At 35.3% G+C, this 144,179-nt stretch overlaps 2 protein-coding genes and 1 long non-coding RNA gene across 7 annotated transcripts in view; all 3 read left to right on the forward strand.

The window, feature by feature from the left end:
* LOC119643718 overlaps positions 1–4,549 on the forward strand; it is a 10,822-nt gene extending 6,273 nt beyond the window's left edge. The window contains exons 3-4 of the long non-coding RNA XR_005248392.1: positions 2,607–2,734; positions 3,422–4,549. This is a non-coding gene — a long non-coding RNA (uncharacterized LOC119643718). The remainder of the gene's footprint in view (positions 1–2,606; positions 2,735–3,421) is intronic.
* A 31,542-nt stretch (positions 4,550–36,091) lies between these two features.
* Positions 36,092–97,326, forward strand: LOC119643717 (plexin-B). Of its 3 annotated transcripts, XM_038043150.1 has the most exons (11): positions 36,092–36,253; positions 40,751–40,985; positions 41,045–42,517; positions 42,592–42,894; positions 46,393–47,560; positions 47,660–49,272; positions 49,324–49,457; positions 78,591–79,291; positions 95,764–96,341; positions 96,404–96,586; positions 97,032–97,324. In XM_038043150.1, the coding sequence occupies exons 3-11, from the start codon at positions 41,090–41,092 to the stop codon at positions 97,137–97,139; spliced, it is 6,216 nt and encodes a 2,071-aa protein (XP_037899078.1). In that variant the 5' UTR covers positions 36,092–36,253; positions 40,751–40,985; positions 41,045–41,089; the 3' UTR covers positions 97,140–97,324. The 3 variants fall into 3 exon arrangements, with proteins under 3 accessions (XP_037899078.1, XP_037899077.1, XP_037899076.1); XM_038043149.1 differs by having other exon boundaries at positions 46,393–49,272; positions 95,821–96,341; positions 97,032–97,326; XM_038043148.1 differs by having other exon boundaries at positions 46,393–49,272; positions 97,032–97,323.
* A 20,541-nt stretch (positions 97,327–117,867) lies between these two features.
* LOC119643713 lies at positions 117,868–122,724 on the forward strand. 3 transcript variants are annotated; one of them, XR_005248390.1, is made up of 4 exons: positions 117,868–118,045; positions 120,970–121,077; positions 121,220–121,771; positions 121,843–122,724. XR_005248390.1 is itself a non-coding variant. In XM_038043140.1 (2 exons), the coding sequence occupies exon 1, from the start codon at positions 121,057–121,059 to the stop codon at positions 121,405–121,407; it is 351 nt and encodes a 116-aa protein (XP_037899068.1). In that variant the 5' UTR covers positions 120,232–121,056; the 3' UTR covers positions 121,408–121,771; positions 121,843–122,724. The 3 variants fall into 3 exon arrangements, 1 of the variants encoding a protein (XP_037899068.1); XR_005248389.1 differs by lacking the exon at positions 117,868–118,045 and having other exon boundaries at positions 120,232–121,077; XM_038043140.1 differs by lacking the exon at positions 117,868–118,045 and having other exon boundaries at positions 120,232–121,771.
* The last annotated feature ends 21,455 nt before the right edge of the window (positions 122,725–144,179 follow it).

Consider the following 144,179-nt stretch of genomic DNA (forward strand, 5'->3'; position numbering starts at 1 on the left):
ATGAAGGTAATGATTAACCGCAATTAAGTCTCCCTCACAAATCTGTCGCAACTAAAGATTTCAAACTCCGAATGTGGCATCACCAACAGCATCCGCTACCAAGAGAACGGACCAGAGTTGGGCAGCCCACAGCGCACACACAGCTAACGCACTCTAGTCCTGAAACGGTTTTTGCTTGGCACGGGTTAAAAACACAATACCTACTGCCCAAGAATGAAGTCAATCACAATCAATAAAATATACTATTCCAAACAGCTCCTTTCAAACACCTTCCGTGTTGAAAAGCTCGTAGCCTACTTTAAACAGCTGACAACACTTATATCGAGCCCTAGTGCTTCAAATATTAACAAGAAATTCGTATGCTAAGTCGAAGCCATTATCGTCCAACACCGTGATGCGTAAAACACCGCTAAACAGTAAAAGAAATATGTTTAATTTGTATTGCAACGAATAAACAATTATTTTTTATATACAAGCGCCTACAGTAAAATATCAACTGATCGAAAATAGATTTGCCAGAGTGTGTATGTGAATTTTCTGAAAGTAACGCCATATGATTGAAGAATCATTATTTTCAATGAGCTGTACTGGCAAATTTATGCCAATTGATTTTGATCTTGCCTTTCTGTTACATGAATCATGCTTTGATGCCCTTTATAATGTCTAATAAAAACATGTAAGTGAGGCTATCTCCATTTGCATTAATTGTATTTATATTAAATGGTTTAGGTGAAACAATTCTTGTTTATTACGTATGAATATTTATATTGAGATGCATATTTATATATATATATATATATATATAGCTACATCTATACAAACATCCATATTTACAATTAAATAAATTAAACGATAACTCTTCTACATTTTAATGTAATACATTCTGTATATATAATGTAAAAGAAAAACAAGGTGAAATAAACAGTATTTTAATATGTACGAAACGAAAGTATGTTAAAGAAGTCTTCGGACCCAACTTCGGAGAATCCCATAGACATCACGAGCAGAAGAAGATATTAGGCAGAGCGGGAAACGAACAGGAGCACAAGGGTTTCGTATGATAGGTTATGTCCGTCTGCATGTTTATTAAAGGGTAAGAACGTGCTGTTCTTTTAGTTGTCAGAGTTTGAGTACTGTGAGTGAGCCAAAAATATTGAACCCCTCCTCCATCTCATGAACTACCTAGCTCAGCAAAGGCATGTACATCGGTCATATACGCCTCCAATTTTCTTAAAGTAGCACTTTCGAGTCGCCGTTAATAGCGTTCTTTAGCATTAAAATTTTTAAGTACAGCCTTTCCTTTGTAAGTAACCATATAAGTTTAACACTTTGGAGAACAGTATTGGTGAGATTCAAATTTGTTCATATCAAATTCAATATTGGCATATAAATGATTTGACGTAAGCTGACCATCAAAAGTTTGGGAAAAATGGTGGAGACATTAGAATAAGCTAAAACTTATATAATTGTTCAAATTTGGAATCTTGGTATATTTTTACCGTGAGTTTCATGGATACCATCGTTCATTTTCACGAATTGTTCCCCCTCAAGAAGCTATTGCGGAATTGAGATTATAAAATTCAGATGGGAATTGAATGGGTGTGATTGTTGATGTCACTAGGCACTCCCACCCTCAACTTGAACTAGCCTTGAAGGGCTGTGTCTTTACAAGGGATTATCGAATGGCTTACGTGAAAGGAAATACGCTTGCTCACATAATGAATGAACTTTGTGACGTGTTTCTGAAATCAAATTAATACTGCAAATAGTGGTATTTGAACTTCCGCAGTTGATGTTCATACAAATTCCGTGCTAGTTCCACTTTTTCCGGTAGTAGGAGATTGATTATATGGGTAAGTGCAGACTTGGGTAATGCGACCGTGCCGTCAAAATTATATACTAAGTCGGCAAAAATACCTATGGTACTTGAAAACGTAAAGGTGTATACAACCAAGTTCTTTGTCATGCTTAACAGTTTAGATTGAGAAAATTTCCGCTGACATGCAGACAGCAAGCATATTTTCGCAAGTGCGTTAATTTGTCAATTTGCAATGGATTCGAAAACGCAGGTAGAAATGTTTCGAATGAATCACTATTTGGTTTTCTGACTGCACTCCCATTTCTAATTTTTTTTTTTTAATTTTTACGGTTTTTACAATAATGCTATCCTATCATTCGGATGTGTGGGTAGCATATTGGACAATGGAAGTTTTAAATGCGTGAAAGTTCTCTATCTACCTAGTCCAATGCTGCGATCTGTCAAAGTTATACTTAAACTAAATTTAATGTATCGATAGCCTCGTAAGTTGGTCCAGACATGTTCAGTACTATCGGTTGCCAAATGGTTTAGCACTGGTGTTTTATTTTGAATTTTATTCTTAAGTATCTGCGTAATTCGACTGTCTTGTTATAGCCAACAAATGTTTATGTTATATTTATTAAATAATTACATATTCCTGAAGTATTTTAAGAAGTTAATTTTGAGTTGTGTCTTACAAATTTTATACGCATTTTAATATCATCATTGGTTAAAATTTTTGTAACTTAAATTTGGATTCAAATAAATAAATGTGTAGACCTCAACCACGGTAATCATTCTCTTCCAGACAAAATTGACAATAATACCCTTTGAATCAGAAACTGGTTTTACCGCCAATAGAACGTCAACAGCGAAAGTAATCAACTAAAATAATTACACATACGGTAAACTCAATGGATATGTAATGCAAGTAAAGTAAGTAACAATATCCACAAATTCATATAAACAATTAATAAACAATTAACAAACAAGTATATATTAAATAAAACATTAACAATTTTGTTAATACGTTGAGAACTATGACAAAAAACAAAGACAAAATGACTTTAAATCAAGTAAAATTTTTGCAACACTCAATAACTCAATAACTGGTAGATTGGTATATAACGACTACAAAAAAATGGAATTAATTGATGAACACAATACAACAGAAATGAAAATAAAACATATTGTAATGATAAAGAAGTGATTAACATAATATCGAACAATATGATAATAGAATTTGCGACCTGCACTGTTATTATAGTTTATATTTTATTACTAATAGTAATCATAATCGTTGCAACAGTATATCTACTTTTGGTAATAAAAGAAAGACTAAAAGTAGTAAGCACCTAATTTTTAAATATATCAATGATTGTAATTAGAAACTATATATATATTGCAAAAGTAAGGGTAAGTTGCCTGGTGTAATAGTCGTTGAGGTGTAATAGTTAAAAATGCGTGTATGGTAAGGACGCCTACTGTAGCTCCATTCTTTCCTTATTTCAAGTCATGAAAAAGAGCATTGTGACAGTTTGAAGGTTGTCATTAGTTGACACTGTCGGATTGTGTCATTAATTCTTGCTTTCTTTTCATTATTTATTTATGCTTTCTTTTAAGTGCGTGGTTGGGATACGACGAAATCTTAGTAGGAGCAAAGTCAGCAACTGTGGTAAATCCTCGTTGTTGCTTCGTCGACCTTTTTCATGAATGTGTTGCCGTTTTTGCAATAAGTGGTTTAAAAAACCGCAACTGTGCCAAATGTGGTAAAAGGTATCGTACGATGATTCTTTCGGATATCGTCGATGGTGAGATACGTTTTCGAATCCATATCGAAGAACATCTAATGCCATTTTACCTGAGGATAAACTCGTTACGCACGAAGAAGAAGAATGATGGTAAAATTACCAAATTTAACATTTTCAACAAAGATTTGCTAACAACTAACGATAGGGCTATGGCTTCGTATGACTTTTACACGTATCCAAACAGGTTCAATGAAATCTAATATTTCTCCAATATCTTGTTAATCCCTCTTATTATTATGGCAGCGTTTCTTGTTAAGTTTACTGTAATTGATTTTCGCGCATATTGAATTGTAATATTGTTAGAATAACATTTAAGTAATTTTGGAACACATACGGAATTATAACATAATAAAGTTAAATAAATTAATCTCATCTGGTGGCTTTTTTCTAATACTCTTCTCATTAGTCGACTTATAATGTTATACTAAATTTTTGTAATAACCATCTTGCTGTGTGTTAACTCATATTTTAATGCCTCTAGGCTCGCCTCTTGGGGCAATTGCCAGCAACAAATTCTTTCGGACCTCTCTGAAGTGTGATGATTATGTCTTTCTAACAGGTCTACGAAACATGATGAGCTTGTGATGGTAATATACTTGATAGTTCTGCCGCTGTAGGCCTGCCAGAGTCTTGTTGACTGCCGAAGCATAATTAAAGAATAATCAATATTCACACTGCCCTTTTGTACAATTTCACTGCGGCGCTGCTTTGGTGTATGTAGAATAGTGTTGGTGTGCTGGTACTTACAACTAATATACATAGATTCGAATTAGTGCTCGCGTACGTGAATGATGTCATTACAATCGCGTTTGTTCACGAGTAAGCAAAACCCTTTAAAATCTCTTAACACCACAATAAGGACATGGTCCTTTTCCATGATGTCTATGTTTACTTTGACTATTAATTTACCAAAAGTATTTGTGTGTATATTTCGCGACAAGCTATTTGACATATGGTTATAAGGCATTACTTTTCAAGTTCTTCTTGTACACACTTTTTTATAATGAAAACATCAAAACCAGTGTCTCTATAAGACCAGGTTTGTACATCGTTTATTAGAACTTATTTCGTTCTATTTTCTTCTTCGATAAGGTTTATAACTTCTTTGTCTTGATTTCATTTGTCGCAGTTTCTAGAAACATGTCCACTTTAATTACATTCAATATCTGATTTGCATTCTGTATCTTTTTGGTTTCTTCTTCACTTCATTTAATTTCTCACAAAGTTCTTTAAATGTTTTAGGTGCTTATATAGGATACACGCTTTTAATTCATTATCCATTTACTAGGGGTTCGATGATGGATAGTTTATCAATCGTACACGTAGCAGTAATTTTGATCATATAAAATGTGTATTCATGAAACGATTGCTCTTCAAATTTATGTTTTTTTGATAATTTTCTGGGTATTTGGACTTTTATCTACTTTTTACTAGATGAGCTCATCTAGTAACAAAACTCTCAACATTTCGTAATCGCTCACTTGTTCAGCTTCTGGAAAAAGTTTTGCAGCACATGTTATTTTATTATGTGCTTGCATATATTTTTGTTCTTCGGATAAATCATACGTGTTTTCATAAATATAAGTCAGAGAGTGATCTCTTACAGCCAGACCTACACGTTTACTTGACAGAATGGATAGAGTCAGTTAGGAAATAGCCTGTAACTGCACAGGTACTAGACGGTAATGAAGACCTATGCGAATGCCAGTTTGGATTCATAAAGATGCAACATAGATCGTTTCAAACTAGTAATTACTGCATCCACCACAGTTATAGAAGGGGGATGCTGGAAGGGCGGTTGTATAAATACTACATAGTAATTAAACTGGATGCCAAAAATCTTCTTGAACTTGGTCCATTGGCAACATATAAGCGTTGCAATAGCAAAACGCAGATTACCACTGTTTAGATTGAATTCAATATACGTTTAATTCATTACACATAGTTTTTTTATTTAGTGCATATTACTCATTTAATGCGTTACACGTCCTTTTTTGTCTGTTCATTCAAGCAGTTCTTTTAATTACTAACCATAGTCAATAGGTGCACGTCGCGATTTAAACCATTCAAGGTGTATCATCTTTTATTTTATTTTTCTTTTACTTCTATTTACGTTACATGTTTTGTGACAATTTTCAATTGTCGTACAGGAGCAATTGCCGGACATTACAAAATATAATTCAAAATTTGTTTGTATAATACTTGCATGATAATTCTTCTTTAATTTAAGTTAATTTTAGTTTTTAATTTTTAATAAAGTTATATTCTTTGACAGATGCAATCATCATATTTGTTTTGTACTGTCTGAACGTCGTTTGTTAACTCGCTTCTCAGTTAAAGGTGCTCATAGACAGCCTGATCAATAAAGTTGAGATCGTTTGGAATGTATTTTTTGTTGTTTTTTTTCTCTTGAGCTCTTCATGAGATCAATATGCAACCACACATTACCAGGTAAATATTGTGGCACTTTAAAGCCACGCATCAGACGGTTTATTACTGCTGGAGTATCGCAAGTAACAGTGCTTCCGTAAGGGCCCTGGGAATGTTCTACGATGTTCTACGGAAAAGATACGGAGGATACGAACGTGGCTCGTGAGTTTGCCGAAGAAAAAAACACAGGTGCTCCTAATAACATCCAAGAACACCCCAAAACGATGGAGAAGACTTGCGACACTGTGAAGTTAAGACGTAGTCAAAGCACCGACCGATTGACGACTGGCAGGAGCAGTGATGTAGAAAGATGGATACTCACAGGTACACGAAGTAAGGCAGGATTCTACACGGTTTAGCTACTCAGCCGTTGCGAGGACTTCGATTACATAGTTTTAAAGTTGGAGATTGCTCCTCTTGTTATGTTACAGAAGACACTGAACATGCGCTCCCTATTTGTAGGAAGTACCAAAACGAACGACAGAGACTACAGATGGAAATTGGACAAATTACTCTCAGAGACAATCTCAAGGCAATTATGATGCACGACTTGAAGAAGCGGAAAGCGGTAGGAAGCATACTGAAGAGACGTAGAAACGAGAAGCGCAACGTAGGCTCTTAGGTAGTGCCTAAAAGGCTCCCCTTTCTGCAACGGTATATCTAAACGGTCGGGTAGGGTAAAGCGTTACAGATGGTCTTTAGCGGATTAAAATTTTGCACTACGACACAAAAAAACGCACATGATGCAGTGGGTTATTTTCGCGTTTATCTGATTTTATTTATAACATTCACATGTAATCTTAAATTTCTTAAAATTCAAACGCAATTACTCGAAAGCTAAAGGCAACTTATTTTTTGTGTAAAAATTTTGAAAATTTCGTAAAAATTTTTAATTATTTCGCTAAGGCCTTTTTTCTTGTAATACCCAAATTAACATAAAATTGATTTGTAATTGAGACGGCTAATTATAGTTCTGAAACGCTTTTTTTGTTGTTACCAGCAAATCAATCTACGTAATTTAAAATTAAATTGCTATTGTGAAGCGTTAGTGCTGCAAGATCTGTTGGCTTACAACAATTATTCGTATAATCACAGCATCAGCTACTTGGCAACGAGATTTTTTGTGACGAAAGGTAGAAAGCTACTTGCAGTGTCGGAGTCGGTGAATAAGACATAAGATCGAAGCAGAAACAACAACAAACACAATAATCAAAAAAGTCGCTACTTTAGCAGCAACTATACTTCAGCTTAAGCCCGGTATCAGTAATAATAGCAGTAACTATATCACAAATTCCCATAAGAGAACGTCTATTTAACTACATCACACAAAATCAAAAATCACATTTTTAGTCAACGTTAAGAATTGTAGTATACAATAAATAATTAAACCTGTTCCGGAAAGTTTATTTGCATTAGCAACTGGAGGTTTGCCAGTTGCTTAAATCTGGTGACGATGGACCAATTACACTATCCTCAAAGTAAGGTCAACAACAATAACACCAAGAGTAATAACTGCAGACCGCTGTTTGCATACGGATCCAAGATTTTGCTTTACTTGGTTGTTTCGTAATACTTGATTAGTTCTCATTGACTTATTGGAAGACGGATTATTGTTATAGGGAATGTAAATATGACAGTGTAATCAGTAAGTTTGAAGAGAAAGAATGGATCTAAGAGCGTGGTCAAATTGGGGTTATGTAACGCTGGAGCACATCTTATGCCGTTAGTTTATATGCGGTATGCAGATATCTAGATGTACTTACATACTCTAATAATCGCCTAAATTAGCATTGCCCAGCTTGCAAAAGTGTTGGGAAAGAATAGGATTCGCAGCTGGATCTAACTTCGTCTCTATTAAAGGACTTCACCGAGGACCTCAAATAAATCAAAGGGTAGTAAGCCGTTGTCGAAGCGTTGACGTTGGGGATTACTCCATGGTCAGCGCCTAACTTGACCTATCGTCTAAACTGCCGATTTAGGTAATATAAACTCGAACAACTTATACCTAGAATGCCAATTTTCACGTCCAGGATTTTTAGTGATATGCAAAAGGGATTCAGAATTTTTCCCCCTCGTGACGTTTGTTTCTTTAATATTAGTATCTCCAAAAATTTTTGAAAATCATTTCAGATACAGAGAGGCGGGCGGTTTTAGTAAAAGGGTTCTTGACTAGGAATCGTTTCAGTACGAATACTGTTGTAGTCGAAAACTGTTCCTATCAATTCAAGAAACTCAAGAAACTAGAAACGCAACCCTTTCATTCTATACCAAAATGTAAAAGCGTAAATACTTCCTCCTTGTCCATTAATAACACATGTTTGCTTGCATTTTGAGGAACGATGTCTATTGGTACAAATCATAAACTAACGCAATGTATCAATTTACACAACAGCTAATTTCGATCCGGTTATTTTCGATTTTGGCCTTTCTCCACACAAAGAAAAAACAGTTTTCTTTTTAGTATTGTTAAGTAATACAGGCGTTAATTATGGCACGCTCAAAATTGCATTTTTCACATGCATTAATTCTGTTGCCGAAACCCACAAAACATTTTTAAAATTTTATGGTGATGTCGCTCCAATACACTCATAGTGTTTTGGTTTCAATGATTTAAAAATGGTGACAATGTATTGGATGAAAACTCAACTCAAGCTCTTCAAGAACTTTCGAAAAGCTTAGCAATTGATAAATCAGCTATTTCTAAACGCTTATAAGCGATGAGCAAATCTAAAAGAACGGAAAATGACCATCACACGAATTGACTAAAAATGCCATTTCGAACCGTTTCAACACCTCGGTGTCGTTGCATTTCGAGTAGGAAGTTTTGCCGCACCCAGCTTACTCACCAGACGCTTTCTTGCTACCATTTATTTAGATTGATGTATCATGGTTTGGTTGGCAAGCACCTTCGAAAAAAGTATCGCGGAAATGGATCGCTGAATGGATGGATGAATGCAGCACACCTACTTCGTATTTACTCCTACGATAAGCGAGATGCATTCTTAGACAGTATTTTTAGTTTATATCTTACGCAATATAACTTCGTTGCTAATGCTTGATGTATATTAGTTTTTCCTAATATCACGCATCTAGGTATCATTCTACCCTTAGTAAGGCATTTGTTAAAATATATCAAGAGCCTTTAGTCTACAAATTACATTTAATGGTAGCCACTTTGGTGATATCCTTCTCTTGCTATACTTAAATGGATTTCCATTAATTATTAAACATTCTTGCGCTCTCGTGTATGCTATTTTATTGATGATGTTGAGGGATTCTGTCGACTTTAATTTGACTTATCGGTCCTAATGAAGTGGTGCAAGATTAATGGCGTGTCATTGAACATTAGAAACTGCAAGACGTTGTCCTTTAATATAGTTTTATTGATTATTATCGGTCTAAATTTATAGTCTGTAGCATTCTTTTGTGATCTGGAAGTCATCCTACACAGTGAGAAGATATTAAATCTTTAAGGACGCTTGGCGGTTAACAAGTCTAGATCAGCTCTTAACTTCATGAGACGGTAGGCTAAGAAGTTTGGCCATCCTTATGTCACAAAATGCTTACACGTATCGTTAACTAGATACATTTCCAGGTTTGCATCTGCTGTGTGGTCTGCTTCCTGTAGATGCTATGTACAGTCAATAGACTCTGTTCAAAAGCAATTTCTGCTCTTTGCCCTTAGGAATTTGCATAAAACTCAGCCAACGTTGATACAATTACGAACATTTCAACCGATTTACAAAACGATGATATGGCTAATTTAATTTCAAAATTGGATTGTTTAAATTTTATCAAATGAAATATTCTTAATATACACGATTTACCCACGTCACATTTAAATGAATTTATAATTTTAACATTTTATGATCTTAAAATTGTATGATCAGAAAATCAATTGAGTTTGTTTGTTAATATCGGTTGCCAAGCTTTTTTATGGTTTATGGTTTGGGGGTTTATTCGCAACTCGGAAGTGTGCTGGGTGCAGATGTGCGTGTGCGTTAGATGTGTACATACTTTTTTCTTCTTTTCTCTCTTGTTTTTTTTTATATGCGCGTTTTATTTTTATTTTTTTCATAATCTACTTTTTCTTTCCTTTTCTTTATATAATTCGTTATAGTTGTTATTAATAACTTTCTTAACGCTGTTAACTTATTTTATCTGTAAATAAAATGAAGTAATTACATAGATAATAAGAACGCCCCACTTTAGAGTATCGAATGTAGATTTCTGCGGTTATAATCTTGTGATGGTGTGTAGGGCTTAGGTTTTATTTGTACAGTCTGGCTAACCCAGTTACACTCTCTAAAAAATAAGAGGAAATTTATATATATAAACATGATAAATAACTAACGGCGTGAGCATATACGTCTGCTAAGCCTTAGACAACATATACCATACGATGCGTATGAAGCAGGCGAAATCCAATTGGCAAGAATAATACCCAATACTAAAGGCCCAAAGCTAAAACAAGGAGGGCGATATTCACTATAGTGAGATTCGTTCTGCTTTACGCGACCACACGACAAGTACGCCTTTCCTAGGCGTATCTCCGGCGAGCGGTGCTCCCTGACTTTTCAGGGCCATTGAAGGCACGGGAGTCCCAACTAGTTTTTTCAAAGGCTGCTGTCTGTGGGGGTGATTTCCAGACCTTTACGGAGGAGTGCCGCAGAAGGCTGTTTTTGATTTATTTATTCTACTTATACATGACACTCAACTAAAACGAATTGACAGTCAAGTCCAACTGACTCTTAAAATAAATCTTAGTAGAAGTATTAAAAAACAAATAAGAAAAAAACAAAAGAAAAAAAAAGGAAAAAAGAAAACAAGCATGTCTACATCTAGCACACCCACAATCGGTACAGGATCAAATTGCAAGTGAACCACTAAGCCATCGCAAACATGCATAAGCTTGGCAACCAATAATAGTTAACAGCAATTAATTTTCGAATCATAATGATTTTTTAAAGTTAAAAGCTAGTTTAAGTAAGACATATGTCAATCACACGTATTAAGCAATGTTGCTTTAAAGAGTCCGATAATGAGAATAAATGATAGACGTCATTTAGGTTCTTGCAGAACTACTCTGAGCGAATTATTTGATTATTTATTTATTTATTTATCTGAGCGGATTAACCAGCTCATAATTATATTTACACTGACTAAGCTTAACTAAAATAAAGTGCCTAGAGAAGCGGTTAGGGACATTAAAGCTTATTTCACCAAGTAATGAAGGCGAGTCAATAGCACCATTTATTACTTTGATTACAAAGGTGACGCCGAGAACAAACCTACGTTTCTCAAGAGACGGTAAGGACAGCGGAAGCAATCTATTTTCATAGGGAGGGAGAGAGGCACCCAAATTTCTAAGAGCAAACAGCAAGAATTGTTTTTGAACAGATTCAATTGAATCTACATAGCATCTATATGAAGGAAACCACACAACAGAGGCATACTCGAGTATGGGTCTAACCAAGCACATGAACAGCCTTTCTGCAATGTAAGTCAAGCTCTTTGGACCAGCTTTTTATAAAATCAAGCGCGGCCCTAGTTTTGCTTATAGAGAGCTCAATATGCAAGTTAAAACGTAACCTATGGTCAGATAGAACGCCTACATCTGTAATCGAATCGACGTCCTCCAACTTATGCGAATCTATGAAATACTGAGTAATGAATGACTTTCTTGTTGAGAAAGAAAGCTTCTTACATTTACTCTGATTTAGTTTCAGAAGACCCGCAGAGCACCATGCAACAAAATTATCCAAGTCACCTTCAAGATGATTTGATTGCGATTCAACACAGAAGGAAGAGAACAGTTTCACATCATCAGCATGCATTAAGATCTGGCTGGAATTAATCACCGATGGAAGATCATTAATGTATAAACTAAATAAAGTGGGACCTAATTGACTTCCTTGAGGTACGCCAGACAGAACGGGGAATTCATCCGAGGTGATGAAGTCGAACAAAATCCTGAAGGATCTATTATGCAGATAAGAGCTTATCCATTTCACTATATAGAAAGGGAAGCCAGAGGCTTTGAGTTTAAAGATAAGTAAGTTATGGTTAACCATATCAAACACTTTGCTTAAATCAGTGTACATAACATCTGTGCGAGAGCCACCAGAAAAAGCCTTGGAAACGTGACAAGTAAACTCTAACAAGTTGGTGACTGCAGATCGCCCTTTCCGAAAGCCGTGCTGGTGCGGAGAAATATACGAATTAATGGCAAAGGCCAAATGCTGAGTCACAATTCGCTCGAACAACTTGGGCAAGACACTCAACTAGGCTATGCCACTTTAGTTCTCAACAAGTTGTCTACTTCCACTTTTGTGGATAGGAATAAGGAAGCTACTCTTCCAACACGAAGGGAAAACACCTAAATTCAAGGACAGGTTAAAAATCTTTGAGATCACACCACATAACTCGACAGCGCATGATTTAAGTACACATGATGGAATTCGATCAGGTCCAGGCGCGCAATTGTATTTTAGAGAACTCAACCCATTAAAAATCTCATCTTGCGAAATAACCAAGTTAGGAATTGAAACCGAGTTAGTTATAGGATGTGGGTAGTTTGCTGATAAATCGAAATTAGCAATCGAAAAGTTTCGTCGGAAATACTCAGCAAATAGATTTGAGATTTCAAAATCTTCCGAGGAATCTGACCCATTAAAAGAAACATGAGAGGGATATGTGGAAATTTTTCTTTTAGAGTTAACAAATTTAAAAAAGTATTTAGGGTTAGCAAACAGAGAGGATTTAATGAACTGAAGGTATCTGCAGTAATAATGGTGGTTGAGGGAGTTAAATCTATGGCTCGCCACCGAGTAAGCGACATAGTCGAGCGCAGAGCCACTTTTCGAATATTTTTTGAATAGCGATTTTTTTCTATTCTTGTGATATTTAATTGTCTTATTAAACCATGGGGGACACTTGCTTCGAGATCGACAATGCTTGATCGGAACAGATGCAGCAATAGACAGATTTAATGTATTGTAGAACGATGACATTAAGCTTTCAACACTTCCGGTTGAGAAATCAAGCCTCATATGTGAAAGACGATGCATTAGCAATATAATATTGATATTATGAAAATCATAATATTTATTCAAAAGAGTTTGATTTGACACATTAAGGCAGTCCAACGAACCATCATTCATATGATGAAAGGAAATGCACATTGATGGATGATAAGGATCCTCAGGTAAACTAAAAGGTGGACAACAATTTACGTTAATCTCGGGAAAATTGGCAAAGCAGAGGCCAAGCAGTCTACCATTGCAATTAGGGGTACAATTATATTGAACCAAATTATGATCAAACCGTTCATTAAAGAACACAACAGCCCTACCAGACGTTGAAGTAGGAATTAAACAGCTAGAATTATCACTGTTACTTATCTTTAAACTCCAAGCCTCTGGCTTCCCTTTCTATTTAGTGAAATGGATAAGCTCTTATCTTCACAATAGACCCTTCAGGGTTTTGTTCAATTTTATCACCTCGGATGAATTCCCCGTTATATCTGGCGTACCTCAAGGAAGTCACTTAGGTCCCAGTTTATTTAGTTTATACATTAACGATCTTCCATCGGTGGTTAATTCCACCCAGATCTTAATGTAAGCGGATGATATGAAACTGTTTTCCTCCTTCTGTGTTGAATCGCAATCAAATCAGCTTGAAGGTGACTTGGATAATTTTGTTGCATGGTGCTCTGCGGATCTTCTGAAACTAAATCTGAGTAAATGTAAGAAGCTTTCTTTCTCAAGAAGAAAGTCATTCATTACTCAGTATTTTATAGATTCGCATAAGTTGAAGGACGTCGATTCGATCACAGATTTAGGCGTTCTATTTGACCATGGGTTACGTTTCAACTTGCATATTGAGCTCTCGATAAGCAAAGCTAGATCCGCGCTTCATTTTATAAAAAGGTGGTCCAAAGAGCTTGATGATCACTACATTATGAAAAGGCTGTTCATGTGCTTGGTTAGACCCATACTCGAGTATCCCTCCGTTGTGTGGTCTCTTTTATATAGGTGCTATGTAGATTCAATTGAAACTGTTCAAAAGCAATTCTTGCTGTTTGCCCTTAGGAATTTGGGTTGGGATCCGATTCCCTCTCTTCCTCCTTATGAAAATAGGTTGCTTCTGCTCTCCTTACCCTCTCTTGAGAAACGTAGGTTTGTTCTAAACGTTTCCTTTGTAATCAAAGTAATAAATGGTGCTATTGACTCGCCTGCATTACTTGGTGAAATAAGCTTTTATGTCCCTAACCGCTTCTCCAGGGATTTTATCTTGGTTAAACTTAGTCAGTGTAAATATAATTATTAGCTCTTTAATCCGCTCAGACTTGTTTGCAAGAACCTAAATGACGTCTATCACTTATTCTCGTTATCGGAGTCTTTAAAGTCCGTTAAAGCAACATTGCTTAATACGCGCGATTTACCTATGTCTTACTTAAACTAGCTTTTATCCTTAAAAGTCGTTACGATTCGAAAATGAATTGTTGTTAAGTATTATCGGTTGCCAGGCAAATGCATGTTTGTGATGGCTTAGGGGTTCATGTGCGATTTGGTCCTGTACCGGTTGTAAGTGTGGCTCTATGCTGGTTGTGTACATGCTCTTTTTCTTCTTTCTTAAACCTTTTTTTTTTTTTCTTATTTCTTTTTTTGTACTTATACTAAGTTTTATTATTAATTTAATATAAGTTTTGCTTTAAGTGCCAATTGAACTCGACTGTTATTTGTTTAGCTGAGTTTCATGTATAAGTAGAATTAAAATAAATAAATATCGTTGCAATTGATTAGAAATGTTATACGCACAACCAAAAGTTTTCATTTTCTACAACTTTTTCCATCTTTCTACCAATATGGCTTATCAGCGATCATTCATCGACCCACTTTCGCACATCTTCAGCATTTCGAAACGGCGTGCCAGCGTGCTGCACCGTCGTAATCAGGCGGCACGACGTCTGGTGCGTAGGCTGGATGCAGTAGGTCTTCCCGTTCAATCTACAACGATCTATTCTGTAGAACTCTGGCAACAAGCGGCCAAAGAGTGGCATTTTCGGTTAATTCGTGTTACCATTTTTGGACCGTCGGAACCAAAACCGACAACTGGGATATGATGGAACAACATCACTATATGTCTCTGAACGTGTTCGATGGTCTTCTGCAGGAGATTTCTTCAAATAAACAAGAACAAAAATAATGAATTTGGAAGAAGAAAAATTTTGAGCACTCCATGATTAGCACCCGCGCACGCCGAATAAAATAATAATATTACAAGGATAACTGTTATTTTTGGAAGAAGGTAAAATAAATAGAATACAGTTGTTAGGTACACTGGTATTTCCAATTTTTTGTAATTTTTAACTGTAGAAATCCCCTATCAAAATCAACGCATTCACCTAACATTTTCCTGAAGCCCGTTGCTTTCCTAAATACGCATTGAATGCATTTGAGAACTTGGCTAGTTTTGTTAAAATGGCTTGCTTTCTGCCGTTAGTGAGAATATTATCTCAAAATAATTTTTCTTGTTAGCACACCTTGATTTATTTTACAAACATCAAATGTTTTGTAAAAATGAATCGCTGTACAGTAAGGATAACAATGCTATCGCAACGCAGTTTTTTTTTTTATATTTCCTTTCTTTTTTAAATTTCCGTTCACCAATCCGCGTTGTATTGGTTTTCCGCGTGCTGTTTTTATTTGTGCTGTAAATTAATTTACCATGCTATTTGCAATGTGCAGGATTCCTGGTATCTACATCTTGGACAATCTTCTTAAATAGCTCTTTGTGTAGCACTTGTAATTTGCAACTCAATGAAGAGCTGCATGTTGGTTGTACTAGGGCTCATACGTTTGAAGTATAAATGTTGCTAACACCCTGAATGGCGACCATCTTCGTTGAATATATTTTTCATTCTCTTATATATGCAATAGAATCAGCATCAAAAAACAAAATGATATATGTATACATATAGACAATATTTATATGTAAAGCAAATTAGTTTATCATTATGGGTTTAGTGACATAATCCATACAAACCGTTGCTAGCAATGCTGACGATGTTTGTTTGCAGAAAGAAAAGATTAAAATATTACATAGTATTCTATTACCGATCCTAATACGATCATTAATTGTGGGACCGGCAAGATAAATGTTATGATTAGCCTAATAGATAGTCCTAAAGGTCTCAGTTTTAAAAACACACACATATATTCAAACCCTTTTTAAAATATCGTTATCCACAGGTACTGGTTGATACGATAAAGGGTATAAACTTATTTACAATCTCAGAAAAAGTTGTAAATCTATCTAAGGCAAAACCTCATTCAATAATAATATTCGATGATCTAATATAAGACAAACAAAATACTATAACGAATTACTTTTGCATGAGTAGACATAAATATATCGATTGCTTTTATTTATGTCAAACATATACGAGAATTCCCGAACATTTAATACGTGATAATGCCTATATGATAGTAATATTTAAACAAGGTGAAATGAACGGGAGACATATATACAATGATCATGTTATCGGTGATATGTCATTCAAAAATTTTTTAACGATTTGTAGTAAATGTTGGAAAGATAAAAGCGGTTTTGTGCCTGTGAGCAAGGGTGATCCAATTGATTGATTGATCACACAGTTGTAAGTCAGATCAGATGTAAAGCAGGTCACTATTAGATTTAAAGCTGACACTCATCAGATTAGGAGTAGATTAAAAAAAGAAAACAAAGACAGAGCGTAACAAAGAAATGAGAAAAAAACTCTTAAAAAATGTTATAAAGACAAGAGAAGTGTTAAAAGCGAAGCTAAGAAATATTAAATTAAATCATGTAGAGAAGATACACTTCAGCTTATAACAAAACCTTGAAACGGATAATTAAAAAACTTGATAATAAAAGTTCTACATCGCTGACATCATCGTTTACGAACGATTCGATAGAAATTCATAATAATGATGATGATGATGAGCGTAATAACAATAATAATGCGAATAGTGATGTAATAAATTTTGATTATAATAATGTTGAGTTGCCTGCTAATGATGTTGCGATGGGTAATGATGATGTTGAGATGGCCACATATAATTTGCTCCAAGTAATAACTATAAACCGAATTCAAGATAAATATATATTAAAAAGAATTTAATGAAGTATAGATAGAGTAATGCTAAGAGTAATAGCCCTCTAACTACAGATGTGTCACCAAATGTAGTTCATAACGCTCCTTTAACTAAAGATTTGTCTTCGACTATAATTTATAATCAAGAGATCCCCCACATGTTGATTATATGAGTAACCAAGAAGAAAAAGAAGTTGATTCTCATAATAAAGAAGAAGCAGAAATGAATAATGATGAAATTTTTTGGAACCAGTAAGTACAACACAATTAAACAACAATAAGGAAAAGTTTAGGATTAAAAAGAGTTTAAAGCGAAACACCAATAAAAGAGGACTTAAATAGAAAAAACTTAAAAGCGTTTAACACATTTGGAAAGAGACGAAAAAAGAAATGTGGTCCAAAAAATGACCGCTACAACACCAAGAACACAAATTAGAATTGAACAACAATTTTTAAAACGGAAAAAATTATTATGACTATATACCTAACACTCACATGGTTTGCAAATGAATAGCATGAAAAAAGAAACAGATACACGGTAATTAAAAATTACGTTAATAGGGAAGCAAAACAAATTGAGATAACTCTTAAGAATCAACTAATTCATTCAAATAAAACCTACATGAATAAAATCGAAAAATATAGTTTCAAATGATCCGCTTGAGTGGCCGAGTAGGCAAAAGTCTCGACTAGCAACTCAATAGTCGTGGGTTCAAACCTCAAGTGCGATAGAGTTTTTAATAAAAGCCGAAAGCCTTAGATGCTAGTGCTTTAAGACTTTAGTCTTAGAATTTATTCTCTGGCTAAATTTATAATAATAATAATAATAATAGTTTCAAATGAAAGTGGAATGCAATAACTAGAAGAAAAATATAACTCACAATTAAATAATATTAGAAGTGATTTAACAAAAAACTACCTTGACAAGTGACTGTTAGACTGTTAGAGGATATTTGTATAACAAGAATAAGAACTTCATTAATGAGATTGAAGAACGATTACAAATAATTGAGAACTATCTCTTCAAATTGATTGGTTGTTGTAAATCACAACATCCACCACGCAATAAAAAACAACAAAAACCAAACGATAAGGATATAAAAAAATGGGAAGACTTAAATTAAACAATTTAATTAAATTGTTTAAAAAAGTTTTATTGAAAAACAACAAGACAAAAAATATATTAATTCGCATAAAGTTTGTATGATGGACCTAAACAGAGACAAAAGAGATATAGTTGAGCTACACAAACAAGCATGGAAACATTTCAAAAGAAGACGAATTGTTATGAAAGGAATTGATAATTCGCAACAACCAGATCTGGTGGAAATGATACGCTATGCAGTAAAAAATAACGGATGTCCTTACCTTTTAACAATAATAGATGCATCTTCCGAAGAGCTTAGGCTATGCCGGTGAAAAGCAAAACTGTTGAAAATATAACGAAGGCTGTGAAAAAAATTTTTGAAAAGTCATCGGAAACCGAAAAATGTGCACACTGATGATGGTAAAGAATTTTTCAATAATCCATTTCATCAATAGATGCAAAACAATAATATTAATCATTATTTAACATGTAGCGTTCTGAAGGCAACCATAGTCGAACGAGTTAATAGAACATTAAAAGGATTAATGTGGGAAGAACTTAGTTTTCAACACACATGTAAATGGATTCATATATATAAAAAGCCTGTTGATAAATACAATAATACATTTCACAGAACAATAAAAATAACACCAAATTATCCTTTAAATAAGAAATCTCTACTGTACAATAATATAAAAATATTTTAAAAACCAAAAATTACAATTAATGATATATACAAATTAGCAAATATAAACACCACTTTGAGAAGGGGTACACAAACAATAGCACTACAGAGATCAACAATACCACCCAACAATATATCTTAATAATAATAACAATAAAAGGTATCACAGACATTCTTAGATAATTCATATATCTTAATAATAATAACAATAAAAGGTATCACAGACATTCTTAGATAATTCATTCACTCATCAGACATTAAGGTGCCAATAACACTAACCTTAAACGGGGACGCGTCGTTACTTATTGCAAACAATTTCTCCGCATTTTAACTTCGCAAAAATTGTGTGCGAGGTCTAATAAGTTTCGATACATGCCATTCAATTCCAAATGACGATCTACAAAGTAAGTTATTTCATATTGGTAATCATGAAATTACGATTTCTACTGGTTCATGTGAATCCTCTGATTTAGCCGATTTGGAAGTAAATATCATGATGTGAACGAGAAAGGGACTTTCATTATTCAAGCAAATTATAATACGTTACAAACACATATAAAGAGCACAATAGATCCAATTTATTTCGATAAGAACCGTTCGATTCGATCGTTATTAAGTTCGGGTGAGAGAATATTATAAAAAGCTATAGAATATCATTCAGATAAAACAATAGATATAACAAAAATTAACGCTGATTGAATGTAATATTATAAGGGGATCTTATATAAACAATGTATCAGCACATACTCTTCATTAGTTCACACTTACTGCTAGTCCAGGTTAAAAAATTGTAGAGATATCGACTAATGTCATATATTTTCCAATAAATCCAAATCCTATTGTTTTTAAAGTTGTCGACCAATTCGTTAATTTAGTAAATTTTCGTGGAAAAAAAGTAATAATACCATCGAAACCATTGAAACCATCAAAAGAATGGTAGTATTCAACAAAAAAGACATACTTAATGATTTAACATTCACTTCAACGCCATAATCAATAGAATATATTGTAACGAGTCTTCTGGGCAGGGTAGAACTCCGCCACTCCAGGACTCCTTCCAAGACAATTTATAAGAAACAAAATGTTTTGGACCTTCGAAGATGACCTTATGTGGATTTTGTTTGTGTAAGAGATTGCAGCGTTGTGTAGAGGGTTGGAAAGGAAACCAACGAGGTGACCCAACTTTCTGTTGTAGTTTTACTAACGATTTCTCGCGCACGTGGTTAGAGACTTTCCATGTATTATGGCGGATTACACAATTGAAAGATTTCGCGTGATGAGACGCTCTTTCATAGTCGAAGTCTCGCTCGCTTGTTCCATTACAAACATGTTCTAGGCTTCACATGTGTACTGAGGTATTATACTTATACGTATGCTTAATTTAGGTTGGCTTCGACGTGTTCGTCCGACCTGCTGTCGCAACCTTAGTTACGACTTGCATGAAACTACTTATACATAACTTAGTGCTAATACTCTCTTACGTGCCAACTTATGTCTATCCTATTGTTATACTTGTTCATATGCCTAACCTTCAGCTTGTTCTATTGCCCTGCTCAACATGCATTTGTGTCGTATTGACCCATGCTCGCTATGCTTACAATATTTTCCTTCGACACGGTTTTTTTTTTCCTTTATATTTCTATCCTATGTGTACATTACGCGTTTCCCTACCTACGAATACTTTGCATGCGTTTCTGTAGTGTTACACATTGTATGTAGAGTTAGTATTAGTGTATTTTTTTATTTATGTGTGTTTATACATGTTTATACGTGTGTGTTTATATATTTAGCAGGTGTGATCTTACATCTCTATACTTTTTGCATGGCCTATGCCCTTTTATACATTTTAATACGTTTTTAGCTGGTCGAGTTTGTTTATGCAGTTTATAAATTGTTTTCCCTGACCGCATGTGTTTATCCATTTGTCTACATATGTGTTTATCCTTGTGTATATGTTTTGCATAGCCAAACGGCGTTTATACATTTTTATACATTTTTAGAAATGTTTATACAGTTCATGCGTTGTTCCTTGATCGTATATGCTCATATATTTTATACATATGGGTACTTGTTTTGCACGTCCTAACGGAATTTATACATTTATATACATTGTTGTATGTGTTTCTACAATATTTGTGTAATGCTTATGTTACATATGTCTGTACTCCATTTGTGTGAAGTTTATGCGGGTAACGGTTTCTTACCTTACGTTAGACCCAGAGGCGGATGATCCAGTGCCCTACCCTGGACTGAAAGTTACTAGGGTCTACGGGTAGACATTTAAGCGGACGGACCGGTTATTAGTAAGGAAACAAAACGCTCCCTTACAATACAAAGCACTATTTGTATCCTAAATAGAACTAATCAGGAATTTTTAAAAAGTTTGAGGTTTCAATTAAAATAAAAAAAATGAGTAATATAGTTAATATACTATATAAACCACAAGTTGATAATTTAATTATAAGAAGAGAATATCACAGGTATACATCATATTTACAGTCATTTAAAAATAATGATAAGTCGAAATCAAGATTAGTAAGTCTTACCAAGCGAAAGCTCTCTATATAATGAAGGAACTGCATCAAAAGAGGATGGCGCAATCTCTCTATGACTAGTCATATAACACTTTTAAATAATAGTAGTTGATGAAATTCGATATGAACTTAACGAAATAGAAATTGACCCAACATGTCATTTGGGTATTACAACAGAATTGAAAATCCTTTCATCATTGAATAAAGGTGAGAGTGAAAACCTTCTGAATGCAGGATGATCACCATTTAATATCGATGAACTAACTTACTGTTGTTAGTGCTTATTTCAATTTTTGCGTACCACTGAAGATGCTACTTGGATTTCCTGAAGATTTTAATAAAATAATATTTAATTCCAAGCACCAATTGATTTTGCTACGGTCTCAACGCTTCTGAACTTGGGATATGTATCCCAAACTTCCGCGGCTGCTTTATGGAATATTAAGTTAGACAGCGTTTTCTACTTACCGCGTTTCGAAACGCTTAAAACAAATTTGACCATTGTGGTTTAACGAATATAAAGATACATCTAAATTCGGATTCGTATCCGTATAACGATCTAAATCTTAGGTTTAGCCAAAATCAATTCGCTCTACTCTATGATACGTATATAAGATTTCAACAAAGTAATTATCTGCGCCATCTCCATCCACTATTGAAACGTAATGAGTTTATGACCCATATTTGTTTTGGATATACATCAAACTGAATGGATTAAAACTGAACCAATCCGATATTCGCATCGAAGTGAGCGCTTCAAGTGACATACCAGCTAATACCTCAGCATATTGTTTAATTATACATGATAAAACATTTGGCTACATACCCCTTACAAATGAAGTAAGAAAAATATTGCAAATAATAATATAATAGTAATTACGTAAAACGACCTCGCCATATGTATGTATTTATACACATGTATAAATACATACATATGGCGAGGTCGTTTTGACCCATTCCCTAAGGCGGGGCAGCTCAGCGGCCCAGAGAAGGAAGCTCAAGAAAATTTGTATTCACAGGAATTCTTTATTTGTTCACTTTTCTATAATTATTTCTTATTTTACTCTTTACACTTCGGTCGCGACCCGTCTTCATTAACTCTCTCCACTACTAACTGACTCACTCGAGAGTCTAACCTCGACTTCCTCCCTCGGGAGTCTAACTTCGACCTCCCTACTCGGGAGTCTATTCTCAACTCTCTTAACTTATTTTCATTATCTTACTCCTAACCTATTCTTAGCCCACGCTTAATCTATTCTATTCTATGTTTCCCCTAGTCTTAATCTACTTCTATTTCTATTCCTACTCTATCTTAATTTACTCCTATTTTATTCTTAATCTATTCTTACCCTATTCCTATCCTATTTTAACCTAGCATTTCCTTCTTCTTACCAGAGACGGAGAATCCGTGAGGTCAAAACGGGGGACGACTTTGGGTTCTCACAATATATATTATACGAATATTTATACAATATATATACAGTCATATATTTTAAAAACAAAATTTTAACAACAAAATTTTAATAACAAAAAATGTCGTTTTCTTTCCATTTATATTTCGATGTATCATTTATTTTCTCATCGTTATATCTTTGAACACAGCAGTATACGTTTGTATTACAATAAAAATAAATATATATTTTTTGCTTCTTATACTGAAAATAGTGATTGGCAATCCTATAACATTCACTATTATTACTCCTCATGCTCAAATTCAATGATGTTCTGAAAATTATTATAACATATTATTTGTTATGATGAAAGTAAGTGAACCATTTGAAACTAAAGATAATCTTATCTATTAAAAGATGAAGGTAATGCTGCAACCTCAACAGCTACAACAACTAGTACAACAATTTCACCACTAATTACAGCATCAAGAACAACACAACAAGAAATAACAGAAGACAAACAAGTAAAATTTTTTCAAAATTTTTTCGTAAATCGTTAATTCAGAAATTAATATATATCAATATGATTTAGGCATTTTAATCTCAAATATGGAAATGCTAATATACCTATTCCTACTAAACAACAACTAAACAACTAAAAATAAATTGCTTCGAATATCGCGAATTTGAACAAGAGAGAATATTTAGTAATGTTCAAATTGAAAAGTTTCGCATACCAGATTTATCGTGAAGGTGGGGAGACATTCAGATAGTTGATCTAAAAAAGGATATAATAGTTAGTTCTCCAGGAAAACTTCAAAAAAGGTGGCAATATAAACAATAAAATAATCGTTTCAATGTTATACGGCGTTTAAATTTGGATCAATATTTGTACATTTTTAAGTAATGCACATTCTCACTATGCTCTGTTCTATTCTTATTAACTTTATGTTAAAATTGCTAAATTCAATGGTGATACAAGTAAATATTTAAATTTTCGAATAAGGCTTTCAAATGATATAATGCGCACCATGCTAGTCGTTAAACCAATCATCGGAATATAAAATTTCAACATCAACAACAACAACCACGACCTTAAGAATATCTAATAGGCGATCAAGACATTATGACACTATATACAGATTACTCTGAGGGTTTAACGTCTGCACTTGGCATGATGCCTTAATCAAACGGGTTGCCTACAAACATAGGCACTCAATTAAGTTGAGTGATCACCCCCCAGGGGGAGAGACAATCCCCTAATAAGGGGGCCTCTCTTACCCTGAGTTTCGCAGATAGTTCAATGTGTATAGCCATATAAACCACGACCCTGGTAGATGGTGAGGCCCTCACCTCGAATTTATTTCAATCGTTACGGAATGGTGAGAACCACAGCCACCACGATGCTCCCCGAAGGGCCGTACCCAAGCAGTTAGGGCTCACAAGGATTGACTGATGTACTTTCCAGCGCACTTTCTTGGTACATATCAACCCCCGTGAGCGGGCTCCCGACCCCCGTGGTGCTTTAAACTCGTCTACAAAACCTTTAGTCTTACTTGCGCTTTATATTACTTATTGTAATACATCATTCTTGCTCTTGGACTCAACCATACAGTCCCGGTTAGCCAATTCCGGACTACCTTTCTTCAAGATATATAGTTATTGGGCGTATCATCTGGCATAACCAGATTTCCATGCTCTCACTAATTATTATATCGTAGTACTTATGCTAACCAGCTACCATTTAGTCTGGTAAGACCTTCCTTTATAGTAAAAGCTTATGAGAAGATATATAAAACTATATCCACTGAACGCCTAAAACCATCTATCAGAAAACTCGTCGCCGAGTTATAGTAGTCCAAAGCCTTAAACTCTTCTTCGCCGGTCGAACCGTTTCCGGGGATCACCACAAGGAGGTGAGAGTTTCGGCATATCCTTACAAAGCATAGTTTATTATTTATTCTACGGCGATACAAGTAAATATTTAAATTTTCAAAGAAGACTTTCAAACGATATAACGCGTACAATGATGCATTTCATACTTCAGTTGCTGACGCAATCATCGGTAGATAAAATTTCAACAACAAATACGATACCATCACCAACAACAACGAGAACCTTAAAAACATATAATAGACAAGCAAGAAATGGTGATTATAAACTATTTGCAATAAATAATGTAATTGAAGCTTTTTAAAAGGATTTAATAGAAAAAATATTGGAGGTATTATTTAAAGTGCAATAGTATTGCACCGCCATTTCAATTTAACATATGAAAATTATGAAATTAGATTTAAATGGAACTATTGTAGTAATTACGTTGTAACGAGTTTCCTTAGGCGGGGTATGACTCAGTCAATCCAGGATTCGTTGCAAGAAAATTTAGAAAAATAATCAGGACCTTCGGGGGGAATGGTGTATAATTTCCAGGCTTTATTGGTTCCACTTTACTGGACGGAAGTACAGCAATGTTTGTAGAAAATGGCTGGGGCAAGGAAAAGGAACCAGCGAGGTGACCCGACTTTGTTGCGCGCTTACTGTTTTATTTTCTTTTCTTACGACGTTAGACTTTCACTTTCTGTTCGCTTTTAATATCGCGGGGCGCTGGAAGAAAAGAGCCGGATACGTTGCCAGTGTCACAGCTGCCTTGGTTTATCCCTGGTTGGTATGCGAGTACGAAAAAAATAATAAAAAAAAGTCTCTCAGTTCTTCAGGGATGGCGATTAAAAAGCTGAACCAGCACATCCCCTATCAGTTAAGTCAGTTGTCCTAAAAGTCCTTCAGGGATGGCGATTAAAACGCTGAACCAGCACATCCCCAATCAGTTAAGTCAGTTGTCCTGAAAGTCCTTCAGGGATGGCGATTAAAAAACTGAACCAGCACATCCCCTATCCGTAAAGTCGAAAAAAACTCTTTATAACGGTCAACTTGTCGAAATGTCTATGGGTACTTACCTAGACGGCTGTGACACCAAACTGAACGAGTCTGTGCGATGCACCGCTCTTTTATAGCCGCAGTCTCGCTCGCTTGTCCTGTTGCCAACATGTTCTGTGTGTTTACATATGCTTATGAGTATACTTAGCTTAGGTTGGCTGCAGTCGCAACCTTAGTTACGACTTGCATGATCCTGCTTATAGATAACTTGATATCACTTACATCTAGCTTATTATTATGTTTGTTTAAATTTCGACGCAACGGGCACCCAGGTACCAAATCGCGTGATTCAATCACCGTTAGGTATGTGAATGCTTGTGCCTTCCTCTACCACTGTGTTTGCATGTGCTTGTTTGCTTTTTTTTGTGTGTTTCTACATGTGTGATCGTGTCTTTGTACATTTGGTTTTGTTTACCCTAACGGTGCTACACATTCTGCGCATTTTTACACATAGAAATTTTTGCTGAAGTTTGTTTTGCATGCATAGATTTTCTACCTAAGTTCCATTCTGCTTGTTAAACATTTTGGGATTTTACTTGTATTTATACTTTGAGTTTTTATTTAGCGTTTGAGTACTTAAACATTTTGAGATTCTACTTGGGTTCTTACCATATTGATTTCTTGCATCTAAATTTTTCTTTTATTTGGGTTCTTGACTCCGCTATTACATTTTGAAATTTGGATCTAAGCTTTTTTTCCTTTTAATTGAGTTCTTGACTCCGCTATTACATTTTGAAATTTGGATCTAAGCTTTTTGGTACACTGGGGTTCTTAATCTGTGCTGTGGTGTGCTTCTGTGGTTTTACGGAGGCATACTCACTATGTGCTTGTACTTTTCTCTTTACACCCATGTGGTGTGTGTTTCTATGAATTAACTCACGTGGGCCTGTACAATATGTGTTTAGACATTTTTCTCGTTGCCAGGTATAGGTATACTTAGTGTGTGTTTTATGATTTTATCTTTACAAGGTATCAGTATATTAGTGTGTGATATTATGATTTTATCTGTACAAGGTATAGGTATACTTAGTGTGTGTTTTATGATTTTATCTTTACAAGGTATCTGTATATTAGTGTGTGATATTATGATTTTATCTGTACAAGGTATAATTAGTGGGTGTTTTTATGATTTTGCATTTGAAGTTGGAGGGGGGCTGCTCGTGTATTGTTCACAGAACGACATGCGGACAGATCGGACTTGCTGGTTGCGGATTTTTAAGCGGACGGACTTGTATTTCGTAAGGAAGCAAAAACGCTTCCTTACAACGTATTTCGTAAACCTAATATTTATTGTTTTGAATGTAATGATTCACCTTCAAACTGTGGTGGTGATGGCGGTGATAATGGTGGAAACGAAAGAGAAAATTCAAACTTCAATGAAAGAGAAAATCAATATGAGGTGAGACCACTTGTCGATCTATCTAAAAATGTTATATATGTTAAAACCATCAATATCAGCGACCATTTACAAAAATTGTATATAAGTACACGCTAGGGCTCACAATAAGAAAAATATAAAGATCATCAGAGAAATTTACTAGTATCGTTTCCGAGGAAGATAAAAATAAACTCATTAGTATTCAACCACATCTGAAATATATAAACAATTTCAAGATAATTAAAAACGAACATGGTAAACGTTATGAGAACTGCGTTTATTGGTAGATGACAATATTACATTTGAATTAGATACGTGTAAATGTACATACAATAACAACACAACACCACACTACATAAAAACAATAGAAGGAGAAAAAGAAGCAAACACAATTATGCAATCTTTTCTAATGTAATATACAATATATTTGAAAGTAAACATTGTACTTTTAAAAATATTGAAATCATCATCGTCACCATCATCAAAAAAAGGGATACAGAAACACTGTGTTCAACTGTTTTATAATAAAAATATAATATATATATAAATGGTTGTTATTGATGTATCAGGTTTCTACAATACAAACGAATTTATTGCAAAAGAAGTTTGCATATCTGGCTATAAATCAAAAATTTTATAATTCAACCTCCGTTCAAATATTCAAAATTAATGGTGAAGAATAGGACAACAAACCACTAGTTGTATTACCATTTACATGGATTACGATGAGAGGATGGTAATTTAACGTTAAAAGATGTTGAAGAACATGTAAAGATATCAATCAAGAAGGTACAAAATCGAACTGTACATGTTAGAGGTGGAAATTGAAGTGCGTAGGGACATTGATTGAGTAAGAAATATGTGCAGTTTAGTGCAATTTAGACGAACTTAATTGTTCGATGTATATAAAATTGGTACAAAAACAATTTACTATATGTATGTAATAACTTTTAAATAACACAGAAAATTTTTCACCATTACCTTCTTAAAATCAATCGTTCATTATCCTGAAAATGGTTTCATCAACAGATTTGGAGAATATATCAAAAACATGCGATTCTTGTATTGGTAACGATCGTAGGACTTCTTTTCAGGAAATATTTAACAAGTTAAAAATATATAGAAATATGTACGATACATTCACATAGTCAACAGGTTATGAAATATATAGTCATGATCATTGGTTATACTGTTTAAAAGCGAATAAATAATAAATACAGTGGGTATAAAATGACTCAAACACTATTTAATTTGTACAACCGCATCTTTAACCACAAATCGTTGCCGTCATCATTATCGTCATCAACTATTCACAAAATAAATTATAACAACAAGGATGGCTAATTCAAGAAAAAACAATTTGACTATTTCGCACAAAAAATGTATAAGTGTGTAATATATTAAAAATAAAAACAATTTATTGTCGTCTATAAAAAACATTTTTTAATTTGTTTTTGTTATAAAACAAATAAATTTTTTTGTTAACTCAGTAGTTATTTGGTTGGAAACCAAAATTCCGCATCAATAGATCAGTCTCTTTCACTCGTGTATCTTCATTGTAATAGTCTTCGATAGTGGGCTCCCGTCCACCTTGCTAATTTTAAAGACTATTCGCATAACTTCAGTCTTAAATCTTTGATTCATCTCGGGGTCACTCTCAACCCTCCGCCTCTCCTCCAATTCTCGCTTCAATTCCAACACGGTTTATAGGGGTTTTTTGTCACGTACCTTGACCTCTTCATGACATGATTATTTTGTCATTTGAAATCAACAAATAAGTTCTTTCCTTTTATATTCTAGTTTCAGTGTGTAGATGTAAATTTAAATCAGTGCCACGTAATTAATTCATAATTAATTAATCACAAAAAAACAAGTAATGCAAAGCATTATAAAACCCCAAAGAAAGCTATTACGACCAACGTAAACACATTGAATGTGTGTACGTTGTATATGTAGGGTGTAGAGTCAATCTCGAACCAAACGATCACAACCGGGCAAAATATAAGACAAACACACAAAAAAACAACTACAATACCCTACAATAATAGCATTTTATAAATATAAAATAAAATGCATTTTCTTTTAAAAGAGAAATTTTTGAATTAAAAATATCTTAATTATTTTATATATTTCGTGGTTTTTTGTATGAATTCTCTGACAGAAAACATCTTCCTATGCTATGGGGTATACTTAGTATGTAAAATGGTTTACAACAACAATTAACTTTTTATGCTGAAGGGCATATTCAGTTTATAAAATAGTTTGCGACACCACCACAACACGCTGGAAAAACGAGGTAAAAATTTTTTTTCCCGGAATGGATAAGCCGAATCCGCATTAAAAACAACTTACCACAAAACGCTTTTTACAAAAATATATTTTTTTATTAATTCAATTTTTTTTTTGCTTGATTAGTAACACAAACTATCACACAATTCTCAGTTCTGTGAAAAAAAAAACCAATTCATACCGCTTCTTATTTTCAAAAAAAAGAAAATCTCACAATAGAGCAATAACAGACAAGAAATTAAACTAATTATTATTATAATATACATAATTATCCCACATCAACAAAAAAAACTGTATGTCAACTATTAATCACATTCAAAAACGTCAGTAACTCAATTAAAAAAACCACAAAAAAGTATTAACTAACGTTCATTTCGAACAGTCGAAACAAAAAACTTCATCCGAACACCGTTTAGGTCACATTCGGACACGTTCGGATGGGAAGAATCACATGTCTCTTTAAGGCGAACATCAGAAAGGGTGTGATTCAGACCCGAAAGCAAAAATTTTTAATATAGAGTATTCTAAAAGCTACTATTTACCGGTCTTGTGCAGCGAAATGTATGTTAAAAGTGACGTGAAAGCTCCCTATATTACCTATTTCAGTAGATTAGCGGAAGTTGAATATATCGCAAGCCTTTGGAAAATACTCTTAGATCAAAATTTGAAAGAGAAGACAGTGCCTGGTCGTCGATTATTTCAATTTGTGACAATGCCGTTTGGACTATAGAACGCATCCCAAACTACGCATCGATTAATGGAGAAAATGATCCCATCTCATCTACATCATCAATTTTTCGTTTATTAAATTGCGTCCTTATTACAGGTGTGCCAATTTAACTGTTAATATTGAAAAACGTAAGGTAAAACACCTGCAGGATATAGCACATCATGGCACCATCCAAACAGATCCTGATAAAGTTCAGGCCATTCACGAATATCCTTTGCCGAAGTCTGCTTGCTTGTTACGAAGATTTTTAAGTACTTGTGGTGGGTACCAGCGTTTTATGCGCAATATCGCATCTTTGTCTCCTTCCCTGACTCACATGTTAAACAAAAAGAAAAAATTGCAATGGTCAGAGGAAACAAAACTACCTTGCGGAAGCCTGAAAAAACAATTATGTTCTGCACCATTATTACATAATCCAAACTTCACTCGTCATTTTTTATACAATGTGATGTATCTTAGTTTGGAGCTGGTGCTCTGTCAACTCAAAAGAACGAAAATGGAGAAGAACGGGCTCTAACTGCTTATGTCTCACAAACTTAACAATGCTCAAAGGAATAATTCCGTATCAGAACTAAAATGTTTAGCAGTCTCTTGGCTATTAAGAAGTACCGAGCCTATGTGGAAGGACATGAATTTGAAGTAATTGCAGAGTATGCTTGTCTCAGATGGTTAATGTCTCAAAAATATCTTCAAGTCGATTGACTATATGGAAATTGGAAGACTTCGACTTTTGAATTAACCATCGAAACGGCAGTCGGCAAGTTGTGCCCGACTCACTGCCTAGTGTTAATTCCGAAGACTTTGAAGAAACTAACCGTTTACACATTAATAATTTTTTAGTAGAGTTGAGCGACTCCATCGAATACATCCGTATACGCGGACGTTGCAAACTTTTATTTTGAAAATAAAAATAATCAGCCGTTCCCACTCCACATGATGAAAATTTAGTTCTTTTATTTTTTACGTCTTTTTTAGGACGACGGTGACGGGTACAAAAGATTCGGTTACAAATGAATATAACTTTCTTACTTGTTTTAAATTGATCTATGCTTTTATTTTATTGTTAGTAGGAGGGGTTTCCACCAACATTGAGTAAAAAAATAGATTAGCTGTACTTTTTGAAGCAAATTATTTTTGTGATCGTCATCATTATTTTGTGATTACATTTTTAATTTTTGTATTCCACCATAATGTTGAGTTTTATAATTTTATATTTTTGTGAGAACTTAAAGGTAATTTGTTTTTCATTCATTTGTATCAAAAATTTTATAATATAAAATATGATTTCGGTACAACGTTGTGCACATTTATCTATGTTATTCCATATGACATTTTAGTTTTAAATAAAAAAATAAAAGGAGTTCGTATAAGAGGATTTCGATACAGCACGAAATGAATTAACCATGTTAGAGGATGGATGCCTATAGAGTTCTTTTTACTTATAATTGCAAATTTGAATAACCGATACGAAATCTAAAAAGCAATATTACCGCAAAATATGATCTATTTAGCTTTCGCCTGATTTGGCAGAAATGAGAGAGCGTACATCGCAGTTATTGTGCATACACTTAAGATTAAAAATTAACTAATAGCATTTCTCTGACTTCACTACTATGCTCGCTGAATAATATACTTGAGACTCTTACTTGCTACTATCACCGAAGGAATAACTGTCTTCATACTTCCCTTATTCTTCCAGATGAAAAACATCAAGAGCGCTGATCAGATGTCTAGAACCCAGCGACTTTACTAGCAGCGGGAAAAATGGCTTCCACTAAAACTGATTCTCGACCAATTTAATAGTCTACTTTACTAAAAAGTGGAATTTGGCTAATAATCTTTTCGATGAAATCATTGCGACACATATCTCCCAGCTATTCAAAAAAGCATGGCATGTTGCTCTTGTGTCCGAACTGATTTCATTTGATGCCAATAGCAGTTTCGTTTGATAGATAATTCAATTCTTAAATATCTGTATAATAAGAGCTCAAATGGATTTTGCTTGACTACAGGAGCACCTCAGGGTTCTATTCCTTCTCACTTTCTCCTTCGGTCTATGAACCACCACCGGTGCCTCGCGGAAAACACTATTTATTTATTTGCAATCCAAACAACAAAGAAAACCGGCGATGCAGATTAGGTACTGACTATTATTGATTTATTGGTGATGCAATGATATTACTCTCTTGATTAGCTATTATTCAAGTCCATTCAGTACTGTCCGTTCTAGAGTTTAGTTCAGAAGATTGATATCACACTATGTCTGACTGCGAATTATTGGTTAATGGAATTATAAGAATTTTTTAAAAATACTGGCAGACAAGACGAAAAGTTTAATTATAGTTAGAATGACTTAAAAGGAGAAGCCAGTAGTTTCAATAAAGGCTGCTTATTATTTCACTTGCGAGCGCAAAGGATTCCATATAAATTATTACAGATACCGAAAATTTCAAATGAATATCTAGTCTTGTTGAATTTACTGTACATAAACATAAGATGCTCAACTGACTCTTTTGCGTAACACTTACCACATATATGAGATGACACCTGCCCAACGATCTTTAAGAAAACTTTGTCATATATGTGATTGCACATGAGTCTGTTAAGCACCTTAATCACCCATGCTGTAAAATTGACATCAGAAAGAGGTTTACAGGTCATGAAAAGATGAATTTTACAAAAAACAGTCTTCACTTAAACTTGCTATATCTTGATACTTGTCTTTCCAGTCTTCCATAATGTTATTTCGGATTAGACGGGAAGGATTTTGGGGCTATATTTGTTTGAGACAATTTCTCCATCAAGGAGAGCTTCGGGAACATGAGGATCAGCTTTTTCATCTCAATAAAAGTCGCAATCACCTGGAATCCAGACCGGATGACTTGCTTCTAAATCAAAAAAAGTAAACATATTTTTGGCATGTCTTCTTTAAAAACTTCTTCAAAGAAGGTATATCAATGTTAGTTCCAGTAAAAAACTTGTTTTTAAGCAAATCTAAGTACAGCTTATTATTGGCTTCATTCCATAACGGAAAATTAAATGTTCTCTTAGTCTGACGATGATCATTTAAAAATTTCCAAAAGAATCTTGTGTGCTCAATTCTTCAATTAAAAGAGCTCTTTGCTCCCTTTTTGCTTTTCTTACAAACACTTTCCATTCTTTTTGTAATGCTTTGAAAAAATTAAAGTTAGTGGAATTCGCGTATACTGAAAATTTTTGTGTAGAAGCTTGCAACCTGCGCGTGCACAATATTCTCTTCATTAAATGGTATAAAATACTGCGTCGAAGTATTCTGCCTAACTTTTATATATTGATTAACACAAAACGGTTATTCATTTACACTTAATAACATATTATTTACTCTTCACAAATTCAATTTTTTTTTTTTTTTTGTTTGTATTAAATGAGCTAAGCCGACAAAGAATGTGACTTTTATGTCCACTCAAAAAGATTCTGCATAAATCTGAAATGAAAAAATTTTCCTTTTTGTAATGTTTGTTTCACTGATACCTCGATTTTTTTTAGTTTTTGTTTCCCTCAGCTGCTTGCAAGTGAGCAATTTTGTTTGGAATTTATATTGTTTTGAATTTACAGATGAGCACAAATTATATATCTTTTACTTAACTAGTTCTTACTTGAAAGAAGTATCTTGAGAACCATTTGACTGAGAGTTGCGTATGGTTGCCGATATTGGAAAAATAATGGGCAAGTAAGGGGCAAATTTAACGTGGGTGTTTTGTTCGCAGTGATACATTGCATAACAAAATAATATAAACGCAAATAAAAACAAATTTGTATAAAATTATTGGCAAAATAAAGTGAAGGAAATACTATGCGCTTTTAACAGAAGAACCCAAAAAATAAAAAATTAATTAGACAATTGAAGTAAAACGCGAAAAAAAAAAAATTAATTTACTTACCGTATTTTCTTATTTATTTGTTTAGGCGAGTGAATAAGCCTTGTTAATAATAATACCTTTTTTATTTAGCAACGTAATTAATTTTTATTATTATTATTATTATTATTATTATTATTATAAATTTAGCCAGAGAATAAATTCTAAAACTAAAGTTTTAAAGCACTAACATCTAAGGCTTTCGGCTTTATTAAAAACTCTACCGCACTTGAGATTTGAACCCACGACCATTCAGTTACTAGTCGGCTCAGCTCAAAACAACTAATACTTTCTCTGAAAAACTACAATAATTCAAAACGTGAGACATTGAGCTCACGCTTGATTTGACAGCTAAGAGTGAACGTTTCTCGCACTTTGTGCATACTCACAGCTAAAAAATCGAAACTCGAAAATGAAACATATTTAAGGCCATACTTAATTAGTGTCCATACATGTGTATATATACGACTTTGTCTAACGCCAATACGTATAGGCGCCCCGCGTAGAGTACCGCCAATTAGTACTAAGCTGTATCAAAAACTTTTGATACGTAACTTTTTTATTTATATAAAAAACAATTGTGATTCAGATTTGAATCGATTTTTTTGCAATATACTGGTGGGACTTCTATTGTCGACCGGGTCATTGGCAATAATCTAGTTAATAAAACGCACCTACTAACCCTAAGTGTTGATTGAGAAGAAATGATGATTTTATTTAAAAAGAGCCTGATATTTATATTAAATCCAATTTACTGATTTCTGTGTAGGAAGACAAAGTGGCTTTTCTACAATAAGTTAAATTTTGATAAAATTTTTTCTGGTTCGTTAATTTTTGTCCGGCAATATGTTTTTATATAAGATGGATGCATATGCGGGCAACCCGTAACGTGATATATTGATGAGCAGGTCAATGATATAGTAGATTGGGAGTGAGCTAGTTTTAGAGTACTTTCTGCAAACACCTTACGGCATTTTCTCTGTATCAGCACATTAGAATAGGCTTAAACCATGTGCCTGCCGTTTGGTTCTTCTTCGACACTTTCACTACGAACATCATTATCTTTGGTGGAGCACTAATTTCGGTGAAATGTAGGCCTTAACAAATGTGTTAGAGACGGAGTGTCTTTAGACTTCTTCACATTTTTAGCTATAGTATGCCCAGACGGACTGTGCGGGCCATAACCACGTACCTTCTACATAATCAGGATTTTTGTAGTAAGGGTTTAGAATTTTAACACATTCAGCGATTGTCAGAAGTCACGTAACTTTGTAGTTCTAAATAAAGCAAATCAAATCAAAGGTAGTGTGTCTTATTGAGCATAAGTCTTAAAGAATAGTTAAAAGTAAGTTTTTATATGAAAGAATATATGATTTATCGCCAAAAATTACAACTAATCTTTGATTTTTTTCCCAAAGTTGATTGAGAGACCTACTATTAACGATAAAATAAACATAACGTCAAAAAACAATTAAAAAATTCAGCGGAAGATTGATTCGGCTTTTTCAAATCGCGTTGTATTGAAACCGTGTCATAATATTCGCAAATTTTACTCCATGTTGTAACGAGGACCTGTATTTATATGGATTGTTCATATTTCTAAGAAAACGAGGGAAAAGAATATGAATCCGCAATAAGATATAGAGAAGAATGGCTTTGCTTCGTACCAGTTACTAATTTTGCCTGTTATAATGTTTTTCAAACATAGCGATATACCTATTCGCACATCTTATAACTCAATGGCCTTTGCTGCAGTAAAAAGTGTTTCCTTGATAGAGAGAAAGACGCTAATCATCATGAAATTGAATTCTCCTTGCTTTTAATATTCGCTTTGATAACTTTGGATGCCATCCTTATTTAAGACTGCAGGTTTGACTAATAATGGAATTGAAACAGAATGTTCAATCTTATCATATGCAGGGTTGTTCATCCTTTAAATTAATATACTTCATTCTTCCACTGTAATCGATAATTTTAGTATGTACGTCTTAAATTCAGCAGTGATTTTGTGAACTGAAGTTGGCGTTTTTGGAAATAGGATGTGCAAATCGTAAAGCATTTTAATTAAATTGTGTTAATAATTTCTGAACCTCTTACCAAAAATTCCTCAAAATATGAAATAAAACAAACAAACTCATACGTTATCTAAGGTAAAATATTCTACAGCTCTAAATGTCACAAAAAAAAAAAAACACATCCATGTGCGAAATAAGGTTTGCGCGACGAGTTTAAAGAAGTTACTACTTATAATTAAAGTGCATATAAAATGTCAAATAAAAACCGTAAATAAATATTTCGATTCCATATCTCTTGCTAACCGCGCAACTATTCCGCTGTATTTTAAAAAGGAAATAATTCAGGTCCCTCTATTAAGCCAATAATTAAAGGCAAGTTATTCAGTACGAAAAATGCAGAAGTTAGATTCTAAAAGTTAGTCGTCTTTTGTGCGTCTTATCACATAAATGTAAAAGTAGGAATAAAAAAAAATTCCTAGAACTTTACAGTTCAGAATAAAAAACCCAATTGCAAGACTTATGAAATGTAAACCGAAGTTTTCTGCAATTATTCGCTAGCTGCTGCAATAGTGACTTATAATTTTTCAGTTGTTTTCTTGATAAGGTCTTTTCGCCTGAAAGCTGTTAATTTTTAAGCAGAACAGAATGAGGAAGAATTTTTGCGATGCGAATGGCTTTAACAAATGTTTGCTTTTTTCATTATTATGAAACTATTCGCAGTGTTGTTTAAATACGTAATCCTTTTAAAACTTCCGGTTTCCGCAATTGCTATGTTTTGCGGATTATTACGCTTGGGTGTACTATTTAAGCTAGAGTTTTTCCACTTCATCTCAATGTATTTGCAAAATGAAAATTTTTTTTTCATAAATTGCAAGTTTTTCAACATACTCCTTTTTAAGAAATTTTTTGGTATATGTTAAGTGGACTTACTGTTGAAGTGTGAGTTATAGTGGCAACTGAAATGAGCTTATACACTTATTTGGACTGTACAAGTGCGCCTCGCTATATACACATATTTCTCTTTCTTATATGAGGGCATATATCGCACTAGCTTAAAATTAGATGCTTTTCAACGGGCGTCTGTTGTTGAATTTCTATAACTTATCTGTCAAAATATCTTTGTTCCACTGCTCGCCCCAAGTGGCATGGTCATTTTTTGTATAATTTTTCACAATCCATTCACCAGCATTTTCTGTCAAGCATTCGCGAAGTTTTGTATGCTTTTATGTAAAACGACCTTTTCAAGATTAAAAAAAAAAAAATTGGTTGATTGAAATTCAGTGAGGTAACTTATACTATAATGTAAGATGCAAAAAATCCCTACTTAGAATATCGTTTACTCTAATATTTAAGCCTAAGTTGATTTAGCAATTGGGCATTTTATATATAAGATTATCGAAATCAAATAGCTTAGCTTGTTATTTACGAAAGTACCGTCGGCGCTATTAAGCGAAAGTAGGGTATCAACGTTTGACCACAGTTGATACGTTATATTTTCATTGGCTTGTATGTATCTAATTACTTTTGTTGATGTACCTTCAAAAGTGTCTACTCTACTACTAGAACCGTCAGTTGCACAGAGTCTTCCTTTCATATATTCTGTCGTGGAAGCCCATGTCTGAAAGGTTTCGCAAATGCTAGGTGTGCAAAGAAATTCTCAGTATTTCTTACTAAAATTCAAATTTGTTGAAAATATACCTTTTGCAAAAGTTAATAATCGAAATGTTCAGCATCATTACCTCTGGTCTTCTGCCTCTTGTTGGGTAGCTTGTGAATGCCCCCGCGTTGGAAACTTCGTAGTTTCGAAGCAAAATAACCTATGCGAATGTCACCGTTTATAAAACGACAGTTTTGTGCACTAAAGTTCATATACCAACGTATAGCTTACATACTTTCACACCAAGCCAACTTTCATTGCCTCAACTTCAGCTGCATTTTTCCTAGGCTAACCCAGTCCAAAACAGAAACAACGCAGTATGGGTGTTGTAGATGTGTCATTGGAAAAGTTTGGGTCACTTCCGAATTCTTTCGCAAATCTGCAGGCGACGGCTTCATTTTCAATAGCGGGGAATGCTTACCACAGGCACTACATAATTGGGCAGATAGACATGTTTTCAAATTTGAAATTAGCCAAGAATTTATATGCTTTACCGAATTTAAAGCTTGTTACTGTACATCACAAAGGTATTGGGAAAAATAAAATTACATTTGGATACAGTGATATCCGTTAGACAGGCGATTCAGGTTTTCTACAGGCAATTTCTTTAAAATCATCGTTTAGTTGCTGGAGGATGTGTTTTCGAGTTAGCCCTATTTTTTTATTGACATATTCGATGGATAAAACTGTACTATGAAATTGAGTTCTTTCTGCATTGAAATCGGCTTTTTCATTTAAATAAGCCACAGTCACCTTGTATCCATACTAGGTGGCGGCCCTCAGTTTAAGATTTATAATTCATCTTATGTATTTCAAGTACATATTGATAAAAAATGTGGTAGAGTTTTTGAGAACAAAATATGTAGCTTGGACTATGTGGACTACACCGCTGACATATATAACTTTCTGGTGGAAGAAAAGATTCCTTACCTTAACCTTAGCTAAATTCTCAAAAAAAAGTAAAATAAAGAGCTCTTTCGAAGATCGGCCTTGCACCAGAAATCAAATGGATATGTTAAGGAGTTTAGGGTGCCGGTGTAGTACAACGTTTTAAAATTCTACTTTCGAATGTCTGTATACGAAAATTACAGGTAGTAGTATATGCAAATTCAGTCTTAGTTCGGATTAATGGTCTGCACATTGTCAGAACTTTTTTAGGAGATACCTCGCACTGATTCTTAGTCGTGAGTTTGCCGATGTTGCATCTAAGTTGATAATCTTTGACGGGTTTCTCCTAATGCCCACGAAGAGTTGGGCTATCATTTAATATTTTGCCTATAAATCGAAGAGAATTCACGCCTATTTCATTACTAGTTTCATTAATTAATCAGTTATTAGGAAGAAGCAGAGAATGATTGCAGCTTATAGTTCTTTTACACAACTTGAACGTTTATAGCAAATTCACCAATAGCACCGCAGAAACTAAGCCAAATGAAAATAGTTCGCTCTACGATCGTAGTGCAGGGATAACATTGGGCAGACGAAAACCGATTGGGCTTTCTTAGGTATACGCAGTTTGAAAGACGTAAAAGCGGGAAATTAGAAGGCAGATTATAACTGCAATGCTGTATTATCTTGATATTTAAAAATTCTAGTTAAAAAAGTGTAATGTCCACATAATTAATGTGTAATGGGTATAAAATAGAAGAACTTCTAGAGAGAGCCATATATTTATATTTGCAACGCATTCCTTTTTTAATTTCGCTTTTATATATACGTTTTAAAAATGTAAAAATTACATATTCATAATTTGTGTGTTGTACCGGAAAGAACACAATAAATTTGTTTTTCGTAGAAAATAATTATATGCGCAAGAATGCAACTTAATATTAATTTCTATTGTTACTCCGTAGTAATTAATATGGTATTGTGTCACCCTTATGAATAGGGATTTGTTGTAGTCCGCGTGACATACAACTCACCAAGTCTCTCAAAGTGGTCACGTCAATCTCAACACATTTCAACCACATTTTAAGTTTAAGTTCCTTAAGAGTAAAATACTGCTTAGACTTTGAGAATGAGAAAACATCTTCTGTACTCCATGCGGCATGGATGAGAGCGCTGTTTTGTTGGAATGTTAAATTATCAACATATAACGCTCCAGCAAACTCTACTAAATTATTGGGTAGAAAGCATATTTTTAACTTTTCTTGTGCTACAAATGCTGCACTTACCATGAGAAATCTACCGCCATGGTTACGCTTGTAACCCATTAGTCGAGTATGTCCTACGTCCCTTTAATATTTAAAGTGACTATCAGGTCCGCTCAAATTAAAGTTTTTCTCAACATTAAATATCATATTCCGCTTGGTTCTTTGATTTACAGCTGCAACCGTAATTGTCAGGGTCTTTGAAAGCGTATAGTGATTCCGATTTATCGCAACTCCTTTCTCGCCAATTTTCTTACCAGCGAGTCGCATTTCTTCTATTTTCCCATGCTCCTCCAAAAGATCTTTCACACATCACATTTTCAACTGGCGATAATAGTATGACCACAATTATTTCTTAAATTACGTTGAAAGAGACTTACTTATTTATCTACGAGGAGCTAATTATTACGAGGGGATAATTATAATTATTATTATGATTGTATTATAGGTTAGAGTATAACCACATTAGATTAGATTATAAGCCACAGTATAAAAATTACAATGCACTATTCAGCGGCAGGAACTCGAATGATGATAATTGCATATATAATTATTGTTTATTCAATTACAAACTTTCTCAAATAACCTCAGGTAAAAGAACCACAGGTAAAGACGAATGATGTACTTGATGAGGAGGGATTGTAGAAAAATATTGTAAACCCAAAAATAATTTACCATTAACTATTTGTCTTAATCTTTAATTATTTGTTTTAGTCTTTTTCAGAACGGTGATGGATATAAATATAATTCTCTTACTTATTTCAATTTGAACGGCCAAATATAATTCTCTTACTTATTTCAATTTGAACGTTTTACTTTTTGTAGAAGAGCATATGAGATTTAACTGAGTTTTAAATTTAACCAAGCGGTGAGAAAGGAACACGAAATCATCGTTTTTATCGGAGCTTCGAGGTCGCAACCGTGGCGTAAACACAGAGTCATGGGGTTTAATAGGTTTTGCCCTTCATACTAATTAAATGTAGCTTAAAGAATCTCTGACATATACTTCTCTGCGTTACAAACAAACTGGATATAACCCCCGTAGTTGATTCAAGTATCAGTAAGTAGTTATTTGGCAAATTTTCCCAGCACTCTTAATATATCTCTATCCTATTCTAGACTCGAACACAAACGGGTAAACTATCGTCTCATCAAAATCAAGAAATGTTATCGCTGCAGATTAAAATTTTAAATAATGATGACTCCTACTTAAACAAAATATTTCACTACGAAAGGAACTCTACGCATTGCTTAAAAAAAAGAAAAAGTTTTAAGCACAAGTTCAAAACTAAAGAAACTCGGTGGCCAATACTTTATTTTATTTATGCCAATATTCTTATCCATCTTTGTAAAGTTGATGTTGTGTTTTCAGTAATATACAACACTAAATTAGTATCTACAAATATTAATTCAACCCTACAAAAACAACAATTTTTATCAAACGACATTGTGGCGCAATTTAGTTTGCCACAAACCGTCGGAATTTCATCTACAAATAGTTCGACAACAACCGTCTCTTCAAATGTAGTTAACACAAGTTATGCTTCAAGTTCATCTGGAGCTTTACATCCGACAAACTATTTTACTCATCTGGCTTATGATGAGAAGCGTAAAGTCTTTTACGCTGGTGTTACCAACAAAATACTTCAGTTAAACGAAAACTTGCGTATTCTTTCCCAGGCTATTACGGGACCGAAACAAGATTCACCACAATGTCATGCTAGTGGTTGTTCAGATGACGTTGAAACAACATTGGTGAACAATCATAACAAAATACTGATTGTCAGCTATGCTCAAAATGATGGCATATTGATATCTTGTGGTAGTCTTCGGCAAGGGGCTTGTGATATTTATAATTTGTCACGTTTTCCAAACAACCCACAGTTCATTGATGTGCCGTTGGCGGCAAACGACGAATTTGCGTCTACATATGCGTTTGTGGGACCTGCTGAATATTCATGGAAAAAGGAAGACATTCTCTACGTCGGCACAACCTTTACTAATGTCGGTGATTATCGGCATGATGTTCCCGCTATTTCGTCAAGACGGCTAGATGATCTTAATTACGCGGAGTTTGAAATTAAGCAATCTATCATAAACATTGATGTAAAATATCGTGATGACTTTCTAGTAGATTATGTTTACGGATTTAATTCTTCTGAATATGCCTATTTTGCAATTGTGCAAAAAAAGTCACATTTGGCCGAAGAAGCAGGTTATATAACACGTTTAGCACGTATTTGCATTACGGACTCAAATTATGACAGTTATACGGAGATAACTATTCAATGTCTTGCCACCGCGCAAAGTGTAGATTATAATATATTACGAGCTGCTAAAATTACTGAAGCAGGACAAAAATTGGCGCAACAAATGGGCATAAAACGCGACGATTATATTTTGTTGACCATATTTTCACCATCATTAGAAATAACAAATCAGCCTGGAAACAAATCTGCCATGTGTCTTTACAGTTTAAAAGCAATTGAAGAAGTTTTTGATGAAAATATACATTTATGCTTCAATGGAACAATTAAGGACAGAAATTTGGGTTACATATCAGGGACCATAGATGATGGCCGTTGCCCAAGCGTAAGTATTCGGAGCTACAAAGCTCTTACAAAAATATGTAATAAATACATTTTTAATATATTTGCGTTTTTTAGACGACAAGTAACGTCTATAGTTTTTGTAATGTTGGACTAAAAATTAGCGGGGTTGCACCTATAACTTCGCATGCTTTATTCCAATTTAGTGATGTTTCCGTAACTTCTGTTACGGCCACTACTACGGGTCCACACACATTGGCTTTTCTTGGAACTGAGCATGGTTCTATAAAAAAAGTGTTGCTTTCTGGACAAAACCCTGGGGAGTACGAAGAAATAATAATTGATCCCGGAAATATGATCCTGCAGGACACGTTTACCTCACCTAGAAAAGACTTCTTATATGTACTATCCATGAATAAGGTAACACCTGGTATTTTTCTTCATACCATTTCTACATAATCACTATATTGTTCTACTGATTAATTGAAAGCCAATAAACATAAGAAATCGTATAGATGAGGTTCATTGCAGATCTAACATAAATTAAATATCCATATTTATTTAATTTTGGTGATTATATTCAGAACCTTTTCAACTTTCAGTTAACTTCTAATTTAATTGATTTATATCGACATTTGACATATCTCATCATATTTGATATATCGCCCCTTTTTCCTCATTGACACTAATTTATAATTTTCCAATACGAGCTTATCACCTATACTTTACTCATAACAGGTTAGATACCAAGTTATATTATATTATCTATATATTATCTGTCATAGCTATTAGCATTTTGTATTAAAGTTAGGGGCGGTATGTAACATCGGTGCGTAGGTAGTTCGCTGCGAACTGATAAGTTAGAAAGATAAGATTATGGAAGCACTCAAGTGGTCGTAAAACAGGACATTATCTAGATTGCATGCAGTGAACACGTTCAAAAGTCTATTAGTCGTTTAAGAGAAGCGTGGAAACGCAATATAGATTGCAAGCACACAGATCATTTCTGAGTTATTTTCAAATAACTGATAACAATTCAATTCTCTAGAGGTAATTGTAACGTGCTCTCATAGCGTTTCAAAAATTATTACTGTGTAGCTAAAGACAGGACCAGAGAGCAGCAAAGTCAACTGTTTGCAGCAATTTTGCAAAAGCAAAAGAAGGACAATGACGTCAAGATTATGTTAGATGTAACAAGAACGCTTATTTGTTTAATAAAAATTAGCCTTTTATAAATAACTTAAAGTACAAAAGAGTAACATAAAAATAAAACAAAATTTATAGGATAATTACAAATTATTACATATTTTGGTGCATAGCTTGATGCGGATGCGGATGGGTAAAAAAAGTTAATCAGCAAAATTATTTACTATTTTATTGTTACTTAAATAATCTCACTTGCAAAGCTATGGAGACGACCATATTTTAATATAAGGTGGATTTTGTATTTTCAATGAAAGATCACATGTATTTACAAACTAATTGTCTCAATATTGCAGCGACTTACGATATTGTTTTATTAATATATATTTAATTATATCATAATTGATTTTTTTAAAATCATTATGTCATTATTCCTCGTCGTATTATATTTTTCTATTTTAACCCTTTTATATTTTAACCCTTCGAATATCATGTATTATCATCATTCTATAACCTTCTCGAGAGAAATATCTAAGAATTGAGTTTTATCACAACGTGGAAACAGTAAGTTTATCATCACTTATTAAAGTATTCTTCCTTATTTTGAAATCGTATTCAAATTTGTTTTCCGTTGATTTCTTTAGGTCGTTTAGGGCGCACTCCCACATGCGGAGATGGTCAGTCTGCTTACGATTTATTACATTAGAATGTTGATTAGTTTGTTTAGACATATATGCATAATTACGAATGATTTTTTTATATTTTTTTTCGATTATATATATCGAAATCATAATGAATTCTAATTCTAGTCTAATTGATGTTAGTTGCGATGAAGGACTTCTATGCGTGGAAAGTCCGATTAGTGGTTTCTAATCTGTAATGGTTGCGATATTTTTTCTGTATAAGTAGGATTGAAAACATCTTATGCCATAGTATATAGCAAGTAATTGTTTTTCAGTAATTTGCCTGCATAGGATATAGGCAAATCATTGACTATTCTTCTTTGAGAAAGCTATAGCTCCTAAAAATATTTCATAAGAGTCTGTGGAATGGGAATGAATGGTTTATCAAGGTTGGCAGATTAAGGTCCCATTTGTTTTTGGCGGTGCTCGTCACAGGCTCTTTCACATTTTCGCGACCAAAAGAATTTTCATGTTCTTTTAGTTGTGCATTTAAAGGAGCACAACTTTCTATAAAATGTTTCCAATAATTGCAGGAAACTACGAAGCGTCTAAGTCCATCTGTCTCTTTGGAGATGGGATGATTTATGTTGACTTCGAATCTTGATGGGTCTGGTTTCATTCCTTCGGGTGTGCTTAAGTGTTGAATGTATATAACTTCTTTTTGTAGAAAACCGAATTTTTGGGAGCTTCAATTTGGTGTGTTTTTGGAATACTTCGAGTAGGTTGTTATTGTGATGCCGTTAGCTACTTTCTTATACTATTACTTAGTTTACATACAAGAAAGCTTGTATTTCTACTCCGATAAGTGCTGCACTGAGAATGCGTTGACGGCTGTTAGATGATATTTTGAGATTGAAAGATAGTTTTGTAAGTTGATAGTAACCGTTGGTGGTTATATTCGTCGCCTACTTTAATTTCATGGAAAGAACCAGTTAGGTCTGAAGTATAGTGCTTCGCTAATTTGTCTAGTATTTCTTCTACTCGTGTTAATGGAAATTTGTTTTTGTCATTTTTGTCGTTTAACCGATGACTAATTTACATTGTTTTTACTATTACTTGCCTATTTGGAGATTAGCGATAATGGCGATGAAGTTGGCAGATGCTTCTATAATTTTGGTTCGTAATGATTTGTTGATTTGGTTATTGATTTTTTTCATTTTGGGGATGTAAGATTCTATGTTTTTGGTATCTTATAAGGCAGTACTTGCCAAGTGTTGTTTCGATACAATACGGCACAAACGTTGCGAATATTATTACACGGTTTTTAAAAAAATGAATGTGTCCCGCTAGATTTTTTCAATTATTCTTTGCTTTTATTATATCTATCATCGAAGGATGAAGGATATATTCATATTGTCAAAACGTTTGCAGTATATATATATTCCTGATCGGCAGCAAGTTCTGAATAGATTTAAGCAGTCTGCCTGTCTATGTTTGTTGTGAACATTCTCTTGGCCGTTATCATGGAAAGGACTAAAAAGTTAAATGTCCATATTCTATAATATCGGGTAGATGAGGCTGGTTTTCTCTATTTTCAGAATAAAAGAGGATGTTTATATGCAGCACGTGTTCTACTCTATGAATATCAAGCAAAAAACACGGAAAGCAAGTGTTCATAGTTCGTATTGCGTAGATATTATATGTGGGCGCTTTCAAGTTCTTTTGCAAATTTTTACGCAACATCTTCCCTTTCGCTAACAAGAAAATGTTTGCCGCATACTACACAGTTGCGCAGATAGACAGATGGACATGTTTAGGTGCTCTCCAAATTTGAAACTGGCAAAGAATTTATATACCTTATGTAATTTTTGAAAATTGTTATCTCCTTGGATAGACTGTAAATCTATTGTAATAAAAAAAAAAAGTGATGCACTTTAGGAATGGCTATTTTTTAGATATCTATTCAATCTTGTCAAAATTATATTGTGGTTCGTTGTTTTATCCTTTTCGAGCTCGTTGAAGTTCTTCGCTTTTTTGACAGTACAGTAAGTGTTAAATACCCGTATTAAAAAAAAAAATGGAATATATTCTTTGCCATCTAATTCCAAGAATTTATAAACTACGATACAACTTTTTCCTATTTTGTTTACAGATAACAAAATTAAAAATAGAACATTGTTCGTTATACACAAATTGCTCCGCCTGCTTAGAATCTCGCGATCCTTTCTGCGGTTGGTGTTCCCTAGAAAAACGGTGCACCATTCGGTCAACTTGTCAAAAGGACACTGCCGCAGCCCGTTGGCTTTCCCTAGGTAGTGGTCAGCAGTGCATTGATTTCGAATCGATTTTGCCGGACAAGTTACCGATTACGGATGTATCAAAAGTTCAGTTGCTTATAAAAACTTTACCTGAACCAGTAAACGGTAAATATCGTTGTGTTTTTGGTAATTCTACGCCAATCGATGCTGAGGTTTTAGAAAACGGCTTGGCATGTAACACTCCTCCACTGGATCAACGCCCAATAATAGCTGCTAACATGGACCATGTCTTAGTGCCACTTTCTGTGAGAAGTTCAGAGACTAACAAGGACTTCGTTTCGCGTTCATTTTCTTTTTTTGATTGTTCTCGTCATAATATTTGTCGGACATGCGTTCGTAGTTTTTGGAGTTGTAATTGGTGCGTCTTTGACAACAAATGCGTCCATAAATCTGAGCAGTGCAGAAACTTGGAAAAAATGATGTCCAAGGACTTTGAATGCCCACATCTGAAACGTGTGCAAGGGCCTCTTCTGCTTCCCGTACGTGTACCAAAGGAAATACGTTTAGAGATTGAAAACTTACCTAGACCTAAAAACGCACATTCAGGATTTTTATGCACAGTACAAATTGAAGCAGCTCAAATGCTATTACCCGCTCGGATTGAGGCCAATCGTTTTGTGGTTTGCGAAAAAACACCATATTTTTACGAAACCAACACATATGAATACGAAGCAAAAGTCGACATTACGTGGAATCGACAGCATTACATTGATACAGCCTTAATCACTTTATACAAATGCGATGTCTTGGGATCACATCGTGAGCATGCAGATTGCAGTTTGTGTGTCACTCGCGATTCCAAATATCAATGTGCGTGGTGTGGAAACTCATGTGTCTACAATGACACTTGTTCATCAATGACGCTGACGACGGATCACGGATTAATGCATAAACCGTCTAATTATCCACTATCGAGAGCAAATGACTGTCCTCGTCCTCGCATAGACATGATTAAACCACTGTTTGGCCCTATCGAAGGAGGTACCTTGGTGACTATTGAAGGTAGTAATTTAGGTATTAAAGAAGAAGATGTGCGTGGGAAGATTTCCATAGGAAATGTACCCTGCGAATTAGTTAATTATGAAATCTCTGTTAAAATAGAATGTCGGACGGGCGGTGTTAATCATGAAATAACAGCACCAGTTAAAGTATTTAATGACGCTGGCTTTACGGAGTCGAGTGTACAATTTCAGTTTAAGGATATCCAACTAATTGGTCTGCATCCTAGAGTTGGACCAAAGTCAGGCGGAACACAAATCTCGTTAATGGGGAAATATTTGAATATCGGTTCTAATATAAGAGCTTTTTTGGATGAATATGAGTGTCACATCAATATGACAAAGGCATCTTCTTCGCGCTTGACATGTGTTACCTCAGAAGCGACTCAACCTGAACCTATACGCACACTACGTTTGTTTGTAGACGGTGCAAATCGTACTTATACTTGCGAAAACCATCTTGAAAGGCCAATAAACGCATATGACCACGAGTTAGTAACAACTCGCGGGAAGTATGCCTACCATTACCACTCCCATCTGCCGCGTTTTTGTTCTATATATAATTACACCCATGATCCTACTATCATGGAGATCAAGCCTCTGCGAAGCTTTGCTAGTGGGGGAAGACTGCTGACAGTTCATGGCATGTATTTGGATTCTATACAGAACCCTGAATTGGAAGTGTTTTTTGGCACCGAAAGGATAAACAAAACAACATGTATAGTCATAAATGCTAGCCAAATGGAATGTCCTTCACCGGTGGTGAATGCTAAATTTTGGGAATACAAAATGTCGCTGGAAAAAAAATTTCAGCAAGGACAGCTTACTAGAGTTGATATCGATTCGCCGTCATCTTTAAACATAGATGTTAAAAAACGTAGCGCTTTTAAAAGAAATGCTTCATTTAGATATACATCACTGAGCAATATTACCAATAATGGTTATTTTGGAGAAGATATTGCTGCTTTCGTGAAAGTTCGTGAGACTCAGCTTAATTTACAAGTGGGATTTGTTATGGATAACGTTCAATGGGTACGTGATCTCGGCAAATACTTCTCAACAATACGTAGTAGCATAGCTTACGTGTCGGATCCTAAATACCACGCCTTTCCCGAAGGTATAAAATTGTACAAAGGAGACACATTAGTTATTGAGGGAGAATTACTAAATATTGCTTCCGACGAATCTGACGTTAACGTTACAATTGGTATTGGTCAGTGCAATGTTACAAGTCTCACACTTACTCAACTTCTATGTACTCCTCCGGAGAAACAACCGATCCCCACCGATGAGAGTGGCCTGGAACAAACGTCTGATTTCCCATTAGTTGTTGTTAAAGTAGGACGCAATTTACGTTTTGTCGTTGGCCATTTAAAATATGATCTTATGAAGGCCTATTCATTTTCACATGCTATATGGGGAATCATTTTCACAATTTCCTTGATAGTCATCTTGTTGATAATAATATTGGTTATATACAGACGAAAAACCACTCAAGCGGAACGTGAATATAAGCGAATACAAATCCAAATGATTACCTTGGAAAGCAATGTGCGCTCTGAATGTAAACAAGCTTTCGCAGAATTGCAAACAGACATGACGGATTTAACAGCAGATTTGGAAACTTCCGGTATTCCAACGTTGAATCATGTCAATTATATCATGAAAGTATTTTTCCCTGGAGTCTCTGATCATCCTATCCTTAATTCGCCGAAAGTAAGTATACTGAAAAATGTACGAATATGTCATAAGAATGTATTTTTTTAGTTGCGCATGAATAGTCCTCATACTAATTACGATGCTGCGATGTTACATTTCGAACAATTGATAAGTAATAAGTACTTTGTATTAACGTTTATAGAAAGCTTGGAGGGTCAGAAATCATTCAACATACGTGACAAGTAAGTACAATTCGTAAAGAAAAGAGAGAGGTTTTAGTAGGCTTAAGCTGAATTTTATGCATCTACATATTGTATTGCGATTTAGAAAGAAATTAAGCATATGGAGTGAACAATGGCTACCACCTAGGTAAAATATCAAAGTGGCGTAGTTTAGTGGTAACAACAGTGGGCCACTCTATATCTCTTTTCAATAATATATTATATACCTCTAAAAAAATATTTGAGCGCTAGTCGTTTCACGACGTGAACATATTATTTGTGGATGGGTAATTTACGTTCGATTGTCAGGGCCCATCACAATTTGTAAAACAATCCTCCATATAAAAGATTATTTCTTTTCTGAGATTGGAAACTTTGGCTTCATGGATTGTTACTGTTTGGAAGTCGTAGGTTTCCGTGGTAGCTGAGTTCATAGCAGAGAAGCCTGCAAGCATACGACTCCTCACATTCTCTACGACTTCTCTATAGTGGGGTCTCATCGCCGGATGTAAAAAACAAGATTTAGTTTTAGGTGAAAAAAAAAACATAATTTTGGAGACAAACTCTGGGAACATCCATCGAAGTCGCTTACTTCAGTGTGCGTGGCACACGCTTTTGGAATTTGTTTAAAATAAAAGTGTAAAAGTGGATACATATTGATACCAATACTCCAAGAACAATTACAAATGAAGTTTATATCTTTAGATGACATCTTGAAAATTCGTTTGTTGAAATCATTACGCATATATTGAGTTATGGTCTCTTTTTATGAAATAAAGTATTTTCACTTTTGTCCTAGATGCAAAATTCTGACTAGATGGAAAACTGTGCAATGTTTTTTCGTTTCTTATGTTTCGCCTTGCATGTCTTCCATTCCAGGTACGTTATGCATTCCTTTACTCTACTGTACTAAACCTATTGGTTTTTTTAAGCACTTAACGTTCTTCATAGTAGTGTTCCTTTCTCAAAGGAACATTACTTGTCTATCGTTAGTCCGATGCCCAACTTTTTATATTACTAGTATTAATTAATTAATTTCCCCTAAGTAACATTTTGATAAATAAAACATTGGTTCATGCTGCTAACGTTTTTTGGAAGTTTTTAGTTTTCTTTTTATTTATTTCAAGTGATATAACATCGTTGTCCTGTTTTAAAATTTTCATTACTTATGGACTATAGCGAATTGTGGGACATTTTTCCACGAGAAACATATTTATTCACTCAATAACGCTTTTAATTTTAGACCTTTACGAATTTTCGATTGCTCCCCGGACCATTTTTTTGAAATCAATTTGAAATTATGAAGTTCGAGGAACAGGACGTGAGCTCAAGAATCAAATGCTGACTGGCTCCTTTCCTTCTCATTATTTTTACCGATCTTACATGTCCGACACTGTGTTCCTTGCGCAGCTGTCTTGCTTTTTTCTCTTTTTCCTTCGCAAAAGAGTGCAAGTGACTGGCCACTGCCATATTTGCTCTATCGGTCAGCACACTTTTATTTTTATTGAGCGACAAAAAGAAACAAAATCACAGACAAGCCCTAATAACGTGCTATGTATATATTTATATGTATATATACATATATATATATATTACTATTTTAGCGTGCGTGTTTCTCTTCCTCTTTTTGAATGGGGAAAGAGTTTAAAGTCTGGCGATAATTTCCCTGGAATTACCGTTAAATAGCGTATGTCGGCCTTAGTTCAAATGTTCTGTGTTAAAGATCGTTATCCGCAGCTTACTGCGATCGTTATTACATTCAAACCCTTGTATCTCGATTATGATGCATGCAGAGCACTCTTTAAAGTAATTGTCAATTAACCTGTTCAGATCACGATCAGGCTTTGTAAGGCGATTTGTTTTCCACTAAGGAGTCAATTCTGAGCCGAAAAGGGCCGCGACCGCCAAAAGTATCTGTAAATAAGTATGGTGTGCTCTTATGCTCTTTCCAATTCATTCTGCACACGGTAACTTCTTACTTATCCTGTTAAAAGGACAACCTGTCAGACGTCGCTTCCGTATTGTTAACCAAATGGCGCTTTTTGGTAGAAATTAAGCATCAACTTCTATCGGGATCACTTTTGCTATTTTCGTTATGTGGTCTGCTTCTCGGCACTTGAAGCGTCTCAAGGGAAGATTGTTCCTTTTCATCCTATGGATCGTCCAATCTACGCTAATTTTCCTTGATTTAATTAGTGGTTTAGCACTTATGATTGAGAGGTTGCCGTTTGTGTGTTCGTGTAGACTTTCCTCATATTTAATATCTTGCAGAAAGTTAAGCTAGTGAGTTGCGTGCTAATCGCCCCGACTGCATATTTGGCAACTGTTACTTCATCTCGACACTTTCTTTCTATCTATATTCAATCCCTTTCAAACCTTTTTACACACAAGTTATTTAAGGATACATTCTATTTTCGATTATACAGTTAAAGCTTTCCTTGTTTATAACAAACCCTCTTTTTACTTCTTGTTGTAATTACGAAGGAAGAAACATGAATTGTTTGAGCATTGAATATGACATTGAATTAACTTAAAACTTCTTGAAGATTACTCCAGAAATTGCGGAAGCGCGAACGAGCGTTAAAACCTGCGAGGATGGTGAAGACTCTTAAGAATTGTTGAAGACTAACTTATTCTAAGCTAACTTACGTAACTCACGTAACTTACGTAAAAATGCTTAAAGTTATGTTTATTGTTCAATTATATTACACTATTTATGTTACTTTGTGATTTTGTTTTTTGTTAGCGGTATGTGTCGATGTGGGAAAGAAATGTTAGGATTTGTTTACAGTACCTAAATGAGTGAGTGTGGAAATATTGTGTTGTGGTTTATTAAATTTCGCTGGTTTTGGATTTCGTTGTGAGGATATACCCGTAACGGGGCGAGTAAGGTGGAAAACTATTATCAGCTAAAATCACCTCAGTTTGTAACGGATTAGGAATGATCGCTATCATAACTATTAGTTTGTAATTTGTATGTTATCGCCATGTAAAGGTTTTATTTCGGACCAAGAGTCTACAAAGTAAGGATGTAAACGCATTTTGCATCCTAGTAGTATTTAGTAAGCATTTTAACTTACCTATAGCTTTGGCTGCTGCTGAGCAGCTAAATCAAGTTCGTCGTTTATTCGCTACTTTTGTAGCTGTTGCCTGCTAACTATTACAACACATACCTTTCACCTGTCGCCGCTATATGTGTGCGCGCTTATACAACCAGAGCATAACGTAGCTCAGTGGTGAGTTTAAATGTCTAGAAAGTAAGGTATGTATAAAACCTTTACAACATTGAGAGTAGCCTACAAGGGTAGTAAAGTACATAGCTTAGAGAATAATTACAAAAGTGAACTGTGGAGTAGAAGCGTTTGTTTATTGAAAGTAATTTAGTGCTATTGTAACTCAGAATAACCTAGCTACGCGTGTATATACTAAAGCTTCTCATCAGAATAATACCTTTGAACAAGAGTGGAAGTTAATGGGAATTTGTGTTTGTTTTGAAAATCGGTATTAGTCAATACTTGAGTCGACATGATGCGATGTATGTACTCTATATAACATTTTAAATACGTAAAAAATTGAGGCAGCCAGTAAGGAAATAGATGCTTCCTTACAAGCTCGGTGAATTGAGTCACATATAAGTGATCGGACGCGTTCATTGCGTTCATTGTCCTATATTCGCGATGAATTTATGCGTTCATCTGCCCCTTGTGTATTCAATCCACTCCACTACAATTGGCGCCTTATCATCGTAGTTTGTGCCGCTTTCTTAGCCCGGAGCTCAATTGGAATAATACTTCCAATGACCATGGCCGCGTCGTTGGGAGTAGTGCGAAACGCTGTGCATGCATAGAACTCTATTAAGATGTCTCTTTTATGTAAAGAAATAATCATTGCCCTATAGCAGAAAAAGAATCTACACAAAATTATGGATCTTACCATTATGGAGTTTAAATTTGTTCGACGTCGCTTGCGCATTAATAGCATTAGCCTTTGCCGCATTTGTCGATTTTTGGATGACATGTCTGAGATGCACTTTGAACGATAGTGGCTACTCGGTATCTAAATATCGAATTGCATCCTGAAATAATATTTAAGCGTAACTCTCTCTACATTCTCGATATTACTAAACACGCCGCCGTTTGCTATTCCGCCAGATTCAGTCATGTCGACAAGAGCCATGTGCGTGTTGCCTCGATACTGTTATTGATCAGAAGCCCAAATGCCTGTAGCGGCTTTACTACGATTATTAGGACAACATCATCTGCAGTTCCTACGACTTTGAGCTCCTGTCCAAGTAGAAGACGCAAGATATTATTATACACGAGCTTCTGCAGACCCGGACAACGTTTCACGCGTTCTTTATTTGTTGCGCAAAGGAGTTTTTTATCCCTGTAGCAGGTGGATATTGCGCCGGTTACGCGTTGCCAATTGTCGGAGTTGAAAGCATTTTTAACTTCTAATGTCGCTACAAGGCGGAGTGCTGAGCCAATTATATTTGCACAGGTCATCGTTGCCATCCACTATCTCGTCGATGCGATTGCAAATTATTCTTTGCTAATTGTAGTTAACTTTATTGCGTAGTTGGGAATGCCATCAGGGCCCGTCCCGTCATTTACGCTAATCAGCTTTTTGGTTGCAGTCACTTCATCATCGATTTTAATTTTGTATTCCTCGCTTCAATTACATTCTAGTGGAACGTAGTTTGTGGGAGCGTGTCAACGATATTTTTTAGTAACGTAAGGCAGGTTGACCGACTCATACACTTCAACTTTTTCATTGCTAGTTTAGAAGCCAGTCCCCAAAGGTTGCCATTTTGATGTTGGATCTCTGATATAAAGTGAAGCAAGTAAGAAAATTATATTCGGCTGTGACGGAAGGGTTTATACCCATCATTATATTCTAAAAACGATGAAATAAAGAAAGAAAAACTAGATTCCCATATTGTGCAACATTAGGTGAACGTGGCTGATTTTTTCATTTTTTGGAAAATAAAATTGGAAATTTATATCATGTGTTTATTATAGTTTATGAGTAATGAGCAAAAAACAGGGAAAGCAAAGGTGCTTGGTCAGATGAGCAGACGGACACGCTTAGGTGCATTCCGGATTCTGCACTGGTCAAGGATTTTTATATCTTAAAACGTTTTTAAAGCTGGTTTCTGGAAGTTCGACAAGAAGATAAAATTTTAATATACAGATATTGTATAAGCAATGCCGATTTTTTCAATTTTCAATTTCTGAGCAATTAGCAAAAAACCGATCATTCGTATTGAATAACACCAAGTTTAGTGTTTAGTACATAATCTTAAATCTTCAACAATATGCAATATGAATTTAGGCAATATATCAAACGCCACTAATTATTAGATTAGAGTGCTCAATTTTCCATTGTAAATTACATTTTATACCATTAGAAATAAAAATGAAACAACACTTCCAAACTCAGCTTGCAAATCGATAACGTCGGCCGAATTTGCAAACATGCTTCCTTTTCTGAACTGCCTTATTAAAGGCCGCGGAAACTATTAAGAAGTCATCAGCATATTGAAGGACTGCTGTTTGTGAATCTTGAATTGTGTAGAGTTTAGCACTGTAGAGATTAAATAGAATCGGAAATTTGACTTCAACTCTATCATAATCCATCACCAAAATGTCTCTTCATAAAAAATGTAAAATCCACAGGCGCATGGGTACTAACTAAGTGGCACTATAAAGCATTTCACCTAATTTAATAATATCCACGCAGTTTTACGTTTTGCTAATGTCTAACGTTAACATGACCACTTTTTTCCGAACTTTTTCTCAATGGAAACAAAAAGCGACAGTTCATTTAAACACACATTTGCACATTTATTATTTTGATAACCAAAAATGCGATTTGCAATTAAGCGATTGTTGTTGGCAAAGATGGATAATCTTTTTTTTTAGTTGATTATTTTGATGTAAACTGAGATAAGCGAAATGGGACGAAAATTTTCTATTATGTTGGGCTTTGTCCCTCTTATCGGAATGGAAACTATTTTGATTATTGTCCATTCGTCTAGTACTATGTTTCGAGACCAGCATCCGCTGATAGCGACTAGTAACTGATCGAGGCTTTGTGGGGAGACGACTTTAATCATGTTATATTTTATGCCATCAAAACCTGTTGCCGTGGGTTTTTTCTTGTTAATAATGTTTGCAATTTCATTAAAAAAAAGATTTTTTAGCAGGCAAATCGATTGAAAGGACATGAGTAGCAATAGCGGCATTGTTGGCCGTTATGGAATTTTTGAGCAAATTTAGGTAGGCAATATTGTTGTCAGAATTCCAGAGAATTCCTTTGTGCGGTACTCGATGATGTGCTTTAATAAATTTTGAAAAGGTCTTGGAGTTACCGGATTTACAAATATCATTAATGGTTTTTATTCGCTGTATAAATTTGGCTTCCTTGACAGTGTTGTAGAACTGTTTCTTGGCTTCAATAAAAGAATTGTAGCTTTCTGGATTTGTATAACGGTTGAAATTAATCTTGAAAGGTCGAAGCTTCCGGAAACGAGTTTTTCGTGGAGATTTCCGCAACGATTTTGGATTGTAGGAGTTTGCAACAAATGTGTTAACTTTGAATAAGTAAGTTTTTTGCAAGAGTATTTTGAATAGATTTAAAACCACAGTGAGTATATATTTTGGACGGTTTGTGATTCAAAATTGATCGAAGAGTAGTGCTTGTTTCTTACATAAACGTTTATAGTATCCTACGAAAAAGCTAAGTTATCACAGTATTAAGTCTCAAACACTAATTCTGACTATGCCTAGAACTGAAGAATCACATCATATACCATTTATCGCATCTTTGACACACACATTTTAGGAATGAGTATGTTAGCTAGGGTTTTCCATTTGCTTGGGAATCATCAAAGATGCAAATTCGACCGTTGAAATCACCACATAGAATGACGTTTTGATGATTGTCAACAAAGTCTCTTATTCTTTGAATAGGATCACGGAATATTCGGAATGTCTAAATTTGCGGAAAGTAAACTGAGATGATTATAAGATTAATATTAAGGTTAATAAGATAAGATAATCAGGATATCTGAATCTGTTTTGAACGGTATTTGTCTGAAAAAAAATCTGGATTTAACAAGACTACAAACGCCACCATGCGCGTCGTTCCCGATATCTGTTACAGAAGAAAAATTCAGAATATTTGCATTATCATAGTTATCATCCGATCCAAACACCTGACTAAGAATATAAAAATAAAAACTTGCTGTTTCAAAAAAAGTCCGAAAAGGGTCGATTCTTTGTGAAGCTTTGAATGTTGTGTTGAGTAAACTTCATAATAATTACGAAAAATGATCTGTGAAGGGGTTCGTAACTAGACGCAGAACAGTACAACATGACATAGCATTTAAGTTTTTTTTAAGCAGTAATTTTTTCGATAACACGGTTTTTAAGTGTTAAAGTTAAAAATGGGATTGATTCGAGTATGTAAAAATTTGTCTTATTCATTACTTTTAATATTGTTTATTCTGATTTGCGAACTTGGCAAAATAATTGACTTGTTAGGAGAAAAAGCTGTACCTGTTTGTTTAAGTGAAAATTTGCCTTCAATTTTACCATATTTGCCACAAGTGAGTATTTTATTTTCTTACTTTTTATTAATTTTGGAAGTTCTTTCCTGAAGTGTATTTTTCTTTGCACTCTTTGAATGATTTGTGTTCAATAATCATGATTCGCTTACCACTTCGCTCAATAATGTTTTTGGAGCAATTTCTGTCACGAGCATTATGCTCAGAGAGCACTTGGTACTCTGACATTTTTCTTTAAAAATCGTTATAGAACTAACGTTGATGCACCGAGTATCTTTATTTTTACAAAATTCTTAAACATGTCTCAGCTTACTACAATTGAAACATTGTTTAATGGACAATACCTTAGGGACAATATAATCAACTGGGCAATTACAATAATGAAATATTACGAATGAATTTCGGTATGTTTTGATGTTTAACCTTAAAATTAGGGAGTATTGGAAGTTGTTATATTAGTTTGTGACACCTGAATAGCTGAGTTAGCAGTTGGTTGATTGATGGTAGAATTGTGAATTACTCTTGAGGTTAGATTTGTCAGCACATCCTCATTCTTCCTCTTTCATTTTCATCCATAAAACATCAGCTGTAATACTTTCATCTCGTTCTCAAGTGTTTGTGCTTTTCCTATAATATTGTTATAAATTTCCGCTTTTATGTTATAAGATTCGTACCACTAGATCCTGGAAATTTCGTTCAAAAGAAATACACTTCAAAGTCCTTTTTATTTTGGCAATGCAAATATGCTCAACTTAAATATTCTTTTTCTACTAATTCTGCCTTTCACAAATATTCTATTTATATACATTTTTACAAGCGTATTATTATACCTAAATTCATGGCTTCATTTTTAATCCGTTAACCTATTTTTCCCTAATCGTTTTCATCGGCCGGCAGGTGCATTTTAGGGTATTTATTATTTAATTAGCTGGAATGAAATGGGTTTGGAATTTCCGTAACAATATATATAAACTTACAGATGAAATGTGACGCTTTTTTCCGCAAACTTTGCATTTTGTTATCATTTGTTATATCATAAGCTTAAGAAATTAATAATTGAGTGTTAGTTTTAGAAGTTTTCTTATTTGGATTTTCGAAACCCTTATTTTATTTTTTTTTTAATTTTCCTTGATGAAAACGACAATTTTTGTAGCGAATTCATATCTTTCTGCAATGAACAGGACAAAGCTGTCTGAATTTTCTGTAAGACACTAGTCCTAATAGCATCATATGCTGCGTGAACAATAATATGATTCGTAAAAGCTAACTTCCAACGCTACCATAGAAATTTTTCCTATTATTCCAATCGGTAACCCAATCTTTATATGATTAGTTAAGTTCCTTTTCAGTTCAGAGCTACTACAATAAGAAATAATCAGATAACTTTTAGCGAAGCTTTAGTATTCCAAACTCATTTTTCCGAATACATTTTTAGCAGGCGAAGATTTCTAGCGCGAGGCACTCATGAATTTGAAGTGTTGGTGGGTTTTCTGCCGCTTCTCTATATTTCAGTTGGAATTGATAGACCTGATATTGTCAGCAATGAAGCTTTGGGCACATTCTATCAAATATACAGAAGGGTCAGAATATATAAAAAAGCGTTGATGTACTTATAGCCATACATGTCAAAAGTGCTTTGGGTGTTGTTCGGCTTGACAACAACTCTGATTTAGAATCTTTGTAGGCGTCGGATCAGCCGAAAGTTATTGGTTTATAGCAAGCCTGTGCATTACTCTGAATACGAAGATTCGTACTTACAACGTCTTATACCTCAGCAAATTTCTAGTCTTAAATATATGTCATAGCAGTATTTCGTGATTTAAATTTTTAGTATTTCTTGAAATTGAGAAAAGATGTCGCTAGTCACTTTAAACATAAAGTTTTTTGTTAAAAAATAGCAAATTTGTCTACTATGACCAGATAGATAATTTATAACGTCTAATCAACTGACACGTTAGATTGGATTCGATTGGAACGTGCTCCAAAACTCAATGTCGTTGTTTGTACATTGCGTTACAGTGGAAAATATTAATCATTCTTATTTAACAAGGCACTAAAGCAGGTAGAGAATCGTAGAAACGGACTTGTCCTGAAGGTTAATATTAATGGTTCTCTGATGGATTTTTCATCTTATACCAGTGAAAAACCAAGCTCCTTGTTGTGAGTAAAACATGGTACTTCTTCTTCTTACAATGACTATTAACTTTTGGGGAAATTCGAAAATTTTTTCGTTCGTGGACGTTAGCAGAAAAACTAAGGAGTGTCTTTTACATGTACGTTTTAATGAAAATGAGTCGACCGACGCTATAATGTCATGTGACCTGTTTCCAAAATCTTTTGAAGAAGCTTATTTTAAAAATATCTTCGCACAATCAGAGTATAATTATCCTATTCGGATCTGTACTTTTTCCCCCAACATAATCTTAGCAAAATCAGAAATTACAGGCAGCTCAGTATGCTTAAACCTTTAAACAAGCTTAAATATAAAATATTATACATGGGCCACACATTTTGTAATTTCGAATTATAGGCATAAAAAAATATATTCAAAAGATAAGAAAAAATTGAATTGTTAGTGCAAGTTTGCATACTTCTATCGAGTGTGTGTTTGGGTGGGTGAATGTCCTTCTAAGTTGAAATGCGTCTCTTATTTTCCCGCATAGTTTCAGGGTACGTCAATCCCATTGTCAATAAACATTGAGATAGTTCATAACTTCTAAGGGTACCCTTAAATCTGATAATGCGCTTACCGTTCTGAAATGGTATGCACAGTTCCTCGACACACGTCTGCCCTAAACGTTGTACTACATATCTGATTTAAATGGCATGAATTGTAAAAGTACACTTTTCCGCGATAAGGGAAAAGCCTGCATAAAAAATATGACCGTACTTTCAACGCGTGTGCGATGCTAAATATTATATTATTGCCCACATAATTGGTCGCGTCTAGACAAATATGGGTCTCAGAAAAGTTGGTTTATAATACATATATTCCACAGCTTAACGTAATAATGTACCGTGCGGTAGTGAGTCATATCGTGGTATAATAACACACGTTTTGGGACAAGTGTCAATTTTGATATTTTGATTAGCTTCAAGCTTACAATTACTTATTCTCTTAATTTTAATTGTTAATTTTGAAAAAGCAAAATTTCGCAAATGTAAAGCAGCAAACGGAACCAGGGCGTCCTATCTTCATATGAAATCTTTTTTCATATACTCCATGATAGTTTTCAGAAAAGCAATAAACGCTTTCTTGACATGTAAGGAAATCTCTGTCTAGAAGGCGTTTAAAGTCTTCATCCATTCCACTTTTTTGGCTGGCTTGCTTTGATATGCTGCAATAGTATGGTATTCGGAACTTAATACAGCTGTTGGTTTTTTGTTGAACTCGTCTCTTATGCCAAAATTCGTGACATTAAGGTTGCAACTCAAAATGTATCTTATTGTATGGAAATCGGACGTATCCGACCTTTTTTGAAGTAGTATTATTCTTTATATATTAAATATTGTATACATACGATGTACTATATATTTTGCATTGTGTATGATTTAGATATATCGCCAACTATCGTGTCAAAATATTAGTTTGGGGAAAAAGAAATCCATTATTTTTATATGAACTTCAGGACTTTATTTAACATGCTTCGGATTGTCCGATTTGGGTCAAATATGCACCGTTTTGTTGTATGATTTGTTGCCATTTTAAAGGTAACTTCAAAATGCCTCTCTCATAGAAGTGCTGGTCTCTATTTGCAAAAAACTCTAGTAGTCGATTTTCACAATCCTCCCTAGATTCCAATTTTTTATCATTAAAAAAATTTTGCAATGCAAGAAAAAGATGATAATCGCTTGGTGCCAAGTCCGGACTGTATGGCGGATGCATTAAAACTTCCAAACCAAGCTCCCGAAGTTTCTGGCGAGTCACTGTAGATGTGTGTGGCCTAGCGTTGTCCTGGTGGGATACGACATCTCTCCTGTTGGCCAATTCTGGCCGTTTCTGGTCAATCGCTGTATTCAAACGGTCCAGTTGTTGACAGTAGAGATCAGAATTTAGCGTTTGGCCATATGGAAGCAACCCATAATAAATAAGCCCCTTCCAGTCTCACCAAATGCATAGCAAAACCTTCCTGGCCGTTTCAGGTGCTTCACCGCTCTTTGACCACGATCGTTTTCGCACAGGGTTATCGTATGTGATCCATTTCTCATCTCCAGTCACCAACCGTTTAAGAAATGGGTCTATCTCATTCCGTTTGGCCAAGGCTTCGCAGATAGAAATTCGATCCATCATGTTTTTTTCTGTTAATTGGTGTGGCACCCAAACATTGAGCTTTTTTTTGAATACAGCTTTGTGTAAATGATTTAAAACTGTTTTATGGTCGATTTTTAGCTCCTGGGCGATGCTACGACTGCTAACATGCTGGTCAACTTCGATCTTTTCTCCGATTTTATCGACATTTTCGACGACCGGCCTACCTGTGCAAGGTGCATCTTTAACATCAAAAATTTCTGAACGGAATCTACGAAACCAAAATTGCACATAATTGGCTGTTACAGTATCGGAACCATAAACACCATTCACAATTTTAGCCGCCTGGCTTGCATTTTCGCCTTTGTCAAAGAAAAACTGTAAAATGTACCGAATTTCCTCTTTGTTCACTTCCATTTTTAACACGCTGTAACTCACAACTGAATGCACCAAACAAAAAACAGCAAAAGAATTTTTTTCACTGCGAAATGTACAGTATCGGAAATTGTTTGATCGATACTTTACGAGAAATCTATCAGTGCAGCCATCTACCGAAAAAATAATGGATTTCTTTTTCCCCAAACTAATATAAGGTCTTGTTGCTAGGCGCGTTTCAGATGTGTATGTCGAATGTGAAATAGATAGAATAGAAACGAATCTAATTTTTGCATTTATTACTTTCTGCAAATACTGAAAAGTCGAAATAAAGTTTCTTTTCGCTGCATTTTCTCTTTTGTGGTGCCAGGGAATGTAGTTTCTTTTATCTATAGTGTGTGCTCTTGTTGTTTGCAGGTATATCGATATGCATGCAAAGGTCTTATCGGGTCTTATCTTGTTCCGAATCTTGCTGATAACGTATAAGTTAATATTAAGGGTAACTTTGCATGCTTGGCATGCAAGAGGTTGCTGCTCTGGCATATATTCATCGTTTTTTGCATTTGCATTCATATATAATGTCATCTTTGCCAACGTTCTCCGTAAAAACTATCTTTCGCATAAGTTGATATGATAGTCTTGTATGATTTCAAATCTTCTGTTTGGGTTTATTCATTATTGTTTATTTTTTGTTCTATTCAGTTCTTTTTTTTTTCTCTAGACATATATTTAAGCAGTTTGTCTTTCACCACCGTTTGGTATAACGAAAAGTGCTCGTGTCTCTTTATTGTTGTTTTATTAGCTTACGATAATTTATTTGCCAATTTGTGATGTACAGGGTACAATTATTCCATACCGGACAAGCATATTATATAATTGGCTCAAAAACAGCATAAGAGCATATTTCCGGTACGTAGTTTAGAATTTCTGTTTATTACTGGTCGCTGAAACACGCGAACTTACTAGGGCACCTTTTTATCTTTAAAAGGTGGATGAACCAACATAATTGACCGACGACAAAAGCGTAAGGAAAACGTAAACTCTTCAGAAGGCAACGGAAAACCACTAAAATAACTAACCTTAGAAACATCACATGCAAAGAAAAATAAATACACGGCCGGAGGGAGCTAAGAATCCTAACTAAACTACGTTAAATAATGCCATGTCCAACGTTCGAAGCTTATATGAAGCAGTAAAATTTCGAAATACAGCCCAGAACATGAAGCGCCTAAACATTGATGTCCTTGATGGTCAAATTCTGGACAAGCTGCAGGTTGTAATATGCACTATTCTGGTAATAATATAAATCAACATAGATGTGGAGTAGCTACTTGTTATTTCTAAGAAACTCGAAATATGCACTGAATAATCGGCTTTGTACCCCAATAAAGTCCTATTACTTAAAATTAATGCAAAACCCATTAAAGTCAATATTATTCAATCATACGCCCCTACTGTGGATACTGATGTAGCGGAAATTGAAACATTCTACTTCGAGCTTACAGAAATGCTAAAGCTAACGAAAAACAGGATCTGAACCTAATAATAATAGATTTCAATCCTTAAGTGGACATGTGCTTTAAATTGTTGGCAATTTCGGGTAGGGTTAAGCGCGGTGATCGCGTTGGAAAAAGTATTTTGTAACATCTCTCAAATTCCTCTTCGTCTGTTATATACATAGAAATCCCCGCAGGAAACCAGGCAAAACGTTGTCCGAAATCAAACATTACACTCTACTAAATAAAAGATTTGAAACATCTATTAAGACAACCAGTACCTTCCACAGAGCAAATATACCGTCAGATCATAATCTTGTAGTGGCAAGGGTTAAGTTAATACTAGAATCAGTAAAAATACCCATCTCTTCGAGATAAATCAATGTCGAAAGAGTAAAAAAATATGAAACAAAAAATAGTCTGGTTCTGGAATAAACGATAGGCCACCTTTAAGCAATTACAATGGAGATATGGATTGAAAAGTACAACTTAAATCCTGAGAACTGCACCTAAAATTAACTTGGTTTTAAATGATATAAACGGGAATCAATGGATAACTAATGAAATACTGGAATTTATGAACAAAAGAAGAAAATAGAACTATGCCAACGAAAATGTATACAATCGAATACAAAGAATAATCTGAATAAGAATATGAGAGGCAAGGCGTGTATGGATAGAAAGTTAGTGGTTGGAAACAAAAAGGCCTTAATCACTGCATGACAACTTTAATTTATACAAACCACTAAAGTAAACTAGTGATCTGCAATCGTAATGCGATAGTCACCGAGATAGAAGGGAAAAGAGAGGTATAAGAATATTATATTCGTCAATTATTTTCAGGTGATGCTAGTTTTATAAATTTTCCAAATGATGATCAACCGTTTCTTATAGAAACTATAAAAAAAGCCAAAAACAATAAGGCCGAGGGTAACGATGAAATGCTGATAGAGATTATAATGTTGATAAATAATGGTAATTTAAATACCCGATATAAAATATTTAATGAGATCTACGGCACAGACATTTACGCTGATGACTGGTTAACATTATCATCCATCGCAGTTCCAGTTCTATGATAAATGCGAATCATCACTTGACTATAATCAGTTTGAGTTGCGGAATGTAATGAGCACAAAAGAAGCTTTATTCTGCTTTAAGGTTTTGGTCCAGAGCTGTAGAGATGTGTACAATTTCTTTGTTTCATAGATTGCGGAAAAACGTTTGACAACGTGCAAAATGATGAAATTAATAGATGTCCTGAAAGATCTTACTATTGACAGAAGAGATATACGATGCATCAAAAATTTGTATTGGAGACAAACAGCAGAAGTTCGTGGTAATGAGGTCAAACCAAACTATATTTTTATAAACAGTAAGGTTTGCCAGGTGTGCATTTTGTATGCTGTTCTTTTCACCATCTTCTCGAAAGTAATCTTTCAGGAAACTATTTAAACAATCGAATCAGGCATTAAGGTCAGTGAGCAGTTCATCAATGATACCCGATATGTGAACGATGCAACTATCCTAACAGGCAACATGTAGGATCTGCAGACAATGGTTGTAGATGTAAATGGTCAAAGTAGCAACTTTGGGTTAAACCTACATATCAGCAAACCCAAGTTTATGATCGTAAGCCGGGTGAAAGTTCTATATGCAAATGCCGTTCTGTCAATTATTAACCAATATGTAGAAATGGTTTCCAAGTATGTTACATTGGATCTATATTACGCGAAAACTAGGACAGTAATATTGAATTAAAAAGAAGAATAGAAATGGCTGGATCATCGTACTCGAAATATCGAAAAACTTTAGCAGTCCTGGAAATTAGTGTTCGTCTTCCTTTCACTGATGAAAGCATCTGAATGCTTTATAAGATTAGTGCTCTTGTATGGTCTAGAATCATGGACATTAAAGCTCGGCACAATAAACAGACTAGAAGTCTTTGAGCTGTGGTGTTACCGTAGATTTCTAAAAAAATCGTGGACAGATCGTATTGAAATGGTGAAGTCCTGGGAAGAATAAGCTCTGGACAAGAAACTGCATATTGTGGACACAGTCTGTGAAGAAAAATATGAATTCCTACCCTTAATAGTGAAAGGTCGTATTTGCTTTGTGCACATTTGCCGTTATGCTTGTGATTGATAACAACTTTATTATATAATGTAATAGTTTCTCATTCTAATTAAATTCGGCATGTAGGTGCCAAGTCCAAGAGTATTATTCTAACAAAACTTTTTCTTGCACACAGCGTTTCCTTCCTGCGTTCTCGATGTAGAGTTTACATCAATTTCTTGAGCAATAAAAGTGTCATTAAGAAGCGTCGATAGTTTTTTCCGTTTAGCTTTATCGTAGCGCATTATAAAATTTTGTTTAAGGAATGCGTGTAAATTTTCAGAAACTTCGATTGTTATGTGATCACAATGAAACTCATTTAAGTGAGTTGCGGTCTTGGGCTTAAATAGCAGAATCAGTGTTTGACGTTTCCATTTTTCGAATGTGTTTGCTTTTCTAAGTATGCATGTATTTATAAATATCGTTGGATGTGCTAAAATGGCTTGCTTTATATTGCTATTAGAAATTCTATTGAAACCCGTAGCTTTTTTGTCTCGAATATGCTTCGCGATGAGGACGAATTTTATGCCAGCGTTAATACAATATTTTTACTCTTATTTGTCACTGACAAATATGCAAACGTGCGTTTTCGTGCGGACTAATTTGAACTTATTGCCAGATTTAAAGGTTTTGATATCCTCGCCAAACTTCATAGGACATCCTATATTTTTTTCAACAGTTTATAGAAACAATTTTTCTGCTGACTGTAATAGCTTCTCCATTACTTATAACCGAAGGGTGAGGAGTATATTCATTGTGTCAAAACGTTTGCAATTTTTGTGTATCTAAATTTAATTGTTTTTTCAACATAGAAACAAGCTTCGAAAACCCCACAAAGTACAAAAAATCTTGCCCACTTTCAAATTTGGACTGCGTCTAATACATCTGTCTGTTCGTTTCTCCATCTGTTTTTTTGTGCAACTTTGTACTGTTTGTGGTAAACATTCTTAGGTTAGTGAAAATGAAAATACTGCCTACAAGTTTGCAAAACAATTTGGAAGTGAGTGAAAGTCCACATGCTTATACGACTTTTATATTTAAATACTTTTATTCGAATATTATTCCTTTGAAAATAGAAGAGATTAGCGGCGCCCACTCCATAATGAAAATTTTGTTCTTTTACATCTTTTGTCTTTTTTAGGATAACGGTGATGCGTATAAAATATTCAGCCTCGATTGAACTTAATTGTTAAGTTGTTTAGGTTATGTTCGTTTCTCCTTGCACGTCGGTTGAGAGGTAAGATAGGCGTTAGCCCCCTTGATCTTTGGTATATGCTTCTTGCTCCGCTGCATTGAGCTCTTAGCTTGGCTTTGCCCTCGTATTAATACAGCGACATACCATTGACCTCTTGTCTACTCGTTTAATTTGCCTTGTAAGATCTTCTGCCAATTCTAGTGTGATCTTTCATGCTTCGGAGAGAGTTTTGGCACTTTTGATTGGGAGGGACATAGTTGTCGTTTGTATGTTAGCGTAGATTTCTCGCTGCGGTTTACCATCTAGGTTAGCCCCCTGAATTGCGATGTCACCGCCGCGTTTATGTCTTTGCGGATGTTGCTTCATGCAAACGCTTTAGTTCAATCTTGATCGCATTTGTCGTCAATCCTACGCTTGTTTTATTCAGAAAAATATTTTTCATTCTCCCTATGCATGTCAAATTATTTTGTTGTAGTTCCAGGAACATCTTTTCAACTAATTTTTTCAATTATGAATCGACTTTTATCTTCTTGACATTGTCGTTGTACGACATTTCACTTGCTTTAATTAAGTATATAGGATATTATTCTCTATGAATTTTCCTATTTGCTTTCTTGCGGCTGCCAATTGCCGTCCAATTTCCTTCCTTGCTTGGTTACAGGATTTGTTGATGCTAGCCTTTGGCTTTCCTTGGATTGCCGGTGTCGTTTTACTTGTCGCTAAAATATCCGGCATCTGTTCTCTCGCCTTTTAGGAGCCTCTTTCTTTTTCAACATACCCGTTTCATGATATTACGGGTTGATCCCGGTTTTAATTTGTTTAATTTTCCTCCTCCCCGGGTTTCCCATATTGTTGGTGAATATTGCGTTCACCACCCATCGTTCCCATCACCCCATGGATCTTTTCCCTCAGGGTCAGTGCAGACATTTGCTTCCGTCATTTTGTGTCACTCTATTGTTAGGTTGGCGAAAAATGAAGTCTAGGTTGACTTCGAACATATTATACGGGTGCTTTTCTTCGGATCTATATTTTCTGTTTTTCTTCCTGTTGTGCTGCATGTTACTAACAATTCTTATATTATTACTCATATTGCTGCAACTAATGTATCTGTTACACTACATTCTGTTATGATTTGTGTGTAAATGTGTTGTTTTGGTATTTTATTACTGCCGTAATTGTTGTTGCTGCTGCTACTGTTTTTTGTTTGTTTTTTTTTATTATGAGCTGGAGGTGGCATGCACGATTCGCCATCTATGGCGCCTATTCACTAAAATTACCCCCCTTACATACTCTTCTACCCCTCTCCCCGGGACCATCATTAGATATAATTTCGCGGTCACTAGTTGCCTTCTTTTGGTGGAATCTAAATGGAGTCCCTTATTGGCATCGTTGAGTGTTGCAATTATTCTCCGAAGTATTGAAGAGCAATTTAATTGTGGGAACCTGTGCCGTTTCGTTTTCTTCACGGTCAGTAGGTTGCTGCACTCTTCCTCTAGCCTGAAATGTTTTGGACGGCATGTAATGTGAAAAGTTCCTTTGGTATATATAGTACGTAATCTTCTATATTTTGTAAGGTCTACATGTTCTTACCCTGAAATGCGTCAAAGCACACTTCTTTCAGTTGCACTCACAAATAGGAACAACTGTCAGTAATTAATAAAAGAGCGTTTGCTCGTTCGGACCATTGGTATTATAATGGCAATCTTTATTGAAAATTTTGCGATTTATATATCAATTTTCTAACGTAATAAATGTTTATGTACAATGTTTTGCAAATAAAAACATACTTAGCATTCTTGACCTAACTCTAAATGTTCTCTATACTATCCTCTGTTAAGTGAGTAACACAAGCATGTGAACTTATGCTGTTAAAAATTTTTAATTTTTAAAACGACGTTCAGGCACTTAAACCAAAACTCCGCGATAAAAAAATTAAAAAAGTGATATTGGTTCAAAGTGATAATTCCATTCCTTTTTTTCCATCTCTTAAATCAAAAAGAGGTGCTTATATACTAAAGTCATTATCTTATAAAGTATATGTAATATACCGAGGCGTGAGAACCATGGTTATGATGAATTGTTTAATAATGTCAGACGACTGTATGATTTCACTTAGATACAATATGCTAACATGCAGAAACAATATCCTTTTCGTCCTGTCCACAGATTATTCTTTTAACAAGCAAACAGTTTGATCGCAAAAACACATGAATGGGCAAACGTAAGAACAACAATAGTCCTATCGAACATAAGCAAAATGTCTTGTATATATTTTGCGTTCAATTTGAAGTATGAATATATATAAATTGTAAAAATAAAAAGTAAGAGGAAAGAAAGAGGCATATGTATGCATGTATATCCTTCTTGCTTGGATGGTACATCAACAAGCAGTTACAAAATTGTTTTTAATTGTAATAATCTATTGATACAAATGGATACCACTCCCTGGAGTAAAATGTTGTATTTTAATTGAATTGGAATATGATAGGTAGTAGTTGTGTATACGTTGGTGGTATTGGTTGCATATTATGTTTTTTCTGTGCCTCAACAGCTTCTTCGTTTTTCAAAGGTGTAATGAGTGATGCAGTGACAGTTTCATTTTTTGCGTTTTCCACTATTGCAAGTTGCACGCTCATAGCCTAAATGTAAACAATTGCGAACACGACATTCCATTGCGTTAGGATTGGTGAAGCTCTTGAACCTTCAAGCGATATTTTGAAGAGCAAATAGGTCGCGTTGTCTATCTTCTGCGAAATAAATTATAAGTCAATCGCAGCCGTCGATTTGAACTTCTAAATTCTTTAAAGCCGTGAATGATTCATTTGTTATATCGTGCAAGTTTCTGATACCGTTCGCACATGTTGGATATATGCACATTTCGACTGGTTATGAGTTTATGCGCAACAGCACCGACTATACTCTTATTCTCGTATTATTTCATGCAGAATTTTCCATGGTAATTATGTTCTGCGGGACTAAGATGGCGTGTAAGTCGTTCTGCTTCTTCCATTAAGACGGCCTTTAAATGCCACATCTTTTTTGCAGATGAAATAGCTCGCTCATGTACGAGCGCACGGAAAAGTTCGAAAAATTGTTTCTATTTCAGCCCACCATCATCAAACTTTCCTAATGATACTTTTAGCAAGTTCTGAAGTATTGGCGCTGGAGGTGCTGCCGTTGTCTTCCCGACATGCTGCAAAATATATGGAAGTAAGAGGCTGATCACCTGTCTGAATAGCCTCTATCATCTTTAGTATCCCGTTAATTTTCACTACTTGTTTCCTTTTGATTCTGTCTACCACGTGCTTTTGTATTTAGAGCTAATGATCGGGGTCTTGGATCACTTCAAGAATTTTTGATGATAATGACTGTAAAGACCTTCTTTTCAAAATAAGTATGATCTTCTTTCGGTTGGGGGTGCCTTCGTATTTGGTTGTCCCGCTCATTTAAAATTGTCAAGTCTTTGAATTATTTCCTCTACTTCAAAAGGAATTCTAATGGTTTACGCTCTTTCACGCCCTTTTTGTAATTTAACAGACCCTTTCAGAGGCGCTTATATACTAGAATGATTATCTCATAAACAATATATGCGTCATATATCAAGTCGTAAAAAGGAATTCTTTACCTATGTCAGCACAATATGCACGTCATATATATACATCATTACCATTATAATTTTAGACTAATGAAATAAATTCTTAGACATTGAGTACTAGCAACACAGGCTATCGGTTCTAATTTATAAAAGTACATAAGATATTGGGGCCAGTAGTTTTGATAAAGTAATATACTGTATTGATATTCTGTTCTATAGCTGATTGTAGAATGCCCATAGGGTTAATCGTTCCAAATGCAATACTTCTAGCGAAAGTAAAGTTAAGGCAGACGCAGAGAATGTGCTTTATAATGAGAATTTGTCCACAACTGCAGATTGGGGAGAAAGGCTTCTTTAAGATTCATTGAAGTGTTGCAACTGTATGGCCAAGACGAATTCTCGAAAATGTTTGGATCTTGATTTTCTCAACATTTGTTGGATATAAAGGTGGAATTAATTGAGTGTTAGCAGAAGAGTAGTGCTGCTGATGGTATTGTAGATTTCCTTCTGTAATTTTCTCTTTAGCTTTTTTCCAATGTATCTTTGAAGATCCAACATTTCCATGACATCATCCATAATTAGAGATGCATAAGCAGCATACTTCGCCGCTCGATCAGCCGCCTCTTTTCCCGACATGATTTGGTGACCAATTCATTTCAATTTTTTCGTCGGGTGTTGTAATGATATTCTTTAATTTGTTGATAGTGCTCCATCTCGAAGTCCAAGGCTGTGTAGCTTTTAATACAGACAAACAGTCAGTAACAATGACGGTTTTGAGTTTGTCTTTATGGGAAAGGTTGGCAGCGTGAAGGATAGCTTTGGGTTCAGTTGTGAAAGTTGAAGTACTTTCGTAAAATATGTGATTGAGAAGAACCTGTCCTGAAGTATCTACTACGGCACAAGCAGGAGCCAGACCAGAAGATTTTGAGCCGCCTGTGTATAAAAGATTCATACCATTACTTACCAGTATTTGGGTTTTTTCAGCTTTAGATTCCTGAAGACGTAATATGAAGTATGTTCTTTATTATGCATAAACAGCAAAATGTCCAAAGAGTAGCCGGAAACTTTTAATGGAATGTTCAATTCCATTGCGACGTACAAACAATAGTCAATTATAGATGGTGACTTTCGAGTTTTCTTTGCAATAATAATCTTTCTCACGTCTTCACCGAGAACAGATTTGTTTGGACTAAGAAGCTTGGGGACTATTTTAGCTTTTAACTTATAAAGTCTATTTTGTAAAGCTGGTAGACCAGTTTCAATTATAATGTTATCGATGGGCGTCGTCCGGAAAGCATAATATAACAGCTTGCTCTGAGGGCTTGGTGATAGGCCGGTTTGAGGATATTGATATTAGATTTACAACTATTGCCATAAATTATCAAAGCATAGTCAATAGTGCTTAAAACAAGCGTTTTGGTAAGATAAGCAATAGTGTTAATGTGGGCACGGCTTTTCCAAGCAACCTACTGTATGAAATTCACCCTTGTTAAAATAGAATAGAAAATAGAATTTTTTGTACAGAAATTTTATCCCCTGACGAGTTCGCCCATGTGAAGATCTCTCGTATGAATACACTACATCCTTATTGTTTTTAAGAAAATTGTTAATTTTTAAATGAACAATTTTTTTGTGCGAAACTTGTTAAAACAAAGAAGTGAATAATTACAGCAATGTTTATGTATAGTCCTATAGTTAAGCATTTCATTTTAGTACAATTAGTACATTTAGTATAATTTACATCTGCTATTCTGTATGGGCTTATGTATGCCTTTTGAGGCTTAGTGTGCGTTTTCATTAATACAAAATTTCTTATTTTTATTTTTTCTCGTATTTGTACAGTTTTCTTTTGTCTTTAGCTAATTGAAAGTATTTCTTGGCCTTTTGGAACGAATAACTAAATTTTTGTTTTCATTCATTAATGTAGTGATCTGGATTGGTTTGAGAATTGGATTCTTTTACACTTTTGTGTCACGTATACGATGGCTTTTCGAATAATAATTCGAATGGTTTATAGTTTGTGTCTATGTGTGATGCGTTATATTCGAAGGTATAATAAGATACTCTTTTATCACAACCTTCGTTTTCTATAAAATCTAGCATATATTAATTTGGGACCTTGGGGTTCCGTCGTTTGGTTCCCAAAGTTTTATGGTAGTATGCTGTAAAGAATTTTTGTTGTTTAATTAGAGTTAGTCATGTTTTTTTCATTAAATTGTTTAAAAACTCCGTATCTCTATCTGCCGACATTTTAAAGTGTCTGTGTTTCGATGTCATGTCCTTTATCAAGATTTTGGCAATAGTTTTGGCGTTTTTGTTTTATATTGCTTTAGCTATTATATGCTTGGTTAATCCACATTGAGCTGTTAGTGTATAGCGGTAATTGTTCTATGGTGTCATTTGGCTCACCATGCCTATGCAGATTGTATCAATTGTATTGTTGGTGGTGTTTCGGTGATTGTTAGTAGTTCCTTTAACTCTTTAATTTGCTGATTTGACGTGTATTATAGTCTTTTATTCAATTTTTTATTATTTTGAACATGTTTTTTCGCATGTATTTCTGATTTAGCTTGCTGAATTTTTTCTGAACCCTATACGTCTTCCGTTGCAGTTGTTGCGATATTTTTCAATTAGCTTTTTTTTCTTCCTTCACAAACTCTATTATACCTGTTTGCTTACTGACACGGACTGTTTATTTACGTCATGCCGAAGTAAAACAAGCTCTGATACTGAGCGATTCATTACTTATTGGCTTTGCGAGCTTTGTTGTCATGGGAAGTGTGCAGATATTACTGGTCGTGCTGCAGACACAGCCCTAAATTCTTCGAAAGACCTATGTTGGTTATTTCAGGATTATAGAAAGCTGGGCATTGATTTTTATAAATTTTTCACGTAGACAAGGAATGGTTTTTCTGAATTAAGTAAAAGTCACGTGACGTTGTGGAAATTTAAAAAATTGAAAAAATGCTGGATGTGTGATGCTATCTACAGCCTCCAATGTGTAAAAGACAACTTATATTGCAGCGTGCGGTACTTCGTCGCCGCCTTCGTTGAAATCTCACACTTCGATCCATGTTGCACTCCACCATTCCTCTTTGTCCTCATCGTCAGCGATAACACTTGTGGATCTGCCTTTGTCGAATCTGGTTAAGTTTTCGAGTAGCGACAAACAACCTCAGCATTTTCTCTATGGGAAACATAGCTGGTAATACAAATATATCAAGTAAGCCGGGAAGCCATTGCGCTGCAATCCCGTTCTATTCAATTGAATTTCCTAATCCTCCTGACGTTGAACTTATTCGGGTGAAAATTGTCAATGAACTGTTATGCGTAACTTTCCACACTCGGATATTTGTTTTAATTGCCCTGAGTGTTCTAATGATACTGAAACCTCAAATATGTTTGCTAAATAATTCAGACGAAATTTTTCAACCGCTAATTCCGATTTAAATGTTAACTATCCGTGTCGGATAACTAGCTCCCTTTTGATTCGAAACATGTTGATTTCTGAAAGTGGAGTTTCACAGTACGAGTTCCCTTTAAGTAAAGACGGGTTAGCTTTGGATTTTATCAAGAGGCGGTCCGAAGTGGTTAAGGATCCGTACAGTACAAAAAGACTATACATGTGCGTAGTTAGACAAATTCTTGACTATGGCTTTTTTGTGTAGTCCCCTTCTTAGAGGTGTTATGTGGATTCAATTGAATTCGTTCAAAAGCAATTCTTGCTGTTGCGTCTCTAAGTTAATGAATGTTACCGTCGATTCGCCCATATTGCTTGGTGAGATAAACTTTAATGTCCCTAAGCGTTCCTCTAGGCACTTTGTATTCATTAAATGTAGTCAATGTAAATGTAATTATGATCTCAGAAGTTTTTCTGCCATGCGCTAGAGTTCGTCTCACGTGCATTTTGGGGGAGCGCAGTAGAGCATATTCTTTCATTCTCGACTTTACAAAGCCACTATGCTGTAAATGCCAAATTTGCTGTTTCTTCGACGCATCACTTGCCCATGAGCTCCGTCCCATATTGGTATATGTCCAGTAGTATCAGGTTCATATTCCCGATCATCGTGTGCAGAAGCATGTCATGTGCTGCTTGCCCGCAGTTGAGATTCATCCGCATTATTCCCATTTGCGTCCCCTTTTAATCAAAGTTCCTTGTCGCTTCGCCTTACATGTTTTGCATTTACATAGGATACATCTCTACCAAATCTACAAGAAGAATTTTTTTTGCAAATATCGCCACTTGTTCGGTTAGCCGTTAATGGCTCACATAACCCTCTACATTGCTTTGCAATATGTTTGAATTCCAGATATCAGAAGCATCTCTCTTTGCTCAGTTTTCCGTATCCGCAGAGAAGAGCTCTCCTTCAGTAGTTATCACAATAGCGCCTGACTTTGTTTTAAGAGCTGACTTCGGCTTTTTTTTTATCTTAGCACTGCCTTCACTCGTTTGGCTTCTTTTAATAGACGCTAGTTTGTAGTGTTCAAGAATGTAAAAGAAAATGCATAATTATAATTTTTGTTGTTTATCTTTAAAACTTACCCAATCGTGCAAAGCGTAAATTTAGTTTCGTGAAGTATCTGGTTGTATTTTAAGGATCAGCCACAAGATTAAAATTGTCTTCATTGTTGAATGAATGAATGAATCAAAATGTGTTTTCTTTATTTGCCTGGTTCTTATATAGTACAATAAATTTACAAATGCTTATGTTGACAAAAATAAAAAAACCTTAAATGAGATTAAATGCGTATGCTAGTCAAATTATTATAAAAATGCTTATCCTAGTGAAATAAAGACTGTTTATGCTAGTGTTACAATAAAACAAAAAACAATGCGAGAGAGTATTAGAGTGGAGCGATAATGGTACAAGTTATCAACTTTGATCTCTGTTAGTTGGCTGGTCGTATTCGATGTGGTAGCTCATAAATCACATTTATCCTTTCAATGGTGTCTTTCGTAAACTGGTTTAGGGAGCGCTTTTTGTCATCACCAAGCAGGTAGAGGAGTACCGTACTGCCTACTTCTTCGAAAAGCATGAGGCTTTGTACTGTCCAGATTGTTCTATTCGAAAGGGGTTGTATGGGTTGTGTTTGCGACGGCTTGTGTGAACTATTGCGAATGTTTATTACTAAGATACAATGTTTAGGCTCTTAAGCCAAAATACCGCTACTATAACCAGGAAGACGTAATTTCTTTGATTTAAAATTTGCATCCGCTTTATATAAAAAAAAATTGCTGCTTGAATTGAAAATTATTCTTTTAGAAACTAGGATTCATACGTGTGTGGCTGTGTGGTCGAGTATACAACGGCTTGAGAACGAAGAAACGCATGCCACATGCCTCAGTCGTTCCGGGCGTGCAGAATCCTTCTGTGATTTCTTTCGAGTTTATTATATTAAAGATGTCTTCTCAAAGTTTGTATTTTTGACTTTTGAATACACGCAAGCCAGATTTCTATATGATTTGCATACTAGCACCAGGTCCATTTTCCTCTATGTGTGTTTGGCTTGCGCGGCCTCGCTGTGACTAAATTATATTTGCATTATTCTCATTTAGGGATTGTAATACTTAATGGGCTTGCACAGTGGTTATCTACCACTTCTTGCTATATATTTCGTATTGCAATTTCTTGCAGAACATGCAGGAAGGGGCTTTGGTAAAAGTCTTTACGATACGTCTTTTACGTACGTTTTCAGCAAGTCTTCGATTTACTGTGCTCGCTTTTACAATGTGTCGTTATGTGCTTCAATTCCAAGTGTTTGCAACGTTCCACCACTATTCCGTGAACCTTTACCCTAAAGATCACCCAACCTACCGTTAGTTTCCCGCTGGTCGGGAGTTCCTCTACATCCCCTTGCTGTGGGTTGATTATTGCTGTCTTCGTTTCACCGTACGCCACATGTCCACTTCACTTCACACTAACTTTCTAAACGATCCCTTATGTCTTCTTTAGTCGCAATTTCATCGGTGTCTTCACAGTCGCCTGGAAGTCGTTGTTACGAACTTCTGATTTCCGTTGGGTCCTCTCTGCTTTGATAATAAATCAACAAGTAGTTACAAAATCGTCAGTCGAATTCTGCACTTGGTTTACAACTCGTATTGGTGGTACGAGTACCCCGACTCATCTCTTTTTGTGAAGTCTATGCGCCGAAAGGATAACTATAGCAATGAAAACCAAATTAATGCCACATATTACACACAAAGTTGTGATATCTTTCTTTAAATTTTGAAAGGGATCTGTGTCAGTTGCTCACTTAATCTATTTTGCTGTTGGTTTAGTTCCCTTAGATAGATTTATTGGTATTCTTCTATAAGCTAGAATGCTGTACAGCGAACGATCAGGATTAATTAATATGATGACTCGCGTATACTCGCAAAAGAAGCTAATGTCGTGTGTGTGTAGACTGCCTTGCAAGTGAGCCATTCATGCTTTGCTGTGAATAACTATTTAAAGCGAAGTGATGTAGGGTATCTAATAGTCCCGATTGTAATGTTCTTGTTCATAAGTGTTACCTTGAAAACAACTGGGATCAAACTCGCATTTCATTTTTTTCTGTGGTCTGGTAAATCACGGTTGTAACAGTGCTGCTATTTCGGTAATTTTGGTTATTATTTGTCGTGACGTTTTTTGTATTTTGATTTAGAATTTTGTACATTTTCTACTTCTCACGGAATTTTTTACCCATCGTGGTTACTTACAATGAGTATTTATATTTACGTTTAAATGTTAACGCAAATCTTTCGTTGACTTACTGACGTTTCGACAAGATTAATAGTTCATTATAACATTTCATTCTTTTTCATTCCTTTTCACTGTAGATAATATTATACATATTATATCATAATCTGGCCAAGATTTTTCTTCCTGGAATATTCCTTTGACATTTGCAAGACGATAGCATTTAGTGATGTAGACCAGACTTTTAGAATGTTTGGAGAGGCACAGAACTTCGAAAGGCAATTTTGTCGTTGTGTCCACCGACTTATGACAATGATATTCCATTCTGAGTAAGCGTGGTATTCATTTGGGAAACACTTGTAATACTTCTTGAAAGGATGTTTTCAAGCACCTTCTATCTCTTGTAATCACTTTTCGATTATCGAGCGTAATTTTTTTCCAACATTTTTCGTATATTTCTGGTGTAACAATCGCTTTTAGTCGTCTGCAACATCGCCAGAAAGACGTCGTTTGAAATCAAATTGCTGATAAACGTTTCTGACAGAGAAGAACTGCCATAACACCAATGCAACGTTTAATCAACGCAGCAAAATCATAACCTTGGTTTTAAAAAAACCAAGCGTAGCGCAAAACCAAAAGTAGCGCCACTAAAACCTCAGCAACTCGTTAGCAAGCATAAATTTTTCAAAAGCGTCCTTTTGGCGCTTGGAAAAATGGTGACATATATGTGTCAACTTCTAGAATTACAGATCTATTTGTTAGAAGTGAAGTTGGTCCTGTAAGGTATCGAATTGATTTTAGAAGCGGTGTTAAATGTATTTCGAGGTAAATATGACAATATGAACCATATATAATTGGTTTTTTCTGTGCTCGATGTTTATCTATTATTATCGTAGTTAGCAAGGAACAAAACTTCTTATGGGTTCACTCGCGGATTATCAGATCAAATGAAAGATCTTACAAGTTTACAAGTTATCGTCGTATTATTCATACATTATCAACTCCAGTGTTATATTTTTTTCTCCGTAATTCAATACTGTTATTGTGTTTTATATATTATATATACTGTTATAATAAACTTTCATCATTCTACTCTAGATTTGGTTTCACTACTTCATCTCATGCGTTTATTTCGACGCACACGTCTTAGTATGCTTTTTCTAACATTTAAGTTATAAATTTAGAGGTATAGGAGGAGATTGTAGCCAGCACGCATTTATTTTATTATTAAACTTTCCCGACATGCGCATAGACTAGGCTGGATATTTATTTCGATTTTCGCAATTAATGGGAAGAACTGAAAACTAAAACATGTTCGTGCGTATCCGTTATCGGCAGGGAAAGAAAAAACATCTGTGCATAAAGTCATTTGTTTTGAATGTCTGGTGTTACGGCACTTTTTTCCCCTTATCAGAAGTTAGAACACCGTCTTTGTTTGCATTGGCGTCCGTCTGTTGTCCTCTACTACTAACTACTGCAATATAGGTGTAATTTAAGTTGAACCTAGCATATCTTAGGGTGCATGCTATCATACGAAACATAACTTTAAAACAATTAACTTAGGTTTGATACAAATGAAAAAGTACATGGATGGGAGATTCCTGTTGCAATGTCGACGATCTATGTCTATGGTTTGAAACCCCCAATATGCATTCTCTCTGTTTGGTTGGTAAAGCTCCCAACAATTTATAGAATTCAATTTTTGCTCTTAAATATAGTTACGAAACAAATTAAGATTTCACAATTGTTTCTAATGATCATAGGATAACAGCCGAATAGTTCATTAATTGTTGAAGGAATATATAGTCGGAAAAAAACCTCTCTCTTTCTTATAATATAAACAATTTTAATTTGTTAATTTAACTATAATGTTCCATAGGGTAAATGTGGCATCTTTGTTAATGATCGTATTAATGAACAAGATGGAATATGCCACCGACATTTTAAAATGCTTGCTATTACGTTTGGTGGATAAATCTGTAATAAGTAAACACCCTCAACTTATGTTGCGCCGTACTGAAAGCGTTGTTGAAAAAATGCTTACAAATTATATGGCAATATGCATGTACGATTACTTGAAAGAATATGCTGGATCAAGCTTATTTTTATTGTTTAAAGCAATAAAACATCAAATTGAAAAAGGATTGGTAGATGCCATTACACATGATGCTAGATATTCGATATCAGAAGAACGTCTGCTTCATGAACAAATCTCGCATTCGGTCGTAATGTTGCATATTGTTCAAGATGATTTAGACGAGAAAGTTCAGTGCAAAGTTCTAGATTGGGATACGATTTCTCAAGTGAAGTCTAAGATTCTAGATGCTTTGTTTAAAAATACACCCTTTTCAATGAGGCCTACAATACATGAGGTGGATCTAGAATGGCGCCATGGGCGCGGAGGTCATTTAATTTTGCAAGATGAAGACTTGACAACAAAGACAACAAATGGTTGGAGGCGCTTAAATACTCTAGCCCATTATGGTGTGAAAGAATCTGCGGTAATGAGTTTGGTGGCTCGTCAGAATGACAGTTACAACTTACAGTACAGCAATAAACTGCAGCCACCTTACAATAATTGTACGTTGATTAATATTGATTATGTAAATATTTGAAATATTTTTATATTATGGGTTTCAATGAGCATCAATCGGGCACTTTTCAAGTTTAACTAAATGCAATATTTCCTCAATGGTTGCTATCGTTTTAATCAGTACTACCTTGCTTTGAAGTTAAGATTTTCTTTAATTTTCCGCGATGGACCGATTCAAGCGAAAATTTAAAGTCAGGTTAGTCCAACACTCATTTTTGTGAGACTAGGTGGGGACATTTAAGCGTTTTTTTAGCAAGTTTACAATTAATGGAGCTGGTTGGCTTCCATTCAGCAGGCAAAGTTACTGATTCAGCGTACACCCCCTAGTATGCAGCATCTTTCTATCCCTTTCTCTCTCATCACTTATATCCTCACACAGTCACCATTTTTCACGGATAACAGACATTCTCTGATTTTATTAAATAAATGTAAAACAAAATAAGTTATACAAAATATGTTTTTTAAGTAACCTTTTTTTTAAGGGAACTAAAAGATGGCAAATAAAATTTATTCCGCCCGCTCTTACGTGATTATACATAAAAGCTAGCGGCGTTAAAAGCTTTAGTGTGAAAGAAATTGTTTTTCTTAAATTGAAATGTGAATGAAACCTGTTTTTTAATTTAGCGTCCCAGGCATTTATGTATAGTCACATAAGAGTGGCTGAAATAAAATTTATTTTCCATATTTTAGTTAATGAACTAAAAGTTTATTTAAAAAATCTATTTTATATGGCGTATCGCAATTCGCTTTCTGACTTCCAGTCAACTTCGCTTAACACTCGCATCGGCCGCATTGCTAAGAAAAAATTGTTCTACCACATCGTGACGTCGGCAATATTTAATGCCCATATCGATTGGATTGCTTTTATAGTTCATAAATTTTAAAAGTCCCATTCTACTCTTAATATCATTTTATTTAATATCTACTTCGATTATGTTACTATGACAAAAAAAAGTAAAAAATTACTTATTTTATATCCAGATTGAGGATATTGCTAAGAAAAAGACGTTCCGTTCTTTGTAGCGGCTGCCATTCCAAATGTATAATTCGAATTATCTATTTTCTAAAAGTCCCATCGTTTATTTGCTCCTACTAGCAGCAATTACACCAAGTTGCCAATTAACGCGCCGCCTATGCGACCAAATGCCAAATTCAAATTCTTTGAGTCGTCAGGCGATCGTGCGTAGAATTCCATAGGGAGCCGCGGATATTTCACTAGTGAGCAAGAAATTGGAATGGGATTTCTTTGCATGGCAAACACGTGGTTGTAAGGAAATTACATGCTAACATTCGCAAACGTCTGGTTCCCTTCTTCTCCTTGTAATGGCAATATAAATATACTATGTAATATTGTGATGTTTACTAATCTTGCCGCAACACCTGTTAATGCACATACAAAAGATAAATTTCATTGATTTACATATTTAATGTGAATGTCCTTCCATTTGCAGAGTTCCCAGTAAGAGATTTAGACATGAGTATTACCAGTTATTTGTGCTTGAACACTACGAGTAATTATTTGATATATTCCTTGCCAGAGCTGTGAAGGCAGACAACTCTTTCACCTGCTCAGAATCTACCATCATTCATGGGTTTTTTTTAAATGGCATATTTTTAAATTTGAATTTTAATATACCGATCGATTCAAAGTCGCTTTCTGTGTCGAAACTTGCCTGTCCATCCGTCCATCTAATAACTCTCCATGTGTTTTTATATTCTAGCTGCAGGTCCCAGTTTTTGAGATATTTTGATTTTATTTCTTGGGCGCCACTTCATATAAGATATATCATAAATAGTAAGTCTTCCAGAAAAAGTTGTAATTTTTAATATATCGTGAAGGAAATTGGTCAATAGTAGCAAAAACGATAGTGAATTTTGATCATATAGGTCAAATTTTGCCTTATATGGAGAAAAAGTCTAATTTATAGTTCTTTATGACGGAACCTGAAAAGTAAGGGAACTTTTAGGAAGTAAATTTGTATAACGCCGTGTGATGTGTTATGCATCCTTCAATATGCGGGTTTTCGTGAAAAGTATGTCTTCGCATGAATATAATGCGGTTTTTTTGGTATATTATTATCGAAACGAGTGAATAACTGTACTAGGCGAAAAGGCGTTTGACGTTGATTGCATGGGGTTGATTAAGTACATTTTCAAGTTGCTTATCTATGTGTATACTTTGTGTATGCAACTGCAAGGATTGGTTCACTCATCTTAAATATCCTTCGCATGCTACAAACGCTTCTCCTTTAGTTTCATAACCTTTGACCAATCCAAATTCCAAGTGATATAGCATTATATACTATGAAAAAAAATGAGTCTTACAGTAACTTACGCTTTTCTGACAATCACTTGGCTTGTGTCAGTTAGCGTCAACTAAAGTTACCAGGCTTTTTCTTGTTCGGTGCTTTTCTTCGTCTGGGAGAGTTTTCGGTTATTTCGACAACGACTGCTTTACATAGCGCAGCTGAAAAAGCATAGAGAATTCCATGAGATGCACATTATTGAAATCGCAGCTTGAGTAGCTGTATAGACGTCCTAGCTTCTAGCTCCGTCTGCTACATTAAACTTATCACATCTCAAGGTGGCGGGCTTGAATTATCTGACATGTTAAGATGGCTTGGAATATATTATCATACCATGATAATTGACGTTAATTGGCCAAATGAGTTTTCAATATTTCCACTCAAATTTGCCCGATATTGCATCAAAAAAACGTTGTCTACTTGAAGTTCAGGTTTCATATATTTAACACCTGCGTAACACGCGCTTGACATGGTGGGTCGAGAAGTTGTGAGGGTGTGGAATTCTTGGGCCTATTTCCAATGTTCAGTGTCCTAATATGAGCTTGTAGTGGTTTAATGCCGTAACATAGGAATAAATTCCGCTCATTTTCCACGAAGTGAAGTGATCCCACTTAATGAAAGTAAATACCATCCTTTGGAGTGAAATTTTGTGTTCCAATTATATTGCATAATATGATAGACAGTAGTAATGACACAGCAAGGTTTATAGTATGTTCGTGTTTTAGCATATAGGAATCGTATGATGTTCTTTCATAATGGACGATCTTAAATAAATTGCACCTCCGTAATTTGTCAGATGTGTCTGCAGTTACAAGATGGTTTGAAAATCGTTCAAATCGCTGAGATTAGTTCTGAGATAAGTCGAACGGTTGGCCATTGATTATGGTAGTTCGTGGTTCCAAGGCATGCTAGAAATCCGTAATTGCTGAATTAGAATTTTCGTCCGTTGAGCGGGGACAACTGCTGCATACAACAAACAATAAAGAGTTTGTCAACGTCAGATACAACGGCAGTCTTTGTGCTGCGGGAAATTTTGGAAAGGTTGATGCAGTTCATCAGTTTTTGGCGCCCACATAAGACCAAATGCAATAGTACTTGTTGGTATCGTTGTCGAAATGTACATTAACTTGTTGATCTTTTGAACAAAATCGCCTTAATTGGTATTCGCTTTGCAACTATATAACCGCAAACTGTATCGACAATGACTGCTGTATCTTGTGCTGTTGAAAATTTGTTGTGCAACTTCATTTTTCTACCCTTTATTATGTCCAGATATGGTTCAACGCCAATCTGTATTATTACGTTTGCTGATTAATGGATCAGCGAAGATGATGTCTAGGATGTTCCCGTCTGTTTTGTTCCTGAATTGAATGGGTTGCTTGGATGCAATGACAGATAGTACGAAAACCTCAAGTCGAGTGGAGTAAATTAAATGTTTGGGCCGTACCTTATCACCTTGATTCGTCCCTGACCATTATTTTTGCTGTTGACGTTGCTTTGAACACAGTAATGGGTTTTAAATACACGCAAATTGTCCAAGTTTGTGATACTGTTCGCAGGTGCTACGTGTGGACATTTCGGCCGGTTATATAGTTTACGAACAGCAGCACTCACTATAGGGTTTCATTCTCGTATCTTTTGCGCAGAATTTTCCATCACACAGTGTAATTGTACTGTGGAACTGAGATGGCATGTTAGTTGTTTTGCTTCTTCCATTAAATCCGTCTTTAAATGTCACAACTTTTGTAGTGATACTTTTGACATATTTTGAGGTGCTAGCATTGGAAGCGTTTTCGCTGTAAGCTTCCCGTCATGCTAGGTAACTTTTTCATACAAATTGCCCAATGTGTAATGGAATACTCATGCTGCAAGTATTTATGTCTCTTATAGCTTCTGTCATCAATTATGTAGGAAATCCGTATCGTGTCCTGAAAGATCTATTGTACTCACCGCTGCTTGTAACCTTTCTGATTTAGGATTGTTTCGAATAGCTCGATATTATGTCCGGCGTTATAAAGTGCTCGCGAAACAAATGAGTCCTTGGATGGGTTCACATTCACATAGAACATGATGGGATGTCTTACGCGTGCCTCGGCAGAATCTGCGTGAGTCGGTATCTGAGATACTCATGTTTTCTGGTGATATCTGATTGTAAATTTTGACCTTTGAACAAATGTATTGGCGTCTTTCCTGTTCCAGTAGTTTACGTCCCATGCCAGCAGATTTTATAAATCTTTTTGCTTGCTGTTTTTCTGCACATTGCTTCCAATGGCAATCCAATTTTTCTGTGCCCATTGCCACGCTAACCTATTAATATGGTTTCTTGATACGCCGCAGAATGTTTCAAGACCTATCATATTGCCCCTAGGGGCCCCTTGCAAACTAGATTGTCAACCCTTTCGTCGCCACCAAAACCAGAATGGGCAGGGACCCATAAAAGGTGCACCTCAGTGTGCTTGCCTAGTCCATTTAATGTTTGAAGGCACTCCAACACAAGCGTAAATGTTATCATTTACTATTCTCGGGAGTTTATGGCGTCTTGACTGTCGGAATAAATGCAGATCAGCTCTCTCCTGCATTAACTACTTAGGCAATCAGGGGCACGTGCGTAGATTGCACGTAGATATTTTGCTTGGAATACGGAGGGATTACATCCCATTCCCATGGCCTTCTGAAAACGCGGCCCACATGCCCCAGTGTTACAATTTTCCAATTTGGAACAGTCGGTGTACCATTTTCTTGCTTCCACCCTGGGTTCGAAAAGTTTCCATGTACGGTATCTGTACTGTATTGAGGTTTTTTAATTTCACCGACAGTTGATGTATGACTATCTTACAAACAGGAGAAGAGTTCACATTATTTTAAGGACACCTGATAGTCAAAGAAATCTCTGCTAGTTTTGTGTTAATGAGCCTGAAATTCAGTATATTGGTTATCCAATTGATAACTGAAAACTGTACATATTTGATTTGTAGCGCTCTTTCTATAGACGCGTATGGGGTCTTATATCAATGAAGGCAATGAGAGTCGTTTACTTGGCTTCTATTGCCCATCGATGATAAAAGTCAGGTCGCGAATTGCTGTGGTGGTAAGTAAACTGTTGCTTGTGTAGAGCCTTATTCCCAAGTAGACTCCTCTGATGAAACTTTGTAAAACCTTCTCCGTACTTAAAAAAGAAATAATAGACGATTTCGGCAAGTTTTCATTCATTCATTTTCATTTATAATTCAACGACGCACTCACCTCTTGAGTTGTAAATTAAGCTGCCGCAAACCATCTGTTCAGTCTGCGGGATTTGCAGTACACAGGTCCGTTCCGATTGGGGAACGACAGCACAGCCCAAACTGCCGCTAGATTCCGCGGTATAAATTCTGAAAGCGAAAAGAAGTTTATATTGTTTCCAACGAAAAAGGCGGCTCTAGGCCGCCCGTGTTAACTATTGTAAACCAATTTATATTTCCTGTTGCGCTGACCTTGAATAGCGCCCGCGTTTATGCAGGGTTCCTGGATAAGGATTACCGCCCTTGATTGTTAACCTCCTACTAAGAACCAAAAACGCGGCTTTAGCATGTTGGAAGTTCACTTGGATGCGCATGGTGTGCCTATTTTCTCTGCTTATGCAAATGTAACCGTAGAAAGTCATCTTTTAAGCTTCGTGCGCCTCTGCTTGCTGCGGTTTTGGCAATCATTTCGCCCTTTATTGATCTGTAAGTCGGTGCCGGTGGTCCCCGCCTTTTCGGAGCCGTAGACTGACCGGGCATTCCTTAAAGATTCGAACCGGTGCCTGCAAGCTTACCGGCCATGAGGTTATCGAGCGGAACCTTTGGTGGAGGTACCGCATCGTGCTTTTTTTCAGTCTTATACTCCTTCAGGTCCCCTTTAACTAACGAGGCTTTTAGTTAGTCCTACATGATTAGAGCTTGGTAGGCTGCCTCCGTCATCGGTCGCGACCTTCTCGTCCTTGTGTGTTCCTGCGATTTCGCAGTTAGGTTTCAGTGATACTGGGTTTAAACCGTACCTAATAACATGTCCGTTCCTCTTCAGAACTGCTGCCGAAGACACAATACGTTGTATTCTTTCGAATATCCCTCTGGAGTATCATCCAATTCTCAACGTCCAAGCCCTTGTTCTGGCACTCTAGAAGTTTTTGCAGATCGTAAATGTATGAAATGATGATCTTCGACTACACGATGTCGAGGTAGCTCCTCCTCAGACATGGCTTTTAAAAGCGCTGCCCTCCCATGGCTCTAGCGTAAGCGCCGTCATCTTCTATTTCGCCGCGGCTTTCCCTTTACAGATAAATACTAGCCAACCAAGGTGGAAAGTACAGTCAGCAAATTGAGCTTTTACCTTGTGCTGACGACGCTTTCTGTCCAAGAAAGCATATCATATCACCGTCGGCTGGTCATCCCTCCTCGTCAAGTCCGCCACTTTCTTATAAGAGGTGGCATCGATGGGGTAACTGGGTCGCGGTACTACTCATGGTTTTACTGGGGGTTCTATAGTTTCAGCCGCTGGGCGTTTTGACGCATTACTTGGGCTAGAAGCCGGAAAGTCGTCCAGTCTTTAACGCGCCCGTGTGCCTCTTTAACGCTTTTTCCTGCCGCGTATTTTTTGCTGAGTTCCACAACTCGCTCGAAAGTTCCTGCAGAAGTTACCTCAGCAGGCGGTTTGGCCACCTTCTTCGGTGACTTATGTACTGCCCCGAGTAAATGAGCATAAGAGAACTTCTTCCTCCTCTGTGGGTATGCTGCCTGTGCCTAAGCTGCCCTCGTATATGACAATGTCGTCAATTTCATCTGTGGGTACGAATATCTGTCCCCTTAAGGATTTGGGTATGTTAATTGTTTTGTTGTTTCTTTCTCCATGGGTAGGACTGAAATATTAGGGAAAGTATTCAATTGAAACAGAGTCCTTGTATCTAGAAGGGACAATTTTGTTCAGCCAGGTATCTCTGACATACACACGTGATGCCATTTGTCCCTGAGCAAGGTACATATGACACTGGGGCTACGGGTTTTATCAACTTTGCGTCCCTAGATCCATCATGTTCTGTTGAAGGAATAATGGAGGTCGGGAATGGTACAGCACTTCTGCTACGCATGACCGTATGGGTGGGTACTACACTCGTCCAAAGCTCTCAGATAGATGTTTTCGTCTCTATCAACGCGGTCTTGCGGGTATGTTCCGTCTGTTGTCCTGTGGTGACGACTCCACTTGAAGAGTGCCGAAAGATGCCCCAAACTAGCCAACAAGACGCAGGAATTGCGTCTGACTTGGATTGTTGGTATACTACATCTCTTTTAGAAGGATTTCTAACGTTTTACCTTCGTGGGAGCCTTTTATAATTTAAAACACCCCTCTGAAGATTGGGACCCTGCTCATTTTTCTGGGACACAAGATCGCCGAAGTTTATTATTCTACTTATGAAATTACCCACCCACTTGAAGCGATAGAACTAAACCATGTCAAGCGAGTGACATGCAAGTGAACTTGTTTTAATTGTTGGGGATTTCTTTATTATTGAAATGGCCTTCAGGCGCCTTAACTATAAGTCTGCGATAGGGAACTGAAGAGGCGATTTTGATTCGAACTGATAGTTTCATTTGTTTTGCTTTATTGAAAAAAGGTGCTTATATAGTAAAATGATTATATTAACAACTATACGTATTTTATATACCAAGGTGAATAGGTAATAGTCATAATGAATTGTTTATCACATCAGCACTGGCTGATTTTATCATCTCCACTTAGACAAAATATGCTAACCTGCACAAATAATATCGCCTATCTATTATATTATATATACAAATATAAAAAAATAAAAGCGTGCACGCTCAAATGACGCATGGTTATCATACACACATCTTTATATGCCTAAATCACAATTTGTGTATGTCAAAACATTGCGATTTATGAATTTTGAAGATTAATTCTTATAGACGAACTACGCTACTACATCGTTGTTCTTGTATTTTCAATTTTAAAGATCTAGAGTTGCGGGTGACGTAACTTCTGGTAATTTTAACTAATAACATGTATGTATTATACACAGTTGTGTTTTTTTTTTAAGAGCGTTTGTATTTCACTACGAATTTTTTTTTTGTTCTTTTTTGAGTTATTCGAACATTGTCGATCTTTCCATGACAATTCCAATACTAATTATATTATTATTATATTAAAATACTTACACTGATATCTTGTCTTAAAGTTTATAATTCATATTTTCTTTTTTATGCTTTCCATAAGCCTACATAGTTCATTTATTCACATCTCAAGTTATACTTAATCAACATTTTAAACATTTTTACTCTTTTCGTTCTTGACTCGTCCGTTGTCATGTTTTAGTCTCTTCGTATTCTGTCTTCCGGCTTCAGAAGTAAATTTCCTCAGTGGAGTTTATCATTCGGCGCTTATTCAACACTCTCTATATTTTTTCCGCCATTTCCCCACAATATGTTTTTCTTCGCTAGAAACAACCATTGTGTGAGACCAAAATTAGGGTTGGACTTTGGTCGTCAGAGGTAATGTAATATTCATGGTGCAAGTATTCATTGACATCATATTCGAGTCCTCATCGAATAAAATATCTTCCACTTGCTGTTGCACGGCCCATGTCAGCTTCAAATTTTTCGCTTCAATTGAAAAATAGAGCAAGTATGAGAGGAATCATCAGCCGGGATGCTCTGTATCAACATTAATATTTCGTTGATTTGCATCGCTATCTTTGTTTTGGTTCGATTTGGAATTGTATTTGACCTTAATTATTGGGATTATGGCTCCTTTTGCAGTTGGATGTTATGGTTTATGTCTTCCATCGCCTCATGGAATTTCTCGCTGATAGTTGTATATATGTCCTTTAGAAGATAAGGATTTAAAATGGGGATGCCATGGTATTGTGTAGTTTCGCTGATTGAAAATCTTTGGAGAAATTCTAATATTTTTCGCCCCTGCTGACATGCATACAAAGTATCCCTTCGTTAATTCGATATTATTCTGATAACGTAAACAAAAATGACAATATGTATGTGCAAATGCCGTCTGCATGACTGCCATGCACACACAAGCAAACCAATTTATTGTAAAAATGTGGTAAATAAAATCAATGCATGAACAATCATCTCATGACATCCGCCATACGTAAATTCGAATTAACACGTTCAGCTTTTGTATTTTGCTTCCCAAGTCCTTTCAATAGCCTTATTAAAGAAAAAGCTAAGCAAAAGAAGGTTCACCCGTTAGTGGCGGCCGTCATTTTGATAATACAGAGCATTTGACTATACCACATTACCAGATCACACATCTTTAAGTCCCTGAAGGAACGATCAACAACTTCGCATTTGGTTTTCTTAAACTTTCTTTATGGTAGCCATCATTGTAAACATACAAAGGAAATTTTCTTTGTTTACATTAAGTTCTCATCGTAATTAAAGGTGTGTTGAAAATATTAGCAATGAACGTCTCACTAATAAAAACAACCGAAATTAGTTGAAATACCTTTACTCCGCCAGTTATATAAAATATATGTAATATTTATTAACAAGAAAATGGCTTACTTCGAAACGGGAAGAATGCATTGACGTACTTGTCGACGGGAAATTGTCGACAGAATATGTGTTGTTAATCTTGGGTTTGACTATTGAATTTCTCGATGAAATATAATTTCTTTCTATTTATTTGTGTTGCGTTCCAAGTTATAGGTAGATAGATGCTACTATTATGTTTAAAAAATCAAGATATTAAAAAAAAACTTTACTAATTTTTTTTGGAATATTTGTGAATAATTTATTGTAATATGTAAACTTTTCTTATTTTTTTTTCTTAGGTTTATGAAAATAATGAAATATTTTAAAGTTGTGCACAAAACACAAACACTTTTTCGTTCCATTTCATCAAAATAATTTAAGCACTATAAGCGGAAACATCTTTTTATCACATTAGCGCACACTTTCTTGAAGAATCTTGAGGAAACACTTGCTTTAATTCTATGCAGAATCGTACAAAAAACAGTTTCCATTCGTAATAATACATACATTTGATGTATTTCTTCATATAGTTTTTACGTTTTCATAATCATCGTACGAACTTTGTTCACCACTTTTTCGTTCTTACGCCATCGTATTTTGAAGCAACAGTTTGGGATGTAACTATGTCGTTGATTAGCGTTGCACGAAGGAAAGTTATTAGCAGAAGTTCTTGGCAGCTCTTTGCGGACGCTCATACTGACTCTTTATCATAAGATACTGCTTAAAACTTTTTATTGCTTAAAATGTTGATTACATTGTAAATTTAATATCGCTGCTTTTTTACACTTGAAAACTTGAAAATAATACTGAGGGGGACAAACTGTTCCATTAGTGGTTGAACTGCTGAAATTAGATTCCAGTTAGGTAAAGAAGCTTTCTATTAATGCTTTTTAAGACCGATCATATATATACCCTGTCGTCTGCTACGTTTTCTTCTATTTTTAATAAATATTGGACAATTTTAACACCTTCTCAACATACGGATCTACTTCCATCTATTTATAACCATGAAAGATACTGAGCAATAGTGTACACTTGATCATTTCTTAATTTTTTGCCACTGATAATGAAACTCAGCATAATATAGTACATCATTACGAAAGTCACAGATATAGTAAAATAAGTCTAACTAACAGTCTAATTTTGTACAAAACCAAATTTTCAAAGATGGAAAGAAGGTGATAAAACCCGATAAAGATTTCCGCGCAGCCAGCAATTGAAGAAAAGATTAAAGAGGTTAAGAAATATTCGCGGGAAATTCCAAAAGAACCAACCATCCGTTCCCTATACACTTCGTAAATAAATCCATAAAGCATGGATCTAAAGCATGCCGGATAACTTAAATATATATGCTTGGCTGTATTGAAAATTCTACCTCTCTTGAGATATGACGCCGCGACAATTGGGATGTTAGTCGCGATTTTTTCCCTACTCGGCTACTCATGCGGATAACGTTCGCGAATTTTGAAAAGTATGTTTTTTTAATATTACCAACCTCTTTCTGGTAATTCCATACTTTTAGTAGTCAAAGCTAAGTGAAAGTGCAGATATTGTTCAATTGTGTTATCTATTGATTGTAAGAAAGGGATAACAAAAAATTGCTGTTTAATTAGAGAACAGTATTCTTATTTGTGAAAGCTAGGCCCTATCATATGCTATCCTCCCTTAGTTAGTGAAAATATTGCAAAATTTGTTAAAAACGTCCCCCGTGACCGTTATTATACTAACCTCTTCCAGTTACGATTTCTTGACTCTTGTTGCTCTTGGAATAGACCCCATCAATTTTCAGAGTTGATTTGACTGTTCTTTAGCTACCAAGTTTCGGCTTTATACTTGAATTATTCAGTTATAGATAAATCAAACAACTTACAGCGAACAACGGAATAAATAGACATGCTTAAATTGAATCTTAGGTTGATTAAGAATCTGTGTTCATAAATATCTATTTTGTGATCTCTGATACGTACTTTTATCGACTGCAAACGTCTGAAATGTCTCCAGTACAGACGCTGATTCATATAATAAAATACGAAGCTAAGCAACTTTTTTGGAAATTTGTTATTTGTAGGTTAATAAATATAATGCTTGGAAAAATTTGAGCATTATTTTGACTTGAAAAGAGCATTTATTGACAAAAATATATTTTCCATCATTTTCTACAACTTTCTCTCATCTTTCTGGCAACATAACGATACCGTGTCAAAAGAAACAATATTGGGACAACGATCCAATCATTGAACCATTTTCGTACTTCTTCAGTTTTGCGAAGGTGCGTGCCAGCTACGCCATGTTGCATCGATCTAAACAAGTGGTACTCAGAAGACGCCATGTCTGCTAAATACGCTGTAATAGTGTCTTTCACAACTCCTTCAACAAGCGGTCAAAATGGTATTTGCACTCAATGCATATAATAGCCATTTTCCCTTATTTTGAATCTTTCCCATCGCATGTAAACGTCTAAAAATAGTGGATTTGTTAATTGCTAAACTGTTCGAAAATTCTTCGAGGGATTGAGCTGGGTTTTTGTCATTGTGTTTTTCTGTCATTGACATCAAAACCACCACTTTTAAATCATTGAAACCAAAATTGACAATCATCATAAGCTGCTGAACGTGTTTGGTGGGCTTCGATAGTAGATTTCTTCAAATTAAACTACAAAAGTAACCAAGATCGACAGTGCAATTTTGAGCACTCCATGATTAGCTGGGGCACACGCTGAATAATTCTTCTACTGGAAAACTATTAACTGCAATTTACATTAAATAAAAAACTGTTATTTTTGGTAGAGAAATGCCAAAATCATCGAATTTAATGGTCATGTACATTGGTATGTTCCATTTCCTTGTCATTTTTTACCTGTTAAAATCACTGATCACAATTTTGCAAGCATATAGTAAATGAGTCAATTTGATTTAATTTCACGTTACGAATTTATCTAGTCTCAACAGATGTTCAAGCTGGCTCCAAAGTAGACTTAAATGCTTTTTAACTTTGAATACGAAAAGCACGCAAGCAACGAATAAGGAAAACAGATGAAAGAATATTATGAATAATAATGTAAGAGATTACAGGAACAAATATTAGTATTCACTAATTGCCTATGATTTTAGTATTTTGTAGCGCCAAGCGAAACTCTTATAGCTAAATTAATTTGTTGATATTTCTTATTACATTAAAATACGAGGGTCTTAAAAAAGAATTATAAATTTTATTAGTTGATTATATATATAATTTAAAAACGCAGTCAAACTTTAATTTCGAACTACATTTTATAAAGCGGAAACACAAAATCTTGCTCAGTTCATTGCCAAAGCGAAGCTCATACACTATATACTAATTTAATTTTCTCTTAAATATTAATATGTGATATGCATTCCTTTATCACCATTTTTAATCTATTTGATATACTTTGAACAAGTTTTTCGCAAGCACTTTTTCCACTCTTCTATTAATCGTCCTGACAAATTTTTTCAAATCGTCCTCGGAAATTATAGGGTTTTCGGGAATTTTCCTATCACGATAGTTCCACAAACTTTTAATAGTGATTATATCTGGAGCCTGAGCTGGAATATCCATGACATCCAGGCAATTACATAACTATCAGGATTGCATATTGTAAGCTTTATTTATGTGCAAACTATTAAGGCGCGTGTACTGATCCATAATGGCTTCAACAAAGTGCAGTACACCGGCCCTGACGCAGAAAATGAAACCTACATTATTACATATTTAGACATATGCTTTTTAGGATTAAATTTTCTGTACCCATCATCGAGCGATGAGGGATATATTCATTTTGTCAAAATATTTGCAACACCCAGGAGCAAGCTTCAGAGACCCTAAGAAGTATACACATTGTTGTTGTAGCACCTCTACAAACATTTGAAAGCGAACCAAACTTTTCAAAGAACACGTCTACAACTATGTAACAAAAGCAGTGAACTCTTTTGCTTTCACTATCTCTCTTGCTCGTTGCATGGGTATAAGAAATTCGGTCACATCCAAATATACTTTCCTTGTTGCACTTCCTTCGATTCCCAAAATATTGTCAGAGAATTTCTTTACGCTTTGTGAGTGATTTTAAATATAACGTAGTTTTATTCGTAATTCATCTTTTGTACTTAATACAGGCCTAAACAGTTGCTATCTTTTTTTTCTGGACATGTGGGTTATTTTAAAAACGACGGCTTGTTCAAAACATGAAAACAACAAACAAAAATAAAACACTTCTTTGTTATTTTTTTTAATATTACAAAGGATAGTCTGTTCCTGAAAAACAAGCTTTTAAAGTCAAACACTTCTCATGTACTCTTTACATTACGAAATATGACATCATAAAATCAAGGTTAACGTTTCAATTCAAATTAATGTTACTGTAGTTAGCAAGTGGATTAGTAAACACCAAATTTATTTCTAAAATACGTTAGATTTTGAGGAGTAACAGCCTTTGTAAATACGTAGGCAATCATCTCGTTTGTACATAGGTATTCGCATTTTCCTTCAAATCGATTTTCTGTCGATTAAAATTGGCTTTAATATCCATATGTTTCTTTCTTGTGTATCAACTAATACTGAGAGGAAATTGCAGAAACTTGTCGCAAATAACAGCATACTTTTCTTATATTCAGGGTTTAGCTCAGCTTCCAGGCATGTCAACCGTACTGATCCTTGGACAGTAGTAGTTGATGACATGAACTCAGCTTACGTCGAAGACACTACTACTGTCTTTTGTTTTTTTACGACGGATGGTTATAAAGAAGCAAAGTCGGTTGTGGATTGGGGGTTAATCCGGTGCAGTCAGAATCGTAGCAGCCTTTTATATCAATTTCGTTTTTTTTTATACACAATGTCTTTATCGATTTCAAGTATGCTATTATATGTTTGACTGTTTCCCATAGAGGTATCCCAGCGTCGGTTCCATGTCGACTAAGTAAATTAACCATATAACATATGCCTGGTTGACAGATTTGTGCAGCAAACAGCAGACACCCAATCGCCTGCATACATGAAATATTTGACATCTGCTAGTTTGCTGATACTTTCTGATTGTAGTCCACCGAAGTCGAAGTTGGGTTGCATATGCTTATTCTAAATTTCCATACTAAGATGTCTGCTAATTAACATGAGCGATCAATTTTGTTGACGTTTTTACTTCTGGTGATTTTTCTACTAAGCACTGAAGACTACTCTCCAATATCTTTCACTTTAAATTTTCTGAGAAGTTTGGCCTTCAACGATTTAATGGACTTCAAGTTGTTTTGAAAAAATTAAAACGTAATTGATATAAATAGCCGCGCGCAACTTCTATTTACCATCAACTTTGTTTTAAGCGCATTGATCAACTTTACCTCTTAGGAGACTCATTTTGAGCAATTCATCGTTAATAGTTTCATTCTAAACAAGTAATTATTTCAAACCGTAGATGGTTTTTTGCAACTTACAAACCTTTTTGGAGCCATCATCAAACCTTTCACGTTGTTGCATATATGCCATCTTTTGTAACGTATCGTATACACAAACTGCGGCCACATGGTGTACATATAAATCGTATTTAACACCTAAGGAGAATAAGTAGAGTATTGCATCATACCTTCCGACGATTGCGAAGGTTTCATTAAAGTTGATTATGACAAATCCTTAGACAGTGATTTCGCTTTCCGGCTCGTCGCTCTCCCTGAGATGAATTAATATTAAATACCCCAATAACATCGAAATGTACTAGTTCTCTAATTGATTTCCTGGCTTGTTTGCCTTTAATACACACTGCGCACGGCTCTTTGCTTTGATTTTCAAAATCAAAAAGATCTTTTTTCTTTATTTAAATTCTTATCACAAATGTGACCCATTCTAAACCAGTTTCTTTTTTAGCTGCGAAAATTTCATCTTTCTTAATTTGTGCTTCAATGCTATACAATTCGTTGTAAACCGTAGCAGAAGTAGCAAGTGTATGGTTTTATTATCTACATTGTGTGCTTTATACGCAGAATTGTCATCGTTTATGATTTCGTTGCTAGCGTCACTGTTAACATACTAATATATCAGATTGTTGCTATTATTGTATTGATTATTAGTGTCTGCAGAAAAGGTGGTGTGAGCCCGCCATCTGTATTAAGTCCTTCGTTTGTAACTTGCAATGATCAGCAATTCGTTGACGTAATCCTCGATTGAACTATAATTTTTCAATTTTATATTCACCAACTGCTCGAGTAATTCCACTTTTCTTTCCTTTGCTTAAGTAAGGAATTTGTTATTTTAAGCTAGTATTTTTTTGGTAAAACATCACTTTTAGAATTTTCGGACAGGTGTCGTAGAAAAGCAATTTTTGAATTCTTCTTTATCTCCTTATTTGATTCAGATATTTTTGACCCTAAGGAGTGGCTTAGTAGCATTCGTGATCTAATGAAGGACGGCGATTTCCTAAAATGATTAACCTTGTTGACGAATTTTTCGTTATGATGTTAATTTCATTGTCTTCTTTCTCTTTTCGCTAACAATAAATCTTTGGGTGTCCCTTCCTGAAAAAAAAGTTGTCGCAACCATTAAAGTGAAAAGTGCCTAAGATGTGAACCTTAAAGCCCACCGCTATTTTGTTTACGATAAGGACTGGTATGGTCTTCTTTTTCGTAGTTTACTACATTAACAATTCGCAATCTCATATAATAATAAACAATGACATCGAATCAGGTTTACAACAACCACGTGTCTACCATTTAGTTAAACCCGTCATTCCGGATCATTATATGAATATGAAAAATTCTGCTATTTCTGGTAGTGGAGGAACTGTCCTTCAATTGGGAGTTGGCAATGATCGTGTTCATAAAACGATACCAGAAGTGTACTTAACTCGTTTGCTTGCAGCAAAAGGTACTGTACAAAAGTTCGTCGATGACTTTTTTGCTACAATACTGACGGTGAATGAAGAGTTGCCACCGGCTATTAAGTGGTTGTTCGACTTACTGGATGAAGCAGCTCGACGACATGACATATACGATGCAGATATCGTACATGCTTGGAAGTCAAATAGTTTGCCTTTAAGGTTTTGGGTTAACTTTATAAAGAATCCTGACTTTATATTTGACGTTAATAAAACGGTTACTGTAGACGCAAGTCTAAGTGGGATCGCTCAAACGTTCATGGATGCTTGTTCTACAACGGAACATAGATTAGGTAAAGACTCTCCGTCGAATAAATTGCTTTTTGCAAAAGTGAGTATAAAGAATAAATTGAAATCAATACTATTTTATGTGGTCTGTCGTAATTTTTTTAGGACATACCCCAATACCGCAAAATGGTGAAACAATTCTATCATGATGTAGCACGATTACCTCAAATCAGTGACCAAGAAATGAGCACAGCTATGCAACAACTTTCCATCCAACAAAACGATGAATTCGACACAATATCAGCTTTAAAGGAATTATATATATATGTTACTAAATACAATGATCAAGTAAGTAGTTCAAATTTTCAGTAAAAAAAGTATTTATACCCATTCCAAGATGTTGGGTACGTTATAATTGTTCATACGTTACGCGTTCAAAAATGCATTCGCAATTTCCAAAATATGTGTGTTCCTGAGTAGATTGTGAGCTAAAGTGGGCGTATCTGTGTATTATTTACGTAATCAAGCTGGGTAGAAATTTATCAAAGTTGTGATTGATGTAATTAATTTAATAGATTACTTTCGTAGTTAAAATCAATTTTTACATTCTATAACAACAGCTCATTTCAGTACTTTGTGGTGTTTGCGTCTTGCAAAGCTAATTAATTACAAAAGACACTAAACTTATTTAATGTGTAAATAATTTAATTCCGGGTGGTGGGCATTCAATTTTCGCCAAAAAGAGTAAAATTCTCATATTTTTTATCTCTCACATTTTTGTTTCTTTTATTAGATTATCAATGCACTGGAAAATGACATCAACTGCAAAAAAATACAATTGGCTCACAAACTCGAAAATGTGGCGTTCACCTTGGAAGGAGAAGATACCTCTGCTTGCTGACATCAAGCCAACGTGACTTTAATTTTTTCAATTAGCTTTCTACACGGAAGTTAAGAATTTGTAAAAACATCCTGTTTATTTTTCTACAAGATCTTCTTTCAGGCATCTTCATGACTTTCTCTTCCTTACTCTTTGTAAATTTATTCGCAGGCAGCAAGTACTCTGATGTACAAAACGTTGTGTTATATCAAATCAATATTATATAATCAAGCTTGTTTCCCTAACTTTTTTGATCAGTTTCTTCTACAATTAGTAAAAAATAAAATGCTTTACATTTTTATAAACCATTGTTGTGTTTTTCCTGGTTTTATAAAATCTAACTTTTCTACGTTGGGCCTAGCTTTTTTTTGAAACAGAAATAGGTAAAATGTATACCAATAAACTTTTCGCTTGTTTGAAAATATTTCAGTGCTGGGAGATGAATGAAATATCACAATGGTCAATAGTTACTTAAGCCATTACTTTTCTTTAAGTTTGAAAAAGATTTATTTCATCTCGAAAAAAAAGAGCTTTTCGTCATATTTTTTGAGTTGCTTACAATGTCTTGAAAATATATGAAAGAGATTAGCGCGGGTATTTGTCACGGTTGCTTTAAAGTTGCGTTCGAAAGTAGCTTGACTCACATCTAACACCAGAGAATTCTAGTTTTTACGTCTATTAAATGATTTTTAAAACTTCCACCTGCATTTTCAGTTTTTCTGGTTTTTCTCCTCACCTTATAATAACAACACGTGTACTTAACACTTACAAACAATTAAAAACGACCGCAATATGCCGAGAAAATTCGAACCACCTAAAAAAATCCTAATGAACAAACGAAAAAAGGATTCTTTGAAGGGCATAAATTATTTATAGTGCTGATAACAAGTAAACATAGAAATGCATGAAAAAATTTTCAACAAAAAAAAAAAAATTATTTCAAAAAACTCAAACGTGTTATAATCCTTTCTCGCTGGTATGATTATTAATAGTATTTTCATTCGTAAAAATACGCCGCTGGAAGTGGAAAAAGAATCAACGTTATGGTATACTATCAACGCTATAAATTTTATTTTATTTATTACTTTATGGCCCTACTTAAAAATATTTAACGGGAAAACTGAACGATGTAGAGGGAATGTTTCAGATAATGCTTTTGAAGGTAAGTTTGACAACGTTTCTATCCTATATAAGCGAAGTTTTTTTTTAGCTTGTTCTAAAAATAATCAAAATCAAGTCCAGCGTTAGCTCATTAAAGTTAAATATATAAAAATAATGGAATCAAACTACAATAAATGTGTTTTGTGCAACAAGACAATTGAAAATATTGAAACCTTACTGGACCGTCAATGCGCGGAGTTTGCGAGAGCCTGTTAGATGAACTTAGACAAAGTTGATTTGCGAAAAAGAAAGCAAGTGGCAAGAAGCTGTAATTTTTGCTAGGCGATTGTGATTTAATGCGAATTATACCCCATTCATTTCTGTGAAGAACTCACAACACATTGTGCATTTAAAGAAATCAAGCCTATTACATGCGATATAAACGACGGACCGTGTATAATCAACGTCCCGAAACGTAAGAGATTTTTTGAAAACAGTACCAAGGCGAGAGTTCCTGCCACTAAGGTGTATTGCTCCCCACGCCAAATTTTCACGCTGACAACAAAATATAAAAGCTACTTGAGAATCAATCAGCACAAGAAAAATAAAGCTGTGCTTTTAAACGTAAATATATATATAACACATCCAAAAAAATGTAATCTAAAAAAACAAAAAATGGTCTGCAACTTGCGTAATGATCGAAAAATCTTTAGATGATATCCGAAAGTGTATACATAAACAAATTCAAACGAAATTGGGTGAATTTAGCTTTATAAAATTCGATATGAGGCTTTTTTATGACTATGTTAAGGGAGTGGAGTCAGAAATGGTGTAACAGTAAAGCAAAGTTCATTGCTTCAATATGAGGCAGTGAAGTTGAAGATAAGATTGAGGAACTTTTTATTGAGCTAACAAAACCAGCTGCAGAGTACCAAGAACGAGATAGCCGTTGGGCCATATCAAAATTTAAATTTTGCGATCTAACCGTCTATTAGTTGGAGTCCATTCCTATAGATTCACATGCACGTTTGCTAGTTACCATATATAGTAAAAGGGCTACCATTAATGTTTAACATACTGGTATCGACTATCTTAAATGGTACCTATTAGCGGTCGCTTATAAGTTTCATAAACAGACTGGAGAGGAATCACACAGATTAGCTCACACAAATTATGATAGGGTTAGAAGTATTCGTCTGTCATCAAGTTTCGGAAGATTTGAATTAATTTCTTTGGTTTATAATTCGCGACAGCCAACTGCGATATCAATCGATATCAATATGTACTGGTAGATTCCAATGGTACATGGAAAGTGATTGGCCCAGCAAGGACGACAAAAGCATCAAAGGGTTTTATTTATTTCTTTACCTACTTATGTATTTACATGAAACTCAGCAAGACAAATCGAATTCAATTGACTCTTAGAAGCAAATTTTATATGTTAAATATTACTACACAGTATATAGGGAGAAATAAGCATATATATAATAATTATTAAATACCATATTAAAATATAAACAAATAAGAAGAAAACCGAAACTATGTATACAACTAGCACAGAGAAACTTCTTCAATCAATACGAATCCAACTTGCAAATGAACCTCTAAGCCATTGCAAAAATGCAAAGGTTTGGCAATCCATAAAAGTAAAGAACACCAGTTAATTTTCAAATCGTAATGAGAGTGGGTTGCAAATTAGTTTAAATACGACATAGACAAATCGCGCGTGTTTAGCATAGTTGTTTTGACCGAATTTAAAAAGTCCGTTATTGAGATTAAGTGATTGACTTCATTGAGGTTTCTGCAAACAACTCTGAACGGACTAAACAGCCCATAATTACATTTACATTGATTACATTTAATGAATATAAAGTGCCTAGAGGAACGCTTAGGGACACTAAAGTTTATCTCACCAAGCAATATGGGCGAATCGACGGTAACATTCATTAACTTAAAGACACAACAGCAAGAATTGCTTTTGAACGAATTCAATTGAATCCACAGAACACCGTCAAGAAGGGGATTACACAAAAGAGCCATAGTCAAGAATTGATATAACTATGCACATGTGTAGTCTCTTTGTACTGTACGGATCCTTAAATACTTGGGACCGTCTCTTGATGAAACCCAAAGCTAACCCGTCTTTACTTAAAGGGAACTCTATGTGCACATTAAAAAGTAATCTTTGGTCGAATAGAACTCCTAGATCGATAAAATCCACGTTTTCCAACTTGTGTGAATCGATGAAATAATCAGTATTCAATAACGTCCTTCTTGAGAAAGAAAGCTTTTTGCATTTTCTTTAATTAAAATTTAACGAGCACCATTTAATCAAATTATTTAAGTCAGTTTTCATCTGATACGTCTACGATTCCAAGGAGAAGAAAGAAAACAGTTTAACATCGTCAGCGTAGATTAGGATATGGCTGGATTTAATCACCGAGGAGAGATCATTAAGGTATAGATTGAATAAAAGGGCTCTTGGCTGCCTTAAGGGACGCCAGACGTTATGGAAGGTTCATCTGAAGTGATGAAGTTAAACGGAACCGTGAATGAAGACAAGGACTTATCTATTTCACTAAGTACAAAGAGAAGACATAGCCTAGAGTTCGAAGATAAATAAATTATGGTTAATAAAACACTTTGCTAAAATCAGTATATGTGACATTCGGGCGAGAACTTCTCGAAAAAGCCTTGAAAACATGGCAAGTAAACTCTAAGAGATTTGTATTAGTGGATCTTTCTTTCCGAAAGCCAAGCCGGAATGGACAATTATAAGATTTGATAGCAAAAGCTAAATGCTGAGTAGCAATTCCCTTAAATGGCAACGCCTCTACAGTTCTCAAAATGATGTCTATTTCCACATTTGTGACGCGGAATAAGAGAAGTACTCTTCCATCACAAAGGCAAAATACCTTATTTCAAGGGCTGGTTAAAAATCTTTGAAATAACAAAGCATGATTTGAGTATTCGTGATGGAATGCCATCAGACTCAGGCGCTAAACTATATTTTAGAGACCTCAAACCATTTTCAGAAATGAACACATTAGGAGTCGGAACTGAGCTAGTTTTAAGATGTGGATAGTTAATAGATAAATTGAAATTAACAGTTGCAAAATTTCGTCGGTAGTATTAAGCAAACAGACTCGAGGCTTCAATATCATCAAAAGACTTAGATCCATTGAAGGAAACACGTGAGGAATATGTGGAGATTTTCTTTGAAGTTGACAAACTTGGAAAAACATTTATAATTAACAAGCAATGAGGATTTTATCAATTAAAGGTATCTACAATAATATTGGTAGTTGAGGTAATTAAATATATGATTTGATGCAGAATAGGGAAAATAGTCGTAAGAAGAACCACTTTTCATAAGTTGTTTGAAAACTTTGAGAGTGGAAGAACTACTGCAATAATATTTAGGAATTAATTCCGAGGAATGAATTCCTTAATAAAGGATCTACCTGGCCACAATGGTTTGTTTACCAAAATTTCTATATATTCTGATGGAACTAGTAGGTTTGAAAGACGAGGCAGCTCTAGGTTGAGAAAATTTAAAATGATTGAACAACCAGCAGGTTACGAATCGTTCAGCTTCAGGACCGGCTTTTGTTCGACATAGTGTCATAAAACACTCCATATCGAAAAGTACTATGCAAAAAATAAAAAGATGTCATACTCAATAATAATTCCTAAATGAAAATGCACGTGAAATTAGTAAACAAGTGTTTGTAAATACAAAAATAAATGTAATCAAATAAAAACCAAAAAAATACTCAATATTAATGATCGCTGCGTTATCGGTGCTACTGCTATTGTTTTTATTGCTGATGATGATAATGATAATGATATGGAAGCTGCCGACGTTGTAATTGTATCAACGGAATTGAACAAATGTAAGCAATTGAGGCAAGTGGAAATGAAAGCAATTTGTCTTGTCGTATGGAATCAATGATGTTATGCTTCGTGTTGTTACTGCAGTAATTGTTTTTTATGTTGTTTATGAGGAAGCGAACGCATATAGCATGTGCGGTTTCCTATTACATAAAACATGTATATAACGCATGATTTTGTTGGTAAGATAATATATATTATTTATTATAAAATATTTTAATTAAGTAACTAACTGTATTTATTTTTTTATTAGGAAATACCTGTATAGCTGATTTGCTTGCTCATGTGCAGCAGAAAATGGATTGGCTCTATCAACAAACCTGGAGTAATTCCGCGAAGTGCCAACAATCAACGCAGGACCAAAACACCAAATGGTTCGCCGCCGAAGAAGTTACGTTAGGATGCCAAGATAAGTCTTGTATTTGTTTTGTGGTGTTGCTTTCTATAATTTAAATAGGTCTGAGATATCCGTTTATGTATTACACAATTAAAAGCTAATTTGTCAATTGTACCGATTGACAAAGAATTGTATATATCAATGATTAAGAAAAAGATGGAGGGGAATAGGGAAAACGTTTAGTGAACTTTGCGGATTTAAACCGATTTCTAAATTCTAGTTTATAAAAATTGGCTAAGTATTTTGGGCCCAGCCAGTTTAAAGTTTTATGAAAAACATTTTTGAGTTCTGAAAATTTGAGTTAATGAGTTGTAAGAGGGTCTTGTGGTATGATTATAAAGGGATTTCAAGAAACTTGACGATACAATTAAGTCAAGCGAAAGGTGTTTTTATAATCATTTGTCCGATCGCGAAAGTGGAGAGAGTAACTATAATTTTCCTCAGAAAGAATGGGACGCATTCAACTGTCAAACTCTTAAATTACATGGTTCTATATAACCTAAAGCGACGTTTTGATATTAAAAAAATATTAAAAAACCCATTGCAGTTTTAACCCATAAAAGAAATTATAAAATTCACCTAAAAAATGCTCTTCTACTTGCAACAAGGGTTGCAATTGATATGTATTTATAGTATACTAAAATTTAATCAAAACGATTGGTTAGATCCCACCAACAGTTGCCAAAAATGATTTCTAGAAGAACTTCTCTAAATTAATGAATAAGGGTGCTTATATTAAAACCGAGAAAAATGTCGGAAAGCATACGGATGTTCGCCTATATAGTAATTGTGAAAACAACAAATTCAAAAGGCTATACAGCTTTCACAGTGAAATAGAATTTTAAGGCTATTGGAATATTCGATAACGGTTTGTATGGAATCGAATTAAATAAAATGGAAATAGTACATGATCAACTAATACATTTGGGGGTAACTGTGCTGGAACTCTGTAAGTGGTTAATATAAGATTTTTTTTCATCCGTTGCGAAGAATTAAGGAAAATTGGATGGATGCAGAGTCATTAATAATAGAATCTGATGGTAATATTTATGGCACTATTAAAAATAATCCTCACAAATTTGACGGAGCAGATTACCTCCGCGGAAATATACGGGAAGTTACTGAGTTTTATTAACCAAAGAATTATGTGTTTCAATAAAACCTAGCTTCTAAATAAGCGTTCTTATCACAAACTCTTTGCATTTCGTGTACAGGATTTGTAATTTTTACATCCAGCTCGGTTCATATCCTTTAAGAAATGTTTCTTCAAATTTGCAAATTCTACCATGTGAACGTTGATTTCGGAAATCTTTTAGGAAAATTATGTACAGTGTGTAATAGCTGCTTCTCCTTGCGTTCTTTGGGTTCATTTGGTTTCATTTTTATTATTCTGTGGCAAGTATTACTGTATTTGTCAAGTGAGGTTCGAAGTAAGTCTCGCATTTGTAATTACCGTTCATACATCACCTCTAATTCCTCCTTAGTCCGATTCGTTGGTGCAAGTTAGCGCTTCCATAATGTCCTGAAAGAACGTCAGTGTTTCTGATATGGCTGACTCTGTCCGTAACAAAAAAGTTATAAATAATTGCCGGCAAGTCCTTCTGGTTTAAGCTATGCTGAAGTGGCAAGCGTATCGCCTCCTAATGGCGTTACTTACTCAACTCAGCCGTCCTCGCCTAAAACTAATACAGAGCAATATAAATCATCCTCTCACCCCGGCTGTTCGAGTGTGAACGCTGGTCACCAAACTGGGCATGTCGCACAAGCTGCTCCATTGGTAACCCCATATATGTTCTCCCCAGTTCAAAACTCCCCATCCGTGACCCTACTGTTCCTATGTGTAATGAAATTTGCTTGACGGCAGTTCCTCCTAGAAAAGCAATATTTGTGTCAACACTGGCGCCCAGTACATCTGTGGATAACATAAAAATTTATCTGGCGGCGAAAGTCTCATCTGTCAATTTAAAGCGTGTTAGCATTTTCAAATTGGCTCTTTCGCAACCTAGTGCAATCTCGTCTTTTACAATTCTTGCTCCGACTGAAAACAATGACATGTTGTTAGATAAACCACTGTGGCCAGTTGGATCCTTAATAAAGGAATTTATTCCTCTTGATCGTCCCCGAAGTCCCCAGTAGTCCTGTTGCCTCCAAAAACCTGAATGTTTCTTCAGGCTCACTATCTCTTATTTATGAAAATGTTAAGGGCCAAAATTCAAAAATTCATTCTACCTTCTAAAATTCACGGAGTTTTCCCGTTTGACCTTCACTAAAACTTGGTTAAAACTTGATGTACATTCGTCTGAACTTTTTCAAAATTCTTTCCAGGTTTCCAGAAATGATCGATTGTATCGTATTGGTGGTGGTGTATTATTTGCCATATCTTCGTCATTTCCTTGTAAATCAATTGAATTTCCTGGTACTTCTGACGTTGAATTTATCGCCATTCGAGTGAAAATACCTAATAAACAACTATTTATAATCTGCTCTTATATTCCCCCTAATTCTGTCATCTCCATATATTAGGTTGGGGAAAAATTTCCATTATTTTTATATGAACTTCAGGACTTTATTTAACATGCTTCGGATTGTCCGATTTGGGTCAAATATGCACCGTTTTGTTGTATGATTTGTTGCTATTTTAAAGGTAACTTCAAAATGCCTCTCTCATAGAAGGCCTGGTCTCTATTTGCAAAAAACTCTAGTAGTCGATTTTCACAATCCTCCCTAGATTCCAATTTTTTATCATTAAAGAAATTTTGCAATGCAAGAAAAAGATGATAATCGCTTGGTGCCAAGTCCGGACTGTATGGCGGATGCATTAAAACTTCCCAACCAAGTTCCCGAAGTTTCTGGCGAGTCACTGTAGATGTGTGTGGCCTAGCGTTGTCCTGGTGGAACACGATACCTCTCCTGTTGGCCAATTCTGGCCGTTTCTGGTCAATCGCTGTATTCAAACGGTCCAGTTGTTGACAGTAGAGATCAGAATTTAGCGTTTGGCCATATGGAAGCAACTCATAATAAATAATCCCCTTCCAGTCCCACCAAATGCATAGTAAAACCTTCCTGGCCGTTTGAGGTGCTTCACCGCTCTTTGACCACGATCGTTTTCGCGCAGGGTTATCGTATGTGATCCATTTCTCATCTCCATTCACCATCCGTTTAAGAAATGGGTCTATCTCATTCCGTTTGGCCAAGGCTTCGCAGATGGAAATTCGATCCATCATGTTTTTTTCTGTTAATTGGTGTGGCACGCAAGCATCGAGCTTCTTTTTGAATCCAGCTTTGTGTAAATGGTTTAAAACTGTTTTATGGTCGATTTTTAGCTCCTGGGCGATGTTACGACTGCTAACATGCCGGTCAACTTCGATCATTTCTCCGATTTTATCGACATTTTCGACGACCGGCCTACTTGTGCGAGGTGCGTCTTTTACATCAAAAATTCCTGAACGGAATCTACGAAACCTAAATTGCACATAATTGGCTGTTACAGTATCGGAACCATAAACACCATTCCCAATTTTAGCCGCCTGGCTTGCATTTTCGCCTTTGTCAAAGAAAAACTGTAAAATGTACCGAATTTTCTCTTTGTTCACTTCCATTTTTAACACGCTGTAACTCACAACTGAATGCACCAAACAAAAAAAAGCAAAAGAATTTTTTTTACTGCGAAATGTACAGTATCGGAAATTGTTTGATCGATACTTTACGAGAAACCTATCAGTGCAGCCATCTACCGAAAAAATAATGGATTTCTTTTTCCCCAAACTAATATAAAAAACAGGCTGCCCTCATTTGTGAAGTGGCCAAGCAGTCGAAATCCACCGATTTGGTCGTTGCGTTGGGTGACTGTAATTTGCCTCAAGTCACTTGGTGTAACAGTGATAATTCTGGCTGTTTGATTTCTACTTCAACGTATGGTAGAGCTGTTGTGTTCTTTAACGAATTATTTGATCATAATTTAGTTCAATACAACCGTACCCCTAATTGTAATGGTAGACTGCCTGATCGCTGCTCTGCTAATTTCCCTGAGATTAGTGTAAATCGTTGTCCACCTTTTAGTTTACCTGAGGATCCTTATCATCCAGCAATGTGTATTTCCTTTCATCACAAGCAAGATCGTTCGTTGAACTGTTTTAGTGTTCCAAATCCAACTTTTTCAAATAAATATTACGATTTTCATAAAATCAATATTGCATTGCTAAAATATCGCCTTTCACATATAAGGCTTAATTTCTCAACTGGAAGTATTGAAAACTTATAATCGTCGTTCTACAATACATTAAATCTAGCTATTGCTGCATCTGTTCCGATCAAGCAGTGCCGATCTCGAAGCAGGTGTCCTCCGTGGTTTAATAGGACAATTCAATATTACAAGAACAGAAAAAACGCGTTATTCAAAAAATATTCGAAAAGTGGCTCTGCTCTTGACTATTTCGCTTACTCCGTGGCAAAGCATAGATTTAACTCCCTCAACCACCATTATTATTGCAGATACCTTCATTTCATTAAATTCTCTCTGTTCGCTAATCCCAAAATTTTTTTTTAAATTTGTTAACTCAAAAAGAAAAAATTCCACACATCCCTCGCATGTTTCTTTTAATGGGTCTGATTCCTAGAATGATTTTGAAATCTCAAATCTGTTCGCTGAGTACTTCTTTAAACTAGCTTTTAAAAATTTATTATGATACCGGTTGTGGGTGTGTTTCTATGCTAGTTGTGTGCATGTTTTTTTTTGTTTTTTCTTTTTTTTTCTTCCTATTTGTTTTGTTATACTTTTACTAAGTTTTAATATTAATTAACATAAGATTTACTTTGAAAGTCAATTGAACTCGACTGCCAATTTGTCTTAGTTGAGTTCCATGTATAAGTATAATAAATAAATAAATAAATAATATGCTTTACTCGTCACTTGATGTGTTCCTTGCATTCTGGTACAGCGACAACATCACTGCAATCCATTTCGGTAAAATCTTCAAGTGTTCCCATCTGATGAGGTTATCTATAGCCGACAGCAAATGCATCATAGCGAAGCCTACATTTCGAGCTTTATTCAAACCCTTGAATCGTTGTTTTCCCTTGATTTAATTTTTTTCCTTCTTATTGTGGTCTTTAATTTACAGAATGCTGTTTTTATTAATTTATACGGACATTAAAGTATGTTTTAATAGACCTTATTCTTGTGTGAATCTCACACCAAGATATTCAAACAATATTTCTGCAAAGCTATATAATTATAGCAATGGCAGCCTCTTCACAGTTTTGCACTCGTACACAAAAAAGAAGCTTTCTTTAACGTTTATCCATTATAGCATTTCTATCGACTTATTATTATTATTATTATAATTTTAGACTAATGGAATAAATTCTTAGACGAAAAAAAAAAGACATTGAGCACCAGCAGCACAGGCTATCGGCTCTAATATAAATAAATGTACATTAGATAATGAGCTTAGTAGTATTAATAACGTGATATATAGAATTTATATTCGGTTCTGAAGCTGATTTTAGAATGTCCAAAGGGTTAGTCGCTCCAAATGCAATACTTCTAGCCAAGGAAGACTTAAGGCAGTCGTAGAGAATGTGCTTTGTAATGAGAATTTGTCGACAACTGTGTGACCAAGGCGAATTCTCGAAAATGTTTGGATCTTGATTTTTTCAACATTTGTTGGATATAAAGGTGGAATTAATTGTGTGTTAGCAGGAGAGTAGTGCTGATGATGGTATTGTAGATATCCTTCTGTAATTTTCTCTTTAACTTTTTTCCAATGTATCTTTGAAGATCCAACATTTCCATGACATCATCCATAATTAGAGATGCATAAGCAGCATACTTCGCCGCTCGATCAGCCGCCTCTTTTCCCGACATGATTTGGTGACCAATTCATTTCAATTTTTTCGCCGGGTGTTGTAATGATATTCTTTAATTTGTTGATAGTGCTCCATCTCGAAGTCCAAGGCTGTGTAGCTTTTAATACAGACAAACAGTCAGTAACAATGACGGTTTTGAGTTTGTCTTTATGGGAAAGGTTGGCAGCGTGAAGGATAGCTCTGGCTTCGGTTGTGAACGTTGAAGTACTTGCGTGAAAAATATCATTGAGAAGAACCTGTCCTGTAGCATCTACTACGGCACAAGCAGGAGCCAGACCAGAAGATTTTGAGCCGCCTGTGTATAAAAGATTCATACCGTTACTTACGTATTTGGGTTTTTTCAGCTTTAGATTCCTCAAGACGTAATATGAAGTATGTTCTTTATTATGCATAGACAGCGAGATGTCAAAAGAGCAGTCTTCCAAAATCCGTTGAGGTTTAACACGAAAATAGCGGAAAATTTGTAAGGGAATATTTAATTCCTTTGCGACGTACAAACAGTGGTCAATTGCAGATGGTGACTTTGGATTTTTCGCAATAATAATCTTTTTCACGTCATCACCGAGAATAGATTTATTTGAATTAAGCAGCTTGGGGACGATTTTAGCTTTTAACTCATAAAGTCTATTTTGTAGAGCTAGTAGACCAGCTTCAATTATAATTTAATTTATGGGCGTCGTTCGAAAAGCCTAGCCTAACTTGCTCTGAGGGCTTGGTGATAGATCGGTTTAAGGATCTTGATATTAGGTTTGCAGCTATTGCCAAAAATTATCAAAGCATAGTCAATCTTGCTAAAAGAAGCATTTTGGTAAGATAAGCAATAGTGTTAATGTGCGGATGGCTTTTCCAAGCAACGGACTCCGTGAAATTCATTCTTGATAAAATAGAATTTTTTAACCGGAGACAGTGTTCCTGCCAACGATATTTATTAGAAAACGTGAGCCCGAGAATATGCCGCGTCTGCACGTTTAGTACTGGTAAGTCATTAATATGCATCAGTAGATTTCCTACATCGCATATCTGCTTTCTATAAATGTGCATTTTTTTTGATTTTTGTATGGAAATTTTGGCCCCTGACGAGTTTGTCCGTGCGGAAATCTCTCGTCCAATAGATTCGAGGATGCTCATTGCCTTCGTGCTGTCTCTTTTTTTTGTAAAAATGTATACATCGTTCGCGTAGAGGTAATGTTCCACTCTTGGTACACAGCAAAGAATTTTGCTAATTTCGTTGAAGGCGATCTGGAAAACATGACAGAGAGAGGAGATCCTTGCGGAATGCCATTCATTAGCGGAAATGAATCAGAAAGAAGATTGTTGATTCTAACTTTGTACCGCCGATGCGACATGAATGTTTTGATGTAGGTGAAGAGTTTCTGTCCATCATTCCATGATTCAAACAACATGAAGACCAGCTCTGTCAAATGCTTTTTCGAAATCAATTCAGTGAATTGTTACGTGATTTCGTTCGGAAATTGCTTTGCTTGTGAAATAATCAATATGTAACAGAGCGTCGATGCACCCTTTACCCCGCTTGAAACCAACTTGTTACTTTGTTATCAGGTTCTTGGACTCAAGAAACCAAGACAATCTAGATGCCATAATCTTTTCCAATACCTTTGAGAGGCAAGATAAAAGAGAGATTGGGCGATAGTCTGATGCGATGGAGACATTTTTAGACTTTGGAATTGGAACAACTGCTGCCAATTTCCACATGTAGGGAGTGTGGTCAGTATAAAACTTTCTTCTACTTTCTTTTTACTTTAATTAGACAGAGCACTGATCATTTGCTATGAAATGCTATCTAGACCATGTGTCCTCCTCTTCGATTTGGAGAGACAACTTTCAAGATCTAAGATTTATAATTTTACATAATTTTATACAATTTTTCAGCAACTGCCAATAGCACTCGTAAGAAAAATTAGAGTTCTTTTATTTTCACTTGACAAGTTGCTGTCAGAGGAATATTCGTACCACACTTTTCCGAAATAATCAGAAAATCTCATCTGCGTCAGTTAAAGCTCCCTTGAGAGTGCAGGTGGCAGAAATATCTTTCGAATTTAAAGTCCCACTGAGTTTGTTGATTTTATTCCACACAAATTTCGTTGATATGTTTTTGTGAATTCTTTTCGCAAAAAGTTCAAATTCAGTGCCTTTAATTTCCGTAATTCCTTCCTGCGTAGACCATTGGACTCTTTATACAATAACATAATAATGATCATGACATCTTTTAAAGCTGTGCCATAAATCCATATTGTTTTTCCTCAATAACAAAAGCGTGTTGTTGCATCAAGAAACATCAGCTCATTTAAAATTTATCCGTTGATTGCGGAAAAGAGAGATAAACAACTGTGCGAATGGCCTTCACATAATAGCAGCGTTATGGTTGTAATTTCTTCGAAATGGCTTCGAATTCATATATGACTCGGCATGTTTGGAGTGATCATAATTTCAGAATTTCACGCACTTCTACATAACTTGGGCTGAGTGTTAAACATTGCTATTTATGCAGAACGGGGACAGCCTTCAGCATATGTAGGAAGACCAAAGTTAGCACAAGATGGTGCATTATTGCATCTTTTTGCAGTTTGACCCAAGCGTTGATAGTTCTTATTCCTCATGAGATTTGGGATGTAAAGTTTCACTTCCCATTTATACTAGCTACAAATACCCTCCTTGTTTTGCGTCGTCGTTTACTTTAGTGAATTCTTCAGTTTTACCTTGATTGCTCATTTCGCGAACTTTTTGTTGCTACTTTGATGATACTTTTTATCAATCGGAGTTTGGCAGCACCAGGAAGTCGAAATTTTTTCTTTTTTTTCTTTTTGGTGATTTATCGGGCAATAAGTGGAGTCTATTGGAGGTTTTTTCTGGCGGCTCCGGGGCTATAATGACTTCTTGTTGTCAGATTATTATATAGTAAATTAAAAAATAAAAAGCACTCACTTGAAAAAAGATTAGGAGCTACTAAATAATATAAATTTCAATTGTCAATTGTTTCCAAGTTTTGTTTATTTGTTCTTTTAATATTTTTTTTTTCTGTTTTTATTATAAATAAACAAACACACACACGGTATCCGCGACAGTTAACTTAGCAAAAAGGCTCAACAGACAAAAATTATCAATCAGCCACGAGACAAATACGAAAAGGAAAGTACGCATTATTCAGAACACAAATCGACTCGATACGAGGATCCAACATAACACCAACATTGGTTTAATGAAAGATACCCTCTCAAGCACAAGCTCAGATGTTTTTAATCCGGATGGAAAACAAAAAAATCGATTCAGAGATCTCCAATTCAGGAGGATGGGGTTAGTTCACGTGGATTGTTTTGAAAAACGTGTATTTCCACTAACGTTAACTAAAGGAATATTACAATCACATTTGGAATTCATTTGTCTAATAGATTGTCCGCCGGAGATCCGCCGGTCTGCAATGTCCACTGCTCTATGCCAGTAGAGTAGGTAAAACCATAATAACGGCCTATCGTTATGAAAAAATTTCTGTTCATAACTCTCTCTCTCTCTAAAAAACGCTGTTATGCGAGCGTGAATTATGAAAAGAGGAGAAGTCCGAAGTCTGTCTGTATGATTTGACAATATTTCAGTCCTTCTGATGTCTTTTGATGTAGAGACGGGATTTGGTTGTTGGGTAGCAAAATGTAGAGTCGGATCACATTATATAAACGAAACGAAATTATTTCTAAAATTAAGTGAAAAAATTAAAGTAAATAAAAAAAAATTTTTTAAAAACCAATAATAAGCAATACCAATAATGAACAAATAATAACGTATAAAATAATCAACAAAAACAAAAATGTGAAAAAAACCCTATGCTTAGTTTAGGTTGGGTTCAACGTGTTTGTCAGATTTTCTGCCGCAACCTCATTTCCGACCTGTATGAAATTACTCATACATATCAATTACTCAGCACTAGTACTATCTTACGTGGCAATTTATGTCTATCCTATTGCTATACTTCTATGACGCTGATTATGCCTTCATGTGGTTACGCATGATATTTACAGCTATTTTGCTTTTTCTTTCTTATTGCTATGCTTGTTCGTTTGCCTAACCCTCTGCGTATTCGGTTGTTGTTTTCAACATGCATTTGTACAATATAAGCCGAGGTACCAAATCGTATGATTTGGCGACCGTTAGCTATGTGAATTCAGTGTGTTTACTTAGGCAAGGGGTTTTTTTTTACATGCCAGTACGTTTTTATATATAGCTTGTATGTTACATGCGAATACTTTGAATACGTTTCATGCTTTTGAGTACATTTTCATATAATTCATATGGTTGTATGTGTTACATGCGAATACTTTGAGTATATGCTTGTATATGTTTCATGCGTTTGAGCGGGAGGCGCATGATCATGTTCAGTAAAAAGCCATGTAAACAGACGAACCGGACTGACTGCTTGGGGTCTACGGGTAAACATTTGTGCGAGCGGACTTGTTGTCAGTAAGGACGCAAAACGCTTCCTTACAAACCATAACACCGGTTATATGGACAAGGAAGAAAACACTTTAACATCGTCAGCGTCTGAATTTAACCACCGAGGGGAGGTCATTAACGTATAAATTATATAAAAGGGGCCCTAAGTCAGAGCCATTAAAAGAAACACGCGCGGGATATATGGAGGTTTGCTTTTTTGGTGTTGACAAACTTAATAAAACATTTAGCATTAGAAATAGTAAGTATTTTATCAGCTGAAGGTATCTGCAATAGTCTTGATGATTGAGGTAATTAAAGCTATGCGTAGCAGCAGAATAGGCGAAAGGGTCGTAAGCAGAACCACTTTTCATAAATTTTTTATAAAGTTTTTTTTTTTTTTTTTTTTTTTTTTTTTTTTTTTTTTTTTTTTTTTGTAATATTTAATATTCTTCTTAAACCATTGCGGGCACATACGTGTGCCATCTGTCATTGCAGTTGGAAGTACACTTGTTGTGATTTAAGTTACAATCAAATCATTCATTGAAAAACACAAATGGGGTTTCATAAAATATTTTCAAGATCAGTTTCATTTTCATTCGAAATGGAAATAACTTCCAGACTTTGGAATGGTATAAAGTTACGGAGTCTATTGTCATCTGTGAATGGTAACTTCCTAGTGTAGAATACAAACTCATTCCCGCTCTAGATTCATTTCCGTTTTCTATTGATGGCACAATTGATATTAATGTTGTAGACGTGATTATTTGATTGTCTTTAGAATAATTTAAGAGAATACTCAGCTTATTTAAGATGGTGATGACATTGGCGACCATCAAGCGTAAAGGTCTATCTGTAAAATTCCCTCTATATTTTATCATCGTTTTAAGTAATAAACAAAATAACATCTTACGCTTTTTGCCGTATACAACTTGTCATAAAGCTGATTCTATTTCCATTTTCAGCGAGGTATTTTAACGAATGGAAATCCTAATTATAGAAAAACAAATGAGGAAGGGTTATAAAATGTTTGAGTGTGTTAAAATGCAATACCGTGAAATAGTGGTACAACTTGAAGTACACTTTGTTTTCCTCTTCCTGGAAAGTTTTCTATGTATTTTTATGCATGTTCGTGTTTAGTTGTTATCAACACCATAAATGGTTTATGTTCCTCAAAGGGGTTTTTTTTCGATTATATGAAGGAAATTTGTTGTGAACGAGGGTTTTGTGTATGCAAAGATGCGCCTGTGGTGTTATCTGTTTTTACTATGTTCATACTTTCTTGAAAACAAGCCATTTTTCTTTTTTATTTGTTGTTCTAAGCTCGTTTTTAATTGTTTACAGTACGTTTGTAGTTAGGCGGGAAGAATACGTGGTGTTATTTCATGGACAGAAGGAGAGGAACTGTTACATATGCATCCGTAGCATAAAGTGAATACAGTGTTTCTTGTAAAGAGTAGAAAATTTTGGGCATGCGTTAGTGTTGGTGTTTGATTGAAGAGATGTGTTTTTTTTTACTATGGAGGTAGAAATTTTCAAAACATACTACTGGCCCGTACCAGCAACAGGCACGATTCCCCATCCATGGCCCCTCGAGTGGTGCGAAAACCATATATCTGACTTGGATACTTGGTCGGCACACCGTCGCCAATTTTCTGTGGTTCGATTTCATCGACTGTTTGATTCTAAGCAAACACTGTAGAATTTTAAATACAATAAATCGCGCGATGCCCACTGCAAAAGGTGCTTTTTCAATTCAAAACAAACACTCAATACCTACAGATAAATTAGCTGAGTGCGCATCCATTCATTTAGTTTTTTTACTGATACGCGCATTACACACATGGATGTTTGTATCACCTTCTATGCTATAGTTAAAAACCGCTTAGCAAGCATCCTGTAGTAAAATTTCTTTAACTTACAGGTTGCTTACTGCATAATATTTGTTAATATTTCCTTAACATGCATTTATTATAATTCTTTTGTTAAGTGTAATATATTTAAGCACTTATAAAAGTTACTAATTGGTCAAGCAATGCATTTTTTTCAAAATTCTTTTTTCCATTCTTTCAATTTTATTAGACACATTGACCCAACTGGTCAAAACCATAAATTTTATAACGCGATGTTTTGTTTAATTTGCATCATTACATTTTTTTTTTTATTATTGTTATAGCATATAAGAACTAACTTTATTGTAATAACGTGCAGAAGAAAATCACCAAATTTTACGTTTTGTCATTCCCGTATGACATTATTCTTCAAATGCCAGAATATCTTTTAATAAATCCTAATAATAGAACTTAGTATAAGTACAATAAAACAAATAAGAAGGAAAAAAAAAACAAGAAAAAGGAAAAAAAGCATGTACTCAACCAGCATAGAGCCACACTTACAACCGGTACAGGGCCAAATTGCAAATGAACCCCTAAGCCATTGCAAACATGCATAAGCCTGGCAACCGAAAATACTTAACAACAATTCATTTTCCAATCGAAACGACTTTTAAGGAAAAAAGCTAATTTAAATACGACATAGGTAAATCGCGCGTATTAAGCAATGTTGCTTTAATGGACTTTAAAGAGTCCGATAACGAGAATGAGTGGTAGACGTCATTTAGGTTTTTGCAAACGACTCTGAGCGGATTGAACAGCTCATAATTAAACTTACACTGACTAAGCTTAACCAAGATAAAGTGCCTGGAGAAGCGGTTAGGGACATTAAAGCTTATTTCACCAAGTAATGAAGGTGAGTCAATAGCACCATTACTTTGATTACAAAGGAAACACAACTACGTTTCTCAAGAGACGGTAAGGATAAGAGAAGCAAACTATTTTCATAGGGAGGAAGAGAGGCAATCGGATTTTAATCCAAATTTCTAAGGGCAAGCAGCAAGAATTGTTTTTGAACAGATTCAATTGAATCTATATAGCACCTATATGAAGGAGATCACACAACGGAGGCATACTCGAGTATGGGTCTAATCAAACACATGTACAGCCTTTTCGAAATGTAGGGATCATCAAGCTCTTTGGACCACCTTTTTATAAAACCAAGCGCGGACCTAGCTTTGCTTATCGAGAGCTCAATATGCAAGTTAAAACTTAACCTTTGGTCAAATAGAACGCGTAAATCTGTGATCGAATCGACGTCTTCCAACTTTTGCGAATCTATGAAATACTGAGTGATGAATGACTTTCTTATTGAGAAAGAAAGCTTCTTACATTTACTCAGATTTAGTTTCAGAAAATTCAAAGAGCACCATACAACAAAATTATCCAAGTCACTTTGAAGCTGATGTGATTGCGATTCAACAGGGAAGGAAGAAAACAGTTTCACATCATCAGCATAAATTAAGATCTGGCTGAAATTAACCACCGATGGAAGATCGTTAATGTATAAACTAAATAAACTGAGACTTAATGACTTCCTTGAGGTACGCCAGACATAACGAGGAATTCATCTGAGGTGATGAAGTTAAACAAAACCCTGAAGGATCTATTGTGCAGATAAGAGCTTATCCATTTCACTATATAGAAAGGGAAGCCAGAGGCTTGGAGTTTAAAGATAAGTAAGTTATGGTTAACCATATCAAACACTTTCCTTAAATCTGTATATAACATCTGTGCGAGAGCCACCAGAAAAAGCCTTGGAAACATGATAAGTAAACTCTAACAAGTTGGTGACTGTAGATCGCCCTTTCCGAAAGCCGTGCTGGTGCGGAGAAATATACGAATTAATGGCAAAGGCCAAATGCTGAGTCACAATTCGCTCGAACAACTTGGGCAAGACACTCAACTAGGCTATGCCACTTTAGTTCTCAACAAGTTGTCTACTTCCACTTTTGTGGATAGGAATAAGGAAGCTACTCTTCCAACACGAAGGGAAAACACCTAAATTCAAGGACAGGTTAAAAATCTTTGATATCACACCACATAACTCGACAGCGCAAGATTTAAGTACACATGATGGAATTCGATCAGGTCCAAGCGCGCAATTGTATTTTAGAGAACTCAACCCATTAAAAACCTCATCTTGCGAAATAACCAAGTTAGGAATTGAAACCGAGTTAGTTATAGGATATGGGTAGTTTGCTGATAAATCGAAATTAACAATCGAAAAGTTTCGTCGGATATACTCAGCAATCAGATTTGAAATTTCAAAATCATCCGAGGAATCAGAGCTATTAAAAGAAACATGAGAGGGATATGTGGAAATTTTTCTTTTTGAGTTAACAAATTTAAAAAAGTATTTGGGATTAGCGAACAGAAAGGATTTAATGAAATGAAGGTATCTACAATAATAATGGTGGTTGAAGGAGTTAAATCTATGCCTTGCCACGGAGTAAGCGAAATAGTCAAGAGCAGAGCCACTTTTCGAATATATTTTGAATAGCGTGTTTTGTCTGTTCTTGTAATATTGAGTTGTTCTATTATACCAGGGGAGACACCTGCTTCGAAGTTGGCACTGCTTGATCGGCGCGGGTACAGCAATAGCTAGATTTAATGTATTGTAGAACGATGACAATAATCTTTCAATACTTCCGGTTGAGAAATCAAGCCTTATGTGTGAAAGACGATGTTTTGGCAATACAATATTGATTTTATGAAAATCATAACATTTATTTAAAAAAGTTTGATTTGGCACATTAAGGCAGTTCAACGAACCATAATTCTTATGATGAAAGGAAATGCACATGGATGGATGATAAGCGTGCTCAGGTAAACTAAAAGGTGGGCAACGATTTACGTTAATCTCAGGAAAGTTAGCAAAGCAGAGTTCAAGCAGTCTACAATTACAAATAGGGATACGATTATATTGAACCAAATTGTGATCAAACAATTCATTAAGGAACACAACAGCCCTATCAGACGTTGAAGTAGGAATCAAGCAGCCAGAATCATCACTGTTACATCAAGTGACTTGAGGCAAGTTGAAGTCACCCAATGCAACGGCCAAATCGTTAAGTCTAGGCCGCTTGGCCACTTCACAAATGAGGGCAGCGTGTTTCTTGTAAATGGAGATATCAGAATTTTGGGGAATATAGGAGCAGGTTACAAATAGCTGTTTACTAGGCATTATCGCACGAATGGCGATAAATTCAACGTCAGGATGATCTTATTGTGGGTCTACTTTATTTTACCCAAGAAAAAAAACGAAATTACATTAACCTGTTGCTGGTGGGAGAGAATGGAAAATTTCATTATGCTTGGATTAAAGACATGCCAAGGTAGGTAAACTAATATATAAAACTAATTTTAAATAATAATAATAATAATATGTTTTCTAATGTTTATTTTTATGTGAGAGTAGATGTGTAATTATAGATTGCCCAAAACACAATAGACGAAACATTGTAGGGCAGTGCATATGTGTAACGTGTCCTTAATCTATTTTCACTGTGTGGATGCTTTCAAGAGACATAAGCAAGAAGCAGATTTAGAATATCCATCTACCGCTTCGTGCTGAAAATAAAAAATGAACACATGAAATCTATTAAATTAGTAACAGATTTAAACGATAAAACGCATTATGTTATACATTATCGGAACCTTCAACAATGTATTCGACATGGTGTTGTTCTAAAAAATATATGCAGAATCCTGACATTCAGTCAATCAGATTGGTTGAAAAAATACACCGATTTGAATAATTATCACAGAATGTTAGCTAAAAACTCTTTTGATCAGAATTTTTTCAAATTGTTAAATAATGTCGTCTACGGCAAGTCTATGAGAATACATTATGTAGATAAGAGAAAAGTTATTAAAATCTGTGATGGGTGAATAGAAGTAAAAAGTTGGGGGCGATAGCTCCTTTAGCTCGACCAAATTGGTTCTCACAAAATTTTAGAGCAAATGGTTTTGATTGAAATGAATAAAGTACGTGCTGAGTACAATTTACATTGGATTTACGGTCTTAGAATTACGTAAATGAAAAATGTACAATTTTCATTACGATTAAATGAAGCCTAAATATAAGGAAAATGTTAATCAAAATTATATGGACACTAGTTCATTTATTTATGAATAGTGCTGGCAATACTGTTAAAATTGGAATTAAAGAAATGAATACAACAAATTTGGCATAGGGATAACTCTCGGTATAGTGGCATTACGCTTGGTTTTCATCCTTAATATTGAATGTGTTGCATTTTGAGCGTTTTCATAACATCCGTGATATTAATTGGTTTCGATTTTTGAAGGTCTTTGAAGTTTTTTTAACAGCTGTTAGAAATACCTTTTTGCTACCGAATGTTCTTCTTCTTGTTCTCCCCCTTCATGACACCAAATCAAGTGAATTGTTCAAATAAGAAATCTCTACTGGATACCGTCTTCTGCGATATAAAAATATTTAAAATACCAAAGATTGCAATTAATGATTATGTACGAATAAGCAAATATAAACACCACTTTCAAAAGGGGTAGACAACCAATGGGACTACATAGATAAACAATAAAAGGTTGATACCTTTCCTTACCTAGACATTCTTAGATAATTTATTCACTCATCGGACATTAAAGTATCAGTAACACTAACCTTAAACGGGGACGCCTCGTTACTTATTGCAAACTATTGTTGGAGGTCTAATAAATTTCGATACATGTCATTCAATTCCAAACGATGATCTACAAAACAACTTATTTCATATTTGTAATCATGAACTTACGATTTCTATTGATTCATATGAGTCCTCTGATATAGCCGACTTGGAAGTAAATAACATGAGCCGACTTGGAAGTAATGTGAATGAGAAAGTGACTCTCAATATTCAAGCAAATTATAAACACACATAAAGTGTACAATAGACCCAATTTATTTCGATAAGAAGCGTTCGATTGGACCATTATTAAGTTTTAGTAAGAGAAAATCACAACAAGATATAGAAAAATATTCAGCTAAAACAACCGATATAATAAAAATTAACACTTTAATGATTGAAAGTAACATTATAGGTGGATTTTATATAAGCAATGTAGCAGCACATACTCTTCAGTTCTTACTTACTGTTTGTCAAAGTTGTGAAACTGTACAGATACCAACTTATGTAATATATTTGCCTATAAATAAAAGAACGATAATTTCTATAGTTATGAAAGTTGTCGATCGATCCGGTAATATAAAAAAATTTCGGAGACAAAATTTCAATAAGATTGCATTTAGAACCTCACAATAAGGATGATAATATTCAACAAAGACGTATTCTATGATTGAACAGAATACACAACGACCAAATTATCATCATCATCGTACAGTGAGAACAATAAGAACAATAAAAAAATATTTAGACGAATAAAACCACAAAAAGCTACTAATACCCTAATTAGAATTAATCCGGAATTTTTAATTAGCTTGGTGTGTCAATTAAAAAAAAAAATTAGTACTATAATTAATATATTACAAAACCCACCATTTGCGTTTAATTATAAAAAAAGAATATCACAGTAATACATCACATTTAGAAACATTTAAAAATAATTATGAAATTCGTATATCAATTTAAAAGCAAGATTTGGATGTCTTACCAAGCGAAAGCTATCTATATGTTGAAGGAACTGCAATGCAATGGTACAATCTTTATTCATGTAAAACTACTAAATAATTGTATGGCACATCTATTTGATGAAATCGATATGGGCTTTTGAATTATAGAATTTTATCATACACGTCGTATTTGTGTATCACTGAAGATACTGCTTGGATTTGCTGAAGATTTTAATAAAATAATATTTAATTCCAAACATGAATTGATTTTGCTACGGTCGAAAAATGATAAACAAATTCTTACAACTACTTTAGCAAGTGAAGAAATTAAATTAAGAATATGAATTTTACATGGAGGATGTCATATGTTAAACTTGCTGATGCTTACAAATTGGAAGTGTTTAAAAAATCAATACTCACCAACCGTTAAATATGTGCCTCAGAACTTGGGATAAGTATTATTAACCTACACTTCCATAGAGCGCAGCTGGTTTATGGAATTTCGGAACGTCGAAAACAAATTTGCTCATTGTAATTTAACAAAAATAAAACTACATCTATTTTTATATATCTTTTGATCATTATATCTTTAAAGACAGCGCATGTTTGTAAAACAGGTTATTATAATAAAAATCAATATATATTTTTTTCTTCTTGTACTGAAAATAGTAATCTTACACCGATCACTATTAGTACTCCTCAGCTCGAACTCAAAAACTTTTAACTCAACCTAGCGATGATCTTCTGAAAAGTAATATGACATTTGTTATGATGCAAGTAAGTGCAGCATTCGAAACTAAAGATAATGATCATCTATTAAAAAATGAAGGTAATGCTACAACGTTAACAATTATTACAACTTTTTCATCACCTACTGAAACTCCAACACCACAACAACAACAACAACAACAAACAACAGAAGACACACCATTAAAATATTTTTCAATGGATGATGCTATAGAGGCATTTCGTAAACCGTTAATCAATTCCGAAATGGATATAGGTGGCATAGTAGAAGCTGAGAAACCATTTTACAGACATTTTAATCTCAAATATGTAAACGCTAATATAAATGTAAATGCTAATAATAATTCGTTGTGCTTATGAAAGTATCTATGAAAAGACAACTAAAAATAATTTGCATCGAATATCGCGAATTTTAACACGAGAGAATATTAAGTAATGGTGAAATTGAGAAGCGTCACTCACCAGACGTATCGCGAAAGTTACAGGACGTTCAAATACTTGATCTAAAAGACTATATGCAAAAGTACAAAATGAATATTTTCTAAGGATGTAATAATTCGTTTTCAAGAAAACTTAAAAAAAGGATAAATCAATATGAAAATCGGCTCAACGCTACACGTGATTTTAATTTTCATCAATATTCGTAATGCACAACCTCTTTACGCTGTTTCTTATTCTAATCGACTTTATGATAACAGAATTGCCAAATTCCACGGCGATACAAGTAAATATTTAAATTTTCAAAGAAAACTTTCAAACGATACAATGCGTACAATGATATATTTCTCATTTCAGTTGCGAACGCAATCTTCGACAGATAAAATTTCAACAACAACTGCGATGCCATCGCCAACAACAACAAGAATCTTAAAAATATATAATAGACGAGCAAGAAATGGTGATTATAAACTATTTGCAATAAATGATGTAATTGAAGCTTTTAAAAAGGATTTAATAGAAAAGAAACAAACATTGGAGGTATTATTCAAAGTGCAATGGTATTCCACCACTTCAATTTAAAATAAGAAAATTGTGAAATTACACTTTATTATAGTAATTACGTGTATCGTAAATTTAATATCTATTGTTTTGAACTTAATGATTCACCTTCACACCTTGTGGTGGTGTTGATGGTGGGGGAAATAAAAGAGAAAATCGATATGAAGTGAGTCCACTTGTCGATCGATCCAAAAATGACACATATGCTAGGACTATCGGTATCAAAGGTTGTTTACAAACATTGCATATGAGTATGCAATAAGACACACCACAGGAAATATGATAACAAAAAAATATACAGATTTTTAAAGACTTTTTCCACTATTGTGTCGGATGAAGATAGAAAGAAACTCATCAGTATTCAATCACATCTGGAATATGTAAACAATTTCAAGATAATTAAAAACAAGTACTGTGAACATTATGAGGGCTGCGCTGGGACAGATGAGAATGCTGCATGTGGACCAGACACATGGCATTGTACATACTGTTATGAAACTCTTTTCTGGTTCGTAACGCTAGGTCATGATTTTTCTAAGAGAAATACACTTGCACGTTTTTATTACAAGGCTCTTTTATTTACGATCAATTTCTTTAGGGGTAGGGTTATTTACATTTTACTCTTTTACTCGTCAAAGTGGCGAGTAGGCAAGAGTCTCGACTATCAACTCAATGGTCGTGGGTTCAAACCTCAAGTTCGGTAGAGTTTTTAATAAAGCCGAAAGCCTTAGATGCTTTAAGAATTTAGTCTTAGAATTTATTCTCTGGCTAAATTTGTAACAATAATAATAATAATAGATTTTACTTTGGCGATACTCTCGACTTTTCAGCTCTAATACTCTTTTTCGTTTCTAATGTTCTTGTCCGACTGAATCTGCCTTGCGCAAGTAGTCTATTTATATACATTTTTACAAGCATATTACTGTTACTTCAGTTCATGGCTTCATTTTTAATCCGCTACCCGTTTTTCTCGGGCGGCAGCTGCATGACGCCCGGCGAGTGTGCACTTGGGTTTTCCCTCTCTAGGAAATTTATTATTTGGGAAAATCAATTAATTGGAATGAACTAGATTTGGGATTTCCGTAATAATGCTATAAGAGAAACACAATGAAGAAAAAGAAGCAAACAAAATTATACAATTTTATTATAATATAATATGTAATATACATGAATGTAAACATCGTACTTTTAAAATAATTTTAAAAAAATCCCTCTCATCGTTAAAAAAAAGGATATAAAAACAATGTTTGATTATTTACAGAACATTACCTTGTAACAATGTGTCAAGATAAATTAATTATTATTGATGTATTAGGTTTCTAAAGTGCAAGCAAATTTCGACTATGACTCGCAAATCAAAAATATGATATTTCAACCACCATTCCAATATTCAAAATTAATGTTGAAATATAGGACTACAAACAATTGGTTGTATAATCATTTTCTTGGATTACGATGGGATTATGGTAACTCAACGTTAAGAGATGTTGGATAATATTTAAAAATGTCTATAAGAAAGACGCAAAATCCAACTGGATATGTTAAAGGAGTTGAGAAATTGAAATGAATGAAGACGCTAATTGGAGAAGAAACACTGTACACTTAATTTAGGTGATTTTAGATAATTTAAATAAAACCTATAAAATACAAATTTTATGTAATTACCAACGACCAGAACATTATTATTGTTGTTGTTGCCATCGTTGTAAATACAGATGTGCTGCGAAAAATGTTATTTTGTTAAGAAATTTTGTTAAGTTTAATTTGAATAAACAGAATATTGAGAATGTTCGAAAAACGAAGTCCGAAACCCGTTTTAACTTAAAAATAGAGAATATAATAATGTTAAGATATTAGCAGTTGTTTGTACAAATTCATTCGTGATAAGAAAACGAGAAAATAGCTTATCCAATGCATACAATGCTTCATCAAGAGATTTGGAAAACCTATTGAAAGCATAGGATTGTTTTATTGACGAGGATCGTAGGCCATTCTTTTTTAAAAATGATCGATGAATTAAGGATATATAAAAATTTATCCACTTCATAGATAAATTGTGTAAAAACTAAAAATACCTCTGCATGCAAATTATTTTACGAGCGATATAAATTAGCGCAGAAACGTTTTAATTTTTATAACCGCATTTTTTGACCGCAAAAAGGCACCGACATATCCTCACAAATTATATTGTAAAAAAAAAAGAGTATAAATGCCGGGTCAAAAGAAATCTAGTCACATTACAAATTTCAAAAATGAACTAAAAAATATATACAAAAATTAATTTCAATAAACAAAATAGCACGTTTTCCGTGGGTTTTACGGAAACTTGTCCCCTAAAACAAATAAAAGTGAGGGAGCGAGAGTTGCAGAGAGAGCTCTTCGTTATTTTCACTGGAAGGAAGAACCGAACTTCCAAGGGATGCTGCAGTACTGCCTGCGGACACAGATCGCAATATATTTAGAACACATTACAGAACAGGAACTAATGAAAGAGTGGGACATGTTTGCAGACTTTCATTTCCCGCTGGTAACGCAAGCAAACTTTATTCGGGATTAGATATTACAATTAACTTATTACAGTTAATTTATTCCAATTAACTTAAATTAACTAATAATTATTCTAAGAAAAAATATTGAATAGCGTAATCTTTTAAACAAATTAATTTACCGCAAGAAAACAATAATCCTATTAATATGCCCGTGCCAAACAAAAATTTTGATCGGAAAACATACATGAAATCAAAATACAATTTGTTTTAAAATAAATATTTTCTAAAGGTCAGCGTCGCTGTAACAGGTTGTTTTACATCTTTAATATCTTTAGTTTGTTTTTCATTTTTATCGATTTTATTATTTATTTATTATTTTTATTTTTTTTAGCGCGTAAACCAATGAATTCCTTCCTTATATTTCCATTACATTCATCTTTCATCATTTCTAAAATTTTCTTATTCAACAATGGAAAGTTGAAAAGATTCTATTTGGAACAGGCAGACATGTCAAAATGATAGTTGATATCCTCTCGCGAAGAAAATGGTTTGCAACACCGCCGCAACAATACAATTAACTTCCTATGCTGTAGGGTATGTTCAGCTAATAAAGTGGTTTGCAACACCACCGCAACATACAATTAACTTCTTAAGTGATGGTTTTTTTAATTCATTTGTAAGCGACATCTATTTTTGTCTAAAACAAATGATGTACGACTGAAAGAGAAGGCAAAGAAACTTTGTCAAGATATTATTATTACTATTATTAATTTAGCCATGCTTGGACTAAAATCTTATTATTATTATTATAAATTTAGCCAGAGAATAAATTCTAAGACTAAAATCTTAAAGCACTAGCATCTAAAGGCTTTCGGCTACTGAGTTGCTGGTTGATACTCTTGCCTACTTCGCCACTCAGGCGGATTTTGACCAGATAAAAAGAAACACAACTAAAGGAAAATTTGCGCTGGTAAGCGAAGTAAACTTCATTAGATATTAAATATTACAATTAACTTAAAATAATTAAGAATAATAATTAGGAATTACTTTAAAAAATATTAAATATAGTAATCTTTAAAAAAAAAAAATTAACCACAAGAAAACAATAATACTGTCAATATGCACTTGTTTAACGTAAACAGCGGAAGAAAAAAGCGAAAGTGTTCTTTATTACTAAAAAGGCAAAGTGCCGGTATAAATACGTATATTCATCCTAGATGTATAATACACATATGTTCAATTCAGCCAAAAGATTGCACAAATCAATATCGAGGATAACAAACTTTCTGTGTTGTAGGGTATATACTGTTTATAAAAAGGATACGTAGTTATTTCAAAGATGCATAGAGGAGCACGTCGAGATTAAAGGGTTAGTGGGAGAATCATACGTATCCTTCAAAGGGTTCGTCGCTGAACTTCAGGAAGACGTCACATTACAACCTCAATCGGTACAGAAACCCCTTCCAGCAAAGATTGACCATGACGATGGCGTCAAATTGGAGATAATAACAATACCGGAATCCGCGTTTTCAAAAAGTACAATATCTATGATCGTGAGTTTCTGCACAAGCTAAAAACTTGATCAAACATCTTAACATGACCAATAGCTTCCACAATGTTGTATGGCATTTACTAGATAGCAGGTGCGATAACGAGCGGTAAATTGGACCAGTCTTCATGAAAAATTTCTGAAATATTGGAATTCGCAACCCCAATAACGCGGCAGCTATAAACGGACGTGAGACACATCGAACAAGTATCTAAGAAATATTAAGAGCCTTGACATAGTCCTGCCAGTGTTAGTCATGCCATTCATAATATAACAGAAACTCTACACTGAGAGGAGCATAGAATAGCACAAATATCTCGGTTCACTAACTGAGGCATCAATCTTCAATAAATTTACAGCGTTAATACATGAACGATTCATCACCCTGCAAGGAATCACATCATATGCATCAATGTGTTTAAGTATTACAGGCCAACACCAACTAACGTGGAGAAATGATTCGTCGAGCACGGCTGTACTTTAACTGTTTGATTTACAAGCAAATGGCTAGCAAATGTTCATCGAAATCACGGTACAAAAAATTTGCAAAGGTACAGCATATATAACTACATGTGGAGCCGACACAAGACGAGTCGAAAGAACAACCACAACCTAAGTTTCGTCATACAGCATTGTAACGACTATGCCCCATTATATTCATATGTATCCTCTTGTCTCTAAGACTGTTATCTACAGAAAGTAGAAGACAACCTTACAGTGCCACGTGAAGTGAAAAGGTATGAGTTATGCGTGATGGCACGTATGGAGCTCGGCTAGCTGGTTTGTGAGATATGAGAAGGGGTTCTATGTTTTTGTTCACGTGCAATGACAATGCACATACTTGCTCTTTATCAAATACGCGGACAGACGAAACCCTAACGTACCGAACGGGGATTCTGACCTTAGAGCCTTTCATCACCCGATCTGCCTGTCGGTCTCCCTTTGGCCCAAGAAAGTTATTGGGAGACCCCGAAGTTGGGGTCAAAGACCGCTCCAAACCTACCTACCTCTTATAAAATAAAAAAACTCTTTCTTTATTTCATTTTCTTTTGTAGATTTTATCTAATATTTAATATAATAATAATGCATATGATAGTAATGATAATAAATCGGCTAGAGAAGAGAAATTGAATTTTAAGTTAAAATGTCAATTTATGTAACTGTTAATATCTTATGCTATGTAATTTTGAATACGCATACAAGGTGTGTACGCGTATATGTTTGTATATATGTAAGTTTTTATATATAATAAAAGTACACCGCCATATATATGAATCGCTTATCCATTTAATTGCGTGATTATTCATAAATTTATTTATTATTGGGGCCACAATTTACACTTTTTCTGTATTTAACTATTTTCAAATATGGCGTAAAATACCTATGAGCACTAACTTATAACTGTTTTTAGTTAAAAATTCAAAAGTTTTAGACGCACCCAAATATAAGCTTCCATAAGCATCCACTTGTAATAAACCATTAGGATAACGCATCGGAACTACACGTTTTTAAACACTTCAAAAGACATCTGTTCATATGGAGGTGATGTAAGTTAACTAATCAAATTTGCTAAATTTCTCTTAAAACTTATTTCCATTTATTTCCTCATTTCCAAACAAGAAAAATTTTGCTCCATTCACAAAAATTACAAAGACGAACTGCCTCGCAATAAAACATTCTACTTTTCTTTAATTTATTTCAAAATTTTTTCATGGATTATTTTTGGAGAATTTTCAATCAATCAAACTTGCGAAACTTTGTTTTTTTCCACCTTTGGAAATCTTTTCACCATGATTGGCCTTTTTCTTTTTTTGCGTTCTCTAATGCTTGATTGCATTCTTTTTTTTAAAGAAAAAGGGATATGAAACAAGATTGCTAAGCTAAAACCTCATGTCACAACGCTTAATTCAGTTCAATTATGCTTTGTGGGCAAAGAGCTTTAATGGAATATTTGCACCATTTAGAGTTCTGTTCGGCCAAGGATCGCAAAGGACTTTTATAAGTGAACGAGAAACTCAGCTATTGAAAATACCAAAAGAGGCATTGAATCCGAACCTCAACAAAGCAGGAGAGAATAAAAACGTGAGCAAAAGTGCACAAAGTAAGTAGTGCTAGAAAATATTAAAGAGAACGCTATTTACTTTACCTCGCTTTGGAAGTGAGGCAATAGGCAGCAATAAGTTGATAAAGGCAGTTATTAAGAAGGACTTATGTGACCGTGGATATTATATTTGTAGCAATATTAACATATTGCTAAGCGCGGGTACATATGGATGATTGCTTGAGCAAGATATAATCTAGACAGGATCAAGTGTTGCCTAGAAAACGAAACTTGGGTGAATTCTATTAGGATCTACACTTAGCAGAAACACGTCAAACGAAGTGGCATATCCATTAGTTAATATTGACAGCTAGACAACGATTTAAGAAAGTTTTGAAAACAAGAAGGCATATGTTTGCAGAAAATCTTAACGGATGAACAATTTATACCACTTTTTGCCTTTATATCTATATTGAAAGATTTTTACGCAGATGATTTATTAACCAGAACGTCGGATTAACCAGAAACGACGTAGCCAGCCTTGTGGTTTCACTCCGAAAAAAAAGTGATTAATTTAAAAGCATCTAAGGTTAACTGTTCAAGAATTAAAACGTGCTGAAGCGGTTTAGACTCCGTTAGCCTAATCACATTAAAGTGATCCTCAGGAAGAAAGGCGAAAACAGCAAAATCATAGTTGACAGTATAATTACGGCATCAACTTTGTGGGAGCGAATAGAGACAAAAGCAATAGAAGCAGCTGTGTCCAACGACAAATTAATTGGTAGCTTAATCCAACTAGCAGCTAACATTTTGGAGAATCGTGGGAGGCTGAAGTGAAGTCAGTGAAGTCCAAACCAATAACAAGGGAGAAATGTTCGCCATCCTCACACAAATAGAGGCGGTTCTAAATACAGGACCGTGAGTCTTGTAAGCAATGATCTCAACAACTTAGAAACACTAACACTCGCTCACTTTTCGATAGACGAGCTACTCATTGTATACCGCAAGAGGTTCCAAATGACAACAACAACTTGCAACTTCCTGAGGACGCGGGAACTAACTCCAAAGACAGTAAATATATTTTGACGGCGTTGGAATACCGAGTGTTTGTGTCGGCTTCAACAACTATTAGATAGGAGGAAAGCTAAGCCTAGTTTGGAAATAAGCCAACTCGTTTTAGTAAAAGATGACGACAATGCCCTTACTAAATGGCCATTAGCCAGAATTATAGAGGCGCATTCCGGATGCGATGGGTTATTTCGAAGGGTTACAGTCAAATGAAGAGAAAATATCACAAAGAGACCAATTACAAAATTGTGTCCACTGCCAGTCGAAGACGCGCAAACACCACGCGATAACTTCAAACAAGAAACCCAAGTCGATACACTTTTCGCCATGAAAGTGTCATAAAGAAAAAAATCTCAAAGGGAGAAAATTACTAAGGAAAAAAAGCCTGAGAGCAAAACGATGAATTCTACTAAATCACTACTCAATCAAGCCAATTACACTAACCAGTTTAACGTTTTTACTTTTTGCCATCACTTCTCTAGGAAATGTTGGATCCATTTGGATGGCAGCCATCAATGGCTTCTTTCCTTCTCGCACAGAGCAGACTTCATCAACATATGCGGCAGGAAAGTCACGCAATTTTTTCTAAATCATACAAAAATACTTCAGCACAATCGGGGATGTATGATAGAGCTTGAATCGCTTACTCTCATGGTGGCCTGTTGCGGCTATAAACGAGCCATCTCAACTATTCACCCCGGTCGATTACTCTGCAGAATTGCAACAAATAGAAGGACATTAACAAACCCATCTAAAAAAGCTAACACAACAACAACACATTTTAAGGCGGCAACAGATAGAAATCCCTTTCAAGAGTCAACGAGACTGACATCACAGGTTTGGGATAAGATGTGCAGCTTTAGTGATGGTTTTAATCGCCATAACGATCGGCACAACCGACACCTTCCTCGTGGACTGTCAATCTCGCGTAAGAGCCAATCAATGAATTTGTTACTTCTTATTGAAGTAGCATCAAGGAGGGGAGGATGTTCAAATAGGTGGCTTTTACCTCTAATATCATTTACTATTATCTTTTTTCATAACACTTCATAATTAAGAGCACCCACTCTATCTACATTCTGCCCTGCACTTCAGCATAATCATCAATATTCTTTTTAAAATACTACATCAACACTATTCCATGTTCTCATGCACTTCAGCATAATCGTCAATGTATAATTTGCTCAATTATACACAATAATGTGATGCTGACGTGCATTTTTTGAAATGTCATACCTCATTCGCATAAACATACAAAATTTATTTGAAAGTATAATAATCGGCTTTTTAATATTAAAGCAATTCATTGGTTCATTAAAAATTAGAAGATACTTTCAAAGCACACATCGCAGAAATGGTCTGCCTTTTTCTTCGCCGCCTCCACTTGCATCCATTTCACTTCCTTTGGTGGGTGCTGGCCGTCAGCTACGCCCGCTACTAGTACGTTAGGACGTTTAGCGACCGGCGGCCTGTGCCACAGGCCTGCTTTCGCTTACCATCTCAGGGTTTAGTTACCGACCTCGCCTCTTCTGACCATGTTCTCGCCCCCCTCCCTTCCCTTTTTCTTTCAGCAACGGCAGCTTGTGTGAGACGTCGTCGTTTCGCTCTACCACTCTATCTCTGTGTGTGTGCAGCGAAATTTGGGAGTTGTTTTTGCTAGTGTCGTTAGGATTAATTTCTGCGGATTGCTCGTAAGCCCGCCATTTTTCCCATCCCGTTCTAATGTCGTCTATGGTATTTCTCATCTGTCGGTTTATCTGCCGCTTTTCCCACCGTTCTCCATTAGCACTATCCTCAAACGTCCAAACCGCCTTTGCAAATGAGATCCCAACAATACTACAAGAATTAAAAACCACACTTGAAAATAAATTTAAATCAAATCAAACAATACCATATCTACACTCACTATTAAACCAAACAACACAGAAAGGCAATATCACAGGTTTCAAAGACAAAATTTTAAACGTAATAGCAGATCTAAATAATCTCCAAATCAAAGAACTAGGTCCCAACCCCACTAAACAAAAATCCGTCATTACTAGTATCAACGATACGTACGCCTTAACCATATTCAAAAACGGTCTCGATGACTATATTAAACCCACTATCTTTGCGGCCCAACCAAAAACCTTTTCGGAAGCAATTAATATTGCGCTACAATACGAGAGTGCGACCCAAACAGATTCCCAGGTAATGAGAATAAATTACCAAAAGAAAAATTTACACAATCGCTACAACAACAACAGAAACTCATACACTAACAACAACACAAAGCAATACCATAATAACAACCCAAATAGAAACAATCAAGGATGTAATAACCAAAACAGGAATTATAATAATAACAACAGTTTTAATAGCAATAATTATAATTATAATAATTCCAATACCAACAACAATAACAACAATTTTAATAGAAATAACAGGAATTTCAACTATCGAAATCAAAATAACAACAGGAATCAAAGAAACAACAACCAAAATCACTGCTTACAAGCAATTGAAGACCAGGGAAACGGATTTCACCCGAATTCCTTAATGATGCCTCTGAATTCGGGACAAAACACTTAAACCAGGCATCCACCGAATACAGAAAACAAACCAACTCCCATATCTTTTCCCTCTCAAAACTATCAAGTTATATATTACTAGATATTAAAAATGCAACAAAAACAGAACTATCATTTCTATTAGACACAGGAGCAGACATCAAGCTCTGCAAAGCACACCTTTTGGAAGACTACCCACTAAACAACGCAGAATGTATTAATCTAACAGGAATAACCAACGAACGTATAGAAACAATGGAAACCACACATTTGAACATAAATCTAGGAAACGGAATCATTCAACATAAAATACAACTAGTAGACCAGAACTTCCCGATAAAAACCGATGGAATCATAGGAAGAGATTTCCTACACAAGCATGCTTGCAATATAAATTACGAAAATTTCTCTCTTACAGTTAATACACACGACGATCAAATTCAACTCCCCATATACGATGAAATACTTAATAAAAACAGCATATTTCTTCCGAGATGCGAAATTATAGTCCCCATAAATATCAAAATAGACAGCGATGCTTTAGTACTAAATAGAGAAACAGAAAAAGGAATCTTTTTAGCCAATTCAATAATACCAAAAAACGGACAAAAACACATTAAAATATTTAATACACTAGATAAAGAAGTCACAATACAACACCTACATATCAACACCGAACCACTCCATACCTACCAAATTATACAAAACACCAATATACACACTTAATATGATGAACAACGACTCCAAAAAATATTACAATCGATAAAATTAGACACCGTCAACAACTCTCAAAAACAAGAACTCATAAAAACTTTTTAAAAATTTCAAACAGTATTCCGCCTAGAGAACAAACCACTCACAGCAAATAATTTTTATGCACAAAACATACAAACAAACGACAATACACCAGTATACATACTGGACAAAAACGGAGAGAAAACGGAAGAACTGAAGAATGCAGTGAGCTCCCTACTAGGTGACCAGGCGGCAGTTAGAAGCCTGAAGCAATGCGGTACAGTCGAATGCAGGGATGTCGACGAAATCACCTCAAGGGAGGACATCTGCGAGGCCATAAAGAGCCAATATGGGCTGGCAAACGCAGAGGTAGTTAGCCTGAGAAAGGCCTACGGTGGCACGCAAACGGCAATAATCAGCCTGTCGCAAGAGGAAGCCAACAAGCTGCTAGCTGGTGGTAAATTAAGAGTAGGCTGGGTGGTGTGCCGACTAAGGGAGCACAGAGCACTGGTGAAGTGTTACCGCTGCTTGGAATTCGGATACATTGCCAAGCATTGTAAAGGGATATGCGACCGATCAAAGGTTTGCCGACGATGCGGAGAGGATGGGCACATCGCAAAAGTGTGCTCAAAAGATCCCCTGTGCTTTTCTTGTAAAGGCGTACCAAGTGCTGACGCTAAACACGTAGCAGGGAGTAGTAAGTGCCCGTTATTCAAACGAGCTTTAGCTGCTAGAGGACGCAGATGAGAATTATGCAAATTAATCTCAATCACGGCAAGGCAGCTCATGATCTGCTCAGACAGACGGTCATAGAAGGGAAGATAGACCTGGTGTTGATCAGCGAGCCATTCAGAAGCATGAACCGTGGCTGATGGGTTGCCGATGCAGCAGGGAAAGCAGCAATCTGGTCACCGGACTTTGCACTCCTGGATGAAAGCGCCCAGCACAATGGCTTCGCGAGGGCGAGAGCTCGGAACATACATTGCTATAGCTGCTATGCACCCCCAAGCTGGACGCAGGAAGAGTTCCTTTACATGCTAGATGATCTGGTGGCGGATGCCCGCAACAAATCACTGGCCATAATCGCGGGGGACTTTAACGCCTGGGCGGTGGAATGCGGCAGTAGAATCACCAATGCTAGAGGAAGCGTTTGCAATGCTACCAGTGGCAATGATGAATGACGGACAAAAACACACGTTCAGAAAAGCAGGCTTTGGATCGATGATCGATATCACTTTCGTGAGTGATAGTCTGGTGCCAAAGTGCAAGTGGACGCTCAGTGAAGGCTACTCGGGCAGCGACCACCAAGCCATCTTTATGGAGGTTGAGGCTCGGCGAGGCAGAGGAGATATAGGCCGGACTCATAGGGGTCTGAAGTGGAACGACACGTCGTTCGACGAAGAAACCTTTAGGCTGACATTCTCTTCCCAAGCCATAAATGGTGATACAGCGGAGCTGCTCGTACGCGAAGTGTACACCGCTATAAACGAAGCATGCGACGCCTCAATGCCTAGGAGAAGAACGTGCAAAAAAGGCGCCCCGTGCTACTGGTAGAACGCAGAAATAAGCTCGGCTAGGAAGGAGTTCCTTAAGGCCAGAAGATTAGTGCAGCGATCAAGGGGGAAGCCAGGCTTCGACAGTCGGGTCCACGCCTACAAATGCCTGCGCGGGGACCTAAAGAAAGCCATCAGGCGCAGCAAGAGAAGCTGTTTTGAGGCTCTCTGCAGAGAGGTTGATGTCAACCCATGGGGAACCGCGTATAAGTTGGTCCTCAAGAGACTTAAAGGGCACGGCCGGCCACATGTCACGTGCCCTGTCATGCTGAGTAGAATTGTGACAATACTTTTCCCACATAAGCTGCCGTACCTAGCGGTGGACTTCTTCGGAAGGGAGCAGGAGCCACCCCCTGTTGTTACCACGGAGGACGTGCTTGCGGCCGGCAAAAGAATTGGCGACAAAAAGGCCCCAGGTCCGGATGGAATCCCTAATAAAGCCCTGAAGGCGGCGATTAGGGTAAGGCCTGAGATATTTGCCCAGCTTATGCAACAGTGCCTCAGAGAAAGAGTCTTCCCGGTGAAATGGAAAGTGCAGAGACTGGTGCTGATCCCGAAAGGTAACAAGCCGCCGGCTGACCCGTCGTCGTACAGGCCTATCTGTCTCCTGGATACGATGGGCAAGCTGCTAGAGTCAGTAGTGTACGAGCGTCTGCTGAGAGTAGCCGAAGAAAACGGTGCGCTATCTGATAACCAGCACGGCTTCAGAAGGGCGCGGTCGACAATAGACGCCATAAATCACGTAGTGAGGCTGGCGTCCGACGCCATAGCCGGGGATAGGTGGAAAGAGGGCGACAAGAAATACTGTGCCCTGATTACACTGGACGTTAAAAACGCTTTTAACTCGGCGGATTGGAGAGCTGTCCGCAGGGCTCTTATAGGAACGCGGGTTCCAAGGTATCTATTGGACACCATAACGAGTTACTTGTCGAACCGTACGTTGGTGTATGAAAGCCACAACGGCACAGAACAGTATAAAATATCAGCAGGCGTCAGTTCTTGGCCCTCTTTTGTGGAACATTATGAATGCCGATGTCCTGAGGTTGGAGCTGCCCACCGGCACATCGAGTATTGGATTCGCCGATGATGTTGCGATAGTGGTGGTCGCAAAGCATATTGCCGATATAGAAGCGAAAGCTACCGAGGCAATCATGCGTATTAAAGGGTGTAACGGCCGCGAACAAACCTCGGGTAGGGTGTCTGTCGGTCTGTATCAACCGCAAGTGGCGGAATAACGGCATGCCGTTAGACAAAATCATGCGATTTTGTACCGCTAATAAATCGCATGATCTTGCGGTATATGTGTTTATTTTGTTCTTTTCTGATCTCCTTACTTACAAGTACAGGCAAAAATCGTATGATTTTGCGGTACCTTTGCTTGCTTTTGCAAGTACAGGCGGAATCGTATGATTTTGCGGTACTCCTTTTTTTCCTTTTGCTCTTGCAAGCATAGGCAAAATCGTATGATTTTGCGGGATCTATGCTTGCTCTTGTGAGAGTAGCGGCAAGCCGTTATAGAGAGAGCAACAGGAAGAAGAAGAGGGAACTGGAGTAAAAAGGAGAAGTCTGTCTGCGTTTTAAAATTGAAGTCAGAGGAGATAGTTCTAAGTTGAGTTTAGTCTTAGGCAGGCTCTCACTGAGTGCGGTTCTTGTTATTTACAGCAGTTCTGTTAACATTTCACATGGTGCTCACCTTTTATCGTTGTGTGTTTAAGTGGTAACAACAAAATGATATAGAAAGAAATATGCTTTTAATAATTTAAAAATTGGGAAAAAAAAGGAGTTGTAAGTTGAGTTTGGTTCAGTGCAGTCGGGTTTCAGGAGTTGAAGTGTGAACGTCGGCAAGTGCTCTTGCTAGTGCTTTGTGATTATATGGTACTTCAAAAAAAAAACAAAATTTAACCTGACAGACATTAAATAGAATTGATATTTGATAAAATATTAAAAAGAAAAAGCGAATATAAAAAAATCTGTTTAACAGACATTAAATAGAATTGATATTTGATAAAATATTAAAAAGGAAAAGCAAATATAAAAAAATCTGTTTAACGTACATTAAATAGAATTGATATTTGATAAAGTATTAAAAAGAAAAAGCGAATATAAAAAAATCTGTTTAGCATTTGTACTGTACGACAATAGAAGAAAAAAAAAAGGACTATTAAACATATAGTACACACATCATATTGTACATAAATGATTGGTGCAGAAACGATACTTTTATAAAATTAGCAAAAATTGTGGTCGATTAAATATATCGGATATAAAATTTAAACGATTTGATACCAAAAGCCATTCTTTCCAAACTTAAAACCAACAAAAGGAAAAGAAGAATCAATAATCTGTGCCAGCTGAAGGTATCAAGCAAAGCGCATCGCACTTGTGTATGAATGTATTATTTTTTTTAAGTATCATTGACGTTCGTAGAAACATATTGGTGTCTAAATTGTGTAAAAGAACATATAACCCACCAACCCTGTATAACATAAAAAAAAGGGGGATTTCTTTTTGTATGCGTGCTTTTGAAACGAAAGAAGAAAAATAAAAGAAATATTTGTATACATATTGTGCGATGGTTACTACCATTTAGCATCACAAAACAAAAACTTTGTCACCTAATTCAATTACTTGTACAGAAATTCTACGGTTGTAAAACTTTGCTGTGAAATAAAAGAATAAAATATTTATATACATATTGTGCGTTGATTACTATCATTGAGCCATTTTAAAGAAAAAAAAGGGGCTTTGTCACCTAATTCAACTACTTGTACGGAGATTCTACGATTGTAAAACTTTGCTGTGAAAGGCGGAAAAGGCTTATTGGAAAGAGGAACAGGGATTGCCGATGTAGCAGTTACCGCGGCCGACACTGCACCGACGCCTGTACAGTAAGTTAGTTTAGTCTGTTTAATAATTTTTTTTGTGTTTTTCCCAATGCGTGGCTAAGCGTGCGCTGCCACCGCTGTGGCTACGCAAAAGGGGTGTGCATATGATGGCACGGTAGGGAAGACTCCAGACGGTTACAGACGGACTTACGGTGGACAGACGGACGCTAGACAACCGACGGGACGTTTCCTTTTATTGTTTTTTTGTATTTCTTTGTCCAAAAATAAATCCTCAGCCGGCGAGGAAAGAAAAAGAGTCTCGTGACAAGGGTGGCTAAATAAGGTGGGCCTAGAGCTGGCTGAACACGAAACGGAAGTCGTGCTTGTGAGCAGCCGGAAGAAGCTAGAGACGTGCGAGATAAGAATCGGGGACCACATTGTGCAGTCAGTCCCCGCGCTCAAATACCTGGGAGTGATAATTGATCACCGCCTCAACTTCAGGCGGCACATCGATTACGTGGCGAAGAAAGCGGCAGGCATCCAGACGGCATTGGCAAGGATTATGCCAAACGTGGGGGGTCTGAAAGCAGCTAGAAGAAAGGTCATAGCCACTGTGGTGACGTCAATCATTATGTATGCGAGCCTAGTATAGGCGGGTACATTGACTGTAAAGGCGGCACTCCGAAAATTGGCGGCGATAGATTTGCGCATTCCGAACCGTGTCAGAGGAGGCGGTGCTAGTGCTGGCTGGCAATCTGCCAGTCGACATCCTGGCCGATGAGATGAGCCGCATCTACCAACGGCGTCGCGACAACGATCTCTCCTCGCTAGTTATAAGAGGCGAGGAACGGATGGTCTCGCTAAGGATTTGGCAGTCGAGGTGGGAAAGAACGACCAAAGTAAGGTGGACGTTCGTTCTTATCCCTAACATAAGACGCTGGGTCGACAGACGGCATGGAGAAGTAGACTATTACTTAACCCAGCTTCTGACTGGCCATGGCTGTTTCCGGAAATATCTACACAGATTCGGGCACAACAGTTCGCCTAACTGCCCGGTATGCGAGGATATGGAGGAGGACGCAGAACACGTAATGTTCTACTGCAGCAGGTTCGAGAATGGGCGGCCTCAAGTGCCACCTAACGAGATAACAAGCGCAATGGTTGGCAGTGCAGCAGCTTGGAACGCCGTAGACGCATTCGCCAGCAATACTCTCGTGGAGTTGCGGTGATTGGAGAGGCAATGGGTGGAGAGCAGAGGGAGTGGAAGCCGATAGTGCATTCCACTGAGGTCCCACCATCAGGAGCGTGCTAGCGACAACCATCCCCCGCGAAGTAATACCTAACGGTGGTCTCGCGGGGGAGAGTGGTAGACGAAGTGTGTGTGGGGGGTAGTTTTTAGTACGTATGCGCCAGGGATGGCGAATCGTGCATGCTGCTACTAAGACCCAGCAGTATCTTTCGAAGATTTTCTACCTCCAGCTCACAGAGCAAAACAAAAAAAAAAAAAACACCAGTATACATAAAAAACTATAAATTACTCCACACACAAACTGACACCATACACACTCAGGTAAAAGAATTACTACAACAAAACATTATAGAACCCTCAAGTAGTCCCTATAACTCACCACTTTTACTAGTACCCAAAAAAAATCAGACAGACATAAAGAAATGGCGACTAGTAGTTGACTACAGAAAACTAAACGAAAAAATAGTAAACGACAAATTCCCCCTTACAAGATTAGAAGACATCTTAGATAGACTAGGACGAGCAAAATATTTCTCCACTTTGGACATGGTAAACTCATTTCATCAAATAAAACTTAACAAAAACTCGCGACATTTAACCGCCTTTTCAACACCAAACGGACACTATCAGTACACTAGACTTCCATTTGGACTAAAAATTTCGTCCAACAGTTTTCAAAGAATGTTAACCATAGCTTTATCAGGACTAAACACCACGCATTTTTATACGTAGACGACATAATAATACACGGATGTAGTTTCGAACATCACAACAGAAATTTAACGAAAGTACTAGAACGACTTAACAAATATAATCTAAAAGTAAATCCATCCAAATGCACCTTCCTACAACCAGAAGTAACCTATCTAGGACACCTAATAACACCCGAAGGCATAAAACGATAAAATAAACAATAAAAAGCTACCCCCTATCCAAAAACACTGACGAAGTAAGAAGATTTGTAGCATTTTGCAACTATTACAGGAAATTTATAAAAGACTTTGCCAACATAGCACAACCACTGAACGATCTCCTGAAAAAAGGAAAAGACTTCGACTGCACAAACCAATGTAATCAGACATTCATAGAACTCAAAAACAAACTAATATCCCCACCCATATTACAATATCCAAATTTCGATAAACCCTTCATTTTAACAACTGATGCATCAAACTACGCCTTAAGAGCAGTACTCTCACAAGGAGAAATAGGTCAAGACTTACCCATCGCATACGCAAGCAAATCTCTAAACAAACACGAAAAAAACAAACCGATCATAGAAAAACAACTACTCGCAATCCACTTTGGAATAACACATTTCAGACCCTACTTATTCGGCAAAAAATTCACAGTGATAACTGATCACAGACCATTAGTAGCACTATTCTCCCACAAAAACCCTACCTCAAAATTAACCGGAATAAGAATAGAATTATCGGACTACGATTTCAACATAATTTATAAAAAAGGTTCAAGCAACACTAACGCTGACGCCTTATCAAGGATAAATATAAACTCTGAGATATTAAAAGAGATGATTCCAATATCCAGAGAAGAAGACCAAGAACGGATAAAAAAGACACTAGTAATAACCAGAAGCAAATCGGCAAAAGAAAACACACACAATGAACAACTAAATATGTGGGAATGCACATCAATAAATGATATTAAGAACACAAGAAAATTAGAATTCAAATTCGAAAGCGGTATAAAAGAAAATGTTAACGAATTAAACTACACACGTGTGAGATGCAATGAATATCCAGACCATTTCGATGCGCTCTTGGAAAAATTGACATCAAAACTAAATAATTTAAATTTCTTAGGCTATGCATTAAGTCTACATGATGATATATTTAAATACATATCCAAAGAGATATTAGAAGAAAAATTCAACAATATTAAAAGAAACCGCATAAATATACTATTATACAAAGAAAGAGAAAGAATATATGATGATGAAGAAAAGTGCAAATTAATAGTAGAATACCACACTTGCCCACACTCAGGACATTTCGGAGTAAGAAAAACATTCCAAAAATTAAGCCAAAAATACATCTGGCGCAATATGATCAAGATGATAAAAAATTATATAAAACAATGCCACATTTGCCAAACAAGCAAGAAAGATTCAATATTATAAAAGAAGAAACACAAGCTAAACAAAAGGAAATATAACGCAATTGAAAACTTCTTAATTAAATAGCTTTTAGAGATAGAAGCTGACAACCAGAGAATCGCATTCAAAATGACTTTCAAAATCGAAATAGCTTTTAAATCTCCTTTCTAAACTCTCCTTTCTAAAAATCTTAGAAATCTTAGAAATAATTAATAACACGTTAAACACAAGAGCAAAAGTGCAATTAATTGCTTACATATCATTTTGCAAATTTGATCACACAGATACACCACAGAAGGCGACGATTAGAGAAATACATGTGCATTAATTCATATAAGGACCAACCGACGGACGAAACCTAATTAACGGACGGGTTGATTTGACACCCTGTGCCGCTTTCTACCATGCCTTACCTACGGCCTCCTTCGGCCCCTGACTTTCAATAGGAGATCGTGAAGTTGGTTCCGACGATCCCTAACCTACTTTCCTCTGTGTTTTATCAAAAATTCAATTGAGCTTGACATGAGAATATTAAACATGCTGCTGATCGTTCAGGATTTAACCGTATTTTATGTGTTAATTATAAAGATAGTAAAGATTATAGGATCATTAAAATACAATATATTTCATTTAACTTATCACTTTCCCGTAGCCGTATTGTTAACATTTTCCGAATTGTTTGTTACAATCTTTTTCGCTTAGCTCTTTCATAGCAACAGTTTTCTCGTTAAAACCTGAAATAGTAATTGGATGTGCCCATTTTATTATCATATCTTTTACTCTTTCTTGCATCTATCGACTTATCGACTTGAGCACAACTTTTCACAAACAGAATTACAGAAAAGGAAAACTTATTATTAGACAAAAATACGCTCTGAACTGGCAAAGGGAACAGATCGATGAATTGTAAGCAAAGTAAAGAAAATGAATAAACACAGTGAATACTTCTGAAAAGTCAAACTAATCTTTAAACATTCAAAGAAAGTATAAAATTCTTATGAGTCAAAGCTTGGTGCCGCTGAGCACACCCTAGCATCAGGAAATGGCCAAAAGCCTTCACAGTACATATCGAAAAGAACAACAAAAAGAAATGATACATTGCCTCTTAATAATTAACTGTGTAATATATTTATGCCACCTTATAAGCAAATTTAATACTTCATGATCCAGAGTGTATGCTTCAATTTTTTTATAAATTGTTTTACTTTTTCTCTTTTAATTTGAACTCAGAAGCTTGGATAATTGTTATTCTTACCTAACCTTTCCTTTTCGTTATTGGCAATTGTTTGCTTCCATTAAATTTCTTTTTGTTTCTACATCTCAATTTAAGATGATCACAAAATATTTTCAGGACGCTTAAAAAACATAAAGACGAACATGCTGAAACATGTCACTTTGATTCCCAAATTATAACACCCACGTTTTTTCCGTTGAATTGACGTAATGTATCAATTCCAGAAAATTTCTCTTACTAATTTCTTCCCTGCATTTCCGTCTAAACCTAGATCTCCGTCATTGTATTAAGATTTTAACGTGAAACTCGATATACTCGATTTCTATCATTTTGATGTTCAAGGTAAACATTTTTGTCGTTGACCATTATGCCAGTGATTAATAACAACTCCAAAAGGTAGAAGGTAGTAAAATTAGTTCTTTTCTTTGTGTGCGTCTGCAATGATGTGTTATCCTTTACATTACCATTAGCCATTTCAGTTTCTTTAACACTTTAATTTTGCTTAATACGTTCTATAGTTAATTTTATACTCACATTTAAAGTCTCAAAGTTTTCTTTTTTTCAGTTGTCGTCCTCATTTTTCTTTTTTTTCTCTCCTCGGCAAATTTACCAATTCTCGAATGCCAAAGAATTCTACTTATAATTATTATTAAAGCCAAAGGTCAGATAATACACAAGCTCTAACGTAAGGAAAATAAATAGCGAATGTACACAAACTAGAAACAATGTACATAGTTACCTCGGCAGAAACAATTATAATAGACATGATAACAATATCAATAAGAGAATAAATTACAGTCTACATGCCAATTCTTATAACAGAAACAGAATAGTACTAATAGAAGAAACTATAACCAAAAAATTTTTATAACAATTAAAACAACAACGACCCCAAGAGAAGCAACCCTAGCAATTATTGCAACCACAACAATAACAGTCGAAAAATACAGGATAATGATGACAACTACTAAATGAACCAAAACCAATAGGAACGCAAGTACAGGAATAACAGTACGCACGTAGTGGATGTACACGGAAACTAACCTCGCCTGAATTTACTAATGATGCCAAAGAATTCGGGACAAAATATCTGAAACAGACATTGCAAATGCCATCCCAAATTTTTACAATCACAAAAAAACATAACTATATTACAGTAAACGTTGAAAAAGCACCCAAACCCGAATTAATATTTCTTTTAGATATCGGAGCGAATACGTAACCTATGTAAGCACATTTACTAGAAGACTGTCACGAAATGATTCCGAATGTATCAACCTGACAGGAACCACTGGCGAAAGCATACAAATCTTAGGAACAACCAAATTAAAAATAAAATTTGAAATTTCCTGATACAAATGGATAGTGTTTTAGGACGAGCTATGAGAATTTTTTGATTAACAATTGAGACTTCTGATGAAATTTACCTCTCCATACACAACGAAACAATTAACAAAACCAATATACTTCTCCCCCGTAGGTGTGAACTTGTAGTACCCATTGATATCGAAATAGAATATACAATCAATCAATTCGATTATACCTAAAGAGGGACCAAAACATATTAAGATATTAAATACACTAGATAAGGAGACGACAATACAAAACCTGCATGTCAACACCTTGCAAAATCCTAGTTCAGTTGCGCCGTGGTTTCTTACAGCCCGTGTATTTTTATTGACTTTATAAACTTAATATGTGCTATTCTTACTATATCACATACAGTGAAGTAGTCATTCGTTGAAATTAAGCAAGCGGAATAAAAAAAATATATTATCCAGGTTTGCAATTATTCCTAGTAATATATTGTTACGGAAATCCCAAATCTAGTCATTTTCTACAAGCAAATGTACATTCGTGAGGCGTCATATAGCTGCAGACCGATGAAAGCGATTAGCGGAAAAGCAGACAGGTAAAAGCAAAGTGCGTATTTGCAGGCGCATCATGCAGCTGCAGGCCGATGAAAACGGTTACCAACAAAAGCGGGTTAACGAAAAAAAAATCATGTCATAAAATTAGGTGCTAGTAATATGATGGCAAAAATGTATATAAATAGAATATTTGTGAAAGACAATAGAGTAGAAAAAGAATATTTGCGTTAAGCAGTCGAAAGTATTGCCAAAAATAATTTGTAAATAATCCTACATTAGTTGTAAATAAAAGAACTTTGAAGTGTATTTCTCTTGTACAAACGATCCAGTGATATGGACTGTATCTTAGTAAAAGCGAATTTCATAACAATATATATGGGGGAACGACGCCCGCACACTTCCCCGCTCCCACCACATGAGCGCACACCCCAAACACCTCACGCACACACACTATCAACTACGCATGCCCACCTATTTACAATAACCCCTTACTGCCCACACACACACACACAATACAATCCTTCACACCTACTAAGCATTCCACATCAAACTCTATTTTCCCTCACAACACGGATTATTCCTTCCAACGCGAACGATCCCATTTCATCACATGCGTTTCTTTCCAATTGCACTTCGACGTATTACGCTCACAAACTATTTCTTTCCATAAATCTTCCCTCCATTACACACATCTTCATGAACAAACGAAAAAGGATTCCTTCAAGGACATGCATTATTTATGACTCTGATTACAAAAGTATACAAAAAAAGAAACACAATCGTGCATGCAAACGTCTGCACAAATTCCGACGACCACTTTTTTTCATTACACATATCTTAATGACCAGACG

Source organism: Glossina fuscipes, unplaced genomic scaffold, assembly GCF_014805625.2.
Source record: "Glossina fuscipes isolate IAEA_lab_2018 unplaced genomic scaffold, Yale_Gfus_2 61541, whole genome shotgun sequence".
NCBI classification, from domain to species: domain Eukaryota; kingdom Metazoa; phylum Arthropoda; class Insecta; order Diptera; family Glossinidae; genus Glossina; species Glossina fuscipes.

Excerpts from the sequence above, each read along its gene's own strand:
- LOC119643717 (XM_038043148.1), top strand. The coding sequence starts at position 41,090 with ATGTTATCGCTGCAGATTAAAATTTTAAATAATGATGACTCCTACTTA. Across the intron at positions 42,895-46,392 it reads ATGTACTATCCATGAATAAG|ATAACAAAATTAAAAATAGA; the intron begins GTAACACCTGGT and ends TTTTGTTTACAG. Across the intron at positions 49,273-49,323 it reads CTATCCTTAATTCGCCGAAA|TTGCGCATGAATAGTCCTCA; the intron begins GTAAGTATACTG and ends GTATTTTTTTAG.
- LOC119643713 (XM_038043140.1), top strand. The coding sequence starts at position 121,057 with ATGACATTTGTTATGATGCAAGTAAGTGCAGCATTCGAAACTAAAGAT.